At 38.0% G+C, this 107382-nt stretch overlaps 7 protein-coding genes across 19 annotated transcripts; all 7 read right to left on the bottom strand.

The window, feature by feature from the left end:
* Positions 1–1514: 1514 nt before the first annotated feature.
* Positions 1515–20260, bottom strand: sp100.4 (SP110 nuclear antigen, tandem duplicate 4). 2 transcript variants are annotated; one of them, XM_067381598.1, is made up of 13 exons: positions 19972–20260; positions 19721–19819; positions 19446–19579; positions 19131–19184; positions 8724–8757; positions 8428–8577; positions 5426–5559; positions 2592–2660; positions 2348–2466; positions 2165–2267; positions 1966–2025; positions 1749–1889; positions 1515–1640 (listed from the first exon to the last, which is right to left on the bottom strand). In XM_067381598.1, exons 1-13 carry the CDS (start codon positions 20066–20068, stop codon positions 1572–1574), a joined length of 1263 nt encoding a protein of 420 aa, XP_067237699.1. In that variant the 5' UTR covers positions 20069–20260; the 3' UTR covers positions 1515–1571. The 2 variants fall into 2 exon arrangements, with proteins under 2 accessions (XP_067237699.1, XP_067237700.1); XM_067381599.1 differs by having other exon boundaries at positions 2348–2463; positions 19972–20259.
* Positions 20261–20653: 393 nt separating this feature from the next.
* Positions 20654–26568, bottom strand: si:dkey-68o6.8 (nuclear body protein SP140-like protein). Its single transcript, XM_067381602.1, has 8 exons — positions 26450–26568; positions 25395–25562; positions 24599–24764; positions 24349–24492; positions 24196–24264; positions 23990–24091; positions 21702–21838; positions 20654–21559 (listed from the first exon to the last, which is right to left on the bottom strand). Exons 2-8 carry the CDS (start codon positions 25530–25532, stop codon positions 21506–21508), a joined length of 810 nt encoding a protein of 269 aa, XP_067237703.1. The 5' UTR covers positions 25533–25562; positions 26450–26568; the 3' UTR covers positions 20654–21505.
* A 938-nt stretch (positions 26569–27506) lies between these two features.
* Positions 27507–34924, bottom strand: LOC137017382 (nuclear body protein SP140-like protein). 5 transcript variants are annotated; one of them, XM_067381586.1, is made up of 15 exons: positions 34496–34921; positions 33826–34058; positions 33553–33648; positions 33286–33419; positions 33027–33074; positions 32880–32930; positions 32693–32732; positions 32423–32575; positions 30733–30866; positions 30544–30612; positions 30328–30443; positions 30145–30244; positions 28007–28066; positions 27769–27912; positions 27507–27646 (listed from the first exon to the last, which is right to left on the bottom strand). In XM_067381586.1, exons 1-15 carry the CDS (start codon positions 34561–34563, stop codon positions 27566–27568), a joined length of 1527 nt encoding a protein of 508 aa, XP_067237687.1. In that variant the 5' UTR covers positions 34564–34921; the 3' UTR covers positions 27507–27565. The 5 variants fall into 5 exon arrangements, 4 of the variants coding, with proteins under 4 accessions (XP_067237687.1, XP_067237688.1, XP_067237686.1 ...); XM_067381587.1 differs by having other exon boundaries at positions 30145–30247; positions 33826–34048; positions 34496–34916; XM_067381585.1 differs by having other exon boundaries at positions 30145–30247; positions 34496–34916.
* Positions 34925–35198: 274 nt separating this feature from the next.
* On the bottom strand, positions 35199–55159 carry LOC137017388 (uncharacterized). 4 transcript variants are annotated; one of them, XM_067381595.1, is made up of 12 exons: positions 54980–55159; positions 54177–54309; positions 50879–51042; positions 50619–50717; positions 50391–50524; positions 50095–50142; positions 49924–49992; positions 49764–49803; positions 47594–47797; positions 38012–38058; positions 35873–35954; positions 35199–35628 (listed from the first exon to the last, which is right to left on the bottom strand). In XM_067381595.1, the coding sequence occupies exons 2-12, from the start codon at positions 54188–54190 to the stop codon at positions 35270–35272; spliced, it is 1260 nt and encodes a 419-aa protein (XP_067237696.1). In that variant the 5' UTR covers positions 54191–54309; positions 54980–55159; the 3' UTR covers positions 35199–35269. The 4 variants fall into 4 exon arrangements, with proteins under 4 accessions (XP_067237696.1, XP_067237695.1, XP_067237697.1 ...); XM_067381594.1 differs by having other exon boundaries at positions 47594–47803; XM_067381596.1 differs by having other exon boundaries at positions 47594–47803; positions 50879–51052.
* Positions 55160–62270: 7111 nt separating this feature from the next.
* Positions 62271–78317, bottom strand: LOC137004262 (uncharacterized). Its single transcript, XM_067364448.1, has 21 exons — positions 78201–78317; positions 77580–77741; positions 77262–77363; positions 76991–77124; positions 76729–76776; positions 76401–76451; positions 74659–74721; positions 74563–74578; positions 74303–74485; positions 73634–73767; positions 73470–73538; positions 73257–73375; positions 73074–73176; positions 71107–71166; positions 70869–71012; positions 70678–70749; positions 63327–63454; positions 63114–63222; positions 62905–62982; positions 62556–62699; positions 62271–62351 (listed from the first exon to the last, which is right to left on the bottom strand). Exons 2-21 carry the CDS (start codon positions 77716–77718, stop codon positions 62271–62273), a joined length of 1977 nt encoding a protein of 658 aa, XP_067220549.1. The 5' UTR covers positions 77719–77741; positions 78201–78317.
* Positions 78318–79552: 1235 nt separating this feature from the next.
* On the bottom strand, positions 79553–83618 carry si:dkey-68o6.5 (uncharacterized). The gene is made up of 8 exons (XM_067364456.1): positions 83453–83618; positions 83086–83184; positions 82726–82877; positions 82571–82618; positions 82166–82349; positions 80984–81030; positions 80422–80503; positions 79553–79875 (listed from the first exon to the last, which is right to left on the bottom strand). The coding sequence occupies exons 1-8, from the start codon at positions 83616–83618 to the stop codon at positions 79553–79555; spliced, it is 1101 nt and encodes a 366-aa protein (XP_067220557.1).
* Positions 83619–93949: 10331 nt separating this feature from the next.
* On the bottom strand, positions 93950–103811 carry LOC137017380 (nuclear body protein SP140-like protein). 5 transcript variants are annotated; one of them, XM_067381582.1, is made up of 16 exons: positions 103776–103811; positions 103068–103136; positions 101297–101470; positions 100049–100223; positions 99503–99703; positions 99288–99407; positions 99055–99188; positions 97628–97684; positions 97205–97544; positions 96948–97087; positions 96787–96855; positions 95929–96056; positions 95724–95832; positions 95518–95592; positions 95206–95349; positions 93950–94942 (listed from the first exon to the last, which is right to left on the bottom strand). In XM_067381582.1, the coding sequence occupies exons 3-16, from the start codon at positions 101456–101458 to the stop codon at positions 94862–94864; spliced, it is 1935 nt and encodes a 644-aa protein (XP_067237683.1). In that variant the 5' UTR covers positions 101459–101470; positions 103068–103136; positions 103776–103811; the 3' UTR covers positions 93950–94861. The 5 variants fall into 5 exon arrangements, with proteins under 5 accessions (XP_067237683.1, XP_067237682.1, XP_067237684.1 ...); XM_067381581.1 differs by lacking the exon at positions 103776–103811 and adding an exon at positions 103507–103573; XM_067381583.1 differs by lacking the exons at positions 103068–103136; positions 103776–103811 and adding an exon at positions 101669–101806 and having other exon boundaries at positions 97205–97417; positions 97496–97544.
* Positions 103812–107382: the final 3571 nt, after the last annotated feature.

Below are 107382 nucleotides of genomic sequence, written 5' to 3' on the forward strand. Positions count from 1 at the left end.
ATATAAGGTCATTACAAATCAAACTGTGTGATATGGATCTACTGAACTTGGGTATGACATGCATGTAGACTGTAAGATGACTATTGACTCGTAGGCTACAATGCAAGTTTATATAGAAGAATAAAAAGCAGAAGAAGGGAAAAGAGCTTGAGGTAAACAGTTTTAGTGTCATGTTTTAGTGTCATGTCACATTTTCATCGGCTGGTCAGTACGTAGGTCGTAGCAGCAAACACACTGTGTGTTGATCATGCTGAATATCTGACACTGTCAGAAAATGATGGTGCTATCTTTGGTCGCAAGACCGGGAAAACAGCTGTCTTTGTACCGCTCTCACTGTATGACATAGGACCACCGATTAAGAGCCACGATTACAGAAATAGCCACGATTGTTTCACGAGCCAAAAAATGTGCAGTGTATCCCGGGCTTTAGATGAGGGAGACATGCAAGATGTGCAGTAGTGGAGTCCCCAGGACAGGTTTGAGAGCCACTGAACTAGGCTACTATGTCATCACAGATGAGACATATTGTTCATATAAGTATGAACATACAACTGAATTTACATGGCCGATTTCAAAACACTGCTTCAGGAAGCATCGGAGCGTTATGAATCTTTTGTGTTGAATCAGCTGTTCGAAGCACCAAAGTCACATGATTTCAGCAATTTAGCCATGAGTTTGGCTGTTTGACATGTGATCCTGATTCGATACGCTGATTCATAACACTCCGAAGCTTAATGAAGCAGTGTTTTGAAATCGGCCATATCAAATAAGTCATTATTTTCTTGTTTTTTTTGGCGCACCAAAAATATTCTTGTTGCTTTTTAATATCAATATTGAACCACTGTACTCACCTGAACTGATTTAAATATGTTTTTAGTACCTTAATGGATTTTGAGAGAGGAAATGTCATTGCTCCCTATGAAGGCCTCACGGAGCCATCGGATTTCAACCAAAATATCTTAATTTGTGTTCTGAAGATTAATGAAGGTCTTAATGACATTATAAATGACATTATTTTCATTTTTGGGTGAACTAACCCTTTAAGACCTCTCATAAGTAAAAATAAGACTTTTTAAGACTTTTATGGCCTTAAATTTAAAAAATCTAATACTCTTTAAGACCTTTATGTCCTTAAATTTTAAAGATCTAATTTAATACTTTACGACTTTTTAAGGGTCTGTGGTTTATAAATGTGTATCAGACTGTAGAAAATAAATTATTTGAAGTGTAATTGGATTTTTTTTTTAGTTTGGCTCACGTCCCATTCAATTACTAGCCTAGAGAGGGTTTATGACCTATACTGGACCCAGCCACCAAGGAGCGATCGAAATGCTTTGGCTCCACTTTTCAGAACTTGTGCAAGTTTCAAAACGCTTTATTTCTCCCATCACTAGTGTCTTCTTCTGTTGGATTGAATCTGGGAGGGCTATCTTGGGCTACAGCGCCCCACTCGTCAAATCACATTATTGCAGGCCCTTAAAACTGGTCATATGACATCAAACAACAACAAAAAATTGTTGACAGTTTTTTATTGTCTGAGTTTTTGATAATGTCAGCTTGTCGTTTCAGTCCTATGTGAGCTTAAAGATGGTTTCAAACATTTCCTTCAGCCTAGAGGTCATTCTACTAAAGTCACTGTCCTACAGAGAAGAGAAAGAAAAATCAGAATTCAGTCAATGTAAATAGGACAATATGCAAATTTGTAAGACTCCTGTAACATAACATTTGCAAGCCCGAGTGAAACTCACCCTTTTGGATGTGTAGTGGTGAAAAACGTATTCAATATCGGAGACAAACTCTTGCACTGTTTGATAATCGTTATTCTCCAGGTTCAGCTTCACTCTGCCCAGCATCATGGGACCACAAATATTCTCACTGTGTCCTGGAACCTGAACACCAGCAGTGCAGACGTCACATACATGTATATTTAAACAGACAGATGAAGATGATAAAGATGATACTTACATTGGTGCAGGGGTCAGTCATGTTCTCATGTAGCAAGTGTAACAGCAAACACTGGCAGTGCTGAAAGAGAAAAAAGAAACAAACATACATGTAAGTGTTAGTTCACACAAAAAGTTGAAATTTTTCAACTATACGGTAAATAAATGTTATTTAGGAACCCATTGACTTCCATTGTAAGGACAAAACGTTTTGCACAAACCAGTGTGTACTGAGAGACTGGACTGCTCAAAACTTCCTGTTGGGTCTTTTGACTGGAATCTTTCATATTCTTCATCACACAGAATGTGCAGCTCCACTGGCTTCTGTACAGACAAAATACACAATATTACACAAAGTCAAATGTTTAGTTTGTCTAAACCAGCATGATTTCTCTCTCTCTCACCCAAGTGAGTCTCCGTCTGCAGCTGGTAGATGACAGTGTGAATGAAAAGCTCGTGGACACTCGTCACAACACACAAGATCTCCCTCAGACTCACACACGAAACACACATCATCATTCTGCTGGGACAAGAGTTCATAAAGAAATGACAAAGCACATTTTAGAAATAATTTTTCAAATTTTTGTGATGAATTTCGATGGTCATGCTGATGTTTGGACATGACTGTGTAACTGTGTAATGTCTTACTAGGTATTGATCCAGTTCTTGGCAGATCTCACAATCACAGTTAACTGTATGTGGTTCCAAAACGCCTTTCTGGAAAGTATGTGAGAACATCAGTATTGTTTGTACAAAAACGCTTGGCCACAGACAGCAATCCAGACAAACTGACCGTCTTAATTGGTGATTGTTTTTGCATCATTACAAGAATTCTTCATGTCAGAATTTGGAGGAAGTCCAATGTTAAGAACTTAGAAGTCTTTGTGCAAGGCTGTGGCCCTCTCTTTCTATTCATCAAATATCTTCTGACTCAAACTGGTTCTCTCTCATCAAGACACTTCAGCAAAGATCAACAGAAGCCTCCACAAATTGCATCAGTGGTTCAGAGCATACATGTTAAATAATTTCTCATTTCTTGGGCTTCACTTTTGGACTTTCTTTGTGTCTTGGGATTTTTCCATTGTGCACATCACCTATCTTGAAGAAGTAGTCCTTGGACACACTGACACTCTTACACACAACCAGAAGTTGATGACACACACACATATTTGTGCACAAACATTTCTTATTTGTTATTATATTTCTTGAAATGCCATACATGGTAAGGTTTGATTCTTAAGAACCACTGATTCGAAACAAAAGATTCGTAAAGCTTCAAAGCTTCATGAAGCAGTGTTTTGAAATCACTTATCACTAGATATTGTTGAATAAATTCTTTATTTTGTTTTTTTGGTGCACAAAAAGTATTCATAACATTAAGGTTGAACCACTGTAGTCACATGAGGTGTTTTAAATATGTCTTTATAGCTTTCTGGGCACTGAAAGTGTTAATTATCTTGCTGTCAATGCAGGTCTCACTGAGCCATTGGATTTGATAAAAAATACCTTAATTTGTGTTCTGAAGATGAACGAAGGTCTTACGGGTGTGGAACGACACGAGGGTGAGTAATTAATGACAGAATATTCTTTTTTTGGTGAACTACCCTTCAATAGATGCTCATTAGACATAATGCTAAAAAAGTGATAGTAAAACAGTTTTTAGTAGAGGAGTTTATTCAAAGAGGCCTAATCATCAATAGTGAAAGTTCCTCTCTCTATTAAATTATTAATTTCCAATGAAATTTCAATTAAGTCTGCGCTTCTTTTAATGGCTTTTATCATAAGTCCTAACAACCATGTTCCCATTGTTTAAATTCAACCCAAACCCAAATTCACCATTATTAACTGCAGAGATCCAATGATTATGGAAACTCAGATTTCAAGTCTTCATAATTTAGCAGTGAATTATTGATCTTTCAGTATCCTCTAATAATTCTATGCTTCTTATGCATAATGCAACTTTAAGACTTATAACTGTATGGTCAGTTAAAGCAGCAGGCAATATATCTAAAATAAAAGGTTCTAAGTGTGAAGAAATCAACCAAAAGGTCAATATGTGACTGTAATTAGACATTTTTGTTGCTCCAAGTAAACTGCTTATTTGAGTTTTTTTTTATTTTTTTTATTTCACAAATATCAATCAAGACAAGACTGTAACTTAAATGTAAAAGATTGGATTGACTGTTTGCTTTAGGATGGCATCTATCCATGGATCCATTCATGACCAAATAAAGTCATGCTAAATGATTCATTTAGCATTAGGGTTATTTCTCATAGTTGACGCTTTTCAATTTCACCTAATTTCAATGTGATTGCATCTTTCAAAAAGTACTCTTAAACATTAACAATAATGCATTTTCAATCATTTACATCAATCAGTAGTATTATCCGATGACCTTTAGAGTTGCCCTTGCTCCACACACATTTTCTTTGGAAATTATGTGACAAAACTATAACTCCAGCTGACTGATTTGAGCTAACCACATCTCACCTCCATTTATTTTTCTCACCTCAACCTCAATTGTTTTTCCTAAAATTAAAATCCTCAGGGCAAAAACGAAAATTAAGTCACTTTTGCATTCTTTGCAGAAAAGAAAGAATGTTCCTCAAACCTCTGGCATTAATAGAACATAATTTAAAAAGAAAAGTAGACCTACCATAAAAAGAGAGAAAAAAGCTCTGCTTTTCTCCTTCTAAATTTGAAAATAGTTTGTTTGCCCATGTAATCTTTAAGCTATTAAGGTTTGCATATTTGGCTTGTCCACAGTGGAAGTCTCTTAACCAGCAGCACAGTGCTAAGTGGATGATAGACACTTGCTCAACCCGACACTGGCTTGCCTAATCTGTGAGCTACCATCCACCGCCTCACTCATTGTTTCTGGTACAATCCTTTGCAGATCTCTGTCACTTTGACCTTGACATTTTCATTATCCATTTCTGGATAGACCCAATATAGTCTGGCTCTTCTAGCCAAAACAACCTTGAATTTGGTTACATGTTGTTTTAGTCAGGGCTGTGTTTGGGTCAAAACAACAAAAACAATAACCATTTACTAACTTACTAACTTTATTGTATTAACAAATTTAGTTTGGGACTGCTATTTAATAGTCTTACCTTATTCTGTTTATTCATCTGTGTTAGTGATATTATTACATTTTATGTGTGTGTTTAGTAAAGTGGGACGGTATACCTGGGTGTCTGTCAATCATTTTTGAGATTTGAGTCTGTTAATGACATGAGAAAATGTGGGCGCTGTGGCCAAACTAGTTGAGAACCACTGGCCTACATACTCTCAAGCTTCAAAAAGATTAAAAAGTAGTCACTATGCTTTGTTTTCTGTATCACGTATTAAGTCTTCTGAAGCCACAAAATAGCTTTGCATGAGGAACGGGTGATGAAAGCTACTGTTTATTTCTCTGAATTTCTCCATTTAAATCAGAATTTTTAAATGTTCTTTTTTCCTATTTAACATTTTCTTTTACCGTTATAAGTTTCCCAAGAGGCATTCCATGGGACACAATATCTTTCCTCCATGTTCCATCTTGTTTGTTCAATTTGATGAAATCCTCAGGGCTCAGCCAGAAGTTCTCTGTTCTTATGCATCTCCCACAGTGCCCTGGGATAAATACAAAACTGAGTGAAGAGTCTTGTACCACTACAGTCAAGCACTGTATTTATATGCATTGTCAATATGTACACTGTAAAAATGATTTTATGGCTAAGTAAATAAAACAGGAAAAATCATGCATCTTTTGCTAAAAATAATCTTGTAAAAATGAAAACTCTAGAATAATAAGTAAAATCTAAATACATACTCAATTTTTACTAGCAAATATTATACACCCAACAGACAAGTAAATTTTACTTGTGATTCTCTGACATATTTAAACGTATTAATAAAGTACTTTTACAAAATCATGTAAAATGTACGTCTTGAATCAAGGAATCTGCGCATGTGCGGAAAGAAGCTGCTCCAACGGCTGCTCCAAACTCCATTCCATCTGCTTTCGACAGGTAAGCAACAGTAAAAACTGCATTATATTACGATTTTTTTTATTTAATTTATTCAGTAAATGTAATTTCATTCGAAGATTGTGTTGTATTCACTTAATTTTGCACATTTAAAGTTGAGACTTCTTAATGACGAGTTAGCTTGGTAAAGCGTTAGCCTTATAGTTTTAAACTTTAAGTTTTATATATAACGTTATACGGCTAAAACCTTGTATAGGTTACTTAAGTCGTGATCTTTTTTGTTTAATTTTTGTTATTTTGCGGCCACAAATTAACGATAACGTCACGTGAACAGGTTATGTTTCCTCATTTTAAATAACGTCAAGTCGTGCACGATATAATTCATTCTCTATTAAATAGTTTCCCAAGATTTACTTAATCAAGGAAACGAATTATTCATTTTTGGTCACGATATATTTATCTGCATGTTGTGTGCGTGCCACATGCTAGCATTAATGTGAGGAAATGGAGATGAGAAATTACAGTCATGCAGGATGTTTTAATGTGTTTGATTTGATTTGTGAGCCTACGTTATAGTCCCTTTAAGATGTTATTCTATAGTCTTTGGTTATAATGTTTCGTTGTTGAGGTTCTTTTAATCACTTCATTTAACAAAAGTTTTGTGTGATCTCATTCTGGGCGAAAGGCTGAACAGTGAAAACTAATACTCAGATGCTCCCGGGGTTGTTTTTATGTTAGTCTCCATTTCAACAAAATTCCCCATTTGTTTCATTTTAAAATGAATGAAATGAATAATGTTGATGCAAATACTATTAATTTAAAAATATTTGCTGTTTTTTTATTTTTATTTTTTTGTCTGTTTTCTGAATTTCAGAATCCTTTATGCCTTCTTTGCTGTAAACCGGTTCAGAGGGACTGAACACAATGAATTATTGCCCTTAAATGGTTATTTCTGTCATTAATTATTCACCCTCATGTCGTTCCACACCCGTAAGACCTTCGTTCATTTTCAGAACACAAATTAAAATATTTTTGATGAAATCTGAGAGGTATATGACTAGTCCATAGACAGCAATATAATCAACACTTTCAAGGTCTGGAAAGGTACTCAATACATCGTTAAAACAGTCATGTGACTACAGTGGTTCAACCTTAATGTTATGTAGAGACGAGAACACATTTTGTGTGCAAAAAACAACAAAAATAACGACTTTATTCAACAATATCTTCAGTTCTTTGTCATTATGCTCTTTACGTCCAGCAGTTCCAGGTTCTACGTTCGAATGCCGGCTCAGTATTGGCCAAAGCTGATCATTTGATCTGCACGACGTATGCGTGTAATGCTGATGCAGGAGCTAGCCAATAATGAGTCGGCGTTCGGATGATGAACCTGGAAGCACTGGACGTAAACAACGTATGAGAATGACACAGAAGAGAAGAGTTTGTTGAATAAAGTCCTTATTTTTGTTTTTGCACACAAAAAGTGTTCTCGTCGCTTCATAACATCAAGGTTGAACCACTGTAGTCACATGACTGTTTTAACGATGTCTTTAGTACCTTTCTGGACCTTGAAAGTGTTGGTTATATTGCTGTCTATGAACGAGTCATATACCTCTCAGATTTCATCAAAAATATCTTGATTTGTGTTGAAGATGAACGAAGGTCTTACAGGTGTGGAACGACATGAGGGTGAGTAATTAATTCCAGCAGTGTAGACACTGCTAAGTGTATTACTGCCCTCCACAGGTCAAAGTTTGAAGTAATTGTTATATACTTGCACTAGCATATTGTATATGACAATTTAGTTCAAACTTTGACCTGTGGAGGGCAGTAATGCACTTAGCAGTGTCACACTGCTGGAATTCAAATAGAGAAGAAGAGAGCTAGTTCAAGATGAGCATTTAAGGTTAAAATGTATAAAATGTATTTATTTTTTTTTAGAAAATGAGTGATGGTTTCTCAGGATAAAACCCTTATTTCTCATCTGGGATCTTGTAGAACGCTTTGAAGCTGCACTGAAACTGTCATTTTGACCTTCAACCGTTTGGAGTCCATTGAAGTCCATATGGAGAAAAATCCTGGAATGTTTTCATCAAAAACCTTAATTTCTTTTTGACTGAAGAGAGAAGGACATGGACATCTTGGATGACATGGGGGTGAGTAAATTACCAGGAAATTTTAATTTGAAAGTGAACTAATCCTTTAATTATATTAATTACACCAGATTTTTAAGTAAAAATTACTCAATATAATTTAACAGGCCAAGTTAAATGTACTTGTTCCCTTTGTTAATTTTACTCAGCTTAGTTAAGTAGATTTACTTAATTTCCATGTGTGTGAAATTTACTTAAAAAATATTCATGCAAAAACTTGCAAAATAAAAATTGAGTAAATTCTACTTGTTTCTTACAGTGTAGGAGGAAAAAAACAATAACTTATCTTAAGAATCACTTCAGATTTTAGTTAGTTCATATTCATAATAATTATTATGAAAGCATTCCCACTCACACACCTTTGGCAAAGCGACATTTGTGTAGGATGCCGGAGTCAGAACCACAAGTAACAGGTAGGGTTGGACCTTCAAACACGCTCATGTCAATAGCATCATCTTCATCATTATCATCATCAATACCTTGACTGTCATTGATCTTTTCATCTGATTCTACAACAAATACACAAACATTCAGGAAACAGAATATTTTATTATCTCTATTCTGAATAAAAGTTGTAAGATCTAAAGGAATATTTATTTTCTATTTAAAAACAAACAAACAAACTTTTTTTTTTCTTTTTTCATAATTTACTCACCTTGTTGTTCCAAACAAACAGGGCTTTTTTTTTTCTGCAGAACATAAAAGGAGAAATTTTGATGAACATCATGGTCACTCTTAAAGGCACAATATGTAATTTTTTGCCACTAGAGGTCCCCTATTCAAAACAAAGGCGTAGTTTGATGGCGCCGAGATTGGGAGTTGTCGTCTTCACCTCACAGCTGGTGGAAAAGAATCCGACGGCAATCATATATAGCGAATTATCGCAAATTTTATGGCACGTGATTTGGCAAAGGCTGCGATTATTTTATACACAGCTTGTCAGAGCTGTACGGCTCTGTGATCAGTACACTGTTAGACATTTCTGTAATTTCTACAGTTATTTACCATATATCACCCAGTATTATACTGCTAATTCTCTTTACAGTAAATAACTGTGATTCCCTTTGCATCATGGGAATTTTCTGTGACGTTACACACTACATACAGCGATTTACTGTATTTTTAAATGTGCAGTATACTACTGTATTTGCTGTAACGGATCCTTTGGCTCCATTTTTTTTATTTTCCTCTTTCTGTACATTTGGTTTGACATTATTTGGCTTACACCGCGTGTCTACAACGATAATAGCCCGTGACTGTCTTTATTGGACACACTGAAGCTATCGGACCTTTACAAAATGCAAACCTGTTTGTCCCTTGTGTCAGAAATAGCGCGAGCGCTTGGACTCGGACTCTGAATACCGTACATATAACGGGGCATCAGTAACGTTATACTGTCTGGGATTTGTCGTGTCGCGCCGGAGCATTCAGCGCAAACAGTGATTGTAATGGGTTCTGTCTTTTGTTGAATCGCGTCGTTCGCGCCCGGGGATAGAGACGGAACCAGCGCGGCAGCGCCACAGTCTGCGGTCAGTGTACTGATGCACCCCATGAAGACTTACCCCCGAGAGAGAGAGAGACCAGCAAACAAGTTAAAAAAAAAAAAAACAAAAAACCTCTTTACCACGGTAAACTGCGTTAACATTTCATTTGACAAAAGATTTTGCTAGATTATGGAATTTAATATTTACTACAATTTATGTATGCGTGTTTTTGTCACGGTACACACAGAAACAAAAGACGGATCCAATTGCAGCATTTATTTGGGCAATCCACAATCATAAATCCAAAACAGGCAGGGGTCAAAATCCAGAAAACAGTCCACAAAACAAAAGACCAGAGAAACAAAAGTGCACGTCACAATACAACAAACCACAACCAAGGACAGAAACAACTGAGTATAAATAGACAGACACTATGAAACACAAAACAGCTGAGTGCAATGAGTGGGATAATGAGTCCAGAAGTGAGTATTGGGTAATGTAGTCCAAGGGGTGAAAACAAGAGTCCAGGATGGAGTGCCCTCTAGTGGCTGACTAGGGCACTCTCACTAGTGATCATGACAGTTTTAAAGGTCTCAACTGCAACAAAGCGCCGGTGACTGCTAGCAAGATTTCTGAGGTAAGCTGTACTTGAAATTATATTGTTACTTAAATGACTTAACAAAAGCAATGTTTTCTGCCTATTTTATTGTAATACTGGTTTAAAAGCGCGCCACAGCGACATTTTGCGGGCCATAAAGTTCATTGTCATTGTCCGTAGTATAGCTGAAGCACAGCTAATGTCACTAGCATTGTTGAATTAGCAATATGTGAAGCAAACAGTGGATTCACTGGTGCAGACTATGTAGCATTATAAATTTGCTAACTTTTTTATCAAACAAGTGACTTACATAATTTCAAACGTTTTATTTATTATATAGCAAATTAACCAATCAGAAGATGAACCATTTTCTATGTTCAGTCTCACCAGATTACATTTATCCAGGTAAGCACTGCATTAAAACTCTCACTAAATCATTCATACCAAATTTAGCATTATAAACAACTTTAGTTCCCATTCAGTCGGTCACGTTCGACGTACGTCGGACAGACCGACGAATAGGAATCTCGCTAGAGAGGCCAATCTACTTCGAGTGTAACTAAACGAGCCAATGCACATTGGCATGCAATCATATGCATCAGCTGCTTACCTCGCAGCGCGGGTATATAATGAGCAGCAGGTGCGTTGCATCTTCAGCTTTTCGCTTCGGAGCCAAACCTTCCATGAAGACAGCTACTGAAAGCGAGTGTGGTGAACGAGTCTCTCTTCAAGACGTCTCTTTGTTGCGAGGTGCAGGCGGACAGCGCAGCAGCGGGGCCGATTCTCCTTTTGTTTTTGTTTTTGCCTTTTGTTTGATTGAGCAAAGCTGTAATCATCGTGAAGGCCATTCTCACGGCTGGTGAAACGGTGCGCCTAGAGCGCTAAAAAGCTGTTGTTACAGCTGGTAAGAGGAGCGCCTTGAAGGAGAGTGCACACGACAGGCTGCACATTCCCTGTCTGTGCTGCAGCGGCTATTCCCCTGCGTGCTTCAGCACCTAAAAGAGTCAGTCCTTGAAAGAGCTAACACGAGTAGTTCGCGTCTTTTTAAAGATGTCGTTCTACTTGTGTGTTTCTGGATGCGGTCGTTACCTGGCGCCTCGGGATGGTCACCAGCGCTGTATCGCGTGCTTGGGCTTAAGGCACGCTGAGGCAGCGTTTGTGGATGAGTCATGTACCCATTGTGGGATGATGACCATCGCGGAGTTGCGGTCGAGACTCCACTTTCTGCAAAGGGGTGGAGTCCCGGTCCCGACGCCTCGCTCCAATCCTCCTCAGAGGGTTGCTGCGAGCGGCGGGGCTGGTGACTTGAGGATAACGGTGAGGGCGCTTCCTTCGGGGAACCAACCCCCTAGGAACCCTCCCCCCTCGTGCACTCCGCAGCCAGTAGAGCTGCCCGCGGAAGTGTACCCCAGAGGTGTGTACCATCCGTTTCCTTCGGAGCTCCCCCAGACGACCGGATGTCGATCGCTGCATCGGAGGGTGAGCCTGATACTTCTGGGGAGGATGAGTCGGCGCAGTTGCCTCCTTCGGGGGTGACAACTGTGCCCGAAACGGACCCGGAAATGATGGCTATGCTTCCTCCACTGTGTCCCGAACCCTCGAGGTTGGATGACTGGTATCTCGGGGTGGCCAGGGCTGGTTTTCAGCCCCCCACCCCAGTGCCCTTCTTCCCGGAGGTGCATGAGGAGCTCACAGGCACGTGGACGGCACCTTTTACTGCCCGAAACCGTGTCGGTGGGTCCTCCTCCCTCACCACCCTTGATGGCGGGGCAGCGAAGGGTTACACGCGCATACCCCCTGTGGAACGGGCCGTTGCTATGCAACTGTGCCCTAACTCCACCTGGCGGGGGGAGCCGTCTCTCCCTTCCCGGGCCTGTAAGTACTCGTCGGATCTTACCGGCAAGGCTTATCAGGCCTGTGGGGAAGCTGCCTCTGCCTTACACGCTATGGCGTTGTTGCAGGTCCATCAGGCCAAGGCACTGAGGGACCTGCACGAGGGTGGTCATGATCCACAAGTTCTCCAGGAACTTCGTGCCGCGACGGACCTCGCGCTTCGAGCGACGAAGGTTACGGCGCGGTCAGTGGGTCGTGCGATGTCCACTATGGTGGTCCAGGAACGCCATCTCTGGCTGTGTCTTGCGGACATGAGGGATACCGACAAGGTCAGGTTTCTTAATTCCCCCGTGTCCCAGACCGGCCTTTTCGGCGACGCGGTCGAGAACTTTGCCCAACAGTTCTCGGCTGTACAAAGGCAGTCTGAGGCCATCAGTCACATCCTGCCGAGGCGGTCAGCTGCTGCACCTCCACCGCCGGCGGCACCTCAGACTACCCGTCGCCGAGGGCGCCCCCCTGCAGCCGCCCCCGCTCCCGCGCCCCAGCAGCAGCAGCCTCCATCCAAGCGGCGCCGTGGAGCCGGTCGCGGGCGGGGTGCCCAGCCCGTCCAGCCACCCCCCAAGAAGAAGGGTGGCAAGGCCAAGTCCAAGCGGCCCTAGGACGGGCGACCCGGAGATGGAGGGGACTGCTCTTCAGGAGGTGGTGACTGCACCGCTTCTCGCTGGCTCCTCCGGACCATCAGGCTCGGCTATGCGATTCAGTTCGCCCGGCGTCCCCCCAAGTTCAGGGGCGTCCTCTTCACTTCAGTGAAAGATGTCGATGCCCCTGTTCTGCGTGCGGAGATCGCAGTCCTACTGGCGAAGGACGCGATAGAGCCGGTCCCTCCAGCCGATTTGAGGTCAGGGTTCTACAGCCCCTACTTCATTGTACCCAAGAAAAGCGGCGGGTTACGACCGATCTTGGACCTGCGAGTTTTGAATCGGAGCCTTCACAAGCTACCGTTCAAAATGCTTACGCAGAAACGCATTTTCGAGTGCATCCGTCCCCAAGATTGGTTTGCAGCGATCGACCTGAAGGACGCGTACTTTCATGTTTCGATTCTTCCGCGACACAGGCCATTCCTGAGATTCGCGTTCGAAGGTCGAGCATATCAGTACAGAGTCTTACCCTTCGGGCTGGCCCTGTCTCCCCGCGTCTTCACGAAAGTCGTGGAGGGAGCCCTTGTTCCAATGAGAGAACAGGGTGTTCGCATTCTCAACTACCTGGACGACTGGCTCATTCTAGCACAGTCTCGGGATCAGTTGTGCGAACACAGGGACTTAGTGCTCAGGCACCTCAGCCAGTTGGGGCTTCAGGTCAACTGGGAGAAGAGCAAACTCGCCCCAGTGCAGAGGATCTCTTTTCTCGGTATGGAGTTGGATTCGGTCGAACGGGTAGCACGCCTCACAGAGGAACGTGCTCGGTCGGTGTTGAACTGCCTGAATACGTTCAATGGCAGGACAGCGGTCCCACTGAAGTTTTGAACTGAAGGCTCCTGGGGCATATGGCGGCTGCAGCGGCTGTAACACCGCTCGGTCTGCTTCATATGAAACCGCTTCAGCACTGGCTTCACGGCCAAGTCCCGAGATGGGCGTGGCAACGCGGCACGTTCCGGGTGCCAATCACTCAGGAGTGCCGCCGTACCTTCAGCCTGTGGTCGGACCCCTTGTTTCTTCGGGCAGGAGTGCCCCTAGAACAGGTGTCCCGGCATGCTGTGGTGTTCACAGATGCTTCTGCCACCGGCTGGGGTGCCACGTACAACGGGCATGCAGTGTCAGGGGTTTGGACGGGACCCCATCTGCATTGGCACATCAATTGCCTCGAGTTGCTGGCAGTACGCTTTGCGCTGAGCCGCCTCAAAGGCCTGCTTCGCGACAAGCATGTACTGGTCCGTACGGACAACACTGCGACCGTTGCGTACATCAACCGCCAAGGTGGTCTACGCTCCCGTCGCATGTCGCAACTCGCCCACCATCTCCTCCTGTGGAGTCGGAAGCATCTGAGGTTGCTTCGCGCCATTCATGTCCCCGGTGTGCTCAACCGTGTGGCCGACGAGCTATCACGAGCTGCGCTGCCCGGAGAGTGGCGACTCCACCCCCAGGTGGTTCAGCTGATCTGGAGAGAGTTCGGAGAGGCTCAGGTAGACCTGTTTGCCTCACCAGAAACCTCCCACTGCCAGTTGTTTTACTCTCTGACCGAGGGAACACTCGGGACAGATGCACTGGCTCACAGCTGGCCCCGGGGCCTGCGCAAATATGCGTTTCCCCCAGTGAGCCTACTTGCACAGACCCTGTGCAAAGTCAGGGAGGACGAGGAGCAGGTCTTGTTAGTTGCGCCTTACTGGCCCAAACGGACCTGGTTCCCAGAACTCTCACACCTCGCGACAGCCCCTCCCTGGCCCATCCCTCTGAGGAAGGACCTCCTCTCTCAGAGACGGGGCACTCTTTGGCACCCGCGTCCAGACCTCTGGAAACTCCATGTCTGGTCCCTGGACGGGACGCGGAGGTTCTAGGTGACTTACCCCCTGAGGTACTTAACACCATCACTTCGGCACGTGCACTGTCTACGAGACGCGCTTACGCCTCGAAGTGGAACCTGTTCGTCGAGTGGTGTTCTTCTCGCCGAGAAGACCCCCGAAGATGCTCGATCGGAGTCGTGCTTTCCTTCTTGCAGCAAGGGTTGGAGCGTAGGCTGTCCCCCTCCACCCTCAAAGTCCATACTGCTGCCATATCCGCTTACCACGACCACATAGATGGCAAATCTGTTGGTCAGCACGACCTGGTCACCAGGTTCCTTAGGGGGGCGAGACGGTTAAATCCTCCTCGTCCCCCTCCATACCCTCTTGGGACCTTACTCTGGTGCTCAGAGCACTCCAGATTGCTCCCTTTGAGCCTTTGCTGTCAGCAGACTTAAAGATTCTCTCTATGAAGACTTTGCTGCTGGTGGCATTGGCCTCCATCAAGAGGGTAGGGGACCTGCAGTCATTTTCGGTCGACGAATCGTGCCTAGAGTTCGGGCCGGATGACAGCCACGTGGTACTGAGACCCCGGCCTGGCTACGTGCCCAAGGTTCCTACCACTCCCTTCAGGGACCAGGTAGTGAGCCTGCAAGCGCTGCCCTCGGAGGAGGCAGACCCAGCCCTGGCTTTGCTCTGTCCAGTTCGCGCCTTGCGACTGTACTTAGACAGAACTCGAAGCTTCAGGACCTCAGACCAGCTCTTTGTCTGTTACGGAGGCCAGCAGAAGGGAAAGGCTGTCTCCAAGCAGAGGATGGCCCACTGGATAGTGGATGCCATCGCCCTGGCTTACCAAGCTCAGGGCGTGCCCTGCCCGCTCAGGTTGCATGCCCACTCCACGAGAGGTGTGGCATCCTCCTGGGCGCTGGCTCGTGGCGCCTCGCTAACAGACATTTGTAGAGCTGCGGGCTGGGCGACACCTAACACGTTCGCTAGATACTATAGCCTTCGTGTCGAGCCGGTCTCCTCCCGTGTTCTCGCCTCAGGTCAGAGGCACGGAGAGGCCCCGGCTTAGTGTCGGCTTGCTGCGTTACATGCGCATTCTATTCTCCAGAGAGTCCCTACGGGCAGACCCTGTTGAGTCCTCCGGTTACCCTTCGGCAGCCGACGTGGCGGAGCGTCTGGCGCCAGGCCTATACTCCGTTGTATCCTTGAGAACCGGATTTAGGCTGGGTTCCATATGTGTGACCCTACGGGGATCCCATATGGCTTTTTCCACGGCTGCTGGGTTTTGGGAACAACAGTGATCGACCCTCTCTGCGTGAGCCTGGTCCCACCGTCCTTAGGCAAGGGGGTTCAGGTGGCTCACGACAGAGCGCTGAAAGAGGGCAGCTCCTGTGGCGCTTTGGTAGGGATTCCTATTCGTCGGTCTGTCCGACGTACGTCGAACGTGACCGACTGAATGGGAACGTCTCGGTTACATAGGTAACCCTCGTTCCCTGAAGGAGGGAACGGAGACGTACGTCCCGTCGCCACAGGCGTTGTCCTGCTGATGCTGCCGCCTGCTCGGTTCGGCTCCTCAGCGAAAACCTGAAGATGCAACGCACCTGCTGCTCATTATATACCCGCGCTGCGAGGTAAGCAGCTGATGCATATGATTGCATGCCAATGTGCATTGGCTCGTTTAGTTACACTCGAAGTAGATTGGCCTCTCTAGCGAGATTCCTATTCGTCAGTCTGTCCGACGTACGTCTCCGTTCCCTCCTTCAGGGAACGAGGGTTACCTATGTAACCGAGACGTTTATACTTTTGAATTATTTTGATCTTTTATTAGGCCGAAGACTCAACCATTGCAGTCCCAACTGACCAGGAAGGTCCTAATATCAGCGCACAGGTGGGTTAACTACTGTAGGGAGGAGAAAAATCATCACATAATGATTTCTTGCATGCGTCTTACTGTGTATTTATCTCACACAGCTCCCCCTTCCCTCCAGACAGGCTGAAATTGGCTAAATCATCGATTACAATCTTTCTCTCTACGGATCTCAGCATTTTTGGACAGAATTTAGGATATGTAAGTATTAATTTAATCTGGCATAATTTAATTTACAATTCAGCTAAAATTTTTGAATATGCTATTGACAAAAATATGTTACTTAAATATATATATAAATATTCTTAAAGGGTTAGTTCACCCAAAAATGAAAATATTTCATTAATTACTCATCCTCATGTCGTTCCACATCCGTAAGACCTTCATTCATCTTCAGAACACAAAATTCGATGGCTCAATGAGGCCTCCATAGCCAGCAATGACATTTCCTCTCTCAAGATCCATTAATTTACTAAAAACATATTTAAATCAGTTCATGTGAGTACAGTAGCTCAATATTAATATTATAAAACAACAAGAATATTTTTGGTGCGACTTATATAGTGATGGCCGATTTCAACCGGCTGAAATCATGTGACTTTGGCGCTTCGAACCACTGATTCGACACAAAAGATTCATAACGCTCCAAAGCTTCATGAAGCAGTGTTTTGAAATCGGCCATCACTATATAAGTCGTTATTTTGTTTTTTTGGTGCACCAAAAATATTCTCATGGCTTTATAATATTAATATTGAACCACTGTACTCACATGAACTGATTTAAATATGTTTTTAGTACATTAATGGATCTTGAGAGAGGAAATGTCATTGCTCCCTATGCTATTCAACAAAAATATCTTAATTTGTGTTCTGAAGATGAACGAAGGTCTTACACATGTGGAACGGCATGAGGGTAAGTAATAAATGACATGAGGGTAAGTAATAAATGACAGAATTTTCATTTTTGGGTGAACTAACCCTTTAAGTTATAGTAAAAAAAAAAAAGATTTCAAAACGGAGGTTAAAAATAATTTGACACTAATATGGAATTCTCTCCTTTCTCTCTCTCACTCATGTTTTTATATAGTGTTAGAGCCCGAATCTCCTTTGAGGAACTGAGTACATTTGTTTTCGTGGACAGACCAGGAAACATTCTGATGTTGTCAAGTTCTGAACTGGAACCAATCTTTGGAGAAGTTTGTTTATTTCCAAAGGTGGACAAAAACGGTGTGTTGTCTTTTTTTTTTAATTTAGTGGAGAACATTGATAATAAGAAGATAACAGTCTTCTTTCAAAAACATTAAGACACTTAAATACTTTTGGCCACCAGTGTACATTAATCAAATTTTGGAAATAGTGAAATGATTTTGAAAGTGTAGTTATGTGTCATGTTACCTAATGAGATTGAGAAAAGAACTGTTTTGTCCTGTGTTGGGCATTTCATTTTTGACTGCTTAAAAATGTATTTATATTTTGCAGTTTCATGAATGTAATTTTTGATATTTAATTATAATATTTTTTTGACAATAAGCTAAACAACCATTGACTTTACATCATTTTATGTTTTTTAACATAATGCATGTAGTGAAGGACAACACATAATGTGTTAATTTAACACATTTACACATCTTTGTGCTAACCTTTTTGACACATTTATTTTGTTACAAACAATAACAGCTTAATGAGTTAAAATTAACACAAAAAATGTTGTCCCTAAACTCTCCCATTAATGTGTAAAAAATTTCATTTTTAACACATCCTTTCCAGCATTGGCAGACTGTTTATTTTGTGACATATGCAATGTTCTAAATAAAAAATAAAATGATATTTTGGAATAATTTTGTGTGAATTGTATCTCAGTAGTACTTTATTAAATTAATTCTATAATTCTATATAAAAATTATGAAATCTATATTTAGGACAAATAATTACAGTAGTGTACTGATTACCTGGGTTTTTTACAGTAATTGCACCGCATTACATAATTACAGTATCATGTAGTTACTGTAAAACTGAAATACGGTTATAGTACTGTAAATCTTAATTACAGTAACTTACTGGCAACAGTGTTGTCAGTAAGTAACTGTAAAAACCCCTTGAAATGTCTAACAGTGTAGTAAATGCTGCTCCATCTGAAAGCTGTAGGACTTTCAGAAACTGCAAATATGCCCTGCTGCCGAAGTAGAACACGCGTCGTTCCAGGAAATCCCATACTATCACTGTAGCTGAATAAACAGAAGATTGAAATGCTTTGTTTGATTAAACATGACTAATAAACACACGACTGCATTATTCTGTGTAAGAAGCCACATCATCTCACAGAAGGATGCTCAACTGTCGTTATGAAGTTTGGAGTAAAAACATGTTATTAAATGTCTTTTGTTGGACAAGATGTTGATGATGCTTCTCATGTCTGGAAAGATGTTTAACGCGTGTTGCTTTTTCAAATGCACATTATAAGCGATCCAAACTCTCTGTGCTTTCAGATGGATTAGCATTTGGATCCATACTTCATTGACAAGCTGCGCATAAAAAAACAATCGCAGCCTTTGCGATTTCATAATCGCACCAAGAATCGCTTTTGTCGACTGAGAATTGAAGAATCTAAACATCGTTCAGCCCTAGTACACAAGACAACAAAATATTTAACACTGTTTTAGTGGTTTTTGGATATTTGAATTAAAAAAAAATCTTACATATTGTGCCTTTAACTTATTTCACATTTGAAAGCTTCAGTCTAGAAAGGTTAATTCCTCCATCAAATCTGAAAAGCATCCAAACCTGTGCATCCTGAACCTTGCTTTTCTGAAAGCTTTTAGATAAAAGAAAACCATCCTATGAATAGAAAAGAGCACAAAGTTAGACTATGTCATAAACTTATTTAAATGTCATCATTAGTGTTATGTTATCTTCACGGTGTCATTTTTTATATCAAGGAACTGGTATTTAACTTTAATTTCTCAAATGAGTTCCAACTCCCCAATCACAAAGGCCATGTTTTATTTATTTATTTATTTATTTTTTTAAATGCTAATTATAATTGCACACAAGAGCATACTAACAGTTTCAACTAATTATTGAAATGTTTTTTTGCACCTCTATGAGTTTCTGGAGTGGAATGCCTTTGCAAAGGATGCTGGTTCTCCACTTTTTGTTCCTGTCCTTCATCCCAAACCTCTCAAACTCAGTGGGCTTGAACCACTGGCCTTCACTGAAGATGCACTTCTGTTCTAAGGTCAGAAAAACTGTTTATTCAGCCACTATTGAAACGACTAGATTTAGAGCTTCTGGATGTTATTTGAGACATTCAAGAGCTTAGCTCCTCATAAACTACTGAATTCTTTAACAAATAGAAACGTTTCTGCACCTACTGTTATTATATTTCTTCAAATGCAAGATGCCCTCTTTATGACCACATGTAACAGGAAGTTGAGATTTATTTTGAGAGTTTTTGTGTCCTGCAGAAGACTCTGAAACAAGTACAATTAAATCAGTTCAGTGAAAAAAAACCTATTACAAGTTTTAAATGTGCACCTCATCATATTTTAAAGAACATACGTGTTCATTACTTCACATTCATCACTGTTCTGTCATTTTGTTAGTAAAAATACTTTTGACTCACTGGGGCAGTTTTGTCTCGTGGCTTGTTTCTTCTTCTTGGGTTTGCAGAGGGAGGACAACTCCGTCTCTTGTCTCTTCTTACAGCTTTGTTTCTTCATCCTCCTCTTTTTATCCCTTGCTGTCCTTTATGCTGTTTTCACTCAGCCAGTCAGATACTGGAACGCTCTGAAATAATCATTTTATGGAGGTGGTTGTCGTATTATCTGCATTATTTGAACAGCAGGAAGTGGACGGGTTCCACCATGTTGAGTTGTTTGTGGTGCAAAACTTCCCCTCCCACTTTCAGAGAAACGAAACTGAATGCTGCCAGTGGTTATGTATCAAAAAATAAAAAAACAATGTATAAGAAAGGACATGCTTTTTTTGCTTGTCCACATGCAAATAGTTTTTACAACATTTTAATGGAACTGGATTTTCAGAGCAATATTGTACTTGAAAGGAGATTTCAGTAACATGTTGACATTATTAAACCTTTTACTGTTATCCTCTTTCACACAGAGACAAACATAAACAAACAACATCAATATTCCTTTACAATTTTGAAGTTGAAATGTGGTAAAGAAAAAAAAAATGCTTGAGTTCATGATGCCTAAAACTTTTGTAAAGTGTTACCATGACTTGTCTATAAATATTACAAAAATATAAACAACATTTTTTTCTTTTTATTTTGTGTGACATGGTGGACATGCATGCTTGACCAATTTTATCAAGGATGAGTAAAAAAAATATGAATGTTACATGAAAATAGAACTTGCCGACATTTGAACATGGCTCACAGATGTCACTTCCTCTCGATTGTGGAATTTGCAGATCATATTATTTGGTAATGGTAAGCTTTGAAAATTATAAATGTGATTTATCTAGTGTGAATGGGAAAACTAGACATTTTATAATGGTGAAGTTGTAGTGTTAATAGATGTTTTTTAGAAAATGTATTTTATTTATTTAAATTGATTTAAAAACAGTATTTTTGGCCTACGGTGCTGGCTAGAGTGATTGTCCTCCTCCATTGCCCACTTTCTATCATTTTTATGATAAATAGCCAGAAACAAGTGCCCAGTTTCTGTATGGGACACCTAATGTAAAGAGCAATTGTATTTAGGTAATATTTATCAATTAATTTAACTTTAACAATACAGAATATAATATTTTGAAACGTTCAATACAATAAAACAAAGTATAACAAAGTGCACTATCAGAGGGAAGCTCTCATTTAGTACCTTTTGATATTATAATCAGACATAAGTCATATATCTCTGTCTTTATCTCACTCTAGACTATCTGTTATGCTGTGTGTAGTAGACTGAACACATATGATACTGTATTTATAACTCACCTTCACTTTCTGAGCTTCTTATGAGACAGTGCTGCCCTCTTCATGTAAAGGTAACAATAAAATGTAATAGGCAAGCTTTATTTCACACTACAACACCCCATTCATTGACTGACTTTATTGAAAGTGGAACAAAATTAGTCGATTTTTCAGCTCAGTATATTGAGACACAGAAAATGCTGAATAAATGGTGCACGGCACATCATTTACGAAGGGTAAATTTTCCGTTAACCTTAGGTATCTTCAAAATTTCCATCTGAAGAAAAAGCACAGAGAAAATAAAGTTATTTTTTTAAAGAAGATAATTTAAGTCACAGAATTGTAAGGATACTGTTTCATATTTTGACTAAATGTATTGAAGTACTGAAGCTAATGTGCTGATCTCTTCCTGTTCTTACCTCCATGAGACTCTTGAGGGGTTTGCCTTGGCATAATATACTTGTTTTCCAGCACTTGCTTGATTCTTTTCCACCCCTTTGCTCAAACTGCAGAGGGGAGATCATTTCTCCATCATGTTTAAGGCAATCTCTTTTTCCTGAGAATAGAAGTAAATTTTGATACATTATGTGTATGTGGTAGGTATGTGTAAGTGCAAATGGATAGTATAAATCAGTTTCATAGTATAGTAATTTCAGAAATAATAATGATAAATGAAAATGGCTGTATATTGGTCTGGCCTGGCATAGACTACACAAGAAACTGAAAGTCAACAGAACACATTGTAACAATATGCCGTTAATATGTGTTTCCCGAAACGTTCTTAGTTAAGTATATCTTCTGTAAGTCATTTCGTTCATAAGGGTGGTCTGGACCACTCTTAGCTATACTTTATCACTGCTGACAGCTCACTCCACTAGTGGCCATCATTAGCTTTTTAATTATATAAATGTCAGCTGGCAAACTATTAGGCAGTAAAGGCATATGAGTCTATTTAAAGGGAATGATTGTGGTAGGGAGTTTGGTCAAACTATGGCATAAATACACAGAATAGTTGTGCTAAATCAAAGACGGCGCCATTTAGTGTATGTGCACTATTTCATCTGTGAAAACTTTAGTCCCCTGGCTACCATGTTAAAAGTTGCAATTCAAAAAAAAAAAAAAAGCAGCAAATTCAGCAGATTTTAGAGATCTGATTTGTCCCCCCTCCACCCCCGAAACGGGGTTATTTTAACCCTTTGATGCATACGATCAGAACTTTAAAAGGTTAGTTCACCCAAAAATGATATAAATGATGTAATTTATTACTCACCCTCATGTCATTCTACGTAACCGACCTTTGTTCATCTTTGGAACACAAATTAAGATATTTTTGATTAAATCCAATGGCTCAGTGAGGCTTCTATTGAGAGCAAAGCCATTCAAACTCTCAAGGTCCATAAAGGTACTAAAAACATATTTGAAACAGTTCATGTGAGTTCAGTTGTTCTTTCTTAATATTAGACAAGAATACTTTTTGTGCACCTTTTCAACAATATCTATATGGGCCGATTTCAAAACACTGCTTCAGAGCTTTACGCCAAAGTCACGTGATTTCAGCAGTTTAGCCATTTGATAGGAGATCCGAATCATTCAAAACAAAAGATTCATAAACCTCAGAAGCTTCATGAAGCAGTGTTTTGAAATCAGCCCATATGGATAAAAACTCATAAAGATAATCTTTGCCGCCATCTATTGGCTATTAATAATGCAACTTGTTTTGCTGTTCACCGTCAGGGACTATTTATTCCAGTGGAAGGAAGGTTTTTAGTGATTTTACTTCATGAAAGTTGCATTGATACATATTTTTTGTCTTTAATATTTGTATTGTGTGATAACTGTTTTATAAAAGCAATAAGCCATGTGAAGCCGTGGTTTACAGTGAATTTATAACAGCTAAGGGGTGTTGTAAGGCACGACGTGGAGCTGAATGTCTAAAACCTCCTTAGCTGTTGTAAATTCACTGTAAACCACGGCTTCTTGGGGCTTGTTGCTTTATTAGGTTTCAGACATTTAAATAGACATTTGAATGAAGTACTATTAAAAAAAAAAAAAAAAAACATTTATAGTTTGTTAAATTCAAATTCCATGTCTATGGAAGCCACAATAATAATTATTTCAATTATATAATTTACTAAATGTTTTATTCATATCAGATACACATTGTGTTCGAAACAATAAAATTTATTATTCTCCCATTTTATCGGCCACTTACTTTTATGTACTGCTACACTATTTTCATTGCAAAGCTTCAGTGTAATATTGGTCGGCTCTGGTCATGTGAGCAGCACGATGCATGCGTGTGATACTGAAGCAGGAGCCGGCCAATACTGAGCCCATGTTCAGACATAAACACTGAAGCTCCGCAATGAAAATAGCATAGCAGTATGACATGTGAATTTGTTGAATTAACTTGCGCACACAAAAAGTATTCTTGTTGCTTCATAATATTAAGGTTCAACCACTGTAGTCACGTCGACTGTTTTGATGATGTCTTTAGTACCTTTCTGGACTTCAAAAGGTGCAATGTCATTGCTGCCTATATGTGGATCAGATACCTTCGGATTTCATCAAAAATATCTTATTTTGTGTTCCAAAGACAAACGATGGTCCTACGGGTTTGGGAGGACATGAGGTATAATGTTCAGAGAGTGCTGTGAGTCAGAAGGTGATGCTGCTTTAAAACATTTAAACAGTGAGAGTGACTTACTGTTATACAGTGCGACTCTGTCCAGTAAGGCCTTTTTGTTCCCACATGTGACAGGAAGCCATCTCTTGTGTTTAGGCTTGTCCCACAGATTCACTTCTTCCTCTTGGGTAATGAGTGTAAAAATCACAATTATTAAAATGAAAAAAATCTGACACTATATAGTTTCCAGCAAATGTAATTCTACACAAAAAAGGTGCTTTACGTACTTAAGGATTGGTGGGAAAAAGACTCTGATTCCGTGGTAGAGTCTGGAGAATTCTGAAGATCTAAAGAATCTTTAGAAGTACAAAACAGTATAGCAGACCTCAAACTACTTTAGACAAAAAGACAGACTGGTCAATCAGTTAACTGAATCTCACCTCTCTCCACATGTTCAGCTTTCTTCTTCTGCCTGTTAGTGCTTTGTGATGACGTACCAGCTTGGTTACTCACAGAGCTGCTCTCGATCCTCCTCTTTTTATCCTCTTTTTCTCTTATTTTTCTGTCTTGCTCTATTTTAAGAGCTGAGAAATTAAAAGCAAGAATTAGGAAATAAATCAGCAATGCTGCTGACCTCAGTGTGATAAGTCACAGACAGACAGATGGATAGCTAAACAGATGATTTCTCACAGTTCTTCAGAGTTGTAGTGATTTCAGAGAGTTGGGGGTAACGCTGTAAAATGTGCTCCTGGTCCACGCATCTCCAGAACTTTCTAACCCTCTTCGCTCCACGGTTGTGAATATACTCCAGTGCATCATACACAACATCATCATCACTACCTTTCTGAAGTTTTTGCTTAAAAAAAAAAAAAAAAAAAAAAGAGAAGAAAAATCTTAAATATTAAATCTTTTTGTATTTTTATATTGACATTTTGTATTTTTATATTAGTTTGAAATGTATGGAGCCCCTAAGGTGACATGGTGGTAGATAAAAAAATATGAGATAGAAGGCAATGTTTTGTGTTCCCTAGCAAATGTTTGTGTTCCCCTTAGAAACTGTGCATTCACTCCCAAAACCTGTGCATTCACTCCCAAAACCTTTGCATTCACTCCCAAAAACGTTTGCGTTCTTTGTGAGTGAACGCAAAGTTTCTCAGGGGAACGCAAATTATTTGCGAGAGAACGCAAAAGCATTGCCAAATAAATTTTCATCCCATCTCATATATTTTTTTCTTCACCATGACCCTTTTGGGGCTCCTTGTACTGTTAAGATCAACACTGTAAAAAATCCTGTAATTTTTATGAAAACAGCAACAACAACAGGCAGCTGGTTGCCAGAATGTAAACATATTTACAAAAATCGTAAATTTTAAAATGTAAAATCCAACAACCCTTTTATGCTCTATTAGTAAGGAAACAACCAATTAACAGGTTTTTGCTATAGCATTTTTACCATCTTTTACAGTTAAAATTACAATCATCTTACATAAAGCTCAGCTGTAATGAGTGTATTGTCTTTGAGATGGCGAAGAAACATTTGCGGCTTTTCTATTGTAGATATTTTTGTCTTGTTTTGGCAGAAAACTTCAAATAATTTTTCATCTGTGAAAAATCCATAGTCCATAGTGAGGTTTTTTTTTTAATATGATTGATTCTGCAAAAGAGAACAGATTACATTATTACATTTGTAAATTATACCTATAAATTTGGCAATTCTGCTCAAATAATCATTTATCATGTTATATCTTCAGACATCCAGCCAAACCGTCAGTGACTCATAGTAATGCAGTTACAACTTCACATACAGTAGTAGCCTACCTTTAAACACTTTTTAGAAAATATCAACATTTATAGTTTTACAAGCAATATATTGTGCAATCAAAAATCCTGTTAATAAAACAGGCAAAAAAAACAAAACAAAACAAAAAAAGCTTCTATTGTTATCTGTTGTAATGTTTACAGGTGTTTCTTCTTATTGTGTGTCTGAGAAGGACTTTGACCAAACATACAATTTCAGTCTGCTCGTGTTAGCTGTTGAACGCACTGGATAATTTGAGATTCAAATGCCTTCTTTTACATAGGATTTTTGTGATAATGAAATCTTGAAAATAACAGGAAACCGATACTATGCTCAGTATGATCCAAATGTTAGCACTATTTAATAAACAATACAATTATTTAAAATCAGTTTTGGAAAATTACAAGATCCTTTAAGTTACAAATTTTTCCCATTCATATTTTTTTAAGTTTAATGTCTCTGATTCTCTCTAATAATCAGACAGTAATAATAATAATATATATATATATATATATATATATATATATATTTTTTTTTTTTTTTTTATTATTATTATTTTTTTTTTTTCACAATAAAATTGCTGCATGCAGTAACAGTACCAGGCCACTCACTCTGACACAGAAACAAAACTGAAAGTTGCTTCCTGGACTGTTATTGTGGAATATGAGTGATAAAACTGAAAGAAAACAATACATCAGAAAGATGACTTTGAAATTGGAATTACTAATAATTAATGTACTCACCTTGCTGTCTGTTTTTCTAGTTCCCTCTCTCTTTTATGCACAGACGAGTATGTACACACAAACAAGGTCTAGTCTCTTTTCCTTGATCCACGTAAACCACACCTTTCAGTAGACCTGCCAACACCCACCTGATCACTTACTGTACCATTTCAAAAAACTTAACAAAGAAAGACAATTAAAAAAATAAAAAAGAGTAACATTTTATTTTGATGGTCCCATTTGAACATTTTGTTGATTTTATGTAACTTTGCAACTCCAAGTCAACGAGTATTAGTAGACTGTCTGCTTAATATCTGATAACTCTTTATTGTGATGCTTCACATATTATTACTAACAGTAAGTAACTACATGTCAACTTATTCTTAGTCTACTAATACTCTACTAACACACTAATGAGAGTATGTTGACATAGGCGCAGTGATACCTATAGTCAACAGAATGAAGTTTAACAACACATTTTAACACATAATATCAGTTTGTGTTGTGGTGAGCATATTGTGAAATACTGACTCAGCCAGGCAAAATTCAAATAAACAACCCTAGGCTATACTGGCAGTGGAATCTAATCATAGAAAGTCCTGGTTTGAAGTGCATAATTCCACTTTCACAATTACTGTTCACTTCACATATGGATGATATTTATATTATATTTACACAAAATGTTTTTGAAGAATTGCTAAATGTAAAAAAAAAAAATTCAAATATTTATTTCCACATTTTTCACATAATGGTATCAGTTAAATTAAAAAAAAAAAAAACAATGTGTAAAAAAAGAAAAAAAAAAACATAATTGTAAACATGTTCATTAAGATTCAAGTCTTAAACTTCAACCAATACTGTGAGTTTGGAGCAGGGCTCCCATAACACAATGGAAGATGAACAATAGAAGACATAATGACTGTTTAGGAAACCCACTTTGTGTTAAGGGCACAAAAATGACACTCTTCACCTTTAAGGAACATTGACATGGACAGGCTAAATGACTGGAGGTTGACCATGGTTGCTGTCATTTAAAAACTGTCAGTTATTAAAATGAATGTGCTCTTGTTGCTTTAAATATTAAAAACCCAATAGTAACTTCTGTATTGACATCAACAATCAACCCACAGCATGATGTTATAGGAGCTTAAAGACAGTTTCAAACTCCTTCTTGAATGCTTCCTTCAGCCTAGAGGTCATTCTACTGGAGTCATTATCCTACAGAGAAAAGAGAGAGGGAGAGAAAAGGCAGAATTTAGTATGTAAAATGAGATGGTAAACAGTTAAGATTCTTGTAACACTGGAAAAAAAAAGTTGCATAAATTTTAAATAAAACTCACTCCGTTGGAGGTGCAGCAGTTGTTGAAAATCTCTTCAATATCGGAGACAAACTCTTGCACTGTTTGATAATCGTTATTCTCCAGGTTCAGCTTCACTCTGCCCAGCATCATGGGACCACAAATATTCTCACTGTGTCCTGAAACCTGAACACCAGCAGTGCAGACGTCACATACATGTACACCACATATAAGAGCTTTAAATAATGACAAAGATGAAGCTGCTGAAGATGAGATTTACATTAGTGCAGGAGTCAGTCATGCTCTCGTGTAGCAGGTGTAACAGCAGGTACTGACAGTGCTGAAACAGAATCAAACACAGAGAGAAACAGACTGTAAAACAGTGTAGTGTGTGTGCATCATCCGTCACTGGGTCATCGGATCACGATCACACTTGACAACAATAAAAGCCAGGTGTGAATGCAATCAAAACCCACTAAATTAGATCACAAGAAACAGATTCTGGCCACATTTGATTAAAGTATACATGCAAATGTGTTTTCATTATCTGCATTCGGCTACACAATTAATATTTAAAGAGGTATGCTTTACTTTTCTGCTCCCAAAACTGCATTATGATAGTTTGCTCACAAATTTGATTATTTATTGAAATTTTTCACTGGACTACACTTGGAATCTTGTTTTTCTCCCATTTCTCTCCCCAAACACAGTGCTTCAAAATCTTTTTTCCTCTTTTCTTAACTTGTCATCTTACTAATCATCCTTAACTGAGGGGTTTGCAATGAAAAATGACAAAAAAGTTTTTGAACTATGTTAAAAGTTGATAAATGACATTGCAACCTCACATGATACTGTTTGTAAGTAGCAATTGCATTCTGCGCGGGTAAGTCTGATCGGATCTCTAAACGATCACACAGGAGTCAATATAGTGTTGGAGGATTCACGTCTATATGGCCAATCTTCACTGATTGCACAATCCATCCACATAAAATATTGCAATCCACACAACATAATGGGAGACATATCAGAGTTCGAAAGAGGACAAACTGTTGGAGCACATCTCACTGACTTTTGTGGTGTATGGACAGATATGGTATCCAGGGTAATGTGGGCATACCTCCAAATAGGACGGACCACATCCAACAGGAGTTACTGTCGACACAAGAGGAAGTGTGTGAAAGGGTTGTCCAGGTACTAACCCAGATTGTATCCAAAAAAATAAAACCACAGCTGCCCAATCACTGCAGAATTAAATGTGCACCTCGACTCTCCTGTTTCCACCAAAACTTCATCTGGAGCTCCACAGGGTCAGTATTCATTGTCGGGCTGCTACAGCCAAACTAAACGTATTGTTCTCTGATGAGTCCACCTTCACTGTCTTTCCCACATCCGTGGGAAATATGGTGTGGAGAAGCCCCAAAGAGCACGGGGGTGGATCATTGATGATTTGGGCTGAAATATCCTGTCATTACCTATGGGTGCGTAATTGCTTGGGACTACCGAAGCATTCTGGAGGACCATAGGAGTATAGACGTTAATGGTTCAAGCATTGTACCCTGAATGGGGCTCCATGTATCAGGCGAAAATGCCTTGTTGATGCCAGAGGTCAGAGGAGAATGGACTGGTTGTAGCTGATACAAAGGCAAAAGCAACTCAAATAACCACTCGTTACAACCAAGGCCTGCAGAGGAGCATCTCTGAACACACAACACCTCGAAACTTGAAGCAGATGGGCTAAAGCAGCAGAAGACACACTGGTGTCACTCCTGTCAGCTAACAACAGGAAACTGAGGCTACAGTTCACACTGGCTCACCAAACTTGGATTGGAAAAACTTTGCCTGGTCTGATGAATCTCGATTTCTGCTGCAACATTCAGATAGGGTCAGAATTTGGTGTAAACAACACAAAAGCATGGATCAGTCCTGCTTTGTCTCAACGGTTTAGGCTGATGGTGGTGGTGTAATGCTGTGGGGGACCAACCGGAATATGGTTGCTGACCATGTCCTTCCCTCCATGAGCACAGTGTACACATCTTCTGATGGCTACTTCCAGCAGGATAAGGCACCATGTCACAAAACTCAAATCATCTCAAACTGGTTTCTTGAACATGACAATGAGTTCACTGTACTCAAATGACCTCCACAGTCACCAGATTTAAATCCAACAGAGCACCTTTTGTTTTTGGTGGAATGAGAGATTCACATCATGGATGCAGTCGACAAATCTGCAGCAACTGTGTGATGCTATCATGACAATATGGACCAAAATCTTTGAGAAATGTTCCACCACCTTGTCTAATCTATGCCACAAAGAACTAGTTCTCAAGGCAAAAGGGGGTCCAACCCGGTACTAGCAAGGCGTAACTAATAAAGTGGCCGGAGTATAAATGTCATCGTGAATGTGCACTGTGAATTTACCAGTGTGTACTGAGAGACTGGACTGCTCAAAACTTCCTGTTGGGTCTTTTGACTGGAATCTTTCATATTCTTCATCACACAGAATGTGCAGCTCCACTGGCTTCTGTACAGACAAAACACACAATATAACACAAAGTCAAATGTTTAGTTTGTCTAAACCAGCATGATTTCTCTCTCTCTCACCCAAGTGAGTCTCCGTCTGCAGCTGGTAGATGACAGTGTGAATGAAAAGCTCGTGGACACTCGTCACAACACACAAGATCTCCCTCAGACTCACACACGAAACACATGTCGTCATTCTGTAGGGACAAGAGTTCATAAAGAAATGAAACATTTAAAGCATTCAATGGTCATGTTGACGTTCTGACGTGGTTGTAATTGTAAGTGATGATATCTTACTTGGTATTGATCTTGTTCTTCACAAATCTCACAGTAACAATTTATCATATGCGGTTCCAAAACTCTTTTCTGGAAAGAATGTGAGAACACAGAGTTTTATAAGTGTCAAATGATTTCAAAGAGCTTTAACTGAATTTCATCCAAAAAAGTATCTTTTATTTTTATTCTTTGACAATGACTAGTTTTTACCATTATAAGTTTTCCCAGAGGTAACCCCTTGGTCACAATGTCTTTCCTCCATGTTCCATTTGGTTTGTTCAGTCTGATGAAATCCTCAGGGCTCAGCCAGGAGTCTTCTGTCCTTATGCATCTCCCACTGTGCCCTGGGATAACAACATTGGAGCTCTATACCATAGTTTAATAATCTCTTATAGTTATGCATTAGCTCAGGAAGTAATTCTTAATACACTTAAGTCTCTCATTTAAATGAATGTCATTGCAGCAGATGTAAAACATCAAACCAAGCTGCATGTGCAGTTAAATGCTGCCAGCTTCTTCCTTGTTGCCTAGCAGAGTAACCACTGTACACTCTTAGAAGAAAAGGTTCTATATAGAACTGTAAAGGGTTCTTTTAGGCATTTCATACAGTTTACAGAACCTTTTAGAGGTTCCCATCATGGGATTATTTTATGGATTTGGCTTTAATTTTAAAATATAAAATGTTTAATATATAAAAATTTATATATAAAAAAATGTTTAATATATACAATTGCAATATATAAAATGTTATAAATAACATTTTAATTAAATATTATTAAGCAGCTTATAAACATACTTTAGCACTAAAATATAAACCATTAAACATGAAAGTATTTAAGACATTTCTCCTTACATAGAACATTCTTGGCATAAATGTTCTTTAAAATTGAATCAAGAACCCTAGAGTTCTATATAGAACCCCGCTGAACCTTTTTTTCTAAGTGTGTAGTTCATCACATGAACAACAGAAATGTTCTATTGTTTTATCATTTAAATATAAATAATTTTTGTAGCATTTTGTGCTTAAAGTATGCACGTGCTATATAACTTTCTTCAAGTTGCCATGAACTGGAAGTTGTGATAGTGTTTTCTTCTCTCTTGTGACATCTTCCCTATGTGAAACAGCTTCCTGAACAAGAACTTGATTTTGTCCATGGGGAAGTTATTGGATCATTGTGGTTTGCTATTGCTATGATGTCATATGAGTGACAGGTTGTCCCACCCTTGCACCAGTAAAGAAGAGAAGAGATGTCACTGCAAGAGGGAGATTATTTTGCTTAAAGGAACACTCCACGTTTTTTGAAACTTTTAGCATAGCTTAGCATAGTTCATTGAATCTGATGAGACCAATAGCATCTTGCTCAAAAATAACCAAAGGTACATGGTACAGCAGCAAAGTTCCTTGATTATTACGCCAGAATGAGAGTAACATTTCATTTTCCGTCTGTCTTAGTACATGATGTAACTAAGAATTGTAAATAGGAAAAATATCGAAAATCTTTGGTTATTTTTGAGCGCGATGCTAACGGTCTAATCAGATTCAATGAACTATGCTAAAAGTGGTACCGCCAGACCCAGAGATCGGCTGAATGGATTTGAAAACAGTAAAACTCTTGGGGAAGAGGTGGAGTGTTCCTTTAAAGATTACAGGGTAACATGAATTTTAAATAAATAATGTGCACAAATAAATCTTTTATAATAAATACTTCAATAATTTTGATTTTTATGATGACTTTGGTTTGATATTTTGCATCTGCAATGACATTCAGACATTTTTAGGTGTGCTTAAAGTGTTCAAATAAGTTTGGAGCCACTGTAGTTATGAATGTAAAACATATTTGACCAAACACACAGTATATTTGTATTAATTAATTTTTTAAAAATGCGTCCACTCACACACCTTTGGCAAAGCGACATTTGTGTAGGACGCCAGACATAGAGCCGCAGGTAACAGGTAGGGTTGGACCTTCAAACACAGTCATGTCAACGTCATCATCACCGCCATCGTCATCAACATCATTGCCGTCGTCACCATTGTCCATATCATTTGATTCTACGACAAATGCACAAACACTCAGGAAACAGAATATAAAGAATACTGAAATTTACTTAAAAATGGTGATATTAACGAACATATTGTCTGGTTATAGCGGGTCACTATCATACTGACCAGAGGTGGAGGGGTGTAGCTGTTCCCTGCTCTGTGAAAACTGAACAGATGCAGGCATGTCAGTGATGAGGAACATGGGAAAAGATCCATCAACCCTGTTTAGCTCTGATTCTGTGTTCTAAATATCTCTGAGCTTAATGTACACCTCTGTCAGGATCAATGTAAAGTCATCATATCAGGATCTTACCTTTCTTTTTTTGAGCCTGCCAGTAACAGGTGAGGATTCAGGAGAGTCAATCTGTGCAACAGACAGAAGTTGTGTGAATATATGAGAACGTATACCTGTTGTTTCACAATAATGTTTGGGGTCTAGATGGTAGAAAAGCAGTCAAACCTGTTCATTCTGAACCAGTCTTTTCTTAAAGGGTAAAAGAACTCTATCCTAGAAGCAGAAGACAAAAATAGGTTGTATCAGCTTATAATCAATAAGTTAGTAATGCTATTCATGTATAATTTATTTTATTTTAATTAGTTTTGTATTTTATTTTTGTTAACTTTATTTCAGGGAACTGTTCACTAATTCACACTCTGAATGCTATTAATAATTGCTTTTAAGAGTGAAGGGTGCATTAGTTAAATCTGTTCTTATGCACCTCTATGAGTTTCCGGAGCGGAATACCGTCGCAAAAGATGCTTTTTGTCGAATTTTTGCACCTTTCCTTTCCTCCAAACTGCTCAAACTCAATGGGCTTGAACCACTGGCCTTCGCTTAAAATGCACTTCTGCTCTGCAGACAGAGAAGTTGATGTCCAGTTATTCAATCACTAAACTGGATGTTATGAACATATCTACTGTAGGTGCTCCAGAATAATTCTTCAGCAAGAGACTAATAATTGCATTCTGTACGTGTCTGCACCTACTGTAATTATATTTCTCCACATAGAGGACACCTTTTTTATCCCCACATGTAACAGGAAGTTTGTTTTCATATTTTTGACTCAAATACTGGCTGGTGTCTGAAACAAAGGACACATGTCATTCATGAACGGAGCTTCAAATCAAACACATTACAGACAGAGCAGTGTTAACCTCTGTTTACCTCTTATCCTTTTAATGAACTTCTTCTGAAATAATCTGTTTTGTAATGGCTGAAATACTTTGGAAAGCTCACTTGGGTCCTTTGGGGTCTGTACCTGTGGCTGGCCTCTTCTTGTTGGGTGTACTGAGGGAGCGCGGCCCTTTCTGTTTACAGCTTCGTTTCCTCATCTTCCTTTTCTTCTCTTGTTTTCCTCTCTTTTCTATGTCATTATCACTTGAACTGTCAGATCCTGTGCTTCTCTCTGGATCCCATTTGCATTCAGATTCAGACTCAGACGTTATGTCTATGACTGAGATGCTTTCCATGTTCTGTGTTTTCTGAAACACACTTAACATTAAATATACACTTTACAATCATGTTACAGTTAATTATACAATTTACAATCAATGTTGTTTTTGCACTTGTTAACATGATCATATGAACATTTAATAATTATCATGTTTTTACTGTAGCATTTTTATATTCATTAAAATAATAATAATACTGTGCATAAAATGTAGTGTAATTGCACAACTCATTTAAAACTGTCAATATTCATATCCTCCATGCTGTTTTGGTTGCAAAAATGTTGCCCAAGGTCATAAAAGGGATACTAGATACACCAGATAATCAAACTTACTCTCAAACAAACAAAACTGAAAGTTACTTCCTGGATTGGTGTTTTAGAGCTTGAGTGACAGGAAGTTAAAAAAGGAAACAACAGAACAGAAAAAAAAACTCACTACATTAAAACTGTTTACTCCTAATAAAACAAATTTACTCACCTTGCTGTGTCCTTGCTTTGCCGTTTTTCTAGTTTCCTCTCTTTCTTACACACAGACAATTTCTGCATGTACCCACACACTTTTGATCTTCTTTTCTTTTATGTGCTCCACTAAACCACGCCTTTCACCAGATATGGCAAGCCATTTTAACATTTATTCTTTAAAACATATCTATTTTAATGCTACTAGTATTTCTTTTTTTACATACCAGTATCTATTCTAGGGCTGTCTCCGACTAAAGATTTTTCTAGTTGACTATTAGTCGTTCATTTTAACCATTAGTTGACTAATCGCATGTTTATATAAACTGAATTACTTAAATATATATTGAGGAGTATACTAATCCATAATGAGCGTTTAATATGTAATATAGCCTATTCCACACTCAAGCGCAAGCATAAAGCTTGCTGCAAAGCACTGGCAAAAGAAATGATTATGAATGTACCAGGAAAAAAAATAGCAAGGAGACATTTTAATTATTTATTAATAAACTAGTGTTTTTTGAGACAGTGTCAGCTGTGCCTTGCCATCTCCGCATTATAGTCATATGGATTACATAAGCAGAGAGAACATCTTTTCCATTTGAATTGATTTGTTTAAAGACATTTCTATATATATATATATATATATATATATATATATATATATATATATATATATATATATATATATATATAAAACTTAGACCACATCTCCCCTTTCATTGGATACTGACCCTGATTTTGTTTAATCTTAAATCTTAGTCTTATACTCATCATGTTTTTAATCATGTAATTACAAATTCAGTGACTCCTGCTTGACTAAGGCAAGAATCTTAGAATTTTCACCAGGAGTTATACGGATATATTGTGACAGTGTGTCATGCGACTGCTTTTCCACCAGCTTCTTTAAAGATAAATCAATTGATTGCAGGGTGTTATTGATGGTATTAAACTGTTTTGTCAGAAATTCATATAATTGCAGCTGCCTTGTTTCCTGAGTCTCTTCAGAAGCAACAGGGTTCTGCCTTTCATCAGGGGAAGCGCTGAAGCTGAGCTGTGCTGCTCCCGTTGGGTCATCTGTGGTCTGGACGGCCTCCTCTACGACAGGAGAGACTCCAGGTTCTGAGGGATCAACAGGACGTGCAGGTGAATCTTGGTTCGGGGAAGCACAAATAGTGTGAATTAAAACCATTTCATTGTGGTCTTATTCATGTAAAACAACAAAATCACAAAACAACAACAAAAATCTGCCATCCAAAAATACAAAAAAAGAAGCAGAAAAAAGATAAGTGAAAGAATGCTTCATACCTTCATAGTTTAATAAAAAAAAAATCAAGCAATTATAAGAATAAGGATTACAATAACAGAAATAGGGGAAATTAAAGAGCTCACTAACCTCTGTCACTGACAGTAGATCCTACTGGTTCTGTGATCTGTTTACTGACAGTTTCAGTTGAATTCACAAATTCTCTCCTGTTCTGTGATGAAATTATAAGAATTACCTTATATTTGTTAATATTTAGTCATTAATACAGTTTTCAGTGTCACATGATCCTTCAGAAATCATTCTAATCTGCTGCTCAAGAAACATTTATTATTATCAATGTTGAAAACAGTTGTGATGCTTTACATTTTTGCATCCTATTGTGGATTATCAGTAAACGAACCTTGCTCAATGACGAATGTTTAACTGTTATGCTTTTTTAGCCATTACCTTTCATGCAGTGTATAATATAGCTGTTTGTGAATGTGAAAGGTCTGGAAAGTTTTAAAGATCAAAGTGCATGACAAGTAAAGATATTATCTCCTAAAAGAAACAATTGATTCTAAACCTATACAAGTCATCAGTAATTCCAGTCTTACTTCAAAAACATTTATACAAAACAATGTAACAAATTTGCAAAATGCCCACCCGTCCTAAAACACTGCAGCTGCTTTGCAGTGTGTACATGTCGAAAAAAGACGCTGTTTACTGCTCTGCAATAGCAAGTTCTCTTTGTATACATTTTGAAATGATGAGAATGTGAAGAGTCAGTGGTTAAAATTACCACAGCGATAAAACAGCAGTATAAGCTTTTGTTGTGTACCCGTCATTTTACTGATGACAGTACAACTTTTTTTTGGACCGACTTGTTCCTCTGAATCACAACCTGTAAGTATAATTAATTATTGATGTATATATTTTCTACTGAGTTTTCTAGCTAACTAATGTCTTACTAAAATAGCTAATCAGCTCTAGGCCACTATTACATAAAATTGTGTCAATTATGCAGACTGTCTGTTGTTCTTACTACTATGAGATATGATAAAGGATGGAGCAAAATTTGTTTTACAAACTGTAATGTTACATCAGTCATTCACATTAGTGCTCGGCTAACTTATGCACAGTTGATACAGTTAAAGGTGCCCTAGAACCAGTTTTTCCAAGATGTAATATAAGTCTAAGGTGTCCCCTGAATCTATCTGTGAAGTTTCAGCTCAAAATACCCCATAATTTATTTATTTTTTTAAATTATTATACATTTTTTTAACTGCCTATTTTGGGGCATCATTAAATATGTGCCGATTTAGGCTGCGGCCCCTTTAAATGCTCACGCTCGCCACCCACGGAGCTCGCGCTTGCCTTAAACAGCATAAACAAAGTTCACACAGCTAATATAACCCTCAAAATGGATATTTACAAAGTGTTCGTCATGCAGCATGTCTAATCACGTAAGTATGGTGTTTATTTGGATGTTTACATTTGATTCTGAATGAGTTTGATAGTGCTCTGTGGCTAAAGCTAACATTACACACAGTTGGAGAGATTTATAAAGAATGAAGTTGTGTTTATGAATTATACAGACTGCAAGAGTTTAAAAATGAAAATAATGACAGTCTTGTCTCCGTGAATACAGTAAGAAATGATGGTAACTTTTAACATTTAACAGTACATTAGCAACATGCTAACGAAACATTTAGAATGACAATTTACAAATATCACTAAAAATATCATGATATCATGGATCATGTCAGTTATTATTGCTCCATCTGCCATTTCTTGCTGTTGTTCTTGCTTGCTTACCTAGTCTGATGATTCAGCTGTGCACAGATCCAGACGTTAATACTGGCTGCCCTTGTCTAATGCCTTGAACATGGGCTGGCATATGCAAATATTGGGGGCGTACATATTAATGATCCCAACTGTTACGTAACAGTCGGTGATATGTTGAGATTCACCTGTTCTTCGGAGGTCTTTTAAACAAATGAGATTTACATAAGAAGGAGGAAACAATGGTGTTTGAGACTCACTGTATGTCATTTCCATGTACTGAACTCTTGTTATTCAACTATGCCAAGGTAAATTCAATTTTTAATTCTAGGGCACCTTTAATAATACAGTTCCCACATGTGCACCTCAATAAATTACAAATATACACTGGTTTTTGACCTTTGATGCATGTAAACCTAGGTGACTTCCAAAATTATGAAGCTTTAAAATACCATAATAGTGGCACTTTAATCAATTTTTCGTTACCAGGTATCTGAATCTTACCAGTTTGTCTCTTTCAGCAACAGATATGGACTCATCTGAAGAACTGTCTGTATGTGGTAGAAAACATTCATTTTATTTTAAGGGTTGGTTAATGTAGATGACCACATTAAAAACAAACAAAATGAAACAGTAGCTACATTTACATGGACACTTTTTGTTTCAATCATGGGTTCTCCCAGAGGGAAAGACACAGGCTTCATTTAGGAGCAGCCGTGGAAAAAGCCATATGGGATCCCCGTAGGGTCACACATATGGAACCCAGCCTAAATCCGGTTCTCAAGGATACAACAGAGTATAGGCCTGGCGCCAGACGCTCCGCCACGTCGGCTGCCGAAGGGTAACCGGAGGACTCAACAGGGTTTGCCCGTAGGGACTCTCTGGAGAATAGAATGCGCATGTAGCGCAGCAAGCCGACACTAAGCCGGGGCCTCTCCGTGCCTCTGACCTGAGGCGAGAACACGGGAGGAGACCGGCTCGACACGAAGGCTATAGTATCTAGCGAACGTGTTAGGTGTCGCCCAGCCCGCAGCTCTACAAATGTCTGTTAGCGAGGCGCCACGAGCCAGCGCCCAGGAGGATGCCACACCTCTCGTGGAGTGAGCATGCAACCTGAGCGGGCAGGGCACACCCTGAGCTTGGTAAGCCAGGGCGATGGCTTACCAGTTATATGGATAAGTACATATGGACATATGGACTAACCTTGTATGGACATATGGACTAACCTTGTAGGTTGTACAACATATGGAAGAACTGGGGTGACTCCACTCGGTGAGAGATGGGTTCTCCCAGAGGGAAAGACACAGGCTTCATTTAGGAGCAGCCATGGAAAAAGCCATATGGGATCCCCGTAGGGTCACACATATGGAACCCAGCCTAAATCCGGTTCTCAAGGATACAACAGAGTATAGGCCTGGCGCCAGACGCTCCGCCACGTCGGTTGCCGAAGGGTAACCGGAGGACTCAACAGGGTTTGCCCGTAGGGACTCTCTGGAGAATAGAACGCGCATGTACCGCAGCAAGCCGACACTAAGCCGGGGCCTCTCCGTGCCTCTGACCTGAGGCGAGAACACGGGAGGAGACCGGCTCGACACGAAGGCTATAGTATCTAGCGAACGTGTTAGGTGTCGCCCAGCCCGCAGCTCTACAAATGTCTGTTAGCGAGGCGCCACGAGCCAGCGCCCAGGAGGATGCCACACCTCTCGTGGAGTGAGCATGCAACCTGAGCGGGCAGGGCACGCCCTGAGCTTGGTAAGCCAGGGCGATGGCATCCACTATCCAGTGGGCCATCCTCTGCTTGGAGACAGCCTTTCCCTTCTGCTGGCCTCGGTAACAGACAAAGAGCTGGTCTGAGGTCCTGAAGCTTTGAGTTCTGTCTATGTACAGTCGCAAGGCGTGAACTGGACAGAGCAAAGCCAGGGCTGGGTCTGCCTCCTCCGAGGGCAGCGCTTGCAGGCTCACTACCTGGTCCCTGAAGGGAGTGATAGGAACCTTGGGCACATAGCCAGGCCGGGGTCTCAGTACCACGTGGCTGTCACCCGGCCCGAACTCTAGGCACGATTCGTCGACAGAAAATGACTGCAGGTCCCCTACCCTCTTGATGGAGGCCAATGCCACCAGCAGCAAAGTCTTCATAGACAGAATCTTTAAGTCTGCTGACAGCAAAGGCTCAAAGGGAGCAATCTGGAGTGCTCTGAGCACCAGAGTAAGGTCCCAAGAGGGTATGGAGGGGGGACGAGGAGGATTTAACCGTCTCGCCCCCCTAAGGAACCTGATGACCAGGTCGTACTGACCAACAGATTTGCCATCTATGTGGTCGTAGTAAGCAGATATGGCAGCAGTATGGACTTTGAGGGTGGAGGGGGACAGCCTACGCTCCAACCCTTGCTGCAAGAAGGAAAGCACGACTCCGATCGAGCATCTTCGGGGATCTTCTCGGCGAGAAGAGCACCACTCGACGAACAGGTTCCACTTCGAGGCGTAAGCACGTCTCGAAGACAGTGCACATGCCGAAGTGATGGTGTTAAGTACCTCAGGGGGTAAGTCACCTAGAACCTCCGCGTCCCGTCCAGGGACCAGACATGGAGTTTCCAGAGGTCTGGACGTGGGTGCCAAAGAGTGCCCCGTCTCTGAGAAAGAAGGTCTTTCCTCAGAGGGATGGGCCAGGGAGGGGCTGTCGCGAGGAGTGAGAGTTCTGGGAACCAGGTCCGGTTGGGCCAGTAAGGCGCAACTAACAAGACCTGCTCCTCATCCTCCCTGACTTAGCACAGGGTCTGTGCAAGTAGGCTCACTGGGGGAAACGCATATTTGCGCAGGCCCCGGGGCCAGCTGCGAGCCAGTGCATCTGTCCCAAGTGTCCCCTTGGTCAGAGAGTAAAACAACTGGCAGTGGGAGGTTTCTGGTGAGGCAAACAGGTCTACCTGAGCCTCTCCGAACTCTCTCCAGATCAGCTGAACCACCTGGGGGTGGAGTCGCCATTCTCCTGGCAGCGCAGCTCGTGATAGCTCGTCGGCCACATGGTTGAGCACACTGGGGACATGAATGGCGCGAAGCGACCTCAGAAGCTTCCGACTCCACAGGGGGAGATGGGGGGGGGCGACATGCGACGGGAGCGTAGACCACCTTGACGGTTGATGTACGCAACGGTCACAGTGTCCGTACGGACCAGTACATGCTTGCCCCGTAGCAGGCCTTTGAGGCGGCTCAGAGCAAGGCGTACTGCCAGCAACTCGAGGCAGTTGATGTGCCAATGCAGATGGGGTCCCGTTCAAACCCCTGACACTGCATGCCTGTTGTACGTGGCACCCCAGCCGGTGGCAGAAGCATCTGTGAACACCACAGCATGCCGGGACACCTGTTCTAGGGGCACTCCTGCCCGAAGAAACAAGGGGTCCGACCACGGACTGAAGGTTCGGCGGCACTCCTGAGTGATTGGCACCCGGAACGTGCCGCGCTGCCACGCCCATCTCGGGACTCGGCCGTGAAGCCAGTGCTGAAGCGGTCTCATATGAAGCAGACCGAGCGGTGTTACAGCTGCAGCAGCAGCCATATGCCCCAGGAGCCTCTGAAAGAACTTCTGTGGGACCGCTGTCCTGCCATAGAATGTATTCAGGCAGTTCAACATCGACCGAGCACGTTCCTCTGTGAGGCATGCTATCTGCTCGACCGAATCCAACTCCATACCGAGAAAAGAGATCCTCTGCACCGGGGCGAGTTTGCTCTTTTCCCAGTTGACCTGAAGCCCCAACTGGCTGAGGTGTCTGAGCACCAAATCCCTGTGTTTGCACAACTGATCCCAGGACTGTGCTAGAATGAGCCAGTCGTCGAGATAGTTGAGAATGCGAACACCCTGTTCTTTCATGGGAACAAGGGCTCCCTCCACGACTTTCGTGAAGACGCGGGGAGACAGGGCCAGCCCGAAGGGTAGGACTCTGTACTGATATGCTCGACCTTCGAACGCGAATCTCAGGAATGGCCTGTGTCGCGGAAGAATTGAAACATGGAAGTACGCGTCCTTCAGGTCAATCGCTGCAAACCAATCTCGGGGACGGATGCACTCGAAAATGCGTTTCTGCGTGAGCATTTTGAATGGTAGCTTGTGGAGGCTCCGATTCAAAACTCGCAGGTCCAAGATCGGTCGTAACCCGCCGCTTTTCTTGGGGCTGTAGAACCCCGACCTCAAATCGCTGGAGGGACCGGACAGGGGCATCTCCGCACGCAGGACAGGGGCATCGGCATCTTTCACTGTAGTGAAGAGGACGTCCCTGAACTTGGGGGGGATGCCGGGCGAACTGAATCGCAAAGCCGACCCTGATGGTCCGAAGGAGCCAGCGAGACGGACTGGGGAGCGCTAACCCGGTTCGCAGAGACCGTACAAGCAGGACCAAAGGGACCACCGGTGTACAGGGCAGCGAGGTGGAACACAGGGACGCGGCTCGGGGGGCTCTCTTTGTGAGGCGGCCCGAAGCGGTGTCACAGTGTGCTAGGCAACACTTACCTGGCTCCACGGATGGACAGAGGGAGCAGTCGAGGCTTTGGCTGCCCGCTGCTCGCTGCTGTCCGCTGGCGACAGAAGAGGGGGATGAGAGTGGTGAGGTTTTTCACCTCCCACTGCTCTCCAAACCCTCTTCAGACCTGGAAATGGAGGAACTGCTCTTTTAAATTTGGGTACCGCTGCCTCTTGGGTCAGTGGCGGAACAGAAACAAACCCAATAAAAGGATTTACCACCTGGCCCTCCTCCAGGGGTGGAAGAGCAGCCCCACCCATCTCTGGGTCGCCCGTCTCAGGGGTGATTCTCACCAACCAGTTAAACAGCTGCAGAGACGGGAGGCGTCATCTCCCCACAATGGATACAGCAGAGCCTGCTGGGCCGGAGTTTCTTGCAGGGGACGACACCCTTGCCGACGAGCAGACTGAGGGGCGGCCCAAGAGGAACTCAATGGTTTGTCATGGGAAGCTCCCCGATCCGCTACTAACTGAGGAGAACCGCTGGGCTCAGTCCTCGACAGTGTCACCGAAAAGGCCACCTCGTAAGATGGGAGCATTGAGAAAGCATTTAGTTTGACAACCTCTCACACCTCACAAGGTAAGCCAGGGGGCACTTCTGGACCACTGAGGTGGACATCGTCTGGCTGAGGGCCTGCGCCGTGACTTTGATCACGGTTAGTCAACAAGCGCAGCTCAACCCCAGCACAGAACTACCCTCATGCAAAAAGAGTGCCTTGGCCTCACATGCAGGGTGGGTGTGGTCTGTGTACAGCCACCCCATCCAAGAGGGTAGTGAGAGAGGAAAAACTTATGCAGATTCTGGCACCTTTGGCATTCCATATTTATGGCACCAATATACCCCCATACTGCCAAGTTTTCCATGCACATCTGGAAGACCCTGGAAAGCATGGCTGTAAACTCCGAATCTGAGTCAGCATAAGCACACACCATTACAGTGGGCTGCGTCACCCTCATTTCCAGAGCATAACAGCACTCTCTCCGATGCTGCAATCGACGTCTGTCCCTCAGCTGGTGCTCTGAATGAAATGCTAGGTTCCCCTATGAAAAGGACCAGCAATTCAATCCAGAAACTGCACAGCTTGCAATGCGCTAGAGAGGGAGGGGCCCTAGGGGGTTGGTTCCCCGAACCAACCTCATGTCACCCAAGCCATATCAGCAAAGTAGACCTCTTCTGGTGCACCAGAGAGGGCGCTACAATGGAGATTATGCAAGGGAACCGCGCATCTAGAGCGCCGAGCGAGCGCTGGGTTGCCGTGACAACCCGCGCTGCAGCCCGACAGCTCGACGGTACACGACACGCAGAGGAGCGAGAGGTTTGCTCTCGTTGATCTCCACGGTCTCCCAGAGTGTCGGGCAGACCCGCGGCTGTGCTTTTACACACAAGCGGCAGCTGGCCAACAACAGAGGGGACTCAAGCTTCCCGGAGAAAGAAGAGTCACGACCGGCGTGTCGACGTGATCATGTTCTCATATGAAAACATGAACACCCACGAACATCATTTCAGCACGCGCCCAGACATGTGAAACGGTGATCGTGGCCGTCAGTGAGGACAGGAACGACCGCATCCAGAAACACAAGTAGGATGTCGTCTTTAAAAAGACGCGAATCTACTTGTGTAAGCTCTTTCAGGGACTTTACTCTTTTAGAAGTGCTGAAGCACGCAGGGGAACGGCCACCGCAACACAGACAGGGATTGTGTGCAGCCTGTCGTGTGCTTTCTCTCTCTTTGAAGGCGCTCACTCTTACCAGCCGTAAAAACGGCTTTTCAGCGCTCAAAAGCGCACCGTACCGGCCATGAGAACAGCCTTCTGACGCTGTCAAACAGCTATTTGCTCAAAAACGGCAAACGAAACAAAAACAGAAAAAGAGAGGACTTCGACCCCGCTGCTGTGCTGTTCGCCCACACTCGGAAAAAAAGAGAAGTTCAACCAAAAAGCTTGACTCGTCTTCTAGCAGACACTCGCTTGCAGAGAACAGGAACAAACACCGTTCGGCTCCGAAGCGGAAAGCTGAAGATGCAACGCACCTGCTGCTCATTATATACCCGCGCTGCGAGGCGAGCAGCTGATGCATATGATTGCATGCCAATGTGCATTGGCTCGTTTTAGTTACACTCGAAGTAGATTGGCCTCTCTAGCGAGATTCCTATCCGTCGGTCTGTCCGACGTACGTCGAACGTGACCGACTGAATGGGAACCCTCATTCCCTTTCTGTCATTTGCTACAACGTGTGTCGTAACAACAGAATGGGTATCGTCCTTAAGAGACCCAATCACCCAATCATATCAGAAAAGGCCAATGAAATGCGAATGAAGTTGGCGTGCAAAATTTGCATGCGAGGCCACACCCATACATACGGGTATTTAAGGCCAGCTGCATGCAAATGCACACCAGTTTTGTTCTGAGGAGCCAAGGTAGCATCTCGGTCATATCAGCGATCAGTACAGAGTTGTGGCCTGAGGGACACACGTCTCTGTTCCCTCCATCAGGGAACAAGGGTTACCAAACATATCTGAGACTTTCCTTTTCTGTCGTTCACTATGACATGTCGTAACGTCAGAATGGGGTTCCCTATACTAAACGCCACAACTACTGTACCGTGTCACGAGGGAAAGTGGTGCAAATAACAAATGCAGTAGTGCTGACTCATAACCTTCCAACGCCCAGGGTAAATAACCTCAGGCCTCCTGATAAGGAGTGCTACTTGCCTAAAATAGGCCACTAAAGCTGTGGCCTCTTCTGATTCTTTTAAGTAAAGCAGAAGCATACAGCTTTTGAAATAAACAGCCACGTTATGACCTGGTAGTTTTTTTTTTTTTTTTTTTTTTTTTTTTTTATTAACAGACAGACAGACAGATGTACAGACTCTAATAGTGCAGTGACCAACAATCTAGTAGTTCCATAATTCCAGAAGTGAACAAAAAAAATAAAAATAAAAAAAAAATAAAAGAAAAAAGGTGTAAATGTATAAGTGTGACGTGTGTGTGTGTGTGTGTGTGTGTGTGTGTGTGTGTGTGTGTGTGTGTGTGTGTGTGTGTGTGTGTGTATGTGTGCCCATTTATTACCATTGTCATCACCATTAACAGCACTCACCCACCATCACCATTCTGGCATTAGTCAAATTTTTTTTTTTTTTTTTTTTTTTTTTTTTTTGTCCGATGTAATGATTACCATTGTCACACCACTCTCAATGAATCAATTAATTTCAGCTAGTGATATAATATAATATAATATAATATAATATAATATAATATAATATAATATAGACCTCCCCCCTGCATCTTTTCGGTACCTATGTCCGTTTTTTTTTTTTTTTTTTTTCTTTTATGTTATGTGTAGTGTCTAAGGTGCATTAAAAGAAGGGGGACATGGTGCGAGTGTGTCAACCTGGGACAGAGCTGCTGTCCTAGTGCACCACTTCTCGCCTGTCTCACCTGCCTGAGTGTTTGTGAGGTTTTTCAATGTATGTATATATATTTTCTCTTCTACGTTGTGGTGCATTAAAAACACGAGAAGATTAGGGGGGGATTGGAAATAATCCAATGTTTTAAATATAGTGGTGTTGACAATGAAAACCAGGTTAGTTATTCCATAATAGCAATAATAATAATAATAATAATAATAATGATGATGTTGTTGATGATGACAATGATGATGACAATGGCAATGATAAGAGTGATAAGAGCAACAATAAATACAACAATAATGACAATGATAACAACAAACAATAATAGCAATCATAACATTAACATTAATGAAAGTATGAAAATAATGACAATGATGACAACAGTAACAGCAATGCAGTAATATCTGTGGTTTGATTATAAGGTGGGAGGAGTTGAAGTTGAGGATAGAGAAGGGATTCAGAGTTGTAAGAGGTCAGAAAGTGTTGGATGACAAAGGTCGGTTTCAGATGAATGATTATAGGAGGGAGATGTATATTCAAATGTAATGAAGTCGGTAAGGAGATTTTTCCAGTGGTTAATGTGTATGTTGTTGCGAGTTTTCCAGTTCATGAGGATAGTTTTCTTGGCGATGGTTAGAGCTATTAGGAGAATTTTAAAGTTTATAGATTTATCAGTAATTATTGTGAGGTCCCCTAGCAAGCAGAGAGAGGGCGATAGTGGGATGTGGCAACCCACTAAAGTGGATAGTGACTGTGTTACCTCTTCCCAAAACTGTTTGATGGGAGTGCAGTGCCAGGTTGCATGGATGTATGTATCTGTGGATTTCTGACTGCAATGTGTGCAAATTTCTGATGTAAAACCCATTTTAGCTAATCTATTGCCCGTGTAATGTGTTCTGTGAAGTGTTTTGTATTGTATTAATTGAAGATTAGCATTTTTGGACATAAGATAGATGTTTTTGCAGATTTGGGTCCAGAAGTTGGCATCAGGAGCTATTGAGAGATCATTTTCCCATTTTATTGTTGGCAAGTATATGGTCTGAAGTTGATTTGAAATGATTTTGTATATTTTAGAGAGAAGTTTCTTTGGGGATGGAATGTTAACCAAGTCTGATATTGCGGGTGGAAGTTCTAAGTTTGTGGCTCTGATGTTTATTTTTGCCAGAACAGAAGATTTGATTTGTAGGTATTTTAAAAATTCATTGCTCCTGATGCCAAACTCCTGGGCCAACTGCGGAAATGTTGTTAATGTGTTGGATTTGAAAATATGTTTAATGTGAGTGATACCTTTTTCAGCCCATGTGCGGAAGTTCAGTATTTTTTTATTGCTTATGAAGTCAGGATTGTTCCACAGTGGGGTGAGGTTAGACGGAACTAGTATAGAATTTGTGATTTGGTGAAATTTCCACCAGGCTGTCAGAGTGGAATTTATTGTTACAGCATTAAAACATGTGTGTTGTTTGATTGATTTAGAAAGGAATGGTATGTCAGCTATATTTAATTCTTTGCATAGTGACTGTTCTATATCTAGCCATATAATATCGGATTGGGTGGGGTGGATCCATTTGTATATGTATTGCAGTTGGTTAGCCATTGAGTAGTAATGAAAGTTTGGTGCTTCTAGTCCTCCTTGAGCCTTATTTTTTTGTAGTGTAGCGAGTTTTATCCTTGGCGTTTTATTTTTCCAGTAGAAGTGAGTGATAATGACCTGGTAGTTAAGGCTGGGAAGCATTCTCTTTCCCAGAAAGATAGGAATGCTACGGAGAACACATCCAACCCGAAGGGAGGCATCATGTGGTAACTACACCTAAGGACTCACCAGAGGGGAGTACCACCTAGGGAAGATCTCTGTGGTGGGCTCCACCAAAAAAGGGGGAGACTACCTATCCCACAGTGACCGGTGACAGAGCTAGCACTGTCGAGGAAAAGACCCTGGGTTCGCTGAGAGGGAAACTGAACAGTGGAAGAATATTGTTTGGGGTGAACATCCGGGCAACCACTGCATACGGAGCACTGAAAGGGGAAGCAGCATGAGTAACAGGCTCGGCAGTGAGTTCTTCCGCCAAACTCATAGTCTAGGGTTCACCAATCCTGGGTAACTGAACTAGTAACTGAACCTTGGAACAGGTGCAAATGCAAGCACTACACCTAACCAGTTTGTCGAGGCTTACCCAGTATTACTGAAAACTCGAGACTAAACTGGTTCAATTCGTCAGCACCATCATCATTGTCGTCATCATCGTCGTCGCCGTCATTGTTGTCGTCGTCGTTGTTGTCGTCGTCATCGTCATCATCATTGTCATCGCCATCGTTGTCATTGTCGTCGTCATTGTTGTCATCATCATCATCATCATCGTCGTCTTCATCTCTCCCATCTGAATCTATAACAAATGCAGGAACCAGAGGTCCCCGTTTCAAATTTTTGATTTTAATATTAAATGTCACAAATATATATTTACTGAGGAATGCACTATTTTTTTAGAAGGGGGTCAAAATGACAATTTTGGAGCCAATTTATAGGGGTGTAAAAATGACTTTAGAAAGATAGCAGCATCATTATTTTATTTTTATACAGAGATTGGTAGGTCTATTAGTAAAATCTGTTGACTTTAGCAATCTTTGTTTCATTATATGCCAATGGTGACAAGTTCAAAAATGGTAAAAAGCACTTTGTGTGTTTTTTGCCTTAACTCAAGAAGTATTAAAGATATCTTAATATCCTTTTAGATTCTGGTTCTTCAACTTTCCTTTTGATATCTTCATTTTGAAGGCCCTCAAATGGTTCAATCCCAGAGAAATGGAGATCTCAATGCAGATCCATTAGTAAATTGGTAAAATGTACACATTTTCAGTGGTCAAAAACCAAATGTGAGTTTTCTTTTAAAGAAGAATATCTAAAGAACAAATAGTGCTAAAAAAAATAGAAATGTATCTTGTTTTTCTATTCACCTGAAATGCATAGAACATACCTGAGTGCCATAAATATTCTTTTTCTAAAGTTGTCATACCTGTAACTCTAAAAGTATTCAAGTTGTAAAGTTTATTAAGAATAAGAATCTAGAAGGATATTAAGAAATCTTGAATACTTTTAGAGTTACAGGCATGCAAATTTTGGAAAAAGAATATTTGTGGTATTGTCACGAATATGGCCTCTGTGGCTCCCTCCGATCACCACCAGAGGGCTCCCTCACCTGAGTACTAACTTCATCACGGACTTCATTTCCCATAACCCCATACCTGGTCCTAATTACCCACACACCTGATTCCCATCTCCTGGACTATATAAGCACACTCACCCAATGTGAAGTCTTGTTTTGCCCCGGCTGAAACTACTGAGCGGTTTTCCCTGTGATCTGTATTCTTGTGTTTGACCTTGGACTGTATGTTCTCTTCGTGATTGTTTGCTGCCTGTTGATTCTCTGCCTGGATTTACCCTGCCTTGTCTGCCACCTGCCCTGACCCTTTGCCTGTCCCTGTTTACGATTCTGCTCTGTCTTGGACATTGTTATTGCTGGTGTTTGACCCCTGCCTGTTTGACTATGATTAATAAAACTGCACATGGATCCTATCAAGTCTGACTCCCCGCTACTGGTATGTTCTATTCAATTGTGTTGATCAAAAAACACTAGATACATTTCTAGTTTCAACATTGTTTTTTCTTTAGATATTCCTCTTTAAATTAAAAAAGTATCAGCTGTATGCAAATTGACCCACAATTGTTTTTTGACCACTGAAAATGTGTACAATTTACTAATGGATCTGAATTACGATCTCCATTTCTCTGGGATTGAACCATCAAGGGCCATTAAAATGAAGATACCAAAAGGAAAGTTTAAGAACCAGAATCTAAAAGGATATTAAGATATCTTTAATACTACTTGAGTGACAGGCATGCAAACTTGATGCAAAAAAACAAAACAAAGCGCTTTTTCCCCATTTTTGAACTGTCACTGTTGGCATATAATGAAACAAAGATTGCTAAAGTCAACAGCTTTTACTAATAGACCTACCAATCTCTGTGTAAAATTTAAAATGATCTTTCTAAAGTAATTTTTACAATCCTGTAAATCGGCTCCAAATCTCAGGTGAAAATTGTCATTTTGACCCCCCTCTATAAAATAGTGCATTACTCAGTAAATATATATATATATATGTGATGCATAATATTTTGGCTTTCATCACTATTAATGTTTCACTTTCTACAGAAAGTATTAACAAAATCAAAAATTTGAGCCGAGGACCTCTGGTTGATTTGACACGGAATGACCCAAAAGGAAACAGAAAAATACTCTATACTATTTACATTGATAAGCATATTGTCTGGTTAAGGGTCATACTGACCTGAGCTGGAGAAGAGCAGCTGTCTTCTACACTGTGAAAACTAAAAAATGCAGGTACATCAGTACTGTGAAACATGTGGAAAGATATTTCAACCATGTTTAGCTGAGATTCTGTTTATAAATGGTTTTTGAGCTATATGTGAATCTCAATCAGGACCAACCTGTCTTCTTCTGAGCCGGCCAGAAACGGGTGAGGATCCAGGAGAATTTTCCTGAGCAGCAGATAAATGCTGATTGAAAAAAGGAGAAAAAGATCTAATGTCTGTTATTAACCTATATCCCAGTTATGTTTCGGGTTATTTTTGTACTATTGAGTGCAAAAACAGCCAAACCTGCTCATTCTGAACCCTCCTTTTCTTAATGGATGAAAGACGTCCATTCTATTAATGGAAAGAAAAGACAAAGACAGAAGACCTGCTCAGATCGATATATTACTATTTAGGTATCAACTTATTTTATTTCTGTTCACTTTATTTCAGGGAACTGACTGTTATACATTTCACTGGAATGCACATACAAATGTGGATTTACTAACAATTCAATCATAAAATCAGGCTCTGTAAAACGATAAGTGAATACTAAATATAATTGCACTTGAGTGTGCATTAGTCGAAACTGCTCTGATCACCTCTATGAGTTTCTGGAGTGAAATACCACCGCAACAGATGCTAATCTTCCACTTTTTGTTCCTCTCTTTTCCTCCAAACCTCTCAAATTCAGTTGGCTTGAACCACTGGCCTTCACTGAAGATGCATTTCTCAACTAAAGACAGAAAAGTTGATCGTTTATTTAACCACTGCCAATGTTTTTAAGACATTCTTCAACAAAGGACTTCACAGATATATCAAACCTGCACCTCTACTGTCATTAAATTTCTCCAAATACAGGACACCTTTTTTATCCCCACACGTGACAACAAGTTCAGATTGGTTTTGACTCAAATACTGGCTGGATTCTGAAACAATGGACAGGAGCATCAGATCAAAAATATTACAGACAGAGCAGTTACATGTACAACTCTAATCTTTGTAATGAACATCATCTTAATTTATCTAATTGTTTTGTAATGTTAGTGTTCAAATACATTTGGAAAGCTCACTTGAGGTCTTTGGCTACCTTTGGCTCGTCGCTTCTTGCTAGGTGTACAGAGAGAGGACGGACCTCTTTTTTCTGTGTCGTTCTCACTCAGACTCTCAGATCCTGTGCTGCTCAATGTAACTGCTGATTCTGATTCAGACTCAGTGTCTGTGACCGACTCTTCTTCCATGCCCTGTGGTTCTCTGAAATATGCTTAACATTAATTATACATTTCTCATAGAACTGAGATCTAATGAATAGGTACTCTGACACTAAAACAAAACTGAAAGTGGCTTCCTCAACTGCTGTTTTGGTATTTGAGTGAAAGTTTAAAAAGAAAACCAATTATAAAATTCTCATAGAGGTTACAATCATGACCATAGTCTTTGCAAGAATACAATTAATTGTCTTAATTTATAGGTACATTAGGCTGTTAGTAACCTGACCGAGAGATATAACAGGAACATGACTACGAATGGAGGAAATTTGTATTATGAAATCAAAGAATTAAATAATTAAGGGAAAATCCAGAATTCTAATTGTGGTATTCACTGCAATTTAGTGTTATTAAAATAGTTTTATTGCTTTTAATAATTTTATGCAATTTTACAGCAAGATTACATTTATTGTGTTTAAATCAGTTACAGTGCGAATAACACTATTTCATTAACCCTATAAAGCAGTGGTCACCAACCTTTTTAAGCCCAAGATCACTGACCTCGACCTTTTTGAAAGACAAGATCTACTTGATAGAAAAAGACAGCCCAGATTGTATTTAGTATTTTTTTTTTCGTGGCCAATGTAGATTCTGATTTATTTATTTATTTATTTTTACAAGCAAATTGGCAGATTCTGATACTGGTTGCAGATACTCATTATTAATATTATTATAATAAACAAAAATACATAGCCATTTCAAATTGGGAATCGCTGCTTTTTGATCACAATCCAAACAAAGATACTACGCACGTTGCATGAGCAGTTATTTTTTTGTTTTAATTAGATTTAATTTCTGGATTTAAAGCAGAAACAGAACAGTCTGACTTTATCTTTGTGAAATTGTAATTTACAATTATGCTACATACACAAAAAAGCATGAAACAAAAACGTAAATTCAACAGCAGGTGGCGCTTATGGAGCAGCAGTAATACAGTGTTTCCTTGGTTACCGCTGTAAACAATACTGAAATGCGCTAATAATTAGCTAACGTACTTTATTCTAAGGTAAGAGAAATCTTTCTGAAGACTGATCTCCTTTTAAAGATGCATTCATATAAGCCCTCACCCAAATTCAATATTTATATTTTCTTCCTATATTTCGAGCATCGTGAACAGTGAGCTGATCTGCCTGTTACAGACTTTTCTCCTCTTTGCGTCCGTCTTAAGCGTCTCTAGCCTCTTGTTAACGGCCGTTTACAGACTCAGAAATGATGTGGGCTATTTACCTTTATCTGTCTGTCCCAGTAGCTCCCAAAAATAAAATAAATACAAAAATACAGTACAAAGACTGGAGATATTTCTGTTATTTTCGCGAGCTACAGGAACAGTGATAAAGATCGACCGGTCGATCGCGATCGACGGGTTGGCGACCACTGCTATAAAGGGTTAACCCTAAAATGGGTAAAAACCCTTACACTATAATGGGTAAAAGACCATAAAGAGACATCTGTTTTCCATCTTCTTAGGACACAAATAATACAATTCCATGATTTTTTTTAAAAAACATGACTTTTATTTTTGATTTTAAATGTTTGTATCACCCGTGTCACGTTGCCTGTTTAGGGGTATAAATCCACTGAAAACAGAATGCATGGTTGGCAATGCATGTTACAACATTTTAGCCAGATTTTTTAAAACACGTATTCTCTCATAACTTAAACTCAACATTCTTTCTAAAATTCTGTTGAACAATAAGTATAAGTATGCCTATTTATGAATATATTATATAGTGCTGTATAATATTTAATACGCAAATTTCTAGGGCCTATAAATATACAATATGACCAAAACTTTGTGTACAACAGGTTTTTCAGCAATCTACTTCATGCCTTTTGTCCTCTGATTAATAGTTCATTTTTTTATATATATATATATATATATATATATATATTATTAAGTAAAGTCTTTTTTGCTTAGAACTCCTTAATCCTTAATGAAAATGTCAAAAGAATTTTAACATTAAAAAAATGGTGTATGAATAATCAAGTAAAGTATAATAATATAATAATTATAAAAATCATTAAAGATTTCTGAGCAAAAAGGACTTGATACTTGATAAGAAAAGTATGAACTATCAATCAGAGGACATATGGAATGAAGTAGATTGTGTACAACAGGTTTTTCAGCAAAGTTTTGGTCATATTGTATATTTATAGTAGATTGTGTACAACAGGTTTTTCAGCAAAGTTTTGATCATATTGTATATTTATAGGCCCTAGAAATTTGTGTTTGTTACAAAGAATGTTTAGTTTTAGTTATGAGAGAATAAATGTTTAAAAAATCTGGCTATAATGTTATAACATGCTTTGCCAAACATGCATTCTGTTTTCAATGGATTTATACCCCTAAACGGGCAATGTGACATGGGTGATACAAACATTTACAGACTAATTATGAAAAATGTAAAAATTAAATTCATAAAATTTCAAAATAAACATAATAAGCTAACACTCAACGACAACTTTTTAAACATGTAAGTCCCCTCCAAATATTGTAAATATGTGAAATGTATCAACTTTTATCAGAAAGTTAATAGATTTCCCACTACAGGTGGTCATGCTGTTTTTAAAAGCTGCCCATGGGCTAAACAAAAAAATTATGAACAAAGTCAATTTATCTAAAACACCCTATCAACATGAAACCAAGAAATGAGCCCCAAACTTTCCCTGACTCTCCCCATAACCTCTCAAATGTTTGTATCACCCACGTCACGTCACCCCTTTTATAGGGTTAAAAATGTCCTTTTGCAGTACAGAAATGACCTGGCTGCAGAACCATGTAAAGCTAAAAAATATTCATTCTGTGATAGTAAAGAGTTATTTTATGACAGACATCATTATATTCTCTTATTTCAGCTTTATGAACTGGAATTAATAATCCTTGCTATATTGTTTGCAGAAAAGTTGACCAAATCATATAGAAAAAAATAAATAAAAATAGATTCACATTAAACATTGTGAAACTGAGATCTAATGAATAGCTTCTCTGACACTAAAACAAAACTGAAAGTGGCTTCCTCAACTGCTGTTTTGGTATTTGAGTGAAAGTTTAAAAAGAAAACCAATCAATAAATACAGCATTAAAATTGGAATTAGTAATAATTCAATTTATGTGCTCACCTTGGTGTGTCCATGACTTGCTGTTTTTGTTTCCTCTCTCTTTCTCACAGATAGTGACGTATGACGCCGTCTAATCTCTTTTCCTTTTCAAGTTCCTTCTAACCACACCTTTCAGTAGGCTAGATCTGCATTCCTAATGAATAATAAGTTTCAGTTGCACTTGATCATTTACTTATGAGAACAACAATAAAAAAAAGTGAACTTAAGGTGAAGACAAAAACTGGATAATTCAGAACTGAATTGAAAATTCCTTTTAAATTACAAGTTAATTCATGAATTTAAATTGAGTTAAATTTGAATTCATATTATGAATGTTAAATGTAAGAAAATAAAATTAAAATAAACAGGACTTCAAAGAAATTCATAACTCATTTTAACTAGAAAAGCAATGGTTTTCAAGACCAATTAAGTTTTGAAAAGTATGAAGGTTTATAGGCCAAAACAGAATGATAGATAAATGATATTAAAATATATTCTCTTTAAATTCACGAGAGCACACTGACCTATTATATTTGCCTCAAGCACACAGTGACACAAAAAAAGAAAAAAAATGTCAAGTATGTACCCACAAACATGGACAATTCTCCTTTCCTTTTACTTGCTTTGCCTAAACCACACCTTTCAGTAGTTCAGCCTTCCTAATTCCCACCTGATCACTTACCATTGTACTTGTACATTGTACATTTCATGTGTATTTTTCTTACATTGAAATTTGTTCTTTAATCCCAGCTTAATATGTACAGTCAACCATATAAATAACTAATTATAACTAATAAACTAATTATTGAAATGGTCTTATGCACCTCTATGAGTTTCTGGAGTGAAAGGATGCTGGTTCTCCTCTTTTTGTTCCTGTCCTTCATCCCAAACCTCTCAAACTCAGTGGGCTTGAACCACTGGCCTTCACTGAAGATGCACTTCTGTTCTAAGGTCAGAAAAACGGTTTATTCAGCCACTATTGAAATTATGACCACATGTAACAGAAGGTTGAGATGTATTTTTTGTGTCCTGCAGAAGACTCTGAAACAAGTACAATTAAATCAGTTCAGTGAAAAAAAAATGTATTAGAAGATTTAAATGTGCACCTCATCATATTTTAAAGAACATACGTGTTCATTACTTCACATTCATCACTGTTCTGTCATTTTGTTAGTAAAAATACTTTTGACTCACTGGGGCAGTTTTGTCTCGTGGCTTGTTTCTTCTTCTTGGGTTTGCAGAGGGAGGACAACTCCGTCTCTTGTCTCTTCTTACAGATTTGTTTCTTCATCCTCTTCTTTTTATGCCTTGCTGTCCTTTATTTCTAATTCTGTTATCACCAGTGTTGGGCATGTTACTTTAAAAAAGTAATTAGTTATAGTTACTTCTCACAAATAGTAACGGAGTTAGTAACTGAGTTACATCATTATAAAAGTAACTAATTACTAGGGAAAGTACTAATTACTATGGCGTTACTTAAAAAAAAAATAATAATAAAAATAAAAATATGCCAAATAAATTGAATGCCCCCAATATTACATATAAGTGTAAGAATAAATTATTCTTGATCCGCTCTTGCTCACGACATGAAATTTCTCTGTAGCCTACTGTGTTTGGAAAGAACGTAGTTTCATATTTATGTTTAAATAGTCCTATGTTATGTTTTGAATCCATTTATTCAATTAAGAAAAGTGAACAGCGTGAGTAAGATGCATCATAAGATGCGCAAATATATCGGGAGACATGGACTGGGTCAGACATGATTTCAAACACTTCATTAAGTTTTGTTTTATAGAAAGCCTCTCTTTAAAGTGAATTTCGTTTTGTAAAAATTGTATCTTAATTTTAATCAATGTTTCATCAACCAATTGCTTGGATTTAATATATAACAAGCAAATATAGCAGACAATAAAATAATGACATGGAGGCGCGGGCGCGATCACTGGCGCGTGAACTGGAGCGCGTCTTACAGGCTAAATGAACCGAAACTCAGAGGCTGCTTGCCTCACAGACATGAGAATTATATCTATAGAATGCTTGAAATATCTACTTTAACGAAAATGAAGTAATTAAACACGAAAAGAAAGAGGCTACTCTGATTATGTAGCCTAATCCGAATGAAATGTGCGTTATCTCTCTAGGCGCGTCCATATGAGCAGATGACACTGATTCAGAAAACATTACTTTATTAATAAAAAATTAAAATGTCTCCTTGCTGTTATTTTCACACTCATAATCATTACTTTTGCCGGTTCTTTATGGAAATATGCTGCGTGCCCTTGAGTGCTATAGGCCTATAGCCTATATTATGTAAACGCTCCTTATGGTTTATTCTCTCCAGTATTTAAGAAATTAAATGAATATAAATGTGATTAGTCAACTAATAGCTTAAATGAACAACTAGTCGACTAGAAAAAAACTCATTTCACATATTTTCGATCAAGCATCAAAAAGGGTAGGCCTATTCGGGTTTGAGCTCGCGCTTCGCGCGCATGCTCTGACAGACACACACAGCGCATCATACATTATTATCAGTTTAAAATTATATTTGTGTATGACTAACCGCAGCACACACCAGAGAAAAAATCTTTGCAGGTCCTATGACTGAGAGAGAGCTTACTCGGATGAAAACCGCTTCGGTGAGCTCAACTAACGCGGCATTTTTTTTTTTTTTTTTTTTTGTCAGTAACGCTAACGGCGTTGTAACGGGAGAAAAAGTAATTCGTTTGATTACTCGTTACTGAAAAAAGTAACTGCGTTAGTAACACGCGTTATTTATAACGTCGTTATTCCCATCACTGGTTATCACTCAGCCAGTCTGGGGTGAGTTTCCCGAAAGCATCGTTGGTGAACCATGGTCGTAAGTCCCATTGAACTCTATTGGTAACGACGGAACTTGCGACCATAGTTCGCTTTGGGAAACGCACCCCTGGAACGCTCAGAATGAGTCATTTTATGAAGGAGGCTGTTTTATCATCTGCATTATTTGAACAGCGGGCAGTGGACGGGTTCCACCATGTTGAGTTGTCTGTGTTGTAATACTTCCCCTCATACACTCAGAGAAACGACACTGAACGCAGATTCTTGGTTCACTTCCTGGAAAGCTGGTTTGCATCCGAGTGAAAATAAAAATCGAAAACATTTACAAAAGGATGTAACACTTTCGTCTGTCCTAATGTGATGCATTCTTTTTGATTGAACATGTCTCAACATAGGGGAGAGTGGGGTAAGATGAGCCAGTAGGTAAGTTGACCCACCCCTGTATCTCAATCATATCATTTTATTGTCATGTGACCATATATTTTAGAACCACCCATCATTTGTGCCAGACTGTGAAAAGAAGCAGCACATGGGAGGAGTGGATGTTGCTTATTTACTTTAAAAACTGTCAAAGTGAAATTTTAACATAACAGATGTGATGTATGTAATGTAATGTAGATGTAATGTTGTTTCATCAAAGCAAATTTGTACAGGTCTAAATATATTTATGCATATTGGTGATTTAACAACTTATAAAACCATGCAAGTCATTTAGCTAAATATTATTCTGAATTGGTAAGCTAGCTAGCTTTTCCTAAAATGGCAGCTATGGGGCAAAGTGAGCCAAATGCTGTGGGGTAAACTGAGCCAGCATTTTGACTTACCCCTTCATAAGGCAATGAATTTAAGTTAAATCTGAAGTATAAACTGGTGTCATTTCAATGTAATATTACACAACTGGTTTAGTTTATCTTTATTTAAGAGTTTATTTGATAGGAATATTTTACAAGTACACCAAATCCTTCTCTGATACGAACCAGATGATGTTTAATCAAATATATCTTTCCACCTGTAGACCATAATGGCCTGACATGGTCAACGTCGCAGAATAACTACCATGTCAAGAACCTTTTGACTAAAATGTTTATTAGTTTCAGTGACATTTATTCATTCTTACTTAGTTTTTATTTAATTTTACTCAACTAAACTCTGTTTAGTCTGTTTATGGGAAGGTTATTGATGTTCAACATCAAAGAAATGCAAACAATTAGATACTGAAATTTCAACTTCATTTGGTTGGTTTTATGTTGTTTAATTTAGCTTTAAAAAAGAATTTACAAAGAATATCCATAAAAGGAAATTTGATCATTAAATTAGTTTTTAAAATAGGTACATTATCTTTAAAATTTCACTTTGGTTTGATTCAGATTCAGTTAGACGGTCAGTTTACACCCACCTACTGACTCGGCTCAACTTACCCCTAACATGGGGTAAATTGAGCCACAGGAACACTTCTTATAAGAAGTCATATTTTTAGAACCCTTTGTCATATGTATTCTGATCATTTAAAATTATACAAAACATCCTGAAATTAAAATACATATTTATTGTTCTTCTGCCTCATTTTCCCTTATCTTGAGGACCACATAAGTAAAAAAAAAAAAAAAGGCTTATCTTACCCCACTCTCCCCTATAGGAATACATTTTTAAATTGTGCAAATGATTAACATTATTATTGTAACATTAGTAAATCTTTAAAAAAAAAAAGGGGGACCTATTATGCAAAATTCACTTTTGCATGGTGTTTGGACATAAATGTGTGTTGGCAGTGTGTGTACACAACCACCCTATAGTGATAAAAATCCACCCACTCCTTTTTTTTTAATCCCCATAAATCAAGTGTCTCAGAACAAGACGTTTTCAGATCCCTGGCAGAGTGACATCACAAAAGCCACAGGCCCCGCCCACAAATGTTTACAGACACCGAAGTTTTAACATAGAACCGCCCTGAGCGAGTTCACAGTGAGTTGTACAGTCTGCCATTACTGTACTAACGAGAATATCTCTTAGGTGTACTATGAGGTGTACTGTAGTACTCCATTTACTCCCTAAATCTGAGCCACAGAAGATGAGGTGAATTAATTTTGTTTTACAAGAAAATGCTCTCTCAACTCTACCGAAATTCGTTTATGTCTGCGTGAATCATTTCACACCGGACTGCTTTTTGAGTGAAAGTCAAAACAAAGGGACGATGCAAAACAGAGGTTGTGCTAAAAATGTGCTATTCGAGGATATATAAGTACAAACTGATTGTGCTCCAGCTTAAGCTGTAATTACAGGCTCCAGAGTGATACTGGATATGGCAGTAATGAAGGCTAGAACACTTTCATCAGTTGTTTTACGGATATAAAGTGTACCAGTTTATTAAGCACCACCCAAAAAGGCATAAGGTCTTTATATATTTGTTTAATGTTAGTTGTAACAAGTTTTTCTGTGTAATTCGCTGTGTATGTTGATGATAATGCAAGGGAGGGAGAGTTTATGGATAATATTTTAATGCACACTTGCACTGTGTTTTATTAAGCTCTTACAGTGATTTTCTAGAGTGAAAATGGACGCTTCTTATTTTGTGTGAAGTACAATAAACATGATAAAACTCATCTGTAAAGTTTTGGCCATCATTTGGATGAAGACAATATACGTTATTACTGTAATTAAACTAAACTATACCTATTTTATCTCCATGCAGCATGTATTCGCAGTTTCTGACATTGTGTGTCCTGACTGAATCCTGTCACCAGAGAATCAGCGCAGCAGTTCATTTGCATTTAAAGGGCACACACTGAAACTCCAATGAAACAATTTTAAAGGGATAGTTCACCCAAAAATGAAAATTTGATTGTTATCTGCTTACCCCCAGGGCTTTGTTTCTTCAGTAGAACACAAATGATGATTTTTAAATCCAATTGTTGTGGTCTGTCAGTCATATAATGCTTTGAAACGGTAACACCATCTATGAACTCATTCGGGAGTGGTGACTTTCCACAAATTTCCAACTTCTGAGTCTGCTCGCCTGAAGTTATGGTTGATTGCTCTTCAGCTGCATATCAACACACCCATTAATGTACTTAAGTTGTTGAGGGTATGTAGCGATAATTTTTCAATGATTTTACATACCAAGGATCACGTACAACTTAAACCATCAGCTGTGCCTATAGTTTTTCCACATCCAACTGAGGTATGTGAACAAGATCTTTGTATGTGTCCCTTTTATTTGTAAAGCTGCCCTTACGAAAAGTAAGAAAATAAAAGTGTTGATGTAATAAAACCACGTTTTTAGTGGTTTACTTCCATTTGTATAACAACTGTTGCACTACAGGCACCATGTTTAAACTACGCCAGAATGCGTACACGGTACACACCTCATTGCTATGGAATTTGATTCACACATAGGCAGCAATGTCATTGCACCTTTTAAGGTCCAGAAAGGTAGTAAAGACATGTTATAAAGTGATGAGAATACTTTTTTGTGAGCAAAAACAAAACAAAAATAATTTATTTAACAATTTCTTTTCATCCATGTCAGTCTCCTACGCTGTTTTATGTTGTAGAGAAACTGCAGCACTTCCGGGTTCTACATCAGAATGCCATTGTTGTAAGATGATTAAAAAATAACAATTAAATCATAAAAACGTAAAGTTAAAATTAATAAATTTTTTGAAAATAAAATGATTGAACATCTAAAATTATTAATATTTTATTTGTTTACCTGCATGTCAATGTGGCCATTATCCAACATCAGAGAACTGTGAACATGCAAATATGTTAAACTATTGAAAAATAAAATCTTAAAATCTCAGGAGACTCCAAGTAAATATTTTAGGTTGTCAAGGGAAATGGAGTGTTCTCTTCCAAACAATTAGATATAACATAAACGCGCGCACACACACACACACACACACACACACACACACAGTGCACTCAAATGTTTACCACATCCTGTAAAGATGAGGTAGGTTGCATTAGGTATGTGGGTAAACATGGGTTCTGGGTGACAGAAGCATTGTTACAGTATGTGTAACTGCCAAAAAAGGAAGACGGTTAGGAATTAAATGTATACCAAGGTAGAAATATGATAAAATGCACAATAAAATGTGTTTATTGCTAATGACATTGATGCAAACATGAAAAAGACTGACACAAGTAAATAAAACAATTGACGCAAGTAATGTAACAATTAAATGCATGTGGGAAATATGTTAACACCAGTAGAAGCAACATGAGTAAATGTAGAGATAATGTGCGTCAATAGTATATAAAAGTATATAAAAAGGGGGCCTTTAGAGCTCTTGGGTGGAAGATCTTTTGGAGAGAGAGAGAGCATACAAGCAAGGAGCAAGTTTGGGGGGGGGGGGGGGGGGGGAATTACATTATGAAATAAATGTTTTTCTCCAAAACACATTGGCCACAATTATAGAAAGTGGCTGTAAGAAAATAACAAAGCATTGAAAAACCTCATTTCCAGGGCAATAATTCAGAAGTTCCAATCAACTAAAGATGTTACAAATCTGCCTGGAAGAGGACGTGTGTCTATATTGTCTTAATGTATGGCGAGGAGGAAAGTTTGAGTGGCCAAAGACTCTCCAAGGATCACAGCTGGAGAATTAAAGAAATTATTCGAGTCTTAGGGTCAGAAAGCCTAAAAAAACAAACAAAGGTGAAGGTCCTGGACATCTTGTTCAGATACATGGCATCATGGATTCTATCAAATACCAACAGATAAAAAATCAAAACTCTGCTAGAAATATTATAATGGGTTGTGGTTGGATCTTCCATCAGAACAATGATCTAAAACAAACATCAAAACCAACACAAAGATGTGTCACTGAGCACAAAATTAAGCTTCTGCTATGGCCGTTCCAGTCCTCTGACCTGAACCCTAAAGAAAATGAGTGGAGTGAACTGAAGAGAAGAAGCACCAACATGGAGCTGGAATCTGAGGGATCTGGAGAGATTCTGCATGAAGGAATGATCTCTGATCTCTCGTCAGGTGTTCTCCAAACTCATCAGGCATTAAAGGTGAAGACTCAGAGCTGTTATCTTGGCAAAAAAAAAAGATTGACTTTTTTTTATATATATATGTATATATATATATATATATATATATATATATATATATATATATATATATATATATATATATATATATATATATATATATATATGTATATATAATGGTGCCAATAATTTTAGACAATGTTTTTTGGAGAAAAAGAGTTATTTCATAATGTGATTTTCCCCACATTTTAAATGTTTTACTGCAATGAACGGTTCAATTATTGTGATATTTGGCTGTTATTGGATCGTGAAGATTTTCTGGAACTCCTTCTCAAACATTTCCTTCAGACTGGCACGCATTTTTCCAAACTTATTGTCCTTTAGGGAGCAAAAGAGAACAAAATATAAAACAAATGTCAAAACACAAAACAAAAAACAAGCATCTTCTTGTCATGTCAATCATCACAATATCATGTTAATAAAACAAAAAATTATCAATAATGTCAAAGATATTGGTCCATGTATGACAATGATTTTTTTTTGCACTTTAATAATTATGTCTTGTGTTTCAGTGAATCTTACCTTGTTGAATGTGCTGCAATTGCTGAAAATGAGCTGAAAGTCAGAGACAAACGCTCCAACCGTCTGATACTCGTCACTTTCCAACTTTAGCTTTATTCTGTCCAGCCACATTGGCTGAGAAAAGAACTGAGAGTATCTGGACACCTGGAAATAAAAAAAAAATCTGGTTAAACTTTTATTTATTCATTTTTTCATTTTAAATGTAAATTTCACCAACCTGAATTCCCTGTTATTATATTTATAATCAAATTATGATTAGATTAAATTAATTTATGGCATGAGAAGAAAAGAAAATAAATGTTGAAGTGTATGTTAAAGAGTGCAGGTTGGCAGAAAGAGACACTCTCACTGTTTTGCGTGGATCCTCTAAAAAAAACACCCTCTGAGTGTCCTCCTTGTACACACATAACAGGAGATAGTGGCAGTGCTAAAGATGACAAACACACACGCACACAAAATTAGGCCCATAAATAATTGTTGTGTTTCTAAACCTAGTGAGCAGTTTAAATATTTGTGGTTATTTTCTATATTAAGGTGCCAGTTTGTGAGTTTGTTTACCGATCTGTATTGCGACACTGGAGCGTTGAAAGCTTCTTGTTCAGTCATGCTACTGGAGTCACGCCATTGCTGACTGGTTCTTAACACGCAAAAGGTACAAATCCATTCCCTATAAACAAACACACACACACATATACACAGAAGGATGAATGTACAACACACATACTTGCTGATTTAATGATTTTATTTGTTGTTTCTCTCTCTTTCTCTCACCCAGGTGAGTCTTCGTCCACAGCTGGTAGATGACAGTGTGAATGAAAAGCTCGTGGACATTCGTCACAACACACGAGATCTCCCCCAGAGTGACACACGTAACAAACATCGTCATTTGTCTGTGCCATCTAGTTATAGGACGACACAACATGATATAACATGTTAACATTATCAGAAATAAGCTCAAAGGCATTTCGCTGAAATTCGCACAAAATTGAAATAAAAAAGATTATTTTGGATAAAGAAAAATAAGCTAATGTTAGTTTTTGTTTGTTTGTTTGTTTATTTTACATTATTATGGCAATTAATAATTATTTCCCAAATTCTCAGCATTTGTAATGCTTCTGGAAATACCTTTTGTAATGTGTCATAAAAATAATTAATGCATTAATTATTTTTATGCTGACTGATTATGTACAGACATGTCAGTTTTGGAGATGTTTCTTACCAGGTCTTCTAGTTGATAACTGCATTTAAAACATTCACACAGAAGAGGATGGATGCGTAGGATCTTTTTCTAAAAACAAACAAATAAATACATAAATAATCATGATTTTTCTCTTTTGTATCATTCAATGTTCTATCCAGTTTGATACCTTGAGTAAAAAGTTGAGAGTTTTTCCATGGCACAGTATATCTTTTTTCCAGTGTCCTTCAGTGAGAGTTTGTTCCTGATTCACAAATTCCGCCGGAGTGAACCAGCTTTCCTCGGTCCTTATACACTTCCCACGACTCCCTGCAACATGAAGTAAACATAAACACTTCCCACTCAAACCTTTGATACAGACAAAACAAACTGCATACTGATATCTGCACAGACTGCTGCAGTACACATATCAGTGCAGTAACGTACCTGATGCAAACCTGTCTTTGTATAGAGTCCCAGTAAGTGAAACACAGGTGACTGGTAAAGAGGGAGCCTGGAAAACTGACAGATCTGTCATCTCTTTATTTGGGGCACATATCCTCTTTCTATTCTCAATCGGTGGAGACTGAAGATGCTTCTCCTGAAAGGCACACAGGAAACAAAAAACCTTGAAACCCCATCAAATCACAAAGATGCTGATTCGCACAGGACTAATATTATCACAGGTCCTCTGTGTTCTGCAAAATATAGTAGGTCATTTGCGGGGGACTTTTTACTGTACAAATCTTCCCCTTGGAATTATAAGGTTCTGCATTCTGAGTAGTTTTGAGATATTGAGCTTCAAAATTTTTTGCATTCCATTTGACTGTGTAGATAGACCCTTTTGTTTTCTAAATAAAAAGTGCCAAAAATGTACACAACATCTATGCAATCAAAGAAATTAGAACAGAAGTGATTGCGTGGACAGAAGAGACGGATTAAAACACCAGGAGTAGACGTTTAAGTTCATCTCGTCCACTTGTGATCTGATCGACCAAAACGCATCTTAATGCCAGGTGTAAGCAGGGCCTAGCAAAACATTAAGGAAAATATAAGTATGGTCAGACATCACTGTGCTTTTACACAACAGCTTTTAAAAAATTACAGTGGATGTACCACTGTAAAGTGATGTTAAAGTGATGATATTCATTACAGTTCAAAAGTTTGGGGCCAGTAAGATTTTTTTTATTATTTTAATTTTTTGAAAGAAGTCTCTTATGCTCACCAAGGCTGCATTTATTTGAACAAAAATACAGTAAAAACAGTAACGTTCTGAAATCAATTTAAAATAAGTTTTCTATAATACTGGATGTTAAAGGTGCCCCTGAACTTTTTTTTAAAAAGATGTAATATAAGTCTAAGGTGTCCCCTGAATGTGTCTGTGAAGTTTCAGCCCAAAATACCCCATAGATTTTTTTTTAATTCATTTTTTAACTGCCTATTTTTGGGCATCATTAACTATGCACCGATATATAGGTTGTGGCCCCTTTAAATCTCCGTGAATACAGTAAGAAACGATGGTAACTTTAACCACATTTAACAGTACATTAGCAACATGCTAACGAAACATTTAGAAAGACAATTTACAAATATCACTAAAAATATCATGATATCATGGATCATGTCAGTTATTATTGCTCCATCTGCCATTTTTCGCTGTTGTTCTTGCTGTTACATAACAGTCGGTGTTATGTTGAGATTCGCCTGTTCTTCGGAGGACTTTTAAACAAATGAAATTTATATAAGAAGGAGGAAACAATGGAGTTTGAGACTCACTGTATGTCATTTCCATGTACTGGACTTTTGTTATTCAACTATGCCAAGATAAATTCAATATTTAATTCTGGGGCACCTTTAAATGTAATTTATTCCTGTGATGGTAAAGCTGAATTTTCAGCATCATTACTCCAGTCTCATGATCACATGTCACATGATCCTTCAGAAATAATTATAAAATGCTGTTTTGATGCTTAAGAAACATTTATCATTATACTTATTTATTAGCTATCAGCATTGAAGATAGCTATTTTTATGGAATCTGACATATGGATTTCTTATTTCATCTGAAATTAAAAAATGTAACAAATGTTTTTACTGTCACTTTCTTTATCAATTTAATGGCTCTCTGCTTAATTAAAATATTAATTTCTTAAAAAACAAACAAACAAAACAAAACAAAAAAATTACCAACCCCAAATATTTGTTATGGTAGGCCTACTGTACAGAGGCTATGTATGTACATAGTGTTCATGCCATTTTAGATGTGCAAAAACAGTATTATTGCAGAACAATGACCAAAACAGTACTGCCATAGTACATGCCTTTAAAACATGGTATTATGGCTGAATGTCCAAAAACAGTACTATTATTGTGCCATGTCCAATAAGCATGCAATTGCCATACGATACATGATCAAAAATGATCATGTTCAAAAAACCATGATACTGAAGCGTTTTGCTAGTTCTAGCAATAACATGAATGACTAAAGAGATGCATGGGTGTATGAAGGGTGGGCGTGTTCCTGCCTCAAAGAGTTTCTCCGGCATCAGATCGTGGTCGCGCAGCTGAGTGAGAAATGCGTGCGGTTGTTCAATGCACGAAATCTCTGTCTTCTTACGGCGAAGAAAAAGTAGCAAGAAAGTCTAATTGGCCGCTGACTCCTATTAATTCACAGATCTACAGTGTGACAAAGTACTTTTTTAGCAACTTTACAACAGCATGCAGAATAATACAATACTCCTGGTTAAAAAAGTATACTTTATAGACGACTTTCTTGTATACAACAATACTGGATGCACGCGAATGCAGGCCAGGGGGCAAAACCGCTAACAGGTGTTTTGCCGAGTTCTGCATGCACCTCACGGGATTTAATAGTCAATTTATGCTGAGAAAGGAGGTGGATGCAGATCTCTGCAGGTAGCCTACAGGTATCTGTTCTGCCGAATTATTTATCACCTTTGATGAACCCTACAAAGAATATTATATCGTTTAAACGGTATTGGAGGTAACGTTATGCAGGAATAACACCTGTAGAAGATTGTAACGTTAATCAATCATTGTAATTAACGTAAATGTTGACTCAGTTATAAACTGCCATTTCAGAATTGGACCTGTTTGTTTGTGTTTCATTTGCATATTAATATAACATTGCGTAAAACGGTAGTAGTTGACTAGTTATACAAGTTATAACGTTAGTTATCAGGTCTTTGAATGAAATTGTCCAACTAAGTTTGCTAATCATAAAAACCTGACATACCCTATGAATTTATGAACTTACCTGGTTTTGTTGGTTGTTGAGCCTTTCTATCCTGAATGTCTATGTCACGATATTATGCTTTTACCTATTTTCACAATACAACTTTTAACATTTAAAATAAATGTAAATTTTAAATAATTGTGTAGGCTAGATTCTCTAAATAAATACTTTTTTAAAAAGTGTACTTATTTGAACATTACTTTAAAATATATTTTAGGTGTATTTTAAAATGTATGCTCAAAATAGTCATTGTAACAATGCACTGAAAGTATATTTAAAAAAAAAAATGTTTAATATCCTGAAGTTGTAGTGTATTGTAGTGAAGTGTGTAGTGTATCAAATTTTGTTGCTTACTGCCTTCAGCCAACCAGAGCTGCAGACTTCATGGTACTCGTCTGAATCCCCCTTGCTCACTCACAGGAGGCTTGCAGGTGAAGTACAACGTCGCAATGCATTATGTATTTAATAAAACATTGAAAGCAAAATACGTTGCTCAATCATGGGAATTTGGACCAGTTCAATCAAGTGACATCACAGCCTGACCTTGATGCTGACGACAACCAGCTAAAATGGCCTTCGCAATCCAGGAAAGAACCAGAGAAAAAGTCCTGCTATTTGGAGGTAAAGTTGTAGTCTACCAGTTATTTCCAATTTCTAAATTCTTTTCAATCTCACAAATGTAAACTGTCGATACATCTTTTGTACTGTATATTATGTTAACATTTTTAAGTTTCTGCAGTCAGCTGCCTCTGATGTGTAAGCGGCCATCAGACGCAAGTGTAATAATGAGCAGCTCATCAGAACATGGATTATAATGTGTAATTTATTTGCAGAGCTGGGTAGTAACGGATTACATGTAATCTGGATTACGTAATCAGATTCCAAAAATTTTAAAATACTTGTACTCAGACTACAGTTACTTTTTTATGGATTACATGATTACATTTACACAATGGCAGCAAGTTGTTCACAATTCTTTGATTAAGTTTATATTTTTTTCATAATAAACCTGCCTCTAACATACGTTCAAGATTCTGAGTTTTTCTGGCGGTGAGGGGGAGGGGTGTGGAATCGTGCACAGAAATCAGCAACAACAAGTATATTTGTTTTTGTAATGTTGCTGTTTTCTAAATTTACTTAATTTTAAGTAAACATGTTTTAAGTAAAATCTTAAAATGTGATTTTGTTTTATTAAGTGTTACTATCAGTAAACACTAACAGGTACATTAGTTATAGTATTTTGAAGTATTAACTGTCCATACATTGCACTTTAAGAAGAATCTGTTGTTGGTGAATAGAATATATTTTTTCTTTCTATCTGTCAAACTCAAAATAGTACAAGATTATCCTACAATATATGTGACATAAAATAAGGGTTAGCAGAAAAGTAATCTAAATGTAATCCAAAAGAAGTCAGATTACGTTATCAAAAATGTGTAATCTAAGAGATTATATTACTGATTACAAATTTTGTAATGTAATTTGTAATCAGTAACTGATTACAATTCATAAGAAATCTACCCAGCTCTGTTTATTTGTGTATGGGTCAGTAAAAAAGTTAATCAAAGTTGTCCTAAGAAGAAGGTTTCAGGACAACTTTGATGAAAGGTTTTGATCCACTTGGTTTAGTCCACAATGTAGACTACTATATTGTACAAAGTAAATTATTATTGACTACAAAGTGTGTAATTTTTAGTATTTGGAATAAGCCAAAGGTACTGAGTATAGTAGACTATACTACCTGTAAAATAATATAGCCTATTCATGGAATATTGTGTGTTCGGAAGACTAATTTGATGTACTTGAATCACAAATAAAGTATACTTATGACACAAATAAAGTATACTTGTAACACAAAGTATATTTATAACACAAATAAAATATACTTACAACACAAATAAAGTATACTTTAATATCACTAATCCAGCATGTAATTTGTCCCTACAAAGTGTAGCTATAGCCTACTATTTGAAGTTATTCCAATTTAGCACACAAAAGTACACTAAATATACTTTAATACAACTTAATTGCAACTGAAATATACTTAACACAAATTGGCTGTTTCAAAATAGCACACTTCAAGATAACTAATCATTAACACACTTGTGAAATATACTGATAATTAGTCTGGCTGCAAGTATACTTGACATACTTTTTTTTTTTTTTTTTTTTTTTTTACCAGGGACATCAGACACCTCTGTATCAAATTCGTAGTTACGATGTCTCACACTTCTTTAACAGAAATGTTATATACAGATTTTGCTGGGATCCCTGCTGAAAAAAAACAGCATATGCTGATAAGGTAGGTTTTGAAGCTGGTATATGCTGATTTGAGCTGGTTTATGCTTCAAAACCTACCTTACCGCATAGTGTGAGCACATAAATCGTGCGTTTTGGCTTTCCAGTTGGTAACCTTGCTGAAATCGCACAGATATTGGACATTGTATGCTCGCCTTTAGGCTATACTGCCTTCACGTGCTCTCGGAATTATACGGGTTTCCTAGGTAAAAACTGCACATGAACGCCCTCGAAACTTGGACGCGCTGAGCTCGTAACCACGACTTCAGAAGTGGGAATGATCAAATTTCCGATAGCACGAGAGGGAGGAAGTGTTGATAGTGATGCCATTGAAACGCATATTATTTCCCAGTCAAAGCACGTGAACAGCTATATAACGTCACGTGTTGTCATCTCAAGATTCCGGTAAATACGGGGTGGCGTGCAGTGAACTCGGCATGAATCAGTGGCGTGGGGGCGGGGGGTACCCCTCGATAGAAATCGTGTTCCGGGGGGCGGAAGAAATGGGAACGCGGGGGCGATGCGACCGCAAAGGGCACTTTCACTTTGCCACTGCTCATAATTGTGATTCTCTTTCATATTATAGCTACTTTATGGAGGACGAGTAGTGCCACTTAAAAATAAAACGAAGAATCACTTAATTTAATAATTCAAACATAATGTATATTTATGAATCACTTTTTATATGGGCAAATTAATAGACATATTTAAAGTGTATTTAATTCCTGTTTTTAAATGTAGTTTAATAAAACAATAAAACAGTAAATTTTAAAAATCTTTTTAGAATATATAAATAAATAGACAAATTTGAAACAGGTTATTTAATTAATTTTTTAAAACATAGAACAATAAAACAATAATAAGTACATTAGTAAATCATTGTAAATGCACATTTAAATTGTTTTTTTAAAAAGAATTTGGCAAATGCTTTTTTTCTCTCTATTTACCAATTGCTTTTCTTTGGCCACGTTCACACAGTCATTTTTTGGGATTGACAACTGCATTTATACTTAACAGGTGTGAGTCTCGAAATGTCTCGTTCACACAGCAACTTACAGTATTGTCTGGAACACTGTCTGTATGAACGTGCAGCGAGTGTCAAGCCCGTATTCTCTTACTAGTAACCATGACGACAGTGATCAACGTAATATTAAAGATGGCGACGTCCATAAAACTGAAAAGTATTATCACTTTTGACATGACAAGAGACTAACTGAACCGCAAGTTCATCCATCAAAACTTTTCAACAGCAGCATGTAAACACGAGTCTTTAACCGCTGCAGTCGCGTGTCATGTCCTTTGCGACGTCTCGAGCATGACACGGCATTTGAAAAACTGATATTAACTTTTTGACACATTGACAATCAATGCACAGCATGATGTTATAAGACCTTAAAGACAGTTTCAAACTCCTTCTTGAATGCTTCCTTCAGCCTAGAGGTCATTCTACTGGAGTCATTATCCTACAGAGAAGAGAGAAGGAGAGAAAAAGGCAGAATTTAGTATGTAAAATGAGATGGTAAACAGTTAAGATTCTTGCAACACTGGAAAAAAGTTGCATAAAGTTTTCAAAAAAACTCACTCCGTTGGAGGTGCAGCAGTTGTTGAAAATATGTTCAATATCGGAGACAAACTCTTGCACTGTTTGATAATCGTTATTCTCCAGGTTCAGCTTCACTCTGCCCAGCATCATGGGACCACAAATATACGTACTGTATCCTGAAACCTGAACACCAGCAGTGCAGACGTCACATACATGTACACCACATATAAGAGCTTTAAATAATGACAAAGATGAAGCTGCTGAAGATGAGATTTACATTAGTGCAGGAGTCAGTCATGCTCTCGTGTAGCAGGTGTAACAGCAGGTACTGACAGTGCTGAAACAGAATCAAACACAGAGAGAAACAGACTGTAAAACAGTGTAGTGTGTGTGCCTCATCTAATGAAGGTGTAAAAGCAGATGTGCTTTTATCTCCATTCAGCTACACAAGTAATATGTAATGAGGTTTTCTGCTTCTGAAACTGCACTATGATGGTTTGCTCACCTGATCAACAAAATTATTGAATTATTTCACTGGATTACACTTGGAATCTTGTTTCTCTCACCAAACACAGCACCGTTTTCTACAGAGCCCCTAAAGCAGGGGTCGGCAACCCAAAATGTTCAAAGAGCCATATTGGACCAAAAAAAACAAAAAACAAATCTGTCTGGAGCCGCAAAAAATTAAAAGTCTTATATAAGCCTTATATGAAGGAAACACAGGCTGTAAGTGTATATTAGCTATATTAGCCTACTATCAAAATGACTAAGTAGGCTACAAATACATAATGAGGTATTCCAGAGGTATATATTTGAAAACTGCTGAAAGCTACAGAAAAAAAGTCCAATCATTCCATATATATTGTATTGTTATATATTATGTTGACAAATCATCAATTAAATATTTTCCATCTTATATTCTGCATAATTGTGTGTTTTTAAAATAAACACTGACAAAAACTATACTATAAAACTATATGTTTTAGGGCTGGACAAGATGACGCTATAACAATGATATAAGTGATTACGCGGATTTAAACCTACCTATATTGTAGTTATATAAAATATTCACAGGCAGATTTGCTTTTATGCATTTCCCCAGTGTCAAATCAGGCACATATAAATGTCAGGAAACACGACTCCTGGCTACATGTCAATATCCATGGATTAGGTTTATTTGATAAGTTGTAAGAAACACTTTTGAGTCTAACCTTTAGTGTAATCGTTTGTTTTACACACGTTTTCGCAGTTTCCTCTATTAAATCCAGTCACGCAGCAGGTTCTTTTGCCACTCAGTCCAGCTGAGGGAGCGCGCTTTTTTTTTTTTTTCAAATCTTTTGCGTTCACTCGCAAAGATGTTTGCGTTCCCCCGCAAAGTTGGATGAAGGTGTAAATGCCAATTGATAAACTTTAATGCTTATTCGACGAACCATAAACAATTTTTGCACATGCACCTGTGGAACAGTCCTTAACACACTAACAGTTTACAGGCGGAAGACAATTTAGGTCACATTTACAATAACTTAAAAGGTACACTGTGTAACTTTCTTTTGTTCAAAATGAACTAAATTTAAAAGATGCAGTGGCATAGGTTAGTTGTCACAATGAGGGAGAAAGGTTGACTTATAGCAGCTAAATTGCTCCAGGGAATCACCTGAATCTGAAATGTTGTTAAAGGAAAACGGAGATGGCATTTTTATTACTCAACAGGTGAATAATGTATTTTATAATGTATAACAGATAAATTTCCATATGTAGCTCTCTAACAGAGTTCAGTGTAAACCATTATCTATTGTGAAGGGTCATTTCATGATGATTGTTGTAGAGCTGTGCTGGAATTTTTTTCAAGTACTGTGACTATTAATGGATGTAGCTACAGTAACGTCTTCAGCTAGTCAGCTTGAGATCCTTTCCATCTACACTGGTTATATCTCTTAAGCTTAGAAGTAAATATTTTATGAGCAGTGGGATAATCTCTCTGTTTTTTAGTAATGAGAAAGAAACTTATTCATCCGCACACAGAGCCGAAGCACAACCAAAACAATGTTCTGCTGCAAAATGCATGCAGTTTTGTTTTTAAACTGCTACAGAGGCCAAAAGTTACACAGTGTACCTTTAAGGAAGCTAAAGAGACCTTTCTACTAACTCTGAAAAAAAAAAAAAACATACAAGAAGAAAGATGCTCAGTGAGACCTTGCAAGTGCCTTGGTGGAAGAGTAAAGTGTGTGATGTATAAGACTTTACCAGTGTGTACTGAGAGACTGGACTGCTCAAAACTTCCTGTTGGGTCTTTTGACTGGAATCTTTCATATTCTTCATCACACAGAATGTGCAGCTCCACTGGCTTCTGTACAGACAAAACACACAATATAACACAAAGTCAAATGTTTAGTTTGTCTAAACCAGCATGATTTCTCTCTCTCTCACCCAAGTGAGTCTCCGTCTGCAGCTGGTAGATGACAGTGTGAATGAAAAGCTCGTGGACACTCGTCACAACACACAAGATCTCCCTCAGACTCACACACGAAACACACATCATCATTCTGCTGAGACAAGAGTTCATAAAGAAATTCAACATTTAAAGCATTCAATGATCATTTTGATGTTCTGACGTGGTAATTGTAAGTGATGATATCTTACTTGGTATTGATCTTGTTCTGCACAAATCTCACAGTAACAATTTATCATATGCGGTTCCAAAACTCTTTTCTGGAAAGAATGTGAGAACACAGAGTTTTAATAGTCAAATTATTTCAAAGAGCTTTAAATGTGAACTTTCTGACACAATGACTAATTTGTTTTACCATTATAAGTTTCCCTAAAGGTATCTCATTGGTCACAATGTCTTTCCTCCATGTTCCATCTGGTTTGTTCAGTTTGATGAAATCCTCAGGTGTGAGCCAGAAGTTCTCTGTTCTTATGCATCTCCCAAGATGCCCTGTGACAACAACATTGAACCATATACTCTGAGTCTGGACCATAGTTTAACAATCTCTAAGAGTTATACGTCATCCCAAAAATTATTTAAAATATCTGATTGTCATTGCAATAGACACAAAATATCAAACCAGTGGCACCTGCAATTAAATGCAGCCAGAAATCGTCTTCACGTACTCAGCTCACTTTTAATCAGACTTTTAATCAGCTGGCATCTTGGTGATTTTTAGTGTGTATATACAATCTACCATAGGTGTAGTAACTATGGACATGTTTTTACTAAACATATGTTATTGTCTTTTCTCTTAAATATAAACAAACTATTTTTGTGGGATATTTTTCTCAAAGTATATTTGTGTTATATTGTTCTTTTGAATAAAAAACACTTGGCTTGATATTTGTATCTAATGCAGTGACAATCAGACATTTTTAGGTGTGCCTAAGGTTTCCAGATACTTTTTGGAGCCGCTAAATGTAAAACATATTTGACCATCACACAACATATTAATACATGTAGTATATGCCCACTCACACACCTTTGGCAAAGCGATATTTATGTAGTATGCCAGATTCAGAACCACAAGTAACAGGTAAGGTTGGACCTTCAAACATGCTCAAGTCAACAACATCATCTTCATCAAGATCCAAAACTTCATTGACATCATTGTTGTCACTGTCACCATCACCATCTTCACTGCCATTAATCGACTCCTCGGATTCTACAACAAATGCACAAACACTCAGGAAACACTGAAATACATACATACATATGGGTTTGGATCATTACTATACTGACCAGAGTGTCTCTTGCCCTGTGAAAATAGAAAAGATGCATGTCAGAGATGAGTACAGCTGTAAAATTCTCTCAATGTAAATCGTATCAGGAACTAACCTTTCTTTTTCTGAGCCTGACAGTCACAGATGAGGATTCAGGAGAGTCAATCTGTGCAGCATACTGTCATTTAGAGGAAATGGAAATATATATATATATATATATATATATATATATATATATATCAGTGGTGTGCGGTGGTGTTTTAAATGAGGAGGCAATGTCCTCATTTATGTCCCTTTTACACAACTTTCCTGGTTAAGTTAACATTACATTAAAAGAGACACCAAAATAAGATTCTGTTTTGTATTTTTACACTACGTAATGTTTTATTTATAAAAACCAAGTATAAAGTTAGTGTTTTTACACATTTTACATTTATTCAAAAATAATAACTGAAAGCAGTTAAAATTTAAACAAAATATATTATTTATAAACTAACATTCAGCTTTTCTTTTTATTTTCAGCAGTCGTCAAGCTTGTACACACTGGTCACTCAGACACAAAGATGTATCTTTAATTTCACCATGCTGATTGCTCACTAAAAACCGCCGCAGTCATCATGTTTTCAGGCCATTTTGAGTTTGATTTTGACGTGAAATAAAGCGGTGATATCTAAGTGACAGTTGTGTACTTTTTAATTAGTCTCATTTTATGAGACAGCTCATAAAATGGCCAACTCCCTGATCAGTGCCGTGACTACTGAACTAGGGAGCCGATTGACTAAGTACATCCTTACATCTTCCAATAAGAGAGTAAGTAGCAGTAAGTGCTGCTAATCAAAGGCATTTGATAAACTGATCATCAGCAAGTCTGATCACTTCTATAAAGCAAAAGTTTGGGCAGTTTGCTGGTCTAGAGCATTCAGGTGTGTGTTAACACAATGCCAAGGAGGCATTGCTGCCCATCAATCTGGGAAGGGTTATAAGGCCATTTCCAAACAATTTGAAGTCTATCATTCTACAGTGAGGAAGATTATTCACAAGAGGAAAACATTCAAGACAGTTGCCAATCTTCCCAGGAGTGGATTTCCCAGCAAATTCACACCAAGATCAGACGGTGCACTGCTCAGAGAAACTGCAAAAAACCAAGAGCTACATCTCAGACTCTAGAGGCCTCAGTTAACATGTTCTGGAACAAAGTCCTTTGGACAGAGGAGACCAAAGTGGAGATGTTCGGCCATAATGCACAGCACCAAGTTTGGTGAAAACTAAACAAAGCATTTCAGCACAAACACATCATACCAAATGTCAATCACACTGAGTCGACCATTCTAGACTCAAATGTGAGGCCATCTGACCAACAGTTAAAGCTTGGCCGAAATTGGATCATGCAACAGGACTATGATCCCAAGAACACCAGCAAATCTACAACAAAATGACTAAGAAAAGTAAAGAATCAAGGTGTTGCAATGGCTCAGTCAAAGTCAACCCAAATGAAATGTTGTGGCGTGACTCTGTACAAAAACAGATATTCTCAAACCTCAATGAATTGAAGCAATGTTGTAAAGAAGAGTGAGAAAAAATTCATTCACAATGATGCACCATTTAAGTTATTGTTGCTAAAGGTGGTTCTACAAGCAACTGAATCATAAGGTGTACTTAGTTTGTCACACATGGCTTCTCTATTTTGGCTTTATTTTAAGTTAAATAAATTATAACAGTGTAATATGTCATGTGGTATTATTCATCTGAGTTTGTATTTGCCTAATTTTAAGACCTGCTAACGATCAGACAATTTTTAAAAAGGGTATACTTTCTTCTTCACATGACTGTATAAAAAAATATATATCAGCATCTAACCTTCCTTTTTCTGAGCCGGTCATTAACTGGTGAGGATTCAGGAGAGTCATTCTGCAACAGACAGACATTAAGTGAAAATACATACAGGATATAATATCTGTTATTTCAAAACATATATGTATCAGACTTAGGGGTTAGTTTTGTGCTAGGGTTGTGGAAAAATTCTTCTCCTCTTTGCATCAAGACAGACTTTAATGGTGGAGACAACAAAGCTGGGATGCATACAGTATAACTAATGATCTCAGTCACAGGTGTTGCTTTTGTTGGTTTCATTCATATCATCATGCAGGCTATTCTACAAACATATCTCAAAACAAAACATCCAAACCTGTTTATTCTGAACTCCATATTTCTTAAAGGGTAAAAGAAGCCCATCCTATTAACAGAAAGAAAAACAAAGATAGAAGATCAACACAATGATATGTGTTATTAATGTTTCAATTTAATTGACACTCAAACATTTGGATTTACTAATAATTCGCTAAAAATAAATAAATTATGGGCATATTAACAATGACTAAATGGTAATTATAACTGTACATAGGTGTGCATTAGTTGAAACTGTTAGTAATGAAGCTGTTCTTATGCACCCTGATGAGTTCCTGGAGTGGAATGTCATTGTAAACGATGCTGTTCCTCCACTTTTTGCTCCTTGCCTTTCCTCCAAATCTCTCAAAGTCACTAGGCTTGAACCACTGGCCTTCACTGAAGATGCATGCCTGCACTGAAGACAGAGAAGTTCAGCTACAGTTTACACTATACTGGACTTGTTTTAGAGCATCTGGGTGTTCTGAACATCCAGAATAATGTTTGCCTTCAACAAGAGACTCATAATTGCTTTCTTTTGGCGTCTGTACTTACTGTCATTATATTTCTCCACATAAAGGACACCATCTTTAGCTCCACATTTGACAGGAAGTTCGAGTTGGTTTTCAATCGTTTGCCTCAAATTCTGGATGGAGTCTGAAATACAGGGCAGATGTCAGGCATAAATGAGCTTCACATCACACATTTAACACTACTCTGTCTCTAAAATGTATGTCTCAAATCTTTTTAATTGATCTCTCCTCAGTTCATCTAATTAGTAATGTAATGTATCTTGGAAAGCTCAGCTCTTTCTTTTAGTACGTTTGGCTTGGATCATGTTGGTCCATGAGGAAGTTGGTCCTTTTTGCTTACACTTTCGTTTCCTTTTCCCCCCTCGTTTTCCTTTCTTTTCTCTGTCGTTCTCACTCAGACTGTCATATTCTGTGCTGCTCTCTGGATCCCATTCGGATTCTGTTTCAGACTCAGTGTCTGTGATCGACTCTCCTTCCATGTCCTGTGGTTCTCTGAAACACTCTTAACATTGATTTGACATGTTTTAATAGAGGAAATCATTGATTTTGTTCATAAAATGTATCGTCTTGTTGACAATAATGAAATCTACATCATAATAAATTGCTTTTAATTATCTGTAGTAATTCTACACTACTTTAACAGTAAGATTACATTTATTGTCTTTTGAAATCGAAAGTATGGTATGGTACATTATTTTAATGTAGCCTACGACTGAATCATCCAAACTGTTTTGTTTGCTGAAAAGTTACCCAATTCATGTAAGAAATATTAGACCTTACAGAGACTAAGATCTAATGAATGTTCAAAGAGAGTCTTGACACTGAAACGAAACTAAAAGTTGCTTCCTGGACTCTTGTTTTGGAAATTGAGTGACAAAGTTCAAAATAAGAGAAAATATCAGACCAGAAAATACAACGTTAAAATTGGAATTATTACTACTAATAACATTAATGTACTCACCTTGCGGTGTCCACGACTTTATGTATTTTTCTATTTCCCCTCACTTCTTTTTCTCCCTCTCTCTCTCCCACACACGCAATGACGTAGGCTACACACCGTCTAATCTCTTTTCAGTTTCCATGATTCATCTAACGACACCTTTCAGTAGGTCTGCCCTTTTTTGTTCCTGAGTGACTAATCCACCCGATTACTTGCTAAAGGGATCAACAAAAAATAAAATGAAATGAAAGTGAAAACAAACACCTGTGCATCATTCAGAACTGAATTGCAAATTTATTTTAAATCCCAAGTCAGTTGCTTGATTCGAGTCAGCATGCAGAATGAATGAATCAAAATTTTAGTAGAATTGACTACTAACAACTAATTAACTAGAAAAGCAACGTTTGGCATGACAAAATTTGAACGGCGACTTGGAAAAGCTTTAAAGGATTAGTCCACTTTTAAATACAATTTTCCTGATAATTTACTCACCTCCATGTCATCCAAGATGTTCATGTCTTTCTTTCTTCAGTTGAAAAGAAATTAAGGTTTTTGATAAAAAACATTCCAGGATTTGTCCTATAGTGGACTTCAGTGGAGCCCAAACGGTTGAAGCTCAAAACAGAGCAGCTTCAAAGGGCTATAAACGATACCAGACGCGGAATAAGGGTCTTATCTAGAGAAACCATTGGTTATTTTCTACAAAAATACACCCGTATATGCTTTATAAACAAAATATCGCCTTGCACGTGCTTCCGCTTTCCGTATTCTTCAAAAAGCTTACACTGTATGTCCTACGCCTTCCCTATTCTACTTACGGAACGAACACGGCGCCAGTTTCGTTTTTTTCCGCAAGTAGAATAGGGAAGGCGTAGGCATAAGCTTTTATTAAGGAGGATAATCCTGGAGTGTTTTCATCAAAAACCTTCATTTCTTTTCGACTGACGAAAGAAAGCCATGAACATTTTGGATGACATGGGGGTGAGTAAATTATCAGGAAAATTTAATTTGAAAGTGAACTATTCCTTAAAATTTTTTAAAAGAAAGTCTGAAGGTTTACTGGCCATAAACAGAGATAAGAATAAACAAAATGATAAATAAACAGAGACTTTTACCTATTGCATTCACATTAAGCGGTGACAGAAAAAAAAAAAACTTTTGTCTTCTGTGTTTTCATGTTGTAATATGTGACAAAAACAGCAAATGATTATCAAAAGAGATGTTTATTTCTTGGCTCTTGCACATTAAAAAGAAAAGGATGTATTAGTTACCTAGCTAAGATATATACATGTTTAATCATCAGACTGCTGTTGACTAATCTCAAACCATCATTTCCACCTAAATCACAAACAAGTCGTTACAACATCCATGACTTACTCTTGTTTGACTAAGGAGTGAATCTGAGGATTTTCTATAACAGCAGGAGTTACACTGATGTACTGAGGCAGTGTGTCATGTGACTGCTTTTCCACCAGCTTCTTTAAAGATAAATCAATTGATTGCAGGGTGTTATTGATGGAATTAAACTGTTTTGCTAGAAATTCATATAATTGCAGCTGCCTTGTTTCCTGAGTCTCTTCAGAAGCAACAGGGTTCTGCCATTCATCAGGGGAAGCGCTGAAGCTGAGCTGTGCTGCTCCCGTTGGGTCGTCTGTGGTCTGGACGGCCTCCTCTACGACAGGAGAGACTCCAGGTTCTGAGGGATCAACAGGACGTGCAGGTGAATCTTGGTTCGGGGAAGCACAAATAGCACCTTTTTATTGTGGTATGATTCATGTAACAATACAAACACAATTAATTATCAGTTACCCAGCTCTTTAATATCAGCAGAAACTCAAACTTAAGTCAACACTGCTGTACAATTGATCAAATATTTTAAAAGCTTAAATTAGCACAAGCTACTATTGAATACATATATACACCAATAGTTCTTGTATTCATATCATCAACAGATATGAATTAAATCATCTGATTGAGATAAATCATGAGGATGAGCAGCACAAACAAATCGATTTGACAAAGTCTGAACTTTGAAAATACATTAAAGTAAAAAAAAAAAAAAAAAACAGGAAGGCAGTTGGGCAATACTTAAATATTCTTATTCTAATGAGAAGCAGAAACAAGAGATGTGAAAGTGACCAAAGGCACAGACCTTCATAGTCTAATAAAGGGGATTTTAAGAATCAAAGTTCATAATATGAAATATATATATCATGATATAAGGAGATAAGGATTCACTAACCTCTGTCACTGGAAGTAGATCCTACTGGTTCTGTGGACTTTTTACTGACAGTTTCACTTGAATTCACAGATTCTCTCCTTTTCTGTTGTGAAAAAGAAAGAATATTTAAGTTATGTTTTAAGTCTGTTTGTTAATGGGAGATATGTGGGCAAAATAACTGGGTACATTTCAGTAACTGAGGGAGAAGGTAAATGGTAACATTAAAGTTAGTTATTTGGGATATAATGACTACCTCAAAAATTGAGCTGAATTACCCTTATATTGCTTAAATTGTTATTTTATAGATTAATTATTATAATTTATATAGTTGTTGATTCAACTATAGGTTGCTAAGCAGAGTCTTTTGCTATTATGACATCTCTTCAATAATAATAATATTAATAATAATTATTATTATTAAATACATGTATATAAATATCTCCATTTATATCTCCTAGTAATATTTTAGATGATACATCATCATCATAATTTATATGTTAAACTCATATACAATATATTAAAATGTATTACATATACAATAATATTGTTTTTCAATTTATCAGTAAATTAATACAAATCTCACCATTTTCACTCTTTCGGCAACAGATATGGATTCATCCGAAGAACTGTCTGTTTGTGGTAGGAAAACAAAAGCCATATCATTTTTAGGGGATGATTTTAACGCAGATGATCACATAAAATATTAATATAAAACACTGACACTTTAACTTTCACCTGTATTTTGTGTCGTCACTTGTGATCCGATCAACTAAATGCACCTTAATACCAGGTGTAAACAGGGCCTTTCTCTTTTCCTTTATAAACTTAGACTTTGTCTCTCTCCCTCTCTCCTTTCTATATACGTGCTGAGTACAATTAACTATTTAACTATTCTATTTTGTAATCAATCCATGTGTAACCATTACCAAATACTGTTATTAAACCCTTTCAATTATTAATTGTGTGCTAACTAGTTTTGATTCAGCCTTAAAGGTAGAGTAGGCAATTTTGGAGCGGCTAGCAATAACAAGCTAGCTTTGAAAGTATAAGATCCCATCATCCCTTAGGAGCCCTCTACAAAGCCACGCCTCCTCCTAAACACATGACAAGCAGAGCAGATTCAGCAAGGCATCATAAGAGACAACGTTAAATGACCTCATGTCTCAAAGCACATAACATTACAATAATAATGAACGTAAACAACTTAGAGAGCTCTTGTACCACATGACTGCTGCTGCAGAATCATTTCAGCGTTGATCTTGTTGATATAGAAACGTATACATTCCAGTCTGAAGACGTGAACAGCTCTGAGTAGATCATGACGGGTTGCCTTCTCTACGGTTACAACATGGCATGAAAGCAGCATAAGCTCAATTTTTTTGTACAGGAGGAACTGTAAAAGGTGGCTGCTGTTTGTTTGTGGTCCAATCATTGCATTCGGACCGAATGCAATGATTGGACGAACATTTTTTGGTCCCGTGACTTCCACAGACGATATATGTAAATATTTTTTTTTATTTTTAGACCACTTCTGTTATTAATTACTATCAGGATGTGAAGAGAGTTTCAACCAGAATAACAAAAAGTTTATTAAAAAAAATTGTCTACCTACCTTTAAAATTGAAGCATTTCCTATTGCAATTAAATATACTCACACCACAGCAATGCTCTCCCATATATTTTGTTACTCTAACTGCACTTATTTCTTATTAAGTAGCAGTGGGTGGTAAAAGACAAGGAATGTACAATACTAATTCAAATTCACCTGGCTGGATTGTTTCCTTCTGCAGTGTGTTCTCTTCAATTCCACACACAGGTATTGAAACGGTCTTGGAAAACAATCTTTTCCAGGACTCTGGAAAACCTTTTAAGGCATTCATTAATTCACTCCTCCTCATCGTATGTTGCACTGCCTTTGAGTTTGCACTGCCTTTTTCTGTCTGCGTCACCTGGGGTAAAATAAAGTGGTAGTGATATTAAAACATGCCATACCTTAATGGGTCATTATTGTCAAAAGTCATCTATAAACCAAACAAGGTCAAAAATATCAAAAATTTGCATATTAAAAATAAATAATGTTGACAGTTTGAACTGCAACATAATATAAATATGGTTTGTTTAATGGCTTAAGGCTTTTTACTTTTGTTTTGTTACTATACATACAACATACCTGTTTAAATGACTCCCTCAGGTGTCCAAACTCTGGAAGAACCCTGCTCTAAGAAAACAGGAGAGTTAATTTAAACCAGATGAGGACCGGTAAAAGGAGGTTCAAATATGTTCATAAAATGTAACAAATTGTATACATCCAGACTACATACATACCTTTATGAGTTCAAGTAGTTGCACTTGTTGAAAGCCATTTGATGGCATGTAATAGATGCTAAACTTCCACTTCTTGTTTTGCCTCTTTCCTCCAATTGCCTCAAACTGTGTGGGACTATACCACTTCCCTCTACATAAAATACAATTCTCTCCTTAAGACAGAGAAACATGATACAGAACATGTGAATGGGTGTGCATATTTGAAATAATACATGTATGTTTGTTAAAACATTGGATCACAGTAGACTAACATTCAGGTACATATTAAAAATTATGGTGTATTATTCACTTTTAACAGACAACAAACATGGAATTGAATTTGACCTCTTAATGTAAAAAATAAAGCTTCCTAAAACATACCATTGTCATACTTTATTCTGTGAAGACAACCGGCCATTTTCCCACAACGAACAGCCAGTTGTTTCTTATCTCTGACCTCTTGAAAAACCTCTCTTAGGTCTTTAAAGAAATAGAATAAAAGATCAAAATTATGCTTCAGAATCAGATCCATGATGATCAGTTTCTGAGCAGTTTTCCTTCACATTCAGGCTTAGTCTGCTTCTTAACTGATGCAACATTGATCTTCTTGATCAATGTTGATCTTCTATGAGGCAAAAGTTGTGTCATATTTGCTTTACTTGATTTGATTTGTGAATGAGCCTCAACTTATTTCATCTTTATTCAAAGTTTAAAATAGGTATTCTATATATCATTGATTTATTCTTACCTGGAAGGCTGGAGTATTTACTTCTGAATTTTTTCTTCTTGTTACCATTTTTTTGATTCATCTTTCTTTTTTCCCTTTGTTTTCCTTTACTTTTTTCCATCTCGCTCAGCCAGCGAGATTCTGAATTCCTGCCCAAATCCAGCTCTGAATCTCTGAATAAATCCATGTCCAGTGGGTCTCTAAAACACAGCCATCATTTAGTCGTAAATATTCAGAATTGGTTGTTAGTGGGTGGGATATATTAGGCAGCAAGTGAACATTTTGTCCTCAAAGTTAATGTGTTAAAAGCAGGAAAAATGCGTAAGGATTTGAGTTTGACCTAATTGTGATGGCTAGACGACTGGGTCAGAGCATCTCCAAAACTGCAACTCTTGTTAGTGATGGGCAAATGAAGCCTCATGAGGCTTTCCCCTCATTGTTCCGGGAAAAGATTTAAAGCTTCGATAGTGTCGAAAACAGCGCCATCTGGTGTTTATTAAAAAATAAAGCAGCCAAAACCCTGTGAAAAGCTTCGTCGGATGAAGCAGCCACCACACATTCCACAGATAGTTTCATGTTAAGCTCAAATAAAAGCCTAACAGTGTGTGTGTGTGTATTGAGTACAGAGTGTGTGTGTGTTGTGTGTATTGAATTTCTCTCTGTGATAAATTCATTTACCCATTAAACTGTGGCTTTTAATGTCATGAATATAAATATGATATAACAGAAAAATAATGTACACGTTGCCTATGAATTGCATAAGGAAAATATTTTATTTTCCAGAAAAATATATTATATTCTTAACTACTTGTATGACTGGGTATTTAAAAATATAATTGAATAAGTCTGAATGAAAACCTACTAATAAAGTAAGATCAGGGGGTTTGAACTTTCGACATGCAAAGTGGATCGCACACGTGATTGGACAGAAAGTGAGGTTTTGTTTGACATTGGTCACGTGATTTCTACGTTACCAACACAAGCCTCGAATCGAGCGTGTTCAGACCTCACTAACCAGATGTGGAGGGCAGTTGGACATAGTGGTGTTTTAGAGGTAAAAAATGATAAAAAAAATTCTTTGCATGATTTTTTTTTTTTACTCTTATAGACGAAGTTCCCATTGACATGCATTATACGACTGACAGAACGCAATTAAAATAAAAAAATCATCATTTGTGTTCTACTGAAGAAACAAAGTCACCTACATCTTGGATGACCTGGGGGTAAGCTATCATTTTGGGTGAACTATCCCTTTAAAGGATCTGCTGCTAACATCTCGGCGCCAGATACCACAGCACACCTTCAGGGGTCTAGAGGAGTCCATGCCTCGATGGGTCAGGGCTGTTTTGGCAGCAAAAGGGTGACCAACACAATATTAGGAAGGTGGTCATAATGTCATGCCTGATCGGTGTATATTTGGTTCTCACAGTCTTGAATAAATACCTGAATATAATGATAGCCTTGTTATGAATGCATAATTTCTAGACCTAGAACCATGGGTTAATAAAACCTAACAACTTTATTCAATAATTTCTTCTCTCTTCTTCTGCATTCATTGATGTCTTTTCTAAGTCAATTTCATTTGATTAATTTCAATTTTGAGACTTTCTTCTTATGGTTTTCAAGCATTTTACAACTTACAACAACCAATGAATAAGCCTGGTGCTAATTATTAATGTGTGCACAACTACCCATCTATTTGACAAATTCACAAATGTGTGTTACTACATTTAAACTAACACTTCAAAATTTGTGTGTGCAAAATCGAGGGCTGTGACCAAAATCGCATCCTATAGCCTTAAAGGGTTAGTTCACCCAAAAATGAAAATAATGTCATTTATTACTCACCCTCATGCCATTCCACACCCGTAAGACCTTTGTTAATCTTCAGAACACAAATTAAGATATTTTAGTTGAAATCCGATGGCTCCGTGAGGCCTGCTTAGCCAGCAATGACATTTCCTCTTTCAAGATCCATTAATGCTCCAAAAATATTCTTGTCGCTTTATAACATTAATATTGAATCACTGTACTCACATGAACTGATTTAAATATGTTTTTAGTACCTTTATGAATCTTGAAAGAGGAAATGTCATTGCTCCCTATGGAGGCCTCACTAAGCCATCGGATTTCAACTAAAATATCTTAATTTGTGTTCTGAAGATTAACGAAGGTCATACGGGTGTGGAATGGCATGAGGGTGAGTAATAAATGACATTACTTTCATTTTTGGGTGAACTAACCCTTTAAATAGGGCACTATTTGACATAGCCATTTGTAGTGGTGTCCGAAACCAGTAGACATTACCAAGTGCACTTGTTCAATCCCATAATGCATCGCAATAACGAGTGTACAACCAATGAACATTCAATGGCTAGAGAATACCCATAATAATGCAGTGTGGCTACAGGTATAAATTCACTTTTGCTTGATCATTAAATTGTTTAATTAAGGTTTATACATGCTAGTTTTCATGACAGAGTTAGTGAATAATGAATTAGGGTACGCGACCAGGTAATCGGTGTGGACTTCAGCCCCCTCTGTTGGTGAAAATAATTACTATATGATTGCTCTGGTACCGACACAGGCATGGGCACTAAACCGGAAATGTCTGATCACACTACCTTGGAATTTCTCGAGGCGCGTTTTTTTGAAAGTTGAACACATTTAATTTGTGAGGCGCGATGTTACAGCACCGTTTCATGAGCCACACGCTGCTAACGTGGAGAAACAACGGAAAAGCAGCGCAGAGAAATGCAAATATAAGATCTGTGTAAACGACCCCTAACATAAATAGAGCAGACACTTGCATCTTGGGCTGTTTGTTTTGGGGAAAAGTACGTTTATGGGGGAAAAAAACTGAAATATTCACTTACAAAGGTATTTGTGCTTTCTTGATTTTGTTGCAAAAGCTACAAACAATACTTACATTTGAAGAGATCAGCAAGCCTTCTTTTAGCATTTAACAAGATATTATAGTCTTTTTAGATATCATTATAGTCCAGTAACTTGGAAAACGGGATGCCCTTTTCAACAAAACACAAATTCAAATACAACAACAAGCATTAGCTTGATACTTACCTCAAACTCCACAGTTACACTGTTGCTGCACACGAGAGGAATCCAGGCTGGGAGTGGGAGCAGGAGAAGCACGGGGAGGGGGCGTGTATAGAGGGAATGCATCGACATCACTTTCCTGCCGGGACGCGCTCCCTCAGCTGGACTGAGTGGCAAAAGGACCTGCTGCGTGACTGGATTTAATAGAGGAAACTGCGAAAACGTGTGTAAAACAAACGATTACACTAAAGGTTAGACTCGAAAGTGTTCCTTAATGACATGTCAAAGAAACCTAATCCATGGATATTGACATGCAGCCAGGAATCGTGTTTTCTGACATTCATATGTGCCTGATTTCGACGGTGGGGAAATACAAAAAGCAAATCTGCCTGTGAACGCTTTATATAACTACAGGTAGGTCTAAATCGTGATATCAATGTTATATATTTTGTCATATCGTCCAGCCATAAAACTTGTATTGTTTTTGTCAGCGCTTATTTAAAAACACCCAATTATGCAGAATATTGTAATTATTTAATCGATGAGTTATCACACAGTATGTAAAAATACAATATAATGCATTATTTTACCTCAAAATCCAACATTTTAACAAATAATAACTGCAAATCCATGTTTCTCTGCCTGTGTAACAGTGTTAGGATTGTATAGTTTTATTGTGAATTCTTATAAATTCAGCAGCGGTTAATTTCACGTTACTGGTGCCCTCATGTGGGTCGTGTGAGAACTGCAGGCAAAAATGTTCGATAAGACGGGAGATTACGCAACACAGCAGTTGCTATGTTTACTGCAAGCTGTGGGTGGGTAAGCTTTATGCTCCGTCTCAATTTAGTTAAATATATTCGATTATAATGCAACATATGTTGATTTATTTAAGTGTTTTATGTTTATTATTTAGTTGTCAACTCTAGTAAGGCCACGGTTAATGTTATTTTACATTTTATTTAGGTCATTTATGCCTGCAGCAATGCATCCACTAAAGGATGATTTATTTTCTACAGTCTACAGCCTGCACTAAAAAGAAGAAATACACCAAACGTGCATTTATTGTTCGGCCAGAGCTTGGGCCCGTCGTAGTGTTAGTGCAAACCAAATCGCAGAGTGGAGGAGAGACCACCTCCGTCACACCTGGAGCCCAGTTTCTGTGAATTGCTATGAGAGGCCATTCAAGACATATTTCAAACTTTACTCGCGCACACACACTATCAAAGCTTTCACACACACTATCAAACTCTCATGTACACTACTATACTGTCTCTCACATGCACTATCATACACTCATTCTCTATTTTGGGTGTAGAGATAACTTCGAGAAGTACCTGGGAAATTCGTGGGTTCTGATTGGCTACATGTTTGGCGCCGTTTTCAACTGTGGTTCCCCTCCCCCACACCAACGACATTTCCCTGAATTATGAGGTGAAGATGAGTGATTTACTTAAAGGGCACCTATTATGCCCCTTTTTACAAGATGTAATATTGGTCTTGGGTGTCCCCAGAATGTATTTGTGAAGTTTCAGCACAAAATAGCCCACAGTTAATTTATTATAACCATTTGAAAATGTAATTCTTTAAAAAGAGCTGTTTTGGTGTGTACCACCTTAAATATAAATGAGCTGCATATCCCCGCCCTGCCTTTGGATGAGGGCGTAACTTGCATACCTATGGCAATAAACAGTCGGTAGAAGCAGAATGGCTGAGAATGAGAGACCCGCTGTTTTGAATGGCATTCAGCCGTACATGTTTGAACCGGAATCAGACCCAGATGATGAAGAGACTCCGGCAGAAGAAACACAATTGAGAATGGAGCAGGACGTCTCTGAATGGTTATTTGATACATTTATGTACTTATAGAGTTTTAATCGCGTCCCCTTTGCAATTATGGATGTGCAACACACACACACACACACACACACACACACACTGTGATAACGTTCGCGCAATTTTTTGAAACTACAAACACAAATACGGTGATAACGTTTGCTAAGTACGTTAGATACACACTATACAAACAAGGTTTAAATTATATACACAGACATTCTACGACGACGACAACAACTTCAGACGCATTTGTTATTGAATTGGCTGAAATCGACTGAAATGACCATTTGCTCAAAAAACATTAAATACACTTACTTCTTCTGGAGGTGACGTTGGATCGCGAACAGTAGGCAACGATCCACACTTGAGGATTAACTTTGAAGCAGGACCTGCTTTGAATTGACCCTCGTTCTCAAAACAGTCAGTCAAAAAATGATTCGTGCAAACATAAGCGTATTTTGGAATTTTGAGTGGCGCCTTTCCTTCGTAAATAAAATCCATCCACTGCGTTTTCAGTGGCTCTGGTGTCGGAAGTAAGTGAAAACTACTATGTTCATGATTACATCCCACAACAGAACACTTATGTTTCTTAGGAGACATTACCGGCTGTCGTTGAAACAATGGAGGATGGTTGACAGATCACCGACGGCGGGGTCTATGCCAAAACTAGATTGTCAATCAAACCACGTGGGTGGGGCTTAGCGCAATTCTACGTCACAGTGAGGGCAATCTTAGAACAGGGCGTTCTGAGACAGTGCTTATGAATTATTGAGATTGTAAAAAAACCACTGGGTGGATTTTTCTCATTCTAGGGTGGTTTTGCTCACACACTGCCAACACACATTTATGGTCAAACACCATGTAAAAGTGAATTTTGCATAATAGGTGCCCTTTAACACCATCGACATTTTGCAAAACATTTTAAAATCTGCACAGCAACTCAGCGAAATGGCAAAAGCCATCTTGTCAGCAACAGCTACCTAGAACAAACACTTCTGATGTGGCTGGTGCCACAGATGATGAAATGAGACGTCTGTTTTCTCCTTCAAGAAGTGCGACAAGAAACGTTAACGTTCCAAGTACAAGCTTTAGCACTAACAGTGTCAGCGATACACCACGCTTCACAACAAGACCAAAACCAAGCAAAAGGTAAGTTTGATTTTTCTAAGCAATACTGGCTAAATTAATAACCAGAAAAATGACTATTTACGTCATTTGATTCCTTAATTTTGACTGAATCTTTTATATGACTCAGTACTGAGTCGTCTTTAATTGTAATTCGCTCATTTTGTGTTGTCTGCGCATGCGCATTTGCACAACATCATTCTCCAGTTGCAGGCAACATAATTTATTAGTTTACCTTCTGAATTTCTTACATTAATTTTTCCTTTATAAACGTCTTTTGACAATTATAAATTATAAAAAGAGTACAAACAGAGAGTAGCGGCCACGCGACAAATGAACGAGTCGGGCAGGAGGAGATTCGGGACTCGGGATGTGAACGATTCATTTCTAGTTTTCTCATTTTGTAGGCTGCGTCCTCGGCAGGATGCTGTATACACTGTCCTTACCCTAGAATTAAACAAGACGGCCTTAGTTGTATTTTCTATTCTAAAGAATAGAATATAATTTTCTATTCATCTCTTCAGAATTTCATTTTTGGAAATGAAATGTTGATAATAAACAGGAGCACATAAACATCTGTTTCATTATTCAATTCATTTCATTTGAATTCAATTCAATTCATTATGCAAACTTACATCTATGGTCATTCACCATTTTGGCTTACTAGTATTGTTGAAAACTAGTAAGTTGTACAAACAAGTTTATACCATGGTTACCGACATCATGAAGAGGGTTCACTGTTCAAATTAAATTTGCAGTGGTGTCATTTACATGGAAATTTTCCATTACATGGAAGAGGGCCATCATCTTCAACTCCAAAGTCTCCATCAATTTGGAAAACCACATCAAAATAGCAGGGTTAGGAAACCCTGCAGTACCGAGAACACTTGTCTGCCAAAGTTGCAGGGGTGTCTGTCCTCTCTGAGTAGATAAGCCATGGTTGTTCCATTGAGCTCTAAACTCAGCAGCAGCTCTCTGAATCCTTGGCAAGTAAATGAGATGTAAGCAAAACATATGAAACTCATTGGTGGAATCTAGAACAACATGGTTCTCCATGAATGTAAATAGATTACTAAAATGAAACGACACAACAGGATTAAGTTCTGCCCACAGTCTCTCAATTCTCTGATTGTGAACACAACGACCATGACTGATGACACTATGTCTGTTAAGCCCTCTTCTCTCCAACATGTATCGAGCCACTTCTGTGTTTTCCATACCATGATCACAGCGAACTCTTGATGGTAAACCAAAATTAGCCACACCCTCACAAAAAAGTTCTAAGACACTTGATGCTCTGTTGTTCAGACAGCGTAAGTAGATGATGGTTCGACTAAAACCATCCACACATCCATGAAAAACCATCATCCATCTGACAAGCTTGTAGTTTCCGTCGATATGCATGTTTAAAAAATAATTAGTCTGCAAGTTCAAGGTGAAGCCAAATCTTTATAGTTTAAAGAAATAATTGGAATTAGGTAGTTTGCAGTATAAACAAATAATCTTGTTGATAGGCAAGCTATACTTTGAAACCAATTTGATTGCAAATAACCTGATATTTCATGATATAGAATATGCATGTATCGCAGTGATTTACATTTTAGTGTTGCTTAAAACACTGAAGATCTTGATCTGAGTACATTTACTTGTAACATTTTGTTGAAAACGCTGACACCACTGCTGAAGAAAGGGAAGAAAAAAATCAGAACCAGTCTAATACCTGTTGTCTGATCTCACAGCTTAGTCATTGATATTTAAAAAAAAAAAAAAAATCTTTTTTGTTCAACAGAAGAAAGAAACTCATACAGGTTTGGAACAAATTGAAGTAACAAGTAATTGTTCATTTACAGCTGAACTATTCTTTTAAAGGTTTAGATAGTTAACAAAAAACAAAAATACATCAAGTGGACATGAGAGAGTGATATTATGAAAGCTATAACATGCCACCCTTTAATGAAGCTTAGCCTACCATAATTCATTGGAGGTTTGAACACTGTAAACACATCAGCGAATTGCGTGACGACGCCCGAAAGAACGTCCGATTGGGTCAAGCTGTTGCAGACATTGTCGGACACTCCAACACTGTATTCGGACCTGACGTGACCGCATGGCTTCCCAGAACATATCGTTCACCTACATTTGGGGTAGTATAGTGGATTTTGGCACCCAACATATTCAGTTCATTATCTAAAGTCATTGAGTATTCATGTGGTGGAATCGTAAGCCGTAATCTGTGTTGGTAGAGTGTTCACGTGCTGACTCCCAAACACGACGCAATTCTCTGCCAGCTCATGCCAAGTGATGAGCAATGGGATATTTGCTGATGAGACAAATCAAACCAAGGATGACCAGAATGTCCACTGTAAACTAGGTGGCAACAGGCTGTTACGGTATTCTTGAACACGGTGTCGATTTTCTAAGGTTGTAAGGATGGCAGGGAAATATGAATAAAGTTCCTCCAATGCTCTTATACACTCTCCACTGGCTGCCTCTGACTGATCAATTCTAGAAAGAATAAAAGAAACTGTCCTTGTGTGGTCATGTAGTTCCCCACCTAACCTTTCCAACACCATGCTGTTTGATCCCGATCCAGAACCAATCTCATTCTGAATCTTTCTACACAACTTGAAAGCAAAAAACCCTGCAACATCATCGCTTCCCCTTATCCCCACAACCAAGAATGATGAAAAGCCAAAACAATATCAAAACAATATTTGGAATACACGTGTATTACATTAGTGAAGACAGCACAGTGATGATTGGCCTACTGTATTTGAACTTGACTGATTTTTTTATTTTGTCGTTCAGCCAATCAGAAACTGCATAAAGCATCACTCGTTCACACACACTAGCACAATTGTGAATGAGTGTAATGCCCGCAAGAGAGTTTGATAGTGCATGTGAATGAATTTGGTAGTGTGTGAGAGAAAGTTGATAGTGTGCGCGTGAGTAAAGATGATGATACACAGAGCAACTTTTTGAGCAATGTTGCTGGGCAATGTCGCTGAGCGATGATGCTTGGGCACTTTCCTATGGAGAATGGGCAAAAAAATTCTATCAGGATATTTTAGATTGAAATAGAGTGCCCCAGGGATGACGCGTTTTTGTAGGCAAAACCCGGAAGCGAGTTAGCATTTTAGGAGTTCCGGTTCCAACGCCGTCAAGTCTATGGGTTTTTTGAATGGGTTTTTGCTAAATCGCCTGAAATAAGGTCTGTGGTTAACAAAGCCTCTAAATACTTTCACGTTTTGATCTATGACATAAAACACACCAGTTATAACCCACTTGTGATTTTTTTAAACTTTTACTGTGTCTTAAAATCGGCGGTCGCTAACAAATTGCTAAAAGGGACCTTTGGCGGGGACTTTAGACGTCATCAGAACATTTGGACAGCATTTCTCATGAAAAAGTGGATAAGTATTCATACACAGCGCTGATCATAATCAGTGAGCGTGTTTTTAAATAGAGTTGTTTTTTAAATAAAGTTTGAGGACGCTTGATGGTGACGACGTTGATCCGCGACCATGGTGTGCTGTAGTCCGTTTATACCCTACTGTTAGCCTTTTATATCTGACGACTTTATTTAGGCTTCAAAATCTATAAATGTTGTGTTAACTTGTAAAGATTATCTTGATAGAAAAAACGTGTAAGTGTCATAACCCTTTGTTAAACACAGAGCTTATTTTCTGCAATTTTTCCAAAAGTCTATGGGAAAAATGCATAGGCTTTCGTGGAGGGAACCCGTGCGCTGCTAACGTCCGGGTTGGCCTACAAAAACGCGTCATCTCTGGGGCACTCTATTTGTTGCCCGTTATCAGTAAGAAAGGGCCTAAACATCATCGCTCGCCAACAGTGCCTGGAAACATTGCTCAAAAAGTTGCCCCCTGTATCATCACCTTAAGTTTGATATATGTTTTGAATGGCCTCTTATAAATTGCAGTGATCCATTTGCTTTTCTTTTTTCCATTTGCTTTCGGTAGTCTTTAAAAATTTACCTCAGAATTTGTGTCAAAGTTGTTTGTACAGTCAATCGCAAAGGTCTCTCTTGTTTTGTATGTGTTTTGTGGCATGCACGGTGAAAACCAATGCTACCATTCAGTCTTCCTGTCACTCAGTGAACGAGTCACGTGATTTCACGTGCATACCCTCTATTACTGAAGGGGATGCAGGGACACCGCTAGCAATTTTGGGCCCTATGAAAGAATATGAGGTTGGGCCCCCTACCGCACACATTCCGCTCCAAACATACAAACCAACCTAGCTATCCAAAATCCAAAAATACCCTACACTGTAAAAAGTTATATGATCAATAAGTCATGACATGTTTTTTTACATTAACTCAAAATAATAATAATAATAATTTTAATTTTTTTTTAAATAATAATTTTTTAAGACTTTCTAAACATGAAAAAATATTCTCCAGCTTTTTACATAAAGACATTAGTTTATTTATAAAAACAAACAAACAGCAAATGATTAAAATCTCACATAACACTGAAATGTGTGTATATATATATATAAAAATATTTGACTTAATTGTAAACCTGCTGATCATTATTAATGCAATTACAGAGGTGGCACACTTCACCTTAGGTACATGGTCACCGACAGTGAATAAGGTCTGTATAAAGGCGGGTGCACACTGTGCGATTTTTGGCCACGATTTGGTCGTCTGAGACACATTTTGAGAATCCTTTGATCGCTAGTTTGATATGTTCACCGACAGCCGATTAATGAACATTATGATTAAATTTGACCTCTGACGAAATTCTGGCAGTGTCAAAAGATTTGGCACACAGTCCTGCAGTGTGACTTCTCCTACTACAAACATCAAATTGTCTTTGTTTTTCAAGACAAGCTGTGATCAAAATTAATGCTAGACATGTCTTTGATAGCCAACATTTCAGTCCCGTGTGTAATGCAGCTCGCAGTCACAGAATGTGTGTGGGTTGATGATGTAAATCTCCTGGCAAGTTTTCAAGCGTGCATCCGTTTTTAACACGTCCTGACTGTTGTACAGTCTGACATAAATGATAGCTGAGATCCCACAGTGTGACATGAGGATCATGTTCGTATAGTCTGAGAAGCAACCATCGTAAAGGACTATTATAAATCGCACAGTGTGCACCTGGCTTAAGGAGGACGAGAAAAAGCTAATAGTAGCAGATCTTTTGTACTGACATAATTAAACTCCCATCCGTTACCCATGATATGAATGACACAATACCTTGCTGCCATGAAAAGATAGCATTACAGAAAGAAAAAGATGTGTGTGGTCATATACATAATTTTCCATCCATCCAATTTCTATCCCGCTTTTCCTATGAAGGGCTGCGGGATAAGAAATATTATATATCATATATACATTATAATGAGATTTAATGCATATTCAAAGCTACACAGATCAAGCTGTTATTGGATAGTGAAGATTTTCTGGAACTCCTTCTCAAACATTTCCTTCAGCTTGGCACCCATTTGCCCAAACTCATTGTCCTTTCGGGAGCAAAAGAGAACAAAAAATAAAACAAATGTCAAAACACAGTCAACAACAACAAAAACAAGCGTCCTCTCTTCATGCATCATGTTAATCATCACAATATCATGTTAATAAAACTAAAATCATCAATAATGTGCAAGATATATGTCTATATATAAGACATTGCAGAACAACTACATTTTAATGAGCGTTTGATCTGTTTGTTTGTTTGTTTTTTTGGTGCTTTAATAATTATGTCTTGTGTTTCAGTGAATCTTACCTTGTTGAATGTGCTGCAATTGCTGAAAATGAGCTGAAAGTCAGAGACAAATGCTTCAACCGTCTGATACTCGTCACTTTCCAACTTTAGCTTTATTCTGTCCAGCCACATTGGCTGAGAAATGAACTGAGAGTATCTGGACACCTGGAAATAAAAAAAAAATCTGGTTAATCTTTTATTTATTCATTTTAAATTTTTCCTTATTATTCTATTTATAATCAAATAATAATTGTATTAAATAAATTTAAGGCATGAGAAGAATTTTTTTAATTGTATGTAAGAGTGCAGGTTGGCAGAAAGAGACACTCTCACTGTTTTGCGTGGATCCTCTACAAACACCCTCTGAGTGTCCTCCTTGTACACACATAACAGGAGATAGTGGCAGTGCTAAAGATGACAAACACACACACACACAATATTAGGCCCATAAATAATTGTTGTGTTTCTAAACCTAGTGAGCAGTTTAAATATTTGTGGTTATTTTCTATATTAAGGTGCCAATTTGTGCGTTTGTTTACCAATCTGTATTGCGACACTGGAGCGTTGAAAGCTTCTTGTTCAGTCATGCTACTGGAGTCACGCCATTGCTGACTGGTTCTTAACACGCAAAAGGTACATATCCATTCCCTACAAACAAACAAACACACATATACACAGAAGGATGAATGTACAACACACATACTTGCTCATACATTTTATTTGTTGTTTCTCTCTCTCTCTCACCCAGGTGAGTCTTCGTCCACAGCTGGTAGGTGACAGTGTGAATGAAAAGCTCGTGGACACTCGTCACAACACACAAGATCTCCCCCAGAGTGACACACGTAACAAACATCGTCATTGTTCTGTTCCATCTAGTTATAGGACGACACAACATGATATAACATGTTAACAGTACCACAGAAATAAGCTCAAAGGCATTTTGCTGATGTCATTTTTTTTTTTTTTTATAAGTGAAAGAAAAAAAGAAATTTCATTTTGGATAAAGAAAACTAAGCTAAACATTAGTCGACTAAAAGAGGCTTAGTCGACCAAGATTTTAATAGTTCATTAGTTGCAGAAAGAAAAAAAAAACCTCCACATGAAGTAGCAAAGTCACGTAGTTCGTGAGGGACAGATCGTTAACAGCGTCTGCATTATATATATATATATTTCTATTCATCCTGCTGTATATACAATACAAATCTGTATGTGTTCTGATCCAGATGTATACCACTTTAGTATTATTTTTTATTTTATTTTACTTATTTTTTCTTAGTTTACTTATTTAAATGTTTCTGTTCTCATGTCATACCAAGAAACTTACCAACGTACCAAGAGCTTCTGTAGAAAACCACAACAAATTCCTTGTGTGTTTGTGCACATTTGGCGAATAAAGCACATTCTGATTCTGATTCAGATTGAAGCTCGGATTTATATTCGTTTTGCGGAGACACATTTATGTGTGTAAAGGGAAAGTTTTATAAAAAATCAGATGGCTATCCGATCAGTAAAAACACATGAAGTGACCAGGTGTAATGTCATTAATTATTTTTATGATGACTGATTATGTACAGACATGTCAGTTTTGGAGATGTTTCTTACCAGGTCTTCTAGTTGACAACTGCATTTAAAACATTCACACAGAAGAGAATGGATGCGTAGGATCTCTTTCTAAAAATGACAGTAATAAACAAACAAATAAATACATAAATAATCATGATTTTTCTCTTTTGTATCATTCAATGTTCTATCCAGTTTGATACCTTGAGTAAAAAGTTGAGAGTTTTTCCATGGCACAGTATATCTTTTTTCCAGTGTCCTTCAGTGAGAGTTTGTTCCTGATTCACAAATTCCGCCGGAGTGAACCAGCTTTCCTCGGTCCTTATACACTTCCCACGACTCCCTGCAACATGAAGTAAACATAAACACTTCCCACTCAAACCTTTGATACAGACAAAACAAACTGCATACTGATATCTGCACAGACTGCTGCAGTACACATATCAGTGCAGTAACGTACCTGATGCAAACCTGTCTTTGTATAGAGTCCCAGTAAGTGAAACACAGGTGACTGGTAAAGAGGGAGCCTGGAAAACTGACAGATCTGTCATCTCTTCTTCCTCCTCCTCATCCTCAACCCTCCCTCTAAACTCTGTTCCTCCTCCTCTCCCTCTATGTTCCTCGAAATCTTCAGCATCACTTTCCTCATCCAAAGTGATGCTGGTTTCTGAGTCTTGAGGAATAAAACACATCGCTGCATTCAGACAGACAGCAGAGAGCGTGTGAATGAGCGTGGATGATTGGTGCTCACCTGCACTGGAGCTCTCAGCTGAGATGACAGGAAACTGCTCTTTCATGTTCTGCAGGAAGGAACATAGTCACTTAATGAATGTCAAAGGAAAAACAAAACCTGACATTTTACAGACAGAGAGAGATAAAGTACTTTTGGGGCACATTTCCTCTTTCTCCTCTCCATCGGTGGACACTGAAGATGGTCCTCCTGAAAGAATGAGAAGTGATGTCAGATGGCACATTTATCTGAGGGATCTGCTGTATTTAATGTAGCTACATACAGTATTTACCTCGATGTTTTAAACTTAGATACTGTACTTCTGTTGCTTTTGTATTAGAAGCACATGCCTAATATAGGCTATAAGTTGCTACAGTTAATTTGTGCATGTATATTTATATATTCATATCTATTGTATTATGTAGGATGCATAAACAGAAGAACAACCAAAAATGATTATATCTTAAATTATATAAATACTATATATGAAACAAAAGTTAATATAGTGTAAAAATAAAACAATAAAGAAATGTTAATAAACAATTTATTTGTATTAGACAAACTAGAAATAACATGGGCTTAAATATATTGGTCTGTTTTAATTACCAAGGGTGCGTTTCCCATACGACAACTTTTATCGTATTATGATGAAACGTATGATAAATGAATAAATATACATATAAATCTAAACTAATGCATTACTGACAATGTTAAAGGGTTAGTTCACTTAAAAATTAAATTTCTGTCATTAATTACTCACCCTCATGTCATTTTACACCCGTAAGACCTTTGTTCAACTTCAGAACACAAATTAAGATATTTTTGATCAAATCCGATGGCTCAGAGAGCCCTGCATTGACGGCAAGATAATCAAAACTTTCAGATGCCCAGAAAGCTACTAAAGACGTATTTATATAAACAGTTCATGTGACTACAGTGGTTCAAACTTAATGTTATAAAGCGACGAGAATACTTTTTGTGCGCCAAAAAAACAAAATAACGACTTTATTCAACAAAATAGTGATGGGCGATTTCAAAACACTGCTTCATGAAGCTTCGAAGCTTTATGAATCTTTTGTTTCGAATCAGTGGTTCGGAGCGTGTATCAAACTGCCAAAGTCACATGAACTACTGAAATTTCAAAACACTTATAATGTAATGAAGCCTTGTTTACTGAAAATCACGTGACTTTGGTGCTCCTAACCACTGATTCGAAACAAAAGATTTGTGTTTTGAAATCAGCCATCATTAGAAATTGTTGAAAAGTCATTATTTTGGCACACAAAAAGTATTCTCGTTGCTTTATAATATTAAGGTTGAACCACTGTAGTCGCATGACCTGTACTAAATATGTATTTAGCACCTTTCTGGGCATTTGAAAGTGTCTTGCTGCCAAAGAAGGCCTCACTGAGCCATCAGATTTCAACAAAAATATCTTAATTTGTGTTCTGAAGATGAACAAAGGTCTTACAGGTGTAGAACGACATGAGGGTGAGTAATAAATGACAGAATTTTCATTTTTGGGTGAACTAACCCTTTAATGATTTGGACAATAAAACACATCTGTCTGCATTATTTACCTCTATGAGTTTCTTAAGTGGTGTGTTTCTGCAGCGGATGCTGACTTTCCAATTTTTGCACCTTTCCTTCCCCCCAAACTTCTCAAAAGCAGATGGGGTGAACCAGCGTCCCTGGAACAAAATGCACTTCTCCCCTACAAGATAGCATGCATCCAGACCCATAAAATATATAAAATAATAATAAATGCATACTGTAATAAATTATAGCAAAAAAATCAAAGATGGTGGTGAACCTTTGGGCAGTTTGTCCCGATAGAGAGTGCCCTTTTTATCCCCACAGTTTACAGGCAGCTGAGTTTTATAAATAGGCCACGTCCACATCTCTGCTTTTTCTCCTTTCTTCACAGGAGTCGCTGAGAAAAGGAGAGAAGAAGACACAGATCATACAGGCATAAGACACTAAGTGAACAGAGAGAGAACCTGGACCTGCTGTAGTTCAGGGACTCACAGAATGAGGGTTTCTTGGCTCGTTTCTTTCGAGTGGGTGTGGAAGCAGAGGAAGGACCCGGATCATCACTATCCTCAGTACTTCTATCATCATTATTTCTCTTTCTAGTGTTTTTCTTTTTCTTTCCTTTCTCCTCCTTTCCTTCACTCTTCTCCGTCTGTGTCTCAACATCTAGACAATTCTCATAGAATTCGAAGGAGCCTGAAAATAAAAAGATACTAAAACTGAAATTAAAACCATAAAAAAGCTAGTTTGCTTTTGTGCCAAGACAACATTTGACATTTTAATTTAGTTTAACTTTATGTACTAAAAGAACTAAAACTAAAATATATAAAAACTATACAGACATTAAAAAACACAACAAAATGACTAAAAATGTAAGGAAAATTAAAATATTAAATATCACAATATTAATAAAAAGTATCTCAATGATACTAAAATGACACTGCTGTAAACACAAACACATTCTTGATCTATAATAGCCTAATAATACAGCATGAGCCTCCAGGTCTAAGCTCTAAGCTGATAATAGTGAAAACCCCTGACCGTCCAGCAGGCTGTTTCTGAGCAGTTGTAGTGTCGGGTAAAGCTGCAGGATATGATGTTTGAACACACAGTGCCAGAACTTATGCACACACTGGGGTTTCTCTTTCTCCAGCCGGTCCAGAACATCATAGACGCCCTTCTGCTTCTGCTCACGGGTGCGCATCCCTTTCACCTTCTACAGAGAGAAAGACATAAAGGAAAATAGAAGTATGGTCAGATGTCACTGTGCTTAAAATAACATCTGCACAATAATGAAGTGAATTAGGTAAATCTGCAGCAATTTATTCCTGTGATCAAAGCTGAATTTTCAGCATTGTTACTCCAGTCTTCAGTGTCACATGATCCTTCAGAAATCATTCTAATATGATTATTTGATGCTTAATATTATTAACTAACAATGTTGATCATAGTAATTTTTGTGGAATATGTGATACAATACAAAATTGTTACATTACTAATATTTTTACAGTCACTTTTGATCAATTTAATGGCTCTTTGCTGAATTCAATTGTCAATTTATTTTAAAAAAACTTACTGACAACAAACGTTCAAACAGTAAAAAATTACTAAAAAGTACCATTGTACTAACTTTTATGTGCAAAAACATAGTATTTAAACAGTGCAATTACCAAAAAAAGGCACTGCCACCCCACATGAAAAAATACTATAGTAATTTATAGTAAATAGTGTTTTTGAACCAGTAAATTGTAGAATACTGTATATATAATAGTTTTTACAACACTTTGTTAATGAACGCTACAGCATACTGCAGTATTAACTATAGTGAACTGATCAACTGTAATAAATACTGTAGTATACTTTAGTTTTTACTACAGTAAACTGTAGTGTATTCATTGTAGTATAATATACCCTATAGTTTTAGAAATCTTAGTACAGTATTGGGTAAAGTAATTTGTTTATATTACTATAGTTGTTATATGAACAGCAACTATAGATTTTCCACAACAAATGAATTCAAGTACTTTACTATAGTATAGTTAAAAAACACTTTAGTATATACTATAAATTACTATAGTATTTTTTCATGTGGGACAGTACATGCCTTTAAAACATGGTATTATGGCTGAATGTATTGTGCCATGTCCAAAAAGCATGCTATTGCCATACATGACCATAAATTATAATGTCCACAAAACCATGGACATGGAGCGTTTTGCTAGTTCTAGCAATAACATGAATGACTATAAAAGAGATGCATGGGTGTATGAAGGGTGGGCGTGTTCCTGCCTCAAAGAGTTTCTCCGGCATCAGGTCGTGGTCGCGCAGCTGAGTGAGAAATGCGTGCGGTTGTTCAATGCACGAAATCTCTGTCTTCTTACGGCGAAGAAAAAGTAGCAACTGCTCATTCGTTAGAAAGTCTAACGGGTCCATTTGGCCGCTGACTCCCATTAATTCACAGATCTACAGTGTGACAAAGTACTTTTTAGCAACTTTACAAAAGCATACATAATAATACAGCAACACAACAGACACAGTTCTTTATCAAAAACATATTTACGAAGCAATGTCTCAGACTTCTCCTACAGAATAGGCCAGACATGTTATATACAGATTTTTGCTGGCATAAACGCAGCGTTTGCATATTTGACTCTTGCGTACCTGTCGACGGCCGAGCTGTCAGCAAGGATTTGTATATTTCTGTACTTAACACGAGCAGGTCAGAAACAGAAACAGTTGTTTCCAAATCTCCCGCCTGTATGGAACAATCTTACTCATATAAACCTTACAGTATGCGGAAGTGATGTAGGGAAAGCGAATGTTAACCCGTTCAAAGTTCAAAACGTAGGAATGGGCGTCCGACACAGTTCAGATAAGCGTTACACGGTTCTCTCGAGCAGACTCTCGGTTCAAGGCGTGTATCAGCCATTAATAAGCATGTTCATATTTCATCCGTCACAGTTCTGTTAACTACATATGCGAATCATGCTGAAATTAATTTTACCTTGGATGAAAAAAAAAAAAAAAAGGAAAATATTATTAAAACTAAACATGGTTTTATCAACAAAATCTGTCTGTAATATACATTTCCAGTGCATTTTATTTTATAACATTTCTGCTATATGTTATTCAGGTAATTTTTCTTTAAAAAGTTTTTGCCCCTTCTTCAGTCATATCCTCAAATCCTTAGTTTCGATTCAAAAGAATGACTCGTTCACGAATCAGACATCACTCAGGCCAGACCAGACCAGGGCTGCGCAGCGTCGTAAGCTTAGATCGTGGAAGCACTGCAACAATGGGCAACAATGGTCTCTGCGATAAATTTGGCTCACGATGCTTTTGGGAAACGCAGCCCTATCGTACACAGAGAAAGAATATATGATCGATCTGGTGTGGATAACGTGATTAAAATATTCAAATGACAATACCTGTCGGGCAGGGGGTGGTTGTCGTGTGCCTTATGCAGGGGCGTAGCAGCCATTTTAAAAGTGGGGGGGACAGCTGTATGGTGATGTGACCCAAAGCTGATGTTCGTAATAATAAATTCTAAATAGTATATTCCATAGTTAAACAACTTAACAAGTTTTTCATTAGATGTATATTTAGCAACCCATAAATAGCCTACAATACAGTAGTTAACACTATTGGAACACACAGCCTTTATACATAAAACTAATTTTATTTAACAGTTTGAACATAAAATAGAAAATGTTATCTTTTTTTCCTAGTGATTATCGTTGATTTGATTACACAGATCCTATTTAAACTGAGCTGACCTAGACAATGACGTCTCTGCATTCAATAATAAAATGCCTTAAACTGGAAATTCAGTGTTTAATCGTGTCATTATAAATTACTCTATTCTCCTATTTGATACTGTTCAGTGCTTTGACACAATCTGTATTATTAAAAGCACTATATACATAAAGGTGATTGATGGTTGATCTTTTGTTTTAAGGAATTAAATTGATGTGTAATTCCTTAAAATATTGGCAAGCAGTTCCAATTAAGAAAACACTGCCTTAAAATAGTCAATCTGCTTTTTTTATACAAATCTCACCTGTACACATTCTGGAGAGGTTGAGCAACTGTCCCCTCTCTCTGTCAGTGACGTCACAGCCTGCCTTTCCTACAGACCAGTTAGGACATAAAGTATAATATTTACATAAAGTATAAAAATATATATATTTTAAATTTGATAAAGTATTTTAAGATATTCGGTGCAAAACAAATGTGATTTATTGTGAAAGGATAATTCTACTCCGCGAGCAGCACGTAGGCAACAAAAGACAGCAGAAACTAATAATTTGTTACGTCTCATTTAGCAGACGCTTTTATACAAAGCGACAAGTAGGAGAGCATTTAACACACTGAATCCGGCGCGACGTGACGAGGTCCATACGGGTTCTGTTGTCTTTTGACGTTACAGTAGTTTAAATCATAACATGAAAACTTTATCGCGTGATTCGTGTCATCGCGACATACTGTAAAATACTTACAGTGTGTGTTTGAAAAAAAAGGATGTAATCGTCCTTTGCTTTTTTCTGGGGTGCATTTTATCCCAGACGGCCTAATAGCAAAGTGAATGAACGAACGAAAACTCACAACAGCAACAAGAGATTTGAAGCTCATAGCAGACGCGCCCAAGAGATGATTCGCTCTGTGATTGGCTGAATGTTAGTTCACTCAAATCTAAGTAACAAATCAGAGAACACTGCCGGAAATATTCACGCTGGATCCAAAAAAAAAAAAAAAAGGTCAGAATCACCTGTTTCTAAAAGTGCGGGGGACGTGTCCCCCCCGGTTGCTACGCCCCTGGAAGGGGCCCGAAGCAATGCACAAGACAACCAGAATCTTGTCTGAGGCTTCCTGCACTTAATGGGTGACCTGTAAATTAATGATAAATGCTTTCAAATATTAGTAGGCTACTATGTGATACTGTACATTATGTTAAATGATTCACCATCATCGTGTATGCAAAACTCACACCTAATTGTGACTTTTTCACTAGATGTACATTATTAATCGTCTAACTGAACCTCTTCCTAACAGTTTTAGTTTTTGAGGCATATATGTGCTGATAATAACTTGTATTTGTCCTCCAGAGGGCGCAAATTATCAAGAATAAAAAATGTTTCCAAACCGTGTAAAAATAAAGCTTAAAAAAGGTATAGAAATAAGCTAACTCCTAGTTAGTTTCTCTTGTTATTGTACTCAGTAGGCTACATTGAAGTGTTTATGTTGCATATTATGTTATTTAGTTAATGTTTACTGCATTATTTTTGCGTCATGTTTATTACCTCGATGGTGTTTAACACTGTAATGTTGCTGTAGTAGAAGTTATTTTTGGCTAACTTTAAGTCATCATATGTCCTTCAGTTATTATCAGTACATTTTACCTCCTTAACATTCCTAGGTCTCTTGATACAGTTGGTCGATATAGCCGATATTAACATTATGATTTAATAACATGAGCCATAAAAAATAAAGTCACTAAAAACACCATCCTGTAATGCTTGAAAAACCATCGCTATTTTCAAAGTTGATTTCATCTGAGAGTTTCAATACAAAATTATACCTACAGTATTTTGTAGACAATCTCCTGCATCCCAGGATGTCAAGATTTCCTTTTATATGCATTATGCTAATTCTTTTTTATACATTATGACTTATTTACACTGTTAAAGAGAAGCATTCTCATGATAAACATGGCCAAAGTTTCAAAACACAAGATGGACGTATGATGGAGTATTTCTGTGCCAAATACACTACTTCCGGTTTCAGATAGCCTATGTTTTGGATAGTTTTTTTTTTTTTTTTTTGAGTATGGTCCTGTATCACGTAATAAAGGGCAGAATTCCTTGTATAGACACTTCTCCCTGATAAGTGTGCACACACACATCACCCAGAGCAAGAGCGAGAGCTAACATCAACGCGATTCATTCGGGTTACGGTAGCCGAGAGATTTTTCAACAATGTCACCAAAGGAGTGTGTTTTTGGTTGTGAGGGAAAGATTACCTTTTTCGGCTTCCCAAAGAACCCAGCGTTAAGGGAACGATTGATGAGGTTTGTTTTTCCGGGGCAGCAACAGAGTTGTGCTCGTATGTTTGTTTGTTCCCAGAATTTCATGGATGAATGCTTTGTAAACAAGTCCCAGTTCGATGCTAGATTTGCAGATCGCAAGCGACGATCTCTACACAAAAGCTGCGCGCTTGTGACTCTTTAGCTCTGCCCAAGGCAGGCACGCCTCCAGGAGCTCGGCATTTTTCGGAAAGACTCGGTACAGCGTATCTATCTTTTATAAATGTAATAAAACTAAAGACTTTTACTACTCTACAGGTACTCAAGATTAACATGAGATTGGCAGAATTTGTGTGTGATACCTACCCTTTAACAACACACAACCTTTGTGTTACTTGTTCATCTCTTTTCCTAGAACCCAGAATGGCTGTTTTGGAGAATGACAAACTAAAATATTTAAAAATGAAGCAGAGAAAAGTGGCACATCTGAGTCAGTGTCAGTCTCCCTGGAACAGTGTGTTGTTGTGTGTGGTGAAGGGGTGGTTACTCACCCTCGTGTCTTTCCAAACCTGCCTCAGTTCTTTCTTCTAACACAAAAGAATAATTTTATGCAAATAAGTGCAATTATAAAGAAGCCCAAAATACTTTCCGTTAAACTGAATTTGCCTCAGGAACTTTGACCTCACATGAAACAACAACACACATCAACATGAAAACATCTGTCTCCACAGATGTGAAGATGTGTCTTTTCCCACTCCCTTCAGCTTTAACTTTGAATAGTTAAATGTAAAATACAATGTTCTGTGTGATTTTTCACATTTGAAACATCTCAGAAAGAAAACTGTCAAATCCTCATAAGTAGACTAAATTATAACAAAGAGTTCAAAGGAATATTTTGCCTGCAGAGGAGGCAAGTCTGTAATAAAAATGACCTTCTGTCCCACAATAAGGTGTAAAGTCTTTTGTCTGGGATCATTTTAATGCACATTCCAAAAGTTAGTCCATGTCTCCATTTGGAGAATCTTAGCTCAGATAAAGTTTACACAAATCGAAAAATTCTCTGATCACCCTCATGTCATTCCAAACCTGACTTTCTTTCTTGTGGAACACAAAAGAAGAAGAAGAAAAATTAAAATAACTGCTTTTATCAATATATTATGAAAGTCAATGGGACCCCAAAATTTTCAAGCTCCAAAGAGGACATCATATATAAGTTTTCTGAGGTGACAAGAACAGAAAAAAATCTAAGTCTAGTCTTTGTTTGCATGCATTGATAAATGTTTTGATTTGAATCTAAAGTGAATAAAGGCTTAAAATTCATCACAAACTGCACCTGTGTTTAGTCTGCTAGAGAAATGACTTCATACATCTACTAAAAATCACCTTGACACTAGTTTAAAATTCAAGAAAATGATTTGCCACTTTTGACAACACATCAGACAGTGTCTGAAGACAGATCTGACAGATGTATGTGGGCTCAATAATAAAGTCATAAAATGTGCAAACAAACACCTTGAATTATGTATACGCAGCTGTGAACAAAACCCTGCATTGTTGGCAGGTGCTACATTTTTTTTTTAATCTATTTTGGTGTTTATCACTGTAAAGTTATTCCAATGAACAATTTTTAGTTAATTTTACCCAATGTCTTAAATTAAGTGTAAAAATCTAGTAATCTATACTATTCACATACAATGACTTTGTACCCAAGTTAAGATTAATTGATTGGTTTGAGTACCATTTTATCAAGTAAAAATTATTATTATTTTTTTTTATTATTATTTTTTTTTTGTGTGTGTGTGTGTGTGATAGGGCAGTTCGTAATGGACGTTTCTCAATTCCCTCTTCTGCAGTTATCTTTCTCCTAAGTTGCTTTTACTCATTTTCCAAAGTTATCTTGAATGTTGAATTGTCAATACAACTGAAAATTTTGAGAGAACATCACAAAAATAGACATCATAAATTGATGTTGATTTCCTCAAACAGTTTTGCTTGAAGTCACCATCATGGTGATCGGTATTCAGGACACTTAAAGCTTTATTTATATTACAATTATTCTCTTCCAACTGATGCAGTGATAAAGTTATTTGTGGTTTAAAATGAAGAGAATTAAGGTTGCTTTTAAAAGGTGACCTAACTTCTAACTAGATCATTGACCAGTCTACTTATGTAGAATTATGATCTGTTAGAATGTTTTTACATTTACATTTAATAATTTAGCAGACACTTTATCCAAAGCCACTCATAAATGAGGAGAGCAATAGAAGCAACCAAACCAACAATAAGGCAACAATATGCAAGTGCTGTGACTAGTCAGCACAGTACACAATATTTTTTTTTTTAAATAGATACA

The sequence above is a fragment of the Chanodichthys erythropterus genome, chromosome 3 (genome assembly GCF_024489055.1).
Source record: "Chanodichthys erythropterus isolate Z2021 chromosome 3, ASM2448905v1, whole genome shotgun sequence".
Taxonomy (NCBI): domain Eukaryota; kingdom Metazoa; phylum Chordata; class Actinopteri; order Cypriniformes; family Xenocyprididae; genus Chanodichthys; species Chanodichthys erythropterus.

Excerpts from the sequence above, each read along its gene's own strand:
- sp100.4 (XM_067381598.1), bottom strand. The coding sequence starts at position 20,068 with ATGAAGAAACAAAGCTGTAAGAAGAGACAAGAGACGGAGTTGTCCTCC. Across the intron at positions 19,820-19,971 it reads CACGAGACAAAACTGCCCCA|AGTCTTCTGCAGGACACAAA; the intron begins GTGAGTCAAAAG and ends TACTTGTTTCAG. Across the intron at positions 2,467-2,591 it reads AAGAACTGGATCAATACCTA|CAGAATGATGATGTGTGTTT; the intron begins GTAAGACATTAC and ends CTCTTGTCCCAG.
- si:dkey-68o6.8 (XM_067381602.1), bottom strand. The coding sequence starts at position 25,532 with ATGGACTATGGATTTTTCACAGATGAAAAATTATTTGAAGTTTTCTGC. Across the intron at positions 24,765-25,394 it reads TCATTACAGCTGAGCTTTAT|CAAAAACTTCAGAAAGGTAG; the intron begins GTAAGATGATTG and ends TTTTTTTTTAAG. Across the intron at positions 24,265-24,348 it reads AGCTGAACATGTGGAGAGAG|ATTCTTTAGATCTTCAGAAT; the intron begins GTGAGATTCAGT and ends GTACTTCTAAAG.
- LOC137017382 (XM_067381585.1), bottom strand. The coding sequence starts at position 34,563 with ATGCAGAAATTGTCTGTGTGTAAGAAAGAGAGGAAACTAGAAAAACGG. Across the intron at positions 32,576-32,692 it reads GCTACACCCCTCCACCTCTG|AATCAAATGATATGGACAAT; the intron begins GTCAGTATGATA and ends CATTTGTCGTAG. Across the intron at positions 27,913-28,006 it reads TGACTGACTCCTGCACTAAT|GTTTCAGGACACAGTGAGAA; the intron begins GTAAATCTCATC and ends GCTGGTGTTCAG.
- LOC137017388 (XM_067381594.1), bottom strand. Across the intron at positions 50,143-50,390 it reads CACTCCAGAAACTCATAGAG|AATGGACGTCTTTCATCCAT; the intron begins GTGATCAGAGCA and ends TTCCATTAATAG. Across the intron at positions 35,629-35,872 it reads ATCTACTGTCAGTGACAGAG|ATTCACCTGCACGTCCTGTT; the intron begins GTTAGTGAGCTC and ends CCCCGAACCAAG.
- LOC137004262 (XM_067364448.1), bottom strand. The coding sequence starts at position 77,718 with ATGGAAGGAGAGTCGATCACAGACACTGAGTCTGAAACAGAATCCGAA. Across the intron at positions 74,722-76,400 it reads ACCGGCTCAGAAAAAGGAAG|TATGCTGCACAGATTGACTC; the intron begins GTTAGATGCTGA and ends TCTAAATGACAG. Across the intron at positions 71,013-71,106 it reads TGACTGACTCCTGCACTAAT|GTTTCAGGATACAGTACGTA; the intron begins GTAAATCTCATC and ends GCTGGTGTTCAG.
- si:dkey-68o6.5 (XM_067364456.1), bottom strand. The coding sequence starts at position 83,618 with ATGGATTTATTCAGAGATTCAGAGCTGGATTTGGGCAGGAATTCAGAA. Across the intron at positions 82,878-83,085 it reads CAGAATAAAGTATGACAATG|GAGAGAATTGTATTTTATGT; the intron begins GTATGTTTTAGG and ends CTCTGTCTTAAG. Across the intron at positions 79,876-80,421 it reads ATCTACTTCCAGTGACAGAG|AACCTGGAGTCTCTCCTGTC; the intron begins GTTAGTGAATCC and ends TTGATCCCTCAG.
- LOC137017380 (XM_067381582.1), bottom strand. The coding sequence starts at position 101,458 with ATGGGAGTCAGCGGCCAAATGGACCCGTTAGACTTTCTAACGAATGAG. Across the intron at positions 95,833-95,928 it reads GTGGACGAAGACTCACCTGG|GGAATGGATATGTACCTTTT; the intron begins GTGAGAGAGAGA and ends GTTTGTTTGTAG. Across the intron at positions 94,943-95,205 it reads ATTGCAGCACATTCAACAAG|GACAATGAGTTTGGGCAAAT; the intron begins GTAAGATTCACT and ends TGCTCCCGAAAG.